This window comes from Melozone crissalis, unplaced genomic scaffold (assembly GCF_028551555.1).
Source record: "Melozone crissalis strain CALT ecotype California unplaced genomic scaffold, PUWL_Pcris_2 ptg000018l_1, whole genome shotgun sequence".
Taxonomy (NCBI): domain Eukaryota; kingdom Metazoa; phylum Chordata; class Aves; order Passeriformes; family Passerellidae; genus Melozone; species Melozone crissalis.
In genome coordinates, this window is record NW_026535796.1 from 6,850,554 (window position 1) to 6,994,732 (window position 144,179).

The window sequence follows — 144,179 nt, forward strand, 5'->3', positions numbered from 1 at the left end:
AAGCTGCAGAACAAATTAAATGGAGTTCTGTGTACAGTTGGCTGAGAAATTGTTCTTCTGTTCAAGTACTTGTGAATGTATTTGTTTTACCTCTGCATAAAGATGTTTCTTGTTCCACTTAATAATTTGAAAACAGCAGAGGAAGAGCTTCTATCTGTAAAAATATCCCTCAAAGTGGGGACTTGAGCACCAGTTCATTATAAATGCCTTAGTATTTTCCTGGATAAATATGTATCTGTGGATTGATAGGCAAATTGTTCCAGCTGAATTTATGGCATGAGACAAATGTTTGAACAGCAAATATCTAGCATATTTCAAATGAAATATGAAGTTAAAATATGTGAAAAACACAACTTAATGATCTGAATGAGGAGATATATGGACAGATATTAATCCCCAGGTATACACATGTGCATATATGTGCTCCCTTAATTGGAACTGCAAATTATGTCTGATAAATAAAAACTGATCTGATTTAAAAAAACCCAAACAAATGGGGAGAATGGGATAGGGAAAGAGTGAAGGAATAAAATAGCTCAGAAAACAGCCAGCCACTTATAGATCTGATGTATTAAACAGCATTTTGGTATGTGATTTGTAGTCTTATGGACCTGGTAGTTACTTTTTTCTGTGAAGTATTGTGACATTTGATTTCAACTATGTATGTATGGAGACAAATAACATAATGGCTTCATTTGCATGTGCCCTGTTGTGGTTTCACTCCTGCTCTCACCAGCTATCATTCCAGGCAGCTGTGAAGTGCAGGAAAATCTAGTTTCAATAAGGTTATGCTTGGTGCAAAATCCAACCATATATTTAACAGTTCAAGGGTGCTGCAGTACCAAGGTGATATTTCATGAATAGAGAAAGAGGATAGTCTCATCCCTCTTCATTTTCATGGAACCAATGACACTTTTAATATTGCTCTTCCAAACCTCATTATGAGACTTTGACCTGAGTAGTGCAGTCTGGAATATCTCAAGCCCTCAAAACTTCCAAGTTCAGGTCAGATGTCTGTGGGGTTGCAGGGCTGTGAAAAAAGGTGGGAAGGGAAAAACCTAAGCGCACGACTTTGCTTGTCAGTGCACATCTGACAAAACACAGGCAGAAGTTATTTAATGATGTTTTTTACTGATCCAGTTGAAGTAAGTTTGCAGCATGTAGCATTGATTCCCCTCCACCCCTGCATCCTACATAGAGAATTCAATGTAACTTTAAAGTGTGAAATTGTGCTGAACTTGTTTTGTTCATGCTTTCTTTATATCTTTCAATGCATGCTTTTTGGTCAGCCTTAAACTAAGTTCATTGGTATTTCTTTTCTGCTCTCCACTGGAAATGGGTGGTGTTTGCCTTCAGTACACAGCAGTAGTGAGAGGCAGGATATCAGACACATTATCTTGTTTGGTTTGAGGAACAGAGGTACTTATCAGAACCTTTTGAAGAAGTGTGTCTATTCAAATTATTAATTTCTGCAGTATATTGAAGAGGAATGATGAATCTTTCCCCAGGTAGGAATTGCATGATTGGATCTTGTCTCCTGAATTCAGAAGGAAGGTTCAGCTGCTTTTCTTTTAGTTCAGTCTAAATGAATTTAGTGAAATAAAAATTTTGGGGCAAAGGGACACTAGGGAAGCAAACTACATTTTCCTCGAAGTTAGAGATGGCCCAAAATACACAGTGTTAAGCCTGTACAATGTTTTAAATTTAGTATCTGGCTTTCAGGCCATTATTTGAGTCCTTTCAGGAACAGGTGTCAGGTGAGTAGTGGAATTTAAATTACACATCTTTTTGCTTGCAAACAATGTGCCAAGTTAGCATTGAGATTGCTGCCTGAATTTTTTGTATTGTGGCAGCTACAGGAAAGTACATCTTGCTTGGGAATTGAAGCTTGAAAAGCTGTTGAGCAGGTGCTTTGAAAATTTTATGAAGTGATGAAAAGCCTTTAATAAAGCTAAATTGATTTATCCTAGTACTCTGGATAACAGTGGAACATAGAAATCATGTAGAAAACTGGATCTGTTTTATTTGCTTCCCTATACAGTGAAGTCAGTTCTCTTATTTTCTGTTTACATGATGGCAGCAGGAGAGGATTTTGAATCAGACAGACACAGAACTTTTTCTTTCCCATGAAGACCTTACTCTCATAATACAGGCTGCAAAAAGGAAACTAAAAGAATATTCAGTGAATAAGTAACTATTTTGAGTATGTTTCACACACATATTTTCCACTTGTGAGGAAATTCTGTTATCTCACATTAATTTTATGAAATAAATTCCTTTAGCTAAAGCTGATGACAATAACAGACTTAATACGATGCAATATTTCCTTTCTTCCATTTCTGATATATTTTCAAATCTGATTTGCTTGATGTGCTGTGAGGTGCCATAAGGGACTATAAGAGGACAAAAACCTAGTTCCACTCATCCTTTAATTGTTTTTTTTTAATGCAAAAGACTATACTGCTATAAAACATCCATTTATTCATATTTGGTGCCAGAGGCCAATTCATTGAACGTTGGATGTATTATTGCAAAACAATGGTGTTCACTATATTTCTGTGCTCTGTTAGCTGTCTTCCAGGTTCTTTGATGGCCACTAAGCATTTATTACTGCTAAATAAATAATTAAGGAGGGATGATTGGCTTATTTTTGTGGAATGATACCAGAATGATGTGCCTTTTTTGGGGGGGGGGAAACATCATTTTCTGTTTTTAATGCACTGTAGAATCTGGAGCCTGCATGCCCTTATGAATCATGGCTAGTTAGCTCATTTGTGCCAGAAATTCACTGACAGCGATCCAAACCCTCCTCTTGCTAAATGAAGAGGAATAAATAGATATTCTGTTTCATTCTACTCATTAAGAAGGGGGAAAAAGAAGGATTCCTTATTCTATCTTTTCTCTGGGTCTGCGTAAAAGCCACTCGGTTCTATCCTCAGGGGTTTGTAATTCTTTTCACTTGCTCCCTTGTGAAGGTGGAGATTGACACCTGGGCAATGTCAGCCAGATCTGCTCCCTCCCTTGCTCCTCTTTTACACCTGATATTCTGAGTTGCTGTGAACAGCAGTGAGGTGAAAAGTCCTCACTAATGAATTATTTCCCAGGAAGGAGCAATCCGTGGGATTCCTAACCCGCTCATCTTTACTTCTGCCAGGAAACCAGGCTGTGTTTGTTTCTTCACCTCATTCAGTCTTGTGAAGGACCCTCCTGAACTCTTGTCTATTTCAGGTCTTGGAATCCAATTGCTTTGGATTTTATATTTTAATGAGAGTGTTCCGGTTCAGGCATTCTTCACACTTCAGCTGTTGTCCATCCTTGAAAAGCAGCTCTACAGTAGTAAAAATAACCATTCATTTCCTTTTTGCTTTACATATTTGGCCCTCAGAACTCTTTTCAGGATTGCTTGGAAAAAATTTTTTTGCCTTTCTCCACTATTATGTTACAGTAGTGTCTGAAAGCGTCAATCAAGATGAGAACACTGTGTGCAATGCTCAGTGCAAAACCAAGGAAGTGTCACTTAGGCTAAGCAAAGAAGAGAGTTTAGCAGGAGAGAAAGATGGCAGGAAGTAATAAAATTTCTCAGAATATTAGAAGGAAAGCCAAGAGTGGAGCTCAACTTTTGAAATTTCTGCTTGAATGTATCCATTAGATTGTCTTTTGCTCTGCGTAACATTATCATGCCTGGAAAGCCACACAAGTTTTAAGAAATTCAGCAAATAAAAGTCTGGCTGTGCACAGCAGCCCATCAAGTCTGTATAGATAAGAATATTGCATTGCACTTTCTGATATGAAATTAAGCACAAAGCTTACAATTCAGAAAATGTTGAGAAGGGCTTATTATGCTACTGAACCCATGTGGTCAGTCTAGATCCATGGAAAAAAGGGATTTGCCTGGGTACCTCTGTCTGTTGGGTGGTGGTTCTTACACCATTCTGGCCATCTTGGTACAATGATGGTATTTGTTCTGAAAAAGTGAATTCTGTGAAGAGCACTGCTTATGGAATGGAAGTGCTTATGGAAATGAAAATTGGAAATAATCCCATTAAACATCTTTTGTTTAAACAGATGTACAATCTATACCATGCCTGGGCAGTGTTTCCTTGGATCCCACAGTGCACCCTCCAAACACTGGAATTTCACAGCAATTCACTATGCATTCAAATGTCTATTAATATATTCAAGGAGTGAAATCCTTTTTTAACTGCTAAGGGTAGGAAAATCTATTGATACCAGTGAAGAAATTATTTCCTAAAATCCCTTCCTTAAATTGTATGGTCTTGAGATTTAATGTTTGGATTAGGAATGTTTGTCATCATTGTTTAAGTCATCAGCTTTAAACATAAGTAAGATTTTTTATTATTTACTCTTATCTTTCTTGCCAGCATTGGATGCCAGTAGAAAACTTCATTCTAAACAAAAAACTGTCTGCATTATTGCTGGAGCAAACAGTGCTAAACTACTTTTTCCTGCTTTCCAGTCAAAATATCTATAGCCTCTTTCTGAACCATCTTCCTCTAAGTTCTCACACATTTAGCATAATAAAGTTGTGTTGCACATGCATAGTATTGTTTAGCAAACATGGTTTCTATTTCTATGGTGTTTGGTTTGGCTTGTAATAGCAATGCACAATGCAAGGAAAATGCCAGAGTCAAAAGTTGAAATGAAGTTGTTTGGTTGCAAGCAAACAATTCTGATAAGTTTATCCCTTTGCTTTAATCTGTTTTATTTTATTAATGAAACCCTAGGATTTATACCAATTGATACAAAAAAGAGGAAATTCTTAATACATTAAAGCACCAAGTTTTTGTTAGTGGACTGAAGTAATTTGAAAGGTAATGGAACTAGTCTCCTTTTAACTACAGATTTGCTAGAATTCTGTCCATGTGGTTGTGAATTCCCCTATTTAGCACAAAGAGTGTTGTCAGGGAAGGCCACTCCTTTCCATGCTTTCCCCAGGAATACTGTGTCAGTCTCTCCTTCTCCACTGTGCTGACAAGCAACTTGCTGCAAATGTTATCCCCAGAGCTTGAACAGCGTGATGGCAGCCAAGAAAAGGACTTTGGATATCCCCTGTTGGATCTTTGTATCCAGTGCCAATGCAGGTTTTGCCACAGCCTCCTGCCCGCCTTCCAGGTTTACGCTTTCTTTCTTCAAATGTGAGGACAGCAGCTGAAGGCTCTCCTCCTGCTCCTTCAACTTCTGAAGGATTTCTTCCGTTCCTTCCTTCTCACGAATAGTTCCCTTCCCTTCCCTTCAGAGGAGAAGAGCAGCTGGTTGATGTCAACAGCTGCCATCAGCAAAAGGAGTACCCAGAAGATTCCCATGGCAGATCCTCCCTTGGAAGAGAAAGAAAGGTGGAATAAGCCAAGATTCTGATTCTCAAGAAGAAAAAGAAGCTTCACACTGGAATAAAAGCTTTTGTGTTCTTTCTAGCCCTGAATAAGGCTGCAGGCCGGAGGAGCTCCTCAGTGCGGGCCTCTTGCTGCAGGTTCCAAACTCAGCTCCCAAAAAGGCTCCATCAGCACAAGATGAGGGGGAAGGTGAGGAAGGTGTGGCACACAGGGAGGCAAAACAGAAATGGCCATGTTTGAGGAGAGAAGTCCAGAGTTTTGAAATGAAAGAGGAAACAAAGTCCCCCAAGCAGCAGGAGGAGAAGTGGGGCCTAACAAGCTGATGCAGGCCGCTAAGGGAGACATTCCTCAGCTGCTCTGCCAGGGGGGCTCGGGACAGGCTGGATACAGCAGGGCCCTCAGCTGCTACGCAAGGAGTGATGAAGGTGAAGGAGCTGCTGCTACAGAGCTCTGTCTGACACACTGTCACTTGTTCACATGAGTTTTAAATCTCAAGAGAGAGAGTTTGTCCGACTCTCCCTCTGTTACTGAAGGCCTAGAGACGTTGGCATGACCTTGCCTGAACCTGCAGGGCTGGTGGGACCTCACTTACCAGCAGGTGCCTCTGAGCAGTGGGTGCAGGTACCTCTGAGCAGTGGGTGCAGGTGTGCTGCAGCACTTCCCTGTGACACCAACCTGCTCTTGTTGCCTTGGAGACATTTCTGGAGCGCTTGGGTTCCAGGGTCATGGAATCCTGGAGTTGCTCAATACTGGAATCCTAGAGAACCACAGATTCTGGGGTTGATTTTTTTTACTTTCACAGAATTTCCAGAATGACTAGGTTAGACGAGACCTTGAAGATCATCAAGTCCAATCCATGCCGTAACACCTTAAATAAACCATGGCACTGAGTACCATATCCAGGCTTTTTTTAACACATCGAGGGATGGTGACTCCAGCACCTCCTTTGAGATGATGCTAAGCTGCCAGGTTCCCCAGAGCATTCTCCATTAATTTCATTTTCAGTCAGTTGCTTGTCTCTTGTCAGTTCCAATGTGGAATTATGTTGTTCTTAAAATTCTTTGCCCCTGGGGAATTTACTATAAGCATTGTCAAAAGAATCATGAGTGCTACACCCCCAAGCCTCATCCAAAGTCCACTGAAGACAGAGGAGGAATTTAATTTCAGTTTTAAGGAATGTTGGCACTACATTTCTTAATTTTCACACTTGCTGCTTATGTTACAATCCTCAGGTATCCATGATTATCACCCAGAAGCCAATACTCTATTACATTTCAGCTGTTCCACAGAAATATGCTTTATAGCAAGGTGGCTCAGAATTTTCAGTTGAAAAATACTGGACTATATTGTGAAAACATTTTTGCCTGAAATATTTTATGATAAATACAATGCCATCACAGGCAAAGCATGGTGGATAAAGTGATAGTATAGCCTGAGTCTTTGCTGCTTCAAGAGGTGGCTTGCAATGGAGATACCGTGTGAGTTTGGCTTTTCCTGTTTTTTGTAATTATTGAACTTGCTTTGATTGCATTTAAACCTTCAGTTAGCCTGGCTTTCCTAGGTTCAACACCTGCACAAAGGAAAATGAAAGCATCCAGGAACATTTACCACCTAGTTTTGACTCTGCAATGGGAATGGAAAGAGAAGGGAATGCATCTGAGATAGAAGCAAAACAGAATATACAAGAGGTAGGAAAATTACTCTATTTAAGCTGCTGAACTTACTGAAAAAATTTGGTAGTGACTCCAAGTGTAAAATAGCAACATAAAATTTTTGTGTCTAAGAAGTGAAAGGGTGGAATAAGATTTAATTGGAAAGCAAAATGAAGACCTTCTACTAAGGAGTAGTTGAAGGTTTGGAATAAAACAGGAGATGAGATGCCAATACATGGACCTGCCAAAGATGCACAATAATGAATAATCTATCATTCTCTAGGGCAAACAAAATTAATTTATCCCTTGCCCTCTGAACAAAGGAAGTTCAGTGATTCTATACATGATTTTTACTATAAAGTACATAAAATTAGTGATTAGACAAAGGGGTAATGACAAAGGGTACTTTTGAATGTACACAATTAGAAGTGAACTTGAAGTATTGAAGAAAAGGGGGCAGTAATTGAAATATCAATGTTATGCATTTGGGGGTTGGGGACAAGAAAGTCTGCAACAACCTGTAGTTTATTCTATGGAAAAAAAATAGGAGGAGAACCTATGTATGCTGGCTGATTAAGATGACTGTGACTGGCTTTGCCAGTAAGATGCGGTGGTGAAAGCAGGAGGCTCACTCCTAGGCTGTGTGAAATAAGATTTCTAGTGGAGATAAGGTCATACTAATATCACTCAAAATTACTGTTAGACTTTGTTTTCTATCCAGCATGACACCAAGTCTTTCAGTAAAAAATTAATTTTACAGTAACTACAAATTTATTCAAAGCTGGGGTCTGGAAAAGACATAGTTTCATAAAAGGAATCTGAAGAATTTTGCTTGTCAAGTGTTGCAAATTAGAAGCTGGGAACATGTGTTTGCTTTCTAGAAATGCATTCAAAGATAAAATCTTGTTTAAAAGGAAAGATGAAACCAAATGGAAATGAATTGGCTTTTAAGAAATTCAGATTAAAAATCAGAAGCTTCCAACCAAACTTCCACTGTGATTCTAGAATAACCATTTAATAGAACATATTTGAGCCCTCTAAATTAATTTTAGAGTGATTTTTAAGCCATTTATGAACAAGTCATCTGATCTGGTTGCTTCTAGCGTCAGATGTGTAGGTTTAATGCATAGATTTCCTTTTCCATCTTCTGACTTCTACAGAAACATATAAACCTGTGCACAAATGTTGAATTTGTTTGATTGGAAACTGCTTTCTTATTTGAATGAGACCACCTAAAGTATTTTTGCCTTCTCATTCTGGTATTTGTGACACTGTGTTGCTACTTTTAATCTTTTAAATTTGTCTGTTGAATATTCTGATGGGAATCTTAGAAAAGCTAACATCAGACTGTCCTTTTCTCACCTTTTTTTTTGACAGTTTTTGCTGGAGCTGCTGTGTAATAGATGTGAACAAGGGTCTCCAAATTTCTCTAGTCTCCTGAGTGATACTGATCTCATAGCTCCCTGTAAAATGCTTGTTGCTCCCTTCATTAAGTAATCCAGGCTTTACTTAATCAGAAGGGTTAGGACCTTAAATGAGTAAATAGTAGAAGGTGAAAGGCTAATGCTGCTGCTCATAATGCATGTCATAACTCCTTTGAATAAGGCACAGAGAGCTGTAGTGTTTGTTATTAAGCTACAAATTAAGGCAGATTTGGAGGAAGAAAAAAACAATGTTCAACGAGGCACTAGTGCTATTTTCATGGACTCTTGTGTTAGTCTCCAAATTAGTCATTGCTTGTGATTGTGTCTGAGCACTTCCACTGCCTGTGGCCCCAAATTATGTCCAGTGTTGTTTTTCTCCTTTTCACTTTCATTTCTAGCTCTCCCTCCCTGCCAGGTGTCTCTCTCTTGTAGCATAATCTTATAAGGCCATGAGGAATATTGTCCCCTTCAATTACAAGTGTAGCCTGAGCATTGGGAAGCAGTGAGCCAGGGTGAGCTCTCTTGAGCACATTCTCTCCTGTTGCTGGCCTTGTTCACTTTTCTCCTTCACAACACAGGAAACATGCCCTGGTAATTATGGGAGTGAGAACTGTGTGTGTACTCAGGAATCTGCAATTTAAACGTGTGCTTGATGTCAACATCCCTTCAGGATTATCATCATGCTTCAGTCACCGTGTCAGATTTTAAACTCCTGGATGAATCTGCAAGGAAGTTCTGAGAAGATTTGTCATGCAATGTTCCATGAGGCACATTCCTCTTACTTTGGGCTAAATGAAGTCAAAAGTCACGGATTCTGCCATTGTACACAAAGCTAAGCTCACTCAGCTCTGCTGTCTCATCTCTCAGTAAAACTATAATTGCTGCACTTTTTTGCAAGACCCAGGCTATCATTTGCAAAGAGATTGAGTCATGGAATCCTTCATCTTCAGCACTACTTTTGTCTGTGCACAGGAGAACAGCTCCAAATCATCAGGTAACAAGAATAAAAGAACCAATATCCTTCACAAATCTATATCATTGAACCAATATCATCAGCAGATTTTTTTTGACCCATCCCTCATGTTCAAATTTTACACTGGTTAAAATTGCCCTTTTTTAAGTCTGGTAGATTCCTTAAGTTGGATCAAAGCTCATTAAGTCTGATTTGAGTCCATAACAGTTTGTTAAACCTGAATATGCAAATATCACAGGGTGGTACACAATCTTAGTGGTTTTGACAGCTTTCTTTGGTTTACTATCTTGTAACAACACTGGAAAAGCAATAATATTCATTTTTAGTATGAATTAATGATACTATATGAATATAAATTCAACAAACATTTGGATGGTAAACATTGTGACAATAATATAATGTTCTTTGTTCAGCTTTGCCTGAAAAGAGGCCAATTAACAGCTTTATAATGCCATTAACTTGTTGATAGTGGGGCTTTTTTGAATTTTCCTCCTTCCTCTCAGGAAATTATATTCTTTTACTGTGGTCTTTAACTTCTGTGAGCTCAATGGCTTATGTGTTTGTCAAGATAACTACTGTTTTAGCAATTCAATGTGCCAGGCAGGAAGTAAAACTCCTCAAAACCTGCTTGAACATTGCCTTAGTATCCCTTCAGCTGATGGAGGTTGGATAGGACTGGACCTATTTAAGTATTCCCATGGACAGAAAATTAGTACATAATTTTATCCTAGACTTTACATGAGCTAATCAGCCAGCTTAGCTAGGCTGTGATTTTATAGAGTGACTTCCTTAAGTTCTGCAGTGTGTCAGCAATTCTGGACTGGTATAATATTTCCAGACAGCTTTAGAGGGACAACTTACAGTGAGGATTTCTCAGAAAAATGTAGGGATCTGAGGAGAACACTGGTGCAGCATTTAACACTAAATTATTTATATGGCCTTTAAAGAGTCCTGATGGAACAACTCTAAGTTCACACATCGTACCTTACTTATTACGAGTGATAACTGTGTTTTTACTTTCCTTATAGACTTTTCTACAGTGGTGATCTTTGAGTAATTTTGCATTATTCGTTATACTGACTAAATTGGGGAAGTTGTCAGATTTTGGAAACTGTAACAGTTTTGAGTAATCATTGAGGCTAATTAAAATAACCCTTTTAATATAGCCTCTTAACTTTTTTAAAACCTAGAAACTAGCTTTTATCATTGTGTTCTAAAGGTTTAAATAATTCATACTAAAGTCACCTTTTGTCACAGTGAGGTTGGATTGCTGGTGTCCTATTGGAAAAGAAGTAGGAAAAATTAAGAGGAAAAAAAAAAGAATACCCTGCAAACCATCTGGCTGTACTTTTATCTTGCTGCATTGAGTACAAAACCTAAATATCTGTAGGATTCTATTACCTTAGGAATGATCTACACAGTAAGTGCACTCACTTAAAAACCAGGAATCTGATTCTTATCTACCTTAAAGCTACTCTGTGTGTTTTAAGCTATCTCTCCAGCTAGTTCTACAAAATTTTGCCCAAATCAGTGCAAATACAATATTGTGTATCTACATGGCTCTTTTATGTGATTAATATCACGTGAAGCAATTGAAGAAAAAGGAACACTGTCTCTATGGCTCTTCACTCTCTCCTTCCACTGAGAGTTGAGTTCTGCTGGCCATTCTATTGATGTGGAAATTGGCCCTGGCTATATTGCATACCCATGAATAATTCTGAAAAGATGAATTAGAAAAAAATTAGAGATTATTTATGTTCAAAGAGAGGGTGAAATTCATTCGGTAAGTTGTTTGTTGCCAATTAATTACCTACCACTAATTAGAACAATAAATTTGCACACAGTTGTAAGATTTGGCATTGACTTTCACCATAGGCTTATCTGGAAGCAGTACTGAATGCTATCATTAGGATTGGTAATAAATCTGTCATATTAGGTGAAAATGGATAAAAAGGCTAAGAAGCCTTGGAAACATAATTTGACTGAGCAGAAGTCTCTACACTTTATAAATACGACCACTGGAATTATTCACGTGAATTGATCAGCTCCAACTTCGACACAATGTTATAAAACATGAAACTTTTGCACTTAGTGAAACTCAGTGCTAAATTGGAGGTATAATTCTTTTTCATGATAACATTTGCAATTTAAAACAGAAGTGTGTGTGCTGCCAGTAAAATGGTGGTAAAGAGCTTCAAGATGGAAATTTTAAACAAATGATCTAGTCATTAACTCTTGACTTTTGTATTCATGTAACACCAACGTGAGAGAGATCAATCATTTTGATATCAATCCACCTTGTCTATCCTAAAAATCTTGATTTGTTAGTTAACAAACTACTTAAGAGATGATAGAAAATAGCAAAAAAAAAAAAAGCCAAACAGAGGGGGGGGGAGAGAAATGCTGGTAAGAGAACTTTGAATATCATATGTCACTTCTTAGATATTTAAAATAAGAGTATTTTTTTAATGTCTTTACCCGGGAAGAAATTTATCTGCAATGTGTTATGTAGTGCAGAAACATCTATATTAAACAAGGTTCAAACATCTTTTGAAGTAATACACTTCTAATGGGTTTTTGCTCTAAGCTGGCCTCAGCCAGTGACACCAGAGGATTTTTTCCAAATGACACAATTTTTTAAAGACTATGTTTTTTGGAAAGCACACTAGAATTCTGAGTATTCAAATTGCTTCTTAGTCAAGTTCAGTTGAGTGCTCTTGAAAACTGTGTCAAATACTTTACAACCTCAATTAAAACAGAACGACTTTTAAGGAATGTTGGAGACTTTCTCTTGAATTTTCTTTTTGCACTGAATTATTTTTACAACTGTTTTTATATTAAATGCTGCCTTTATAATGTAGAGTCTAGATAAATTGCTTTTTTTGTCAATATGCCACAGCATCCAAAATTCAGTAATTTTAACTAGTGGGTAGCTACTATCCATCAATGCATCTATACATCTCCCTTTCAAGAAGGAAATCCTAAAGGCACAGGAGCAGGCTGGGCCCATGTGCTGCCAAAAGATGAGCCGGCAGGGAAGAAGTCTGGCCTGGCTAAACAGAGAGCCTTGGCAGGAATTCAGGAAAAAAAGGGCAAGTTTATCACCTTTGGAGAAAAAGGAGGGCCACTTGTGTGAGCTACAAGGATGCCATGGGGTTATGCAGGCAGAAAATTAGAAAAACCAGAATTAATCTGGCTATTTCTATAAAAAACAATAAGAGAATGTTTCTATAAATACGTTGGCATCAAAAGGGAGGCCAAGGGGGACCTCCTTCTTTCCTGGATATGGGGGGGAAATATGGTGACAGAGGATGAGAAAAGGCTCAGGACATCCAATGCCTTCTTGCTTCAGTCTTTCATAGTAAGAGCAGCTGTTCTGCAGCTTCTCAGCCCCCTGAGATGGAAGATGGGCAGGAAACAGAATGAAGCCTCCATATTCCAAGGGGAAATGATGACAAAAGTCTACAGGATGGATGGGGTCTACCAAAGGATGCTGAGGGTCCTGGTAGAAGTGCTCAGTGGGCAACTTTCCATCATTTACCAGCACACCTCCCTGTATAGAGAGGTCCCAGGGGGCTGCTTTTTAGCCTGTGTGACACCTGTCTTCCAGAAGAGCCCCAAGGTGCATCCAGGGAGCTACAGGCCTGTGAGCCTCACCTCAGAGCCAGGGAAGGCCATGGAGAGGTCATCCTGGGTGCCATCGTGAAGCGCATCTGGAAAACCAGGGGATCAGACAAGGCTTCAGAAAAGGCAGGTCCTGCTTGACCAACCTGACCTCCTCTGACAAGGTGACCCACTTAGAGGATGAGGGAAAAGCTGTAGCTGTTGTCCGTCTGCCTGGACTGCAGGAAAGACTTTGAGACTGTTTCCTACAGCATTCAGCTGGAGAATCTGGCTGTGCATGGCTTGGATGAATATTGTGTGTGGCAGCACCCTGTGCTGGGCACTGGTGATGCCACACCTCGAGTGCTGTGTCCAGCTCTGCAGTGCTTGAGTGCAGTGCTCGTCACTGCAAGACAGACATTGAGGGGCTGGAGAGAGTCCAGAGAAGAGCAACAGAGCTGGGGAAGGGTCTGGAGCACAAGTCCTGTGAGGAGCAGCTGAGAGAGCTGGGGGTGTTCAGCCTGGAGAGAAGGAGGCTGAGGATTAACAGATCTCTTTTTATTATTGCCTGAAAGAAGGATGGAGCAAGGTGGGGGCTGATCTCTTCTCCCAAACAACCTGTGATAGGACAAGAAGAAATGCCCCCAAAGTAACCCAGGGGAGGTTTAGATTGAAAATTAGGGAAAATTTCTTCACAGGAAGTGTTGTCAAGCACTGGAATGGACTCCCCGTGGAAGTGCTTGTGTCACTATCCTTGGAGGTGTTTAAAGGCTGTGTAGAAATGGTACTTAAAGACAGGATTAAGTGATGGACCCGGCAGTGCTGGGTTAATGGTTGGGCCTGATGGTGTTAGAAGTCTTTTCCAACCTAAATAATTCTATGATTCTATAAAAATCAGGGTCTTAGCCAGTTAACAAGATACTTTTGCTAAATTAGAGAAATCACACAAGTAAGGTCTCTTATGGTTGAGGAAATCTTGTTCAATGTATTTAATATCTGCAAAAATAGCTATAAAAGTAGGACAATATGAAACTGTAAAATAGAAGAAATCAGCTAATGACCATAAAGTAGTACATGTGAGGAGGTAAAGGGAACTGAAGCACAATTTTTTTCTTCACATGTATAGTGAATACATTATTTATTATCACATGTGAAAGAGATTCTGAAATCAAAATAAGTGTATTTTCAGAAATGTAAAGATGAAACAGCTCTTTGAAAAACACTTCAACAAAAAAAAATATTTTAAGAATTGTTGGAAAATGGGGATTTTAAAGAAAATGTGTTTCAAATGCATAAATTTACCTGAATCTTGTATATTGTGTCCTGTTTTCCCCATTACATCTTGGGACATAGGGAAACTGGGAAAAAGTGGGAAGAGTAAGGAATGATCAGAGGGCTGGAATACTGTCTTATAGGGGGACAGACTAGATAGACTGAGTTTCTATACCATGGAAATTAAATAACCTAGAGAAGATAGGGCAGAGCAAAGAAAATAATGAATTGCATGAAGAGGGTGAATACAGAACCAGCATTTCATTTACTCTATCTCTTAGAATATAGCAACTAAAGTGTTTGGGTTCATATCTCCTGGTAGCAAGTTTAAAATAAACAATAAGAAACACTTTTTCATACAAAAAAATAAACAATGTGAGACACTGCCACTAGATGTTGCAAAGGCCAAAAGTTTAACTGAGTTCAAAAAGGGATTAATGGCAACTTTTGTTTCATGAATTGTAAAAACATCCTACTCAGACACAACTTCTGGCTGAGGAAGTTCCTAAACCACTAATTGCCAGAAGATGGGAAGGAGGGGTTGCTCAGCTCTTGCCACACTTCTTATAATCTTTCCTTATGCATCTCCTAATGGGCATGTTGGGACCAGGATAATGGGCTAAACAGAGTTTATTTGGTTTTTTTTGTCTGAACCATTATGGTTGTTTTTATTTTGTAGGCGTAGGTTTTTCTCTTCAGTAATGGGGAGACAAAATGGAAATTTCCAGCTTGTTTTTTGAGCTCTGTAAATGCCATCTGGAATATGATTCTTAACAGCTAATTAGGGATGATCACACTTTTTTGCTTTCTTCATTTTAATATGTAAAAATGAATATACAAATTCATCTGCAGAATGCCTAAGATGATTTTCTCTACATACAGTGAGATTTGGATGAAGGTGAATAATTTATGTATTTCATTTGAGTGATAATGATGTGTGTCTAATTTAAAGGACAATGTATCAGAAAAGCTAACAGTAAGCAGGGAGAGTTTTCTATGGTCCTCTAGAAGGAGATGAATGGTATCATTTTCTGCTCTTGTCAGTTAAGGAATATTAAGTTTCAATTTAAAAAATATCCTACATTCTACAATTAAACTTGTGGCAATTAGTAGGAACAGAAGCAAACAAGGAGAGTTTCTCTAACATCCATGCTTTTTTTTTTTTTTTTTTTTTTCATTCTGCAAATCTTATTTTCTCTTTGTCTCCTCCTTAGAGTGAAGAATGGCTGCTTTTTGGGACTAAAGGAAATATGAATTACTTTTTTTTTCTTGTTGGTTTTTTTTGTTTTTTTTTTCCTCACTAACTTCTATTCTAGTTTTTTGTCCATGTGAATTTATAATGTAGAAGTTTATTTCTACTTACTAAACAGAAATTTAATTAATCATCACAGTGCACTTTGGAAATGAAAGATACATTACTCTGTGTCAAATGAGTTTATCCTGTTCTGCATGCAAACTATGCACATTGTTATAAATCATGGTCTCAAACTTCTAAAGTTGTTGTTTTTGTTTATTAGGAAACCTTGCTTCAGATCCAAAAAGGCAATAAGGAGACTACACATACCAAAGAGAAAGTGGGCCTCAATCGATCATGAAATGCAATTACACAATATTCAGAGCTGAGTGAAATAAAGACCTTAAATAGCAGTAGCTTGTAAAGTTCAAAATTAAAAGTAGTTTCATCATATATTGTGAAAAGGGAGATTGAATCAATGAAACTGATCTCTTGTATCTTGTTTGCTGTCAATTTACATGAAATGATACTTGAGGTGAGCCTCCTTTTCCTGTATATGTAAATACATTTTGTTTATTTATGGAATATTACTGGAGTGATCTGGCAGGAAATTTCTGGAGTTCAGCTGATGCTCATGGTATAAATGGAAGCACAAGATTTGAAAAAGGCTTCCACCTGGTCCTCCTTAGCTAGCTAATGTGATTGCGGATTTTATTCTAGCAGTAAGGCTTTATACAACAGCACAGAATGTTACTGCTGAGTTGCAATAAATCAGTATCTGAATTAAAAGAATAGGGACTTTCTTTCTGTCCTTTCTGGCATAGTATCATAAAATCTGCACATATATCCAGAAAGTAGACAACAATCTACTATTACTAATCTGTCATATTAACTGTAGGATACCAATAGAAGTTTGAAAAAATAGTTAAATCCATTTTCTCTTCCTTTACTTAGTCTAATCTCTTCTTTAGCTTTTATTTTCAATTCTTTGGAAAATTTTAGTATGGTTGGGGTGAGGATTAAGATATTTTTATTAGGGTGCCTTATAAGAAAAAAATAGGCATCTTCATCTCAAGACTCTATGAAATTTTTGATCCCTCAAAAAATGGGCTCTGAATCAGTGCAACTTCTGCCCCAGGTACCACATTTTACTGGCTGAAGGGTGCAAGGGCACAAAATGCAGGCTCACTGCCCTTGTGTCAGGGGACACTCGTCAAGGAGCTTTTCAGCCTTGCTGGTTCACATCATATTTGTTGTAAAAACGTGCTTTGGAAATCAGTGTGCAAATTGTATAGGGAACAGTGAGAAATAAGGGGGGAGGGAAAAGTCTGATCAGGGAGTAGAATCCAGCCCTAGCTGCAGGGATTATGACATGGAACAGATATTGCAGTATTGTTCACTGTCTTGCTTTGGCTGCATAAGTTTGGAAGGACTTTGGAGAGGTGCTGCAAGGTAGAATTTTATTTTAAGCACTTGATAGGCCAAGTGTCTAGGAGAACCTGACAGTCCCATAAACAACAAGCAAACACATTCTTGACTTTGCCCCTTCTCCCATATAAAACTCTGAACACACAAGAAACAATTTCTTAAAAAAAATTATCAAAAATTCTTTTTATTTATCTCTAATATCCACTGATTTCTCAAACATAATTTTATAGTGGGGTGTGTGGCATAAAAGTGATTAGGAATCCAGAACTCGCTTTTGGGATAAAGAGCTAAATGTGTCACTGTGTTACTTACTGCAAGCAAATTTCTTGTTCAATTATTTGCCTTTGGTCAATCAATTGCAGCCTAGGAGCTGGTGCAGCTGTATGGTGCTGCTGGTGGTTATTCTAAGGTTGTTTTGCTTTACCTCATTCTTCCTTCTCTTTCTCTGCCTTCCAGCATGCACCTAATCCAGGTGGACTCCGTTCAGCGATGGATGGAGGACCTGAAGCTGATGACAGACTGTGAATGTATGTGCATTCTCCAGTCCAAGCCCATCAGCATTGAGAAGGATGAACAAAATGAACTCATCCTCTCCTCACAGTACAGCACTTGTGATAACTTGCAGCTCCTGCTGAAGAGAGCTTGGATCATCAGCACTGAGCTGACCAGGATTGCTCAGAAGCTGGAGAAGAACAGGTGGCAGAGGGTCCACAGCATGACAGTGAGAGTCAACTGCCACGTGCACTCCATGATAAACGAGTACAACACCTCCATCAGGAGCTCTTCAGAAGAAATGCACCAGGTGAGAGGATGCCTTACCTGATGCGTTTCTCTCGCTTATTGAATTTTTATTCTATTGTTATAATTAAAACTTGCTTTAAACAATCTTTAAGAAATTCTTACATACTGATGCTGGTCCCTTGTTTAAGACTTTCCAATCCCTTTTCAGCAATGGAAGTCTTCTTGACTTACTTTGGGTCCTATTTTATCAAAGGCTATTCTGAATGTTAATAATGTTGACAAATCACATGGAAAAAATGTTTTGCTTTCGAGGACTACAGAACTACAGTATTTTGACACCCCATCTGTGAGTTCCTTTGCATTTAAAATGTGGAAAATGCTACTTTTTTTTTTGTAAACCTCAGTTTTATCTCTACCAGTTTTATTCAGAAAAGTAGATGAAGGGTGCTCATATGAAATATCTTTTGAGAGCGTTTTCAATTAACAAACAAGGATTATTTATTTCTGTAAAGCAATTATGTATACAGATTTAAATTTAAAACCATTTTCTCTTGCTCTCTCTGCAGCTTGAAAAACTCTTAATAGACAAGTGTTCAGAATTTACAGCATTCACAGAAAGGTAACTTAAATTTTGTTGTTGAAATATTAATTTTGCTGGTTTATTATGTTGTAGAACTTATGATGAGCAGCACAAAGCCATAGGCACCCCCTCAATTGTTTGAACTAGGCTGCTGTAACTCTGCAAGTCTTTCTAAATGTTAATTTCTGGTGGATGAAGTGAGTTGCTTTTACCTAAACTGCATCCTAATGAAAGATGGGATCTGCTGTTGCACAAAGACTCTGATATAGACACAAAGTTACACACAAGTGGATTTTTCAGGACTTTTAGACATCAAGAGAGAAAGTCTGGCTGTGACAGATATTGGTGACAAAGTTCCCTTCTAGTTCTGTGGAGTCAGGATTTCAGCTGGTGTGAAAACTTGGATTTTGAGACTTGTACTACGTGTTCCTGTATGAACATATGCATGTATTGTAAATCAAACCAAAGCAAATACACATTCCTTTAAATTGTAGTTGTAGATTTACTCATCTTCCTGCACTCTATAATACTGAGACTGGAAAATAAAAATCTCTGTAATTCTTCTCATGCTATTTCCGCTTTCTAGCATGTGTTACCCATTTCCTCCAGCACAATTCAATCACTCTTTTTTGGTTTGCTTTAAACATTATGCAAGTCATTCTGTTTTGGGGATATCATCAGGGAAAAAGCACCATCTAATTATCAGGAAATAACATTTTTTGTAGCAGTATTGCTTTGTGCCAAACCCACAGCGCTCACATTTGTGTTTTATATTTTACTATAAGACACATGGATTTAATAATGATCTCCAATCTAAGTGTCTGCCCTAAATCAGACCTCTTCCTTCTTGTCTTTTTTTGACAAAAAACTGATATAGGTGTCTGACAGACAGGTAGAGCTGAAAATGTAACCTGTGTGCAGGTAGAGGCTGATCACCCAAACTATATCTTCCATCACAGTGGCCTGCCTGAGTGGAAGATGTTTTGACAATATAAATGAATGTGTTTCTGTGAGGAAGTATTTATTTCATTTGAATTGTTTAAAGTTTTCCATCTTTATCAAATTTCTTCAATTACAGCCAAACATCACTGGCTACAGGATAACTGTTCTAATTCTGTAAAGGTGCTTTATGTATCTTTCTGTAGACAGGCCCAAATTTTATTTTTGATTATACTGTTTAACTCATCAGGGCACACATTTCTTGCTTCATCCTTATCCTGCTATCGTTAAACTATGACAAAGAAGGTAAAGAAACAAAAATAACTGATATATTGATTATGAAAAATGGGTGGGTAGGCACAGCAGCAGTTGAAATGGAGGCATCCAAGAGTGAAATTATCAGCATAAGAGGCAAAGAGCAGTGCTGCACTGTATAAACACACAGCATCTGCAGCAAAATTTGCCTGCAGTCTGTGAGGTAAATTGGAATCTCAAAATTATTCAGTAGTGTCCATCCTTTCATGGTGTATTTACTCTGTAGACAAAGCTTTGATTAAAGTCAACATCCTTGTGAACAGCTGAATTCCAGTTATATACTGTGATTAACAAGGGGCTCACCTCTGATAATCATCTTTTTCATCTTTTTTTCCTTCATCCCTTTCCCATCTCTTTCTTTTCAGGTGCTTACAGACTGAAGATGAAGAGATACTGAAGTCCATGAAATCTTGTGTTAACGAAACACTCACGACTGTGGCCCAATATTTTGGCCAGTTGATAGAGCTGGTTTTAACACAAGAGGCACAGGTTAGTTTTTAGTTTAAAAAGTTCCAAACCAAAAAGATCTTCCAGAATTGTTGGATCTTGAGGGCAACAATCCATTAAGGATCCAAGGCTGGGTTGGATGGGACATCTGAGAAACCTGATCTAGTGGAAGGGGTCTCTGCTCATAGCAGAGATGGCAACAAAATTATTTTAGAGGCCCCTTCTCACTCAAGCCATTCTATAATTCTGTGATTAAGACGAGGATTAGAATTACAGCTCTCAATTTTCAACAAATTTATGATCAAGAACTCAAATATGTTGCAATGAGATTTAGGTGTTCACATTCTCAAATTCTCCAATAACCTCAAATCCCAAACAAAATGATCTCTTGGCTCACCATGTTATTTGTTTTTCCTGATGTCTCTTTCTTTCAAAGCATCTAAATGATGACTTCTGATTGTCCCTTCCAGCCTTACCCATTTTGTGATTCTGAATCTGTGAAATACACTGAGTAATTACTCTGAGGCTGCAAATGCATTATTTTTTTTCCATTAGGTCATTATTGAAATAATTGCAATTTGCAAGTCTAGCCAACCTATTTTGACCCTTCCCCTTCCCCTTCCCCATATAACTCTACTAAATAACTTGTCCATGTTTTAGAGGTGGTTTTGTGCTGAAATTTTGTGTTGCAGCAGAAAAAGAAGAAAGGAGAAATTTAGTGAACACAACTAGTTAAAAAGTATTTATTACAGCGACAAAACTAAATTAATGCATGCTATTGGTTAAACTCTGGCATACTCTGATGTGCTAAGATGGCAAAAAAGAAGTTGTGGTGGTTTCAGAAAAATCCCTTCTAGTTTTAAAGGGTTATTACTAGGAGGTGAGACTATCCCAAATATATTTGCAGAATTACAGTCAAACTAACCAGCTACCTCCTAATGCTCTTTGGTTGGGATTTATGAGAACTCCATGAAATGTATGAGTTGAAGTGTGTAAATAACTTTGCATATTTCAAATTCAGTGAGTAGGTAAGCATTGTTAAGATGTTTATTATTTCAGTCTGAAGAGAAGTTATTCCCTGCGGATATTTCTGCCTTTGGGCACATTGGCACCTACTGACACACCTGAAATCCTTCTCCCTTCTTCTTTTAAGGGAGTGGAATTATTGACGCCACCTCATCTTATGTGTATTTGTGTGACTGAAGGATATAGAACTCATTAATAAAATTTTTTTTATGAACAGTTTTCTGAGACATTCAGTCAGGCTGTGTGCCCGCTTCTGTCATAAAACCTCAATGTCTGGGGATCGTTTGCTGCTCTGAAGCAGACTCAGTGTCTGTGTGAGAGATTTCAGCTTAAATTGTGTAAAGAGCCTTTTTTCTAATCAGTGTATCAGGATTTAATTCAGGATAGGTTCATATCAAATTTTGAACTCTTAAGCTATGTCTTTTATGGAGCATTTTTCTAATGCAATATTATGGAGCATTTTTCTAATGCTAAAGGTGGAAGAACAGAGCCTCTTAAAGGCAAGGTAATTGAATTTTGTATAAATAACACTGTAAAACATGGGATACTTCCTTGCATTTCTTTCAAAGTTGGATTAAATACAAAAATGCTTACCTTCTTCCTCCTAGGAAATAGAATTAAATTACTCTAGTGATTCTATGTCTTTTTCCAGAAACATAAAATGAAATGGACTTCATGTTCTTTTCACAGCTGTGCTTCTCTAAGCTGCATTGACACAAATGCAAAAGCAAGACAATTTTTTACAAAGATTAAAAAATATTTAATTTTTTTTAACGTTGGAGAAATAGACTATATTTCTTTTTAAGAATGTCTATTTGTCAGTGATGTTTTGACTTAGAGTAGTGATGAAAGCAGACCCTTAGAAGGTAGTGTAAGACAGAGTGTAGCAATATTCCTTATAAATAAGGTGGAAATCTTGCATCACCATATGATTCAGCTTCTACACAAACTAAATTAGTTGCCATCTGAAAATTCTGATTCAATCCCAGAACCAAACACAATAACTAAATATTTTTAATATGTACTAAATAGCTGGAGTGTTCCATACAGCTTGTTCTTGTGCACATACCCATTGTCTTGCTCTGTTAATATTTATTTTTAAATATCCCTGTCCTTGGTTTTGTGTACTCAAATGCAGTGATAAATGTGTGTTGTCAGTCTGACTGCCCCACTTTTTTGTCCTGTATTCCCCAGAACCTGCTGAGGCAGATAGAGCTCTCGGGCAGCCTGTACGTGACAGAGTCAGCCATCAGCAGTTTGTTCAGCCTTGCCCAGGAAGGAGCTCACCTCTGCCGCATCATAGCCAAGGTAAGGGATCCATGGAGTAACCAAAGCAGACTGGCAATACAAGAAACTCATTCCACTAAAGAGAAACAAAATTTATTCAGAGAAACTGCATTTTTCTCTTCTTGTGGTGCTTTTGCAAGTCATACTCTACAGAGTTTACCACCCCAACTATGGCATTAGAGAGTTTTTTCTCAAGAGGGCCACATCCTCCCCAATTTTTAATTTAATAATGCCCAATACCTGTTCAAGCAGCTTCAATAGGATGGTCAGCTCCAACAGGCTTCTCAGTATTGCTTCAGTTGCAGTTGTCTTTGTGCCATCTGAGGTATTATCATTCCATAGTTTTGGGAACTTTTGTAGTGTCTCTCCTGACAGTACTTTTTAACTACCAGCCATGGAAATGGAGAGAAACTTTACAATGGACTGTGTCAGACTGTGCAGAGAAACAGCAAGACCTCCTCAGCTGTGTGTAGGGGAGGCTGAAGATATTACTAAAGATGTAAATTTTTTAATACTTTGCATTAATTATTATTCTTTTGTAAAAGACCCATCATGGCAGTTCCTTCTGTCAGTGTGTGTTCTCATTTGCTGAGTAGCTGGTGCTAACTTTTGGTATAAATGAGTCATTCTGTCAAGATCCATGATACTGGAAATCCCTGCAGAGTTTGCACCTTTGAGGACACTTGGATCTTGAAGAAGTGAGAATGGTGGGACATGGTGTCCTGTTGAGGATAGGATAATCACAACCACAGGGCATGCAGAAAGAGGAAAACCTCCCTCCCCCAGCTACTGTTGTGCCAGTTCCTTGTCCCACTCAGAGGTAGGGTTAGACAGCAGCATTTAATTACTTCTGATGTACCCTTAGATGGCTATTTACACCATAAAAGGTACTCTGTTCCGAAGGCTGAGAACAAGTCAGACTTGGAAACCTGTAGTGGATTATGTCAACAGCCTGAGAGGTTTAGTTTTTTCTAAATTGGTATTTGAGCTCCACTCAGTGGTACCCAAAAACAATGTTAAAATGCTGAGTATTGAGTAGTGCAGAATTAACAAAGTAAAGAAAATTGGGCTTGGGCTTTTTGTAATTTTATGGCTTCCATAAGAGTTTAACTTAGTAGAAGTGAAGTCTGACCTTTCATAAATCATTAGATAATATATTGCTAAAATTTGGGTGTGTCACAGGTTTACAACTGAGGAAATGCATCCCCTATGCAAAGAACCCTCAGTGGTGTTTGGCTACAAGTGACAGCAGTGATTGCATCCTCTGTGCTGTGCCTCTGCCTGCCCTGTGCACTGGGAAATGCATTTGTCCAGGCTGACCATTATCCTTCCCCCTCTGCACTGCCTCAGTTCCCTGCATCAGTGACCAAGGGGGCAGAGGAACTGTAACAGACCACAATTTCAAATGGGTAACAGAGCTCTGTTCAGACAAAGAAACTTAACAGCACTGAGCTTTGCTTGCTTTGGAGGTTAACTTGCACCTTTCCAAAAGCTCCCAATGTGAATAAAATATGCTTTTATTTATTGTGAGCAGGCTTTTTGGAGTTTCCAGTTTTTGACCAAATAGCACATAAATGTTGCTTGTGCTGTCATTCAAGTTTCACTTGTGGCAGGTTTCACAATCTCTGAAGCAGAAAGGGAGAGAGGGGCACTGGCTCAAGTTAGCTATAACAGTAAAAATTCAGGGTGATTTCCAGACAAAAAATAAACAACAACAACAACAAAATCTGAAATTGTCCTCAGTCATTCTGAGGGTGAAAAAGGATTGAAATCATGCAAAGATCTCAAAAGCTTCTATTGAATCCATATTTCCCTCAAGAGCTGCCATAGTATCCTTGATAAAAACTAGCCAGAGATTATTTGTTTACCGTGAAAGAGAATTTCAAAAATTTTTCCATGTAACCTTGAAGTCTTACTCTCCATTACAAAGTGTGATCTTGTGGAACACTGCTGTTAGGTTTTTTCCAGTCCCAAGCTATAAGGTACAACCCTAAAGCACACCAATCTTGGAGATGCAAAAAAAAAAAAAAGAACCAAGATAGTGTTGTAAAGCTACAATATTACGGGAGCTGGTCTCTCATTTTACAGTCTGGTAAAGGTTTCAGTCATTTCTCTCCTTCTCCCCCATCCCCTGCTAATATTTTGCAGAAATTAAAAAAAATAAAATGCTCTATGATGAAGCATCACCCATAATTCTATTCCACCTACAGGCATTCTTTGACACTTTCTTTTTTAGCATGTAACTTTGCAATCTGCTGTGAAAAACTCATGTTGCTGACTCACCCTGGCAGCCAGTAGTAGTTCTCACTAGCTGTCAGAGACATCAAACCTAAGGTCTCTAACAAAAATGAGTAGTAGCATGGACAAGATAAGAAAATTGGCATTACTTGGGGCAAATGGGCTATAAATAGATTTGGATTTGTAACAAGCAGAAGGATTTGTAAAAATCTGTTTACAAGTTACAATAAATAGGTCATGGAGTGATAAAGAAAATATTAAAAAAAACCCAGAAACATTTTACTGATGATAGAGTCCAATTCCAACTGTACTGAACGGAGGGCTGCGATAATAGGGCTTATAAAAGAGAAAGAAACAAAAATGAAGATATTCATACCTCATAACAGCCCCCCTGGAGAATACTTGACTATTGGAATTCCTTATGTCTGTACAGCAGATCATTTGCTCTGAGAAGCTTCTAATGCATCTTTCCTTACCTTCTTTATATGCCAGTTCCTTTTCTAGCATCTGTTTACTATGAAGATCTCTTTGGAGGTCATCTGTCAGATAATTATAAATGTCAAAGCCTTGATGGGTATTTACTGCACCTGTTGTCATTTCAGGCTGAAACCACAAAATATTCCACCTTAGAATTAGCTGTCTTTTTGCTTCCCCTCTTTATTCACTCAATCCACACAGTTTTGGTGATTGTATTTCAGGTGATTTCATTACCTAAAACTAGCCCTTCTGAAAAGCCTCCCACAAAGTTGAATTCCTGTTAATACAATATAGGAGAGAAGTAGTTCATCACATGTTAAAGCAAGTGTCCCTCTCTTCCTCTGAATGTTTACCTACTGGACCAGTTTGTCTATGTCTCTGTCAGATGGAATAGTTTGGCATCATTACAAAAGATACAGGGGATGAATCTTGAAAAAGGTGAATAAATTCTGAGAAATGCTCTGCTCCCAGTGAAGGGACTGGTTTTGACAAGCCATGGAATCAGGCTCAGTATTTGCCACCCATCCAATATTTCACTTACACATCTCTCAGTTCATTACTCACGGTCAGTATTTTACAGCTTAGTGATGGCACATGTGGCACAAAATAAAGAGTACAGATCTCCTCCTGACAAATGCAGTAATAAATCACTTCCTGTCCATCAAAAACAAAATCAGGGCACCCATTTGGCATAGAAAAGGCTTAAAGCAATGTGCCAACATCACTTGATCATTACTAGATTTATCCACAAACTTCTGCTTATTATGGTCGAAGCAGAGAATCAGATCATCCCTGATTCAATTGAACTGCGGGAAAATTCAAATTGATAATGAAATTTAAGCAAAGATCCCAACAAAACTGTTACCTTTGGTTTAGGACTGACATAAATATTTTTCTAATATTTTTCCTTATATTTTAAATAGATAATTTAATTAATGCTTGTGTGAAATATCAGTATCCTTTTGTGGAAGGTAAAGTATGACTGAAACTTTTTTGTTAGTGTACAGCCTCTTTTTTAATTTAAAGGCTCAGAAATATCTTTCTCTATTAGGCTTTATATAGCAGTATAAGATATAAAATAACAGACACATGAATGCTTCTTACAATTCCAGGAATAAGTTTTACTCCTAAAAAATTTCAGTGAGGCTATTGTTTTCACTGATGCCACAGAAATTCCATATATTTGTGCAAAGATATGATATAAAATTTCTTTCTGGAAAATATGTTGAAGAGTTAATTTTGTCTAATTCTATATGACTTGGTATAAATTTTTTGTTAAACTGAACAGAGGGCTTTGCTTCCTCTATTATTCTCTACTGTATTCAAGCAAAACTGGTACAAAAATATAGAATTCTGAAAATGAATGAAGGCTAAATTGTAGCCCAGGGTTTTAAGTCAGTATAACCTGTTGAGCTTTCAAATAATGGTTGAGGAGAAAATGGCTGAGGAAAAAATAGATTATTTCTGTGAATCTAAAAATATTTTTAAACAGAGTCTAATGAAACAGGCTTAAAAAAAGGATGTACTTTTCACTTGGTCCATGATTTCAACTATTTTTAATTTACTGCTGTAATCTGAGCACTAGGCTGAGCTCTTTCATTTGTCATCAGTAATTTAAGTGCTTTCATCCTCATCATAAAAGTGCTTTGATCCTACATCATAAAAGACATATGTAGTCTACCTGATAGCACAATATTTTGAAATGAAAAATAATTTTAAAAACCCCACCACACAAAGTGCAACATTGTTGGTATTTATTTATATATTTATATTTGTTATATGAAATTTGCTGAAACTTATATTTACAAGTTGTGTTGGAAATTAATTAGGGATAGCTACTCCAATATGTACTCAAGTCCTAGCCACTGTAGTATTTAAAGAAAAATTTTAGGAATGCAGATTTTATTTCTAAGAGGATGAATATTTGGATTCTATCTGTTTAGAATTTGACAACTATTTCCACCTGCTTTTCAGTACCTCTTCAAACATATGACCTTCCTGTTCATAAATTTAGTATTAATTAAATTTTTTGTGGCGCTCAGAAATGTAGAGGAACAGGAAATATATGGCAACAAAAACCTGTTTTATACTAATAATATGGCTGAAGGGTCAGTTAAATGTTACTCTAATTGCCACCTATTGATGGTTCTTTGTAATTTTTGCAGGAGTGTCAGGTTTAATTTAAATGGAGCTTGTAACTGGTAGGAGTCAATCACTTAAGCACACCTCCTGCTGAGGTTGTATTACTTTTTCATCACTTAGTGTACAAGCATTAATCCACTTGAGTTCTCTGTGTGAGCTTAACACCCTCTTTGTTGATGTTATTCTGATAGCTATTTTGGATAAAATAATAAAGGAATCTGCTCCCCATCCCAACCTTGATTAAGCACTAGGGAAACCTCTAGTGCTACTGTCCTGATGGCTGTTTTTCCCCTGCAGGAAGGAGGTGTTGTTGTTCTCTTCAAGATCTGTCGCCAGGATTGTTTCAGGTGCCTTTATCCCCAGACCCTGAGAACGCTGGCATCAATTTGCTGTGTAGAGGAAGGGATGCACCAGCTGGAAAAGGTAGGAGCTTCAGGGTTCCTTACTGACTCTGTCATAAAATAGAGAAGCCCTGTCTTTAATCTCTTGCAGAAACTGATGATTTGGTGGTGTTTGATACTGGTGTTCCATACTATACACACCTTTTCTGTGCTGAACACATCTTCAGTCTTCAAAAAATTAATCTCAGCAATAGCATTATCCTATAATCTTTGCACAAATTGGCTTTATAAGTGGGGATAATTTTGTAAAACAGGTAAACATGTTAGCAACTGCATCAAAAAAGGAGAACAAAAACTAGGGAAGTTATGTTTTCTGGAGTTTCTAAAGTGTTTAGAAACTCCACTGTTTCAAATCATCCTTAAAATACAGAAGGCTTTATACCTCTTTAAATCCTTTCCTGGTGGTCTGATAGGGCTCCTGCTTGTGGCAGTGCTGCAGCTTGTGAGAGCTGTAGATGTACAGAAAGAAGTGAGATAGATACAATCATTAGTCAATCAAAAAATGTGTCTGCTAATCAGCAGCAGCTTTCATAAAAGCCACTTTTAACTGCAATGGCCAACATCAAAACATTATCCAGAGAAAATTATATCAACTTAGGCTCCTTTCCTTTCTCACATTCTCTATGTACTGCTATGTTTTGGAAAAGGAACACTTCTGGTCACTAAATCATGATCTCATCTTTTGTATTTCATAAAAGAGTCATCTTCCTCAGCTGAAAAATGGCCTCTTGAAGTTAATGATAAATGATTTCACTGTCCCTTTACACTGACATATCTTGTAATTTACTTCCCTGAATTCAAGTAAACTGTGACAGAACACCTGCAGCAAAAAGCAAGTCTGATTTTACAGTAAATGAGGATGGCTTAATTTTTTTTTTGACATCATGCTGGTTCAGACTAACACCAGAATCAGTCTGAAAGTGTCTTTCATTATGTCCATTATAATGGTGGAGTTAATAGAGGTAGAAATGAAAAAGATTGATTCAAGTCACCAGGTCCAATTCCTGGCATCATCAACACGTGTTTAACGTGCCCATATCAAAGCTGATGGAACAGGAGTGCCTGAAAAAGTGAACACTCTCAAGCTCATGTTTCTTTGATCTGCTTTAAAGTTGGCCACAAATAAAATTGTTCAGGGTAAACTCGATCACAATCAGGATTGGAGCAGGGTTTAAAAGGTTTACCCCCTTCAAGAGCTTTCGATTCTTAAGTCATCATCTTTAAATATGAATAGTTTTTTCTTTCAAAATTTGAAGTACTCTTCTGAAGAACACAAAAGAGAGTTAAAAGTATTAGCAATCCTATAATTACAGAAGTTAACACAGGACTTCTTATGTGCCAGAAAAGGTGGCTTCTTTTATCCAACAAAGTATCTGGGTGCTGGTGAATTATTTAATTTCTCTAGTATGAATATCATTATGCCACCTAGTGCATTAAAATATCAGTGCAATTTGAACTGGGCTTTTAATGACAGAAACCTCACTTAAAAAAACCCAAATTTGGATACTGAGCAATTCAGATTAGGCAAATCAAGATTAAAAGAAACAAAAAAAACCCCTATGCAAGCCTTCCCCCCTGTATTTTTTAAATTAGATTGCACAGCCATTGTAGTGTTTAAAAGACCATTTAAAAGAAAGCAGCAAGTGCTGTAATTTCTTATGAAACACTTATCTGAAAGGTGAACTGAAAGGGGGTGGTACTCTTTCTGCAGTAATTGCAGTGCTTAATTACTAAAGACATCAGGAATATTATTTATTTATCCAATGCTCTTTGATCTTGCCAATTCAGTGCACATTTCTAAAGATTTAGAAAATTGCCTATGTTAATAAAAAAAGCATTTCTTTCAATTAAAAAAAAACCCATTCTTGTTCTTCCCAGTGACACATGTATAAATACATCAGACTGGAAAAAGCCATTATCACCTTTTTATCAGCTTGGTAAACAAGCTGGTCTTTGCTATAATTGCAGCGATAAGATAGTTGCTGCAATGATTAGCTTTTCCTCTTTTCAGTGAATCTAGTTGGGTCTGTGGACAGTGATGTAAAATCACTTGGTCACAATGGGATTTTGGAGCAATTATTTCACTTGCAAATACTTTACTGAATTTTGATAATATACTAGTACTCTTTGCTATACATTGAAGTGCAGAGCTCCAGGAACTCAAGAGTGACAAATTAGGCAATTAAAGTAGAAAAATGGTGAAGAAATAGTTTCATTGTGTGCCGGAGGACTGCATAAATAAATGTTCTCTGTAAGCTGTGCTCAACAAGTGGTAAATTTTGTGCTTCAAGGTGCTTCAACCTGCTTGTGGGTGTCTGGTTGTTTGATACACTTTAATTTTGTAGTCCAGTGTGATGCCAGCAGATTTGAGATCATTATTTGGTCAGACCTTCCTACTTTGGAGTGGAGTGGTGAGACCCTGGAAAAGCAACCAGAACATATTATTCCTGTAGCTGTTTGTCCCTGTACCCAAGAGAACTTTGTCATCTGTGTCTTGTGGCACTCAAGCATTTTTAGGGGAAAGCTCACTGCACCAGAAAAGTTGGTTTTTCTTGATCCGGGCATTCCAGGGTTTATACAGACACAATAAGTATTACAGGTAGTTGGGAATAGAGAAAATAGATAAAATCCCTAAACCCTGAACTGAAAGGAGTTTGGGAGAGCTGAGCATGACTGAAACTGAAGAACAATGTTAGTGCTGCACATGCAGACAGACCTGGTGCTGTGTCCTGCTCTGAGGTTTAGGACAGAAATGCAGGGATGTAGCAGGAGATTGTTTCTCTAGATTTGTTAGGGGTTCTGGAGAAAAGAATATCTGAGCCTTCACGAATATGTTTTGCAAACATAATTCACCTCCATATAGCAAGGAGAGTTGGAGGCACAGAGTTAGGATTGATTATTGTGTGTATTTAGTGACACTTAAGGTTCAGAAAAAGTAAAAATTGTGATCTTGGTGATGTATATCCTGCAAATTGCATTAGGAGTAACTGCATTTCAAGTAATGCTTTTGTTATGAAGACACACAGAAAATCTAACAGATCTGGTTTTCAACATGGAGCAACCTTGCCTGGAAATGGGATTTGTGTTTAAATAGATTTTTTTTCTAAAGCAATTCTTCAGGCCTTACCCCTGTGAGCATACATTAGGTCCTTGTTTTGCAGAGCTGTCTGGGCAAAGGTTCTCCCACACATTTGGTGACTTGCAGCCTCATTAAAGTCTAAAATCTGTAGCAGTTTCTTTATTTCAGGGCTGTCTGTACAAAAGTTGTTGTTGGTGGTACTAAAAGGCATGGCTTTCTAATTTTTGCCCTCCTGAAGCCCAGCTGTGTGGTCTTTCACTGAGGCTTCTGTGGCAATAAACTTCCTGCTGCAATAAAAGAACTGCAGAGCTGGTTCAGAAATAAATAGCAAACAGTGCAATGTACTGCATTTTTTTACTGTGCATGTGAAATGTTATCACATTAAAAAAATGCTGCTTAGCTGGGACCTGGATCAAGGGTTAACTACCACAAAACCAGGATGATTTTACAAACAGCCAGCTGCCTAAATTTTAACAGTGTGCTGAGTATGGTTACTTAGATTATTTAAACTATTCCAGAAAGCAAGACACCTGGAATCAGCTCATTAAGAGGAGATAATCCAGAGACAGTGGTGACAACAGCCGTTACTTTCATTAGTAAAACCTTTTTAACAAATGACACAGCTTTTATCATTGTGCTTTAACCAAAATTGCCAAGGAATAAATTAAAAATTACTTTGAATTCTTCATTTAAAGCGCACTAAATCAAATTGCCTCCAGAAGAGGAAGGGTAAAGATAGTATGAAGTGTATATTATTTGTGGCTGGGAAAATATATGAATTTTGCGAAGACTTCTAAAACATGAGTGACCTAAAAATCTATTAGTCACTGTGAACCCAGTCTGAGCCTCAGAATAACCATATTCTTATATGCAGTAATAATTTCTGCATGGTGGTAATGCAGTCTGTCCATAATACTGCTGAAAAAACAAGTTTTTCCGGGGAATGAAGTAAAATGTATATTACAGAACCTCCTACCAGAACTTATTCATAGTTTTTGGGTGCATGTGTGATGGTTGCTTAATTCACCTCTAAACACTTTGAACTTTTGGTTTCAAGTATTAACCTCAGTTAAAATCATGGAGTAACTTTGTCTCAGGTGAAGTCCCAGCTACTAAAGCCACTGAAGTCCGTGTGAGTGTAGGGTGAGACAGAAATGAGAACTCTGTGTTAGGAAGAAATTCCTCACTGTGAGAGTGGTAGAGCACCAGAAGCGGTTTCCCAGAGAAGCTGTGGATGTCCCACCCCTGGAAGTGCTCAAGGCCAGGTTGGATGAGGCTTTGAGCAGCCTGGTCTAATGGAAGATGTCCCTGCCTGTGGGGGGGGGGGGGGGGTGTGGAAATTGATGATCTTTAAAATCCCTTCCAACTCAAACTATTCTATGAATTATGGAGAGGGCTTTGATTATGAGAGCTTGGATGATGTGAAGGTAAAGTCACTAATTCAAAGGCTGAATGTAAAAGTTAGCTGGTGGCCTGTGAGTTTCATTGCCACAGCATGGGAATGCTCCACAATTGTGAATGTTTTAATTCTCATAGTACCTGGTATACAGTGGAAGTAACTTTGTACAGTGCAAGAGATGGAAAATTTTCCTGATCTGAATGAACTATTTAGCTGCCTTCATATTTCATTATTCCAATTGCAGAATGACCAGGGATATTAAGATTTTAATATTAACATTAATTCTTTTAATTAGGAGAAATATTATTTCTCTTCTAGAAAAGGTATGCCAGATTGCCAGTTTAGGTAGGGGAAACTCTTAGTTTGCTACATTTAAAAGCATGTCTGCAAGTTGTTTGCTTCTTTTAAGAAGTGCAAGTTCTCTGAGAAACAGGGAAATATTGATTTTTATTATGGCAAATGGTGGCTTATTTACAGGACTTCCAACAATGAGAAAGTTTCAGAAAGTGCATATCTCTGCCTCAGCCTGTTAGCCCTTATTACTCCTCAGAGAAGAGCTTTGTGTTAGTGTTTCTTTGTTTCTTAAACAAAAAATTTTCATGGCCTATTTTAGTCATTTCAGAACAAGGATTTGATGGTCTCAAAGATGATAAAAATGGTTATTTTATTCTAAAATTAGTTGAGTTCAAGAACTCAAATGATTAAGATAAAAAAAATTCAAAATGGCCATAGTTTTCAAAAATTAGTTTTAATACATGGAGAGTCAAATTTCATATTATTCTGTTTCCTGAGGGAGACAGGATAAAGCTGGGTAATAACAACAAAATACAGGAGTTTTAGAAGCCATTGGAAGGTATCAAGTTGTCAAGGAGCCCTTCTCTTGTCTCTTTCCGCAAAAACAGGTAACATGCAGTGTTACAACCCTTTCTGAATTTTTCACAGCTCATGTTGGCAAACACATTATTAATGCTGTTTTATAAAGAGGAATACCTTTCTTTTATGTTTCCTAGAGCAGTGTTTGTTTACTGAAGAAATTTGTGAAGCTTCCTGGTTGGGAAGAGCCTGGAAACTTACTTTCTGCATGCTCAAAACCACAGAGCACTGGCTTGTGGGCTGAAAACATGTGAAATGATTTAGGTGGATAGGGTTCAAGTGATGCATTGCTTTTACAGCCCTTTGGCTGGAGAATCAACTCTTCTGGTCTGCATAATTCACTTCTTTTTATCCTGGAACACTCTTTTGGCTCATCTTCCATGGCTGTTTGTAGCCAGGCTTTGAAATCATACTTGTGAAGTTACAAACAGCGAGCAGGGATGGATAAAGAGATTTCTGAATTTTGAGAGAAGAGGATAACCTTTTAAAGACTAATTCTGGCAACTTTTGACAGAGCACAGCACACTGAAAGTTGATGGTATTGGTAGCTGGACCTGGGGATTGTCTCACTGCTCTCAGTGGGTAAGTGTGAAAGTCACATGAGAATGAAGAGCAATGAGAAAGACATAAGAAATAAGTTGAACTTAAGGAATAGCAGGAGGGACAACATAATGAAGCTGCTTTTCACACAGCCTTTTAGATAACCAGGCATATCTGTTTCAGTAGCTGAGTTTGTGGTACAATTAGATAATGCAAAGTTCTACGCTTGCAGCTCTTTAATTTACTGGACACTTCTGAGTAAGGCTGTTTAATTAATTGGCAGTGAAAAATGTGCAGTGTTTGGCAAATTACATTTCTGTCAAAGCCCCTGCAAGATTCACTAAATCATAACTGAGAGTGCAGGAGCTGCTCTCCGTCAAGTACTGGCTTTGTGTGTATTAGGTGGTTCAAGTTTTACCTCTGACTACACAGCTGTGTACATGAAATCAGTAAGTGCAGCCTCTTTCAGCACCTTCCCAGGCAAGAGCAGCAAGACTTCCTAGGCCACTGCAGAATCTGACCATCTTTGGTTGAACAGGATGCAGTTCTAAGGTGAAATAAGTCATGGCAGTGATATTTGTGAATACTGAGAAACAGTGTGAAAAGAGGTTTAAAAATCCCCATCCCTCTCCCCAAAAACCTTACAACAACAACATCAAAAGAAAAAAACCCAAAACGAACTGGGAGCTAATCTCTGTAGTAGCATTTGATATGTTGAAAGCCTTCTGCCAGTTACACAGCAGATTAAAATTTTTTCACTTTATGGTAGTGCCCATTTCATCATGCAAAAAGGAAAGCAAGGAGGTTTTTTTTATGCCTCATTTAAGAGACATAGAGTTGATTAAAGACAGACAACTTGGTGCAAGATTATGGTAAGTTGCCAGATCTCCATAGGAAAAAAATATCCACAAACTGCTTTGGCTGAGGTCATGGACATGATTTCAATTCTGTTAAAATGACTAATGAAATTATGGTGGATATGTTGTGTAGTCCTGATGCTTTAAAGAGATATGTATCTGTTGCTCTGATAAAAGATATTATCTCTTCTTACAAACCTTGCTTCACTTAAATCATATTATAGGTTTTTAAAAGAGGAAGAAAGGAGCAGCAAGTGTAGCAATAAGATAAGAATTTTGATAATACTGGTGAAGGAGGACAAAGTGAGACTTGGCTAAGGAGTTGGTGAATACCTGCCTTGGGCTTTGGAGGACACAGATTCTACTGTTTATTAGCAGATCCTCATTTAGAAATCTGGCCTTGCCCAGATTCTGCAAACATATAAATGTGCACTCAGCCTTAAACATCTGAGTAAATAAATTGAAAAACAAGAGAGCCGCTACCTGCTAAAAATGTCAGCAGACATGCACATCTGTTGGTCTGTTCATGACTGAGATTTCTGATGGCAATAAATTTCATTAAGTAAATATTAATTTGTTGACTACTGAACACAGTGCTGTGGCACAAAGGAAAAGTTTTTAGAGTTAAATAGGTAAAAGATCTTTTTGATAAACTTTATCTGCCTTTTCAATGGAGTTGAACAGGCAACCTATGAGTTGACATTAAAATCTATCTGTAAATTGTTAATATTAACAATTTATGAATAGATTTGTATGTCAATTTAAGATGAGCTGTCTTCTAACCCAACAATGAATACTTGAAGTCCATTCCCTGTAGTGAGTCTTTCCACATCACCCACAGATTTAGGCTTTGTGAAGTTTGTCCTGTACTGAAAGGGGTATATTGCTTAAGCACGAATCTTTGATAATGTGTCCATGTGCAAAAATTTCACAGCAGTCAAAGCAGCCCTGTTTTATTGGGTTTTTTCCATGTTTCAGCAAGACCTGATCAGAAGAAGGCATTGCAGCAGCATTCAGGTATTATCACTGCTTTTCTGGTAGTAAATCTTGCCACTGTTATACTTTTTTCATGGCTGCAGAGCAGTGAGAGATCCATCAACAAGTGAGAACTGATAGGATGAGGTGTACTTTGGCATTTGTTTTCCATACAGGATGCAGTTACTGAAGGAGGAGCAACCACTCTTCTACTCTATCCCTCAGCTCTGCCTTTTTATACACCTCAGTTTCATTAATTGAGATGCAGGATAGACCCTACAAATCTCTTTTTCCTTCTTGTTTTAAAAAGATAAATTTCCTTGAAATAGATTTTAAAAGCTGAAAAGCAAAGACCCCAGGTTATGCCAGGTTACTGAGGTGTACACTTCAAAGAGCAAGATCAACTTGGAGCAGTGCCTGTGGATAGCCATTCCCTCCAACTTCATTTTGAAACTTTGGACTGGTGCCAGGTTACTGCTCTGCACTTGTTTGGCTCCCATATAATTTACACATGGTTTTTGCAGTCAGTTCTGTTAGTATTTTATGCTATTTATTGATTTTATATTTCGCTAAGTATTTTATTTCAAGCTCTCCAAATAGCTCCAGATTTATGTTTCAAAAGTCAGGATGTTAAGAGAATTTTATAAATGAAAAATAATTTGGAAATCACCAGATGATGATTTTTCTGTAACAATTTAAAGTATTACCTAAAGTGATGACCGTGATCAGGGCAGAGAATTATCCACAAATGATGTCCGAAGGAACAGAAGCCAGCACATCAAATAACAGGTGGGTTTTCCCTACCTAATAATAATAATCATCATCATCTATCAAGAAAATTTAATTTTAAGATAAAAGAAACAGCTTACTCAGCTCCTAAACTGAAGGCAGAGATTAATGACAATCAATTGAAGCATTTAAAAAGAGTGCAAGCAGAGAGCTATTTTGGACCTCAAATATTCCCCTTGTCCCTGACAGAGGCAGAAATCTGGAAAGAGATGGTCTTACAGAAGGACCTAACAGATGAATAACTTGGATAGACTTTTTCTTCTCACTCACCAGGAAACTGTTGCATCTCATATCTGCATCTGTAGCCAGGTGTAAACACATGTACTGAATGTGTTTAGGTTTCACTTTCTAAATAGCTTATCTGTAGCCATGATAAAGGAGAGATAGGAGTGAAAATGCTTGTAAAAGGAACACAAGTAGATAGTTGCCCTCTATAAAATCTCTGCTAATAATAAGTTGATCTAAGTTATAGTTAGATATAGTTAGTTGATCTAACTTATAGCTAATAATAATAGTTGATCTAACTAATCCATCCTGCTGTAGATTTTGTGACTCAGTATTGTAGATGAATTTTCTGGATCATAGAAAAGTCTGAAGAGTTTACTGCTCAGGGCTTCCCTTTCTTGTTTGGCTGATCCTTGAGCTTACCTAAAACCTCACTGGTTTCTGAGACCTCTGCAGGAAGGAGAGCAGGTACCTTCCTGCAGAGATCTGGTAGCACATCGGGGATTTAAATGCCTCTGGAGCCTGAGGATTCACTATCAACATTACTTTTTCCTTCTAATCCTTCTCTCATGTTTATTTTCCCACCTTTATTAACTCTGAGAGTTTTCTAGTGCTCTATATGTTTTTTTGTGTATCTATTCCTGCTTGCATAACATTGATTTTCAAAAATGTAATACACTTTTAATTTTGAAGGACCTTATTCTCAGATTCACATTACCAAAAAGCAAAAGGAGAAAATCCTTTCTTCATTCATCTAAATGCAGCTATGGGATTCCTTACTAATATAAAACTATATTTACAGAAGTACTGCTTGACCAAAGCTCTCAAAATTAGGAAATTTTTTCTCCTGGTTCCAGGTGATTTATATTTATTTTCTTTAGGTCATTCCAGTAGGAAACAAATAGCTCTGTATGTTCATAAATGAGCCGATCTCAGTCATACATGAGGGTAACATGATGGAGGCTGTCAGACAAAGTCACTGGCTTGGTCTGGAAATAGATAGTGTTCACCTATTGGGGTTACAGGATGTGGGAGCACTACAGCAAACTGGTTTTCATCACAAAAGCATCCATATTCTGAATCAACTGACCACTTCCTTGTGCTTGCTTTTTGGTAGTAGCTCAAACTAGCAAAACACATAAACCTCAGCTTATGTTCAGCTTACAACTTGGCTCTTTTCCAAAACCACTTCTGCCACTCTTGCGTTCCCACGAGTGCTACTGCCCTTCCTCCAGATGCAGTGGTGCTGACAAGCCCTTGCACCACAGCACTTCCCAGAGCTCACACTTAGGCAGGGAGGCTCCAAGAGCCCTGCTGTGACACAATTCAGTCCAGCTATAAGCTGGGAATCTTTTCTAGCTGCAGATACTAAGGAACTGTTGCAAACCAGGTCCAAGGAGGGCTCCCAAAATGCGAAAAATCTGGATATTGTTATCGAGAGGGAAATCCACAAGTTTGTATTTTGAAAATTTTAATTTTATACAGTTGCTTGTGGTTTTTGTTTGGTTTCACACAATATTTGCCAAAATTACAGTCAAAATATTTGGCAAAACCCTCTTTTCTCCTTCCTTGTCCTCAGTACCTATCACTGCAAAAATGTCAGAAAGCTCTTTAGAAAACAAGTTTAAAATATATGCAGGAAACTTTACAACACCAGTGTTGGCCAGTTCTAGCCCTGGCTGCTATTAAACATTCTACCAGTAGGCTTGATTGATTTAAATGAGTGCTCAGCAGTTTAACTTTACCCTCAGACAAAAGAGGTTATTTGTTATAAAAACAAAAAAACTCAGGATTTTCCTAGTGGTAATATTCTGACTCTGCTACAGGGGCCAAAAACTAGCCCTTAGTGGAGATGACTGTTTTCCAGAGGGAGGTGTAAAAAAGAAACAAAGGAAATCAAACCCAGTGTAATCCAGCTGGCTAATTAGGTGAAAGCTGGTATCCTTTCCTTGTGATGTACGTTTGAGGTCAGGGCTGGCATTACTCAGGTGAAGTGTCTTGCCTGTGCTCCTAACAAACCAAAGGAAGTTAATTTTGTGAGATTTTTCTTACTCCAGCCTTGTAATAAGCTCAGAGCTACCATGTGACTTACCTGAAGCTCACCCATGATAAGTAGGTGTCTCCAGGTATTTCTTAAAATAAGGGAAGGGTAAACACTAATTAATGGCAGATGATGTAGAGATGTGTTTGTGTGTCGCTGGATTTTTTTGCTTAGGCTTGTTTGCAGGAAACCACTTAGGTCTGGCACACTGCCTGATTTACACTAAAACTTTCATGTTTCATAAAGCATCTTTGAAAACACTTAAAGAGCTGTTGGAAAAACAACCTCTTCTGGTAAAGATAATAATCCTGTTAGCTAAACATCTAACAGCATTTCTTGTATATTTACCTGACCTGTACCTTTCTTCTCTTGCCTAACATTAAGTTCCCAGACAGAAGCTCTTTCACTGACTGTTCCTTCCCTTGCAGTCCTGTCTCAAGCTTTTCCTTTATGAGGGCTTTCAGTTGGTTCCTTTGCAGTCCCTGGGAATGGATCAGAAAGTTTTGTATGGGTCAGGGCATATGCATATGCTTGTCTGACAAGGACCTTCAACTGAGATGAAGAAGGAATCCTCATGGGACCAGCAAGTAGAATCAAGAAGACAGAAGCCTTTCCTTTTGTAGGAACTCATCTTTGTCACTTTGTTCTCACAAAGAAGGTGTGGAGAAGTTTTCACAGTGACTTAAATTAGCCAAGGATCAGTCCTGCCTGACCAGCTGAATGGCTTCTATGATGGAGTGACTAAACTCATGGACAAGGGAAGATACCATTTATCTGGACTTCTGTAAGGCTTTTGACATGATGTCCTCATACTGAGAATTCTGTCACACTGGACATGTGTGCCCTTCCTTCATACTTCATATATAACTGACAGAAAACATTATTTTACTGTCACCACTTCTTTTGAAACGTTGTTAGTTTCAAGCACAAGAAAACAGTATAGAAGGAAAATATCAAACAGTACTGGTCCAAATATGGGCTCCTGAGGAGGGAACCCACTCATCACTGCTCTCCATCTGGACCCCAAGGAGTTGACTGCTACTTTCTGGTTGTGACAATCCAGCCAATGCATCATCCAACAGACAGTCCATGTCTAATCCCAAGCCAGCTGGTATAACCAATGTTTGTTCCTAGCTTCTGTTGTGTCTCCATAAGACACACTTGTGTGTCTCTGCCAGAGTCCAAATGTCTTCTTGTCTGTCTTTGTTTAAAAATGAGCTTAGCTGAGTTGCTAAAAATGGGCATTTCTGGCATAAACACTTCAGAAAATTGGATTTTGAAGGGAGGCCAAATTTTCTCTTGCATACATCCCATGAAGACTTGTTGACACTCAATAGGGGACCTATAGCATCTGTCACTGAACAAGCTGGTTTTTTTTCTATTCAGTATGCCATGAAATTCTGTGATGTCATTACTCCAGTGGTATCTGACAGTAGAGCAGAACTATCTAATTATGTTTACTAGTCCCTACACTGCTGTTCTTGGTTACAACAGAGAGGTCAATATACCAGCTAAAGGTGCTCCCTCTGTCCCTCAGGACTTTATATCCTTTCCTCTCACCTACATGTACAGCTATATTTTATATGGAGACAAACATTTTCTATGTATATCTTGAATTTTCAAAGGAACCCCTTCTGAAAAGAGTTTGTGACAGCCTCAGTCTGACTGAAGGCACTGCAGAGCTGGACACTCATAAAGCTGAGCCCTGTGCCACATAAAAATGTACTGAGTCACATAAAGATGTACAGCAAGAGCCACGAAAGATCTGCCTGTGATGACATAATTTCCTGATCACCCTATTGTCTATTAATCCTCAGGTTTACTGGTCAGAGTCCCTGATTAACTACAATTTATAAAATAAGGGGAAGAAATGAAAGTTAAAACAAAGAAACATATCGAACCCTAAAAAAAATAAATAAAATTGGAAAGCTATGCTGAGCTTAAAGCCTTCTGCTAAAACCCTGACAATTGCCCAGAAGAATTCTGAAGGCAGCACAAGTCCCATTCCTGGTGGCTGTGCACAGACAGTTTCCTGATCTGTTGGTGAGGTAGGAAAGACCATATACATCCTAGATTCTTGAAAGTGTCCTAAATTGCTTAAAGTGTGACTGGGCTGTCCTACCCTGAAACTTTTAGTACAGAAAGACAGAGATTTCCCAGGTTTTGATAAGCACAAATTGGTTTATAAACCTGAACTTTCCATCTGCGACCATTCTTTCACATCTTCATTGGTATGCCTGATAGACACAGATCCATTTGAAGAGCAGGTAGGTAGTCCTTTTGTCCTGTTGCTGTTCCTGACATGATTTACTACATAGGCATAATGGAGGCAACCACATGGGTGATGGTCACTCCTGCAGTTTGCCAAGTCTGATGAACAGCAGCTGGAATGCTGAGGGAGCCCTAGAGCAGAACTGCTCTAACAGTATGAAATTCTGCCTCTGTTTCCATTTTCTTTTGCAGGTGTTTCTATTTCCTGCCCTGGGTGAATTTCTTGACCTTATTAATTTACCTTGCCATGTGAATAGCTGTTTCTCCTTAGCCACAAGCAGCCACTTCTGAGTCTCCAGTAGTGCAGGAATGTCCAGGTGCAGAGCACAGGTCTTACCTGTTGCCTCCAGACCTGCACCACAGATCTGTGTAGCTGCTGGTGCCAATGATTTAGCTGGCTTTGAACAACTGTGGGTCAGATAAGGATTCACTCTACTTGCTGTTTGTTTTTGTTGATTTCCCTGCTTTATTGGATAGTCTTGTTCTCTCTTGCTGCTGTATCTTCTGGCCTTAGAAAAGTCTAGACTGCTAGATTAATCCTTACATGCTCTTTTTTTGCCCATCTCTCTTTTAATATAACCAATATTGGGCAGAATTGCTCAAGCTTCTGTTTGTAATAAAGCCTGTGCCAGAATATATCAGATTTTCAAGGAAGTGTTTTGGATCTCTGCTAGAAAAGGCTGAGATCCTTTCAAAGGCCAGTGACTGTAGACATTTCTTTACTTCTTAGTGTCATTTTCTATGAGTATTGAGAGAAGTGAGAGGAAAGACCAAGTTACAAAAGTAAACTTCATAAACACTGAGACACTGCTTCCCTCATCTTCAACAACTTGCAGCAGTTGTGTTTATGTCAGCTCTGCCAAATGAGTAGGATAACAAATCATTCCAGGATGGGAGGCTGGCATGAAAATCTCCTGGTATCAGTGTTTTGCCTGGAAGAATTTTGCATGTTTTCTGTAAGCTTTCAAAGTATCCATTAGATAATATTTATTTATCTGATTCCATAGGTTATTGCATATATTAATAGAATGTATACATTTAAATATTTTTATTTATTAATATAATATTAGTTGATATTGCTTAGTTATTTAGTTAGTTACTTATTTGAGGCCTGGGAAAAGGAAATGAAGCAAAATACAAGAGCAAGGATAATGTGGAATAGACCAAAGGTGATTGAATTGTCTGGCCATGATTTAAAAAAGTGATTAATAGGATTAAATTTCAGTCTTTTTAGATTACAGCTCAAATCACCAGAATGGTATCTATCCAGTTGTGGATATCCATGCACCATCAAATGGCAATTAAATCCACTCCATAAAACTAATACTTAATTGCTATTAATTTAAAACTGGGCTGATAATGTATTTCAATGTTACTGCCATCCTTGGGATGTGAAAACAGTTTAAGAGCACTGAGTGTTTTTAAGGTGTCTGTGGTAGGATTTTACCCTTGTGCTGGTTAAGCTGTGTTCAAAGCACTTTAGCTGGAGACAAGGCAATAGAATAATTTGGGCTGGAAGGAACTTTTAAAGGTCATCTAATTCAGGCCCGCTGCAGTGAGATTAAAAAAGATAGGGCAAAATAGAGGGCTAAATTGATTATCAGTCAGCATGGAGGAAGAGATCCACACATGGGGCAGAAAGGCTTATTCCAGCACAAAATCAGGAAAGAATATGAGCACTTTTGCATTAGAGCTTTTCAGCTGTAGTGATCTAGGAAGAATTAAACCATCCTCGTATTTCTGTGCTAAAATGATTATCACGTGGCGTTTTAGGGTAATAAAAACCAAGTGATAATTCTCCACATCTGGTCTGAAAACTTCACGACAGGGAAGCCCAAGTTAAAAGTCAGTTTTGCCAGGCTGCTGACTCCCCGCAGTAAATGCACATTATACTATGCAATAGTGGCACCCAGTGGAGATTGGAATTACAGCAAAGCTTGTGCTGCTCCTGGGTATGGTCTACCCAAACCTATCCTGAGTTTAGGAAGGCAGCAGAGGATTTGGGAAGGCAGGTTTATGGGGACCAAAGCTATGCACCACTGAAGCATCCTCCTAAATCAAGGTAAGCCATGACAAACAGGGTTTTAATCTGAAAAGTTAAGGTTCTCTTATCTATTCACAACAACCTGGACGGCCTGTTTTCCTACAGGATAGACCCTCTGCCTTACCTGCATTCATTAAAAAAAAAAAAATCTTTAAGCAACATCTAATGCAAGAGCCTCCTTGGGGAAGTGGGGAAAAATGCCTTCTATTCCCACTGCTCTGAGAGTAATGCCTGGATATTGAGAGTATCTGCCTGAAAAACTTGGAGAGAATGTGAGGAGCAGGATTTGTGTATGGGGGGAAAGAGGGATCAGAAGGAAAGCATAGCTCCTTGCTCAGTTTCACTCTGGAAAGACTGTAAGGTGCATGAGAGAAGAGTTGAGAACAGGAGGAATGCCAGGAGTGTCAAGGAGGGAAGGAATTATCAAGGGAAAAATGTCTTCAAGGTTTAAATTCAGGTAATGCTAACACAGCACCAATAAAATATATGGGCACTAAGAATAAGCTGTAAGCAGAACAACCTCAAAAAAACATGCTATAAAATAAATTGTCTATCAGATTTCTGTAAAGAATATTATTTGCTATGGGGTGGTCAACATGCTGCTCCATGGGGAAGGGGGCTATCTGCGCTTGTCATCTTCTGGTTATTGCTTACCCAGGAATCATGTATTGCAAGTAGTTCTGATGAGCAGGGATTTGGGAATAGCTGACATGTTGTGCTAAAGAGAATGGAGTGAATTAGAATGATGCTCCTGCACACAAGGTGTTGTTGAGCTCAGATTTCAGTTCCTGTTATGTATAGGCCTTATAAGATCACAAAAATGTGAGGAATTAGAATGATGATCTGAGTTCCTAGAAATTGTCCAGCCTTAACTGTTTTAACACTTTCTTCCTTTTGCATTTATTTTAGCATTTCATTATAAGCACCACAGACTTTGGCATTTTGTCCCTGCTGGAATTCTTCTAGATCTGCAAAGAGTGGCTGGATGCAGGAAAACACATTCCAGGTCTTATGTTGATCTGGTTATTATTCAGTCTGAGAAACACTCAATTTCTAGAGAAATGAAAGTTCATTTGAAGGATAATAAATAGCATTATTGAATGGCCTATAGCCACATACCATGTGGCTGTAGGTAAGTAAGCTTTTATCTTCAATTTTTTATCAAAGCACAGGCTATGAAAGGGAAATGAAATCACTCAGGAGTAAGAATCTCCCCCAGATGTGTAATGTGAACCTCGTGGCTGATCCGAACATGGTGCTTTACTACTGCCTAGGCTGAGAAAGCAATTTTAACTAAAGTGAGGGCAAAAGAGCTGTTAGAATAGGCTTGCAATTTTTTTTTTTGAACAAGATACCTGATTTGTTCTGAGAAAAGTAGTTAGAAGGCATAAATCACCTTTTAGTTACTAAAGATTGCTCATGTCTCATCCTGTATCCTGGAAGAACTGGGTTACACGTCACAGGATCTCACCTAGGAAATATTCATGGATGAAGACACATGACTGACTTCCTGCTCCAGTTAGCTAAATTTATTTACTTATTTAAAGGCCATGACAAATTGCTTTTCTCCTCACTCAGAAAAGGATTTTTGATGATTTTTGCACCAGGGAACTGGTGGTGTGTGAATTTTCCAGCCCATGGATTTATGTGTGGCTGTATCAGATGAGGCTGAGAAACACACCCTGCACCTTTATTTTACCAGCTTTGCCAGTGTATTAATGATATTGATGTTACTCTGAGTAAAAATTCTGTTTGCTGCTCTCCTTTGGTTCATCTTCCCTTCAAACTCCTTTAAACATGAAATAACTCACTTGCATTTAATTTTTGTCACATTTCTCTGCTAGAAGAATTTATGTCTTGTATTAACCAGTAAAAATGAAGCCACAAAATGTACGAAGAAGGTAAGGCACTTAGGACCTGTGGTATTGGAGAAGACATTAGGACAGAGAAGTCCAATTAATCAGACCAGGACATTCAGCCCAAAAAAAAAGGACAGGTAATTGAGACATACTCATGTAATTACAATTGATTTTTCTTACAGAAAAAAACCCCCAAAAGACAAAGAATGACAATTGCTGAAAGTAGTAATGGCAAGGAAGTGATTTTAAGTCAAGATGACACTGGCTTTTTTCCCTTCTCTTTCTCTCTTATTTCTTGAAGAAGATAGGAGTGCTGATTTCTGATCCTTCTAGTCCTAAAAAGAAGAGTAAGTCTATACCAATAATTAGTATTTTTTCATTTAAATAAAGAGAAAATAACACAGAGAGAGAGAGAGACAGGTAAGGATATAACAGTCAAAGACCTTTTCAGTAACATAGATTCTAAGATTTACAATTGAATTAACAGAGATCAGTTAAAACTCATTAAAAGCCATCTGATTAGACTGCTGGTGCTTTTTATTTTTTTTTCCAAGAAGAATGGTTTGTGGCCAGTTATTTTGAACAAAAGCATTTGCCCTTTCCTTAAAAATCCTTAGGGTTTTGGAAGAAGTACTTCCATTTACTTTGGCCGTTCATCTTTGTAGTGACTCCTGTATTTTACTTCTGGTTAAAGTTGCTCTCCCCTAAAACAACTAAAGATCTAAGCCATGAGTGTCAGTAAAAAGCCAGCCAGCATCTCTGCTGCTGCTGGGCAACCTGTCCATGGTGGTTGGCAATGGATGTGACAGAGTTATCCTGCAGGTTTTGTGCATTAGGAGTGGAAAACATAAGTTTTCTGTCATGTCAAGGATCACGCAAAGGTGGTTTGGATCTACTTTGCTTTAGAAATGTCTTTGCTCAGTGGTGGGACTAATGAATCTCCAGAGTTCATGGTGAATCTTTGCTGTTGGCAATATGGAAGCTATTTTGAAGGGAAGCAATATGGAAATAAATGTTATTGGTATTTGATATGGGTGCTAGTAAAAATCATAGTCACAGACAAAACCCCACCTAGAAGGGTCTTATGGGGCAGAAAGGGTGACTTCTTTTATCCAACAAAGTATCTGGATGCTGGTGAATCATTTAATCTCTCTAATATGAATATCATTATGCCATCTAGTGCATTAAAATATCAGTGCATTTTCAACTTGGTTTTTAATGACAGAAACTTAATTTAAAAAACCCGAAATCTGCCTACCAAGCAATTCAGATTAGGCAAATTAAGATTAAAAAAAAACCCAAAAAACAAAAAACAAACCTGTGCAAGCCTTCCCCCCGTATTCTGTATTCTCTTCTATGTATCTTAACTCTTCTATGTACACAGATAAGAGTTGCTTCAAAAACTGGCAATTCTATAAATATTTTGAAAACAAAAGTCCACATGTTCAGTGCAACAACAGCTATTTAGGTTTTTATACAGAACTTTAGAGCAGGTGCTGTGAACAGAACACCTAAGTGGCCAGGCAGTCTGAGAGCATTCATACCTGTAAAGACCTAGAGTTCCTTTTAGGACAACATGGGATGTGGAACAGCTCTTAGCTTAACTAGGTCTAGGTGCAAGGATTTTATTGATGGCTCCTAATTTCACTGAAGAATGTGAAACTTTCAGTTTGTCATATAATTCTTATGCCTCAATTGCACGGTACTTTTCACACATTTTGGGTGAAATAAACCCTGAGGATGCTCTTTATTTGTGGAGAGAGCTGTCAGTTCTTAGCGCACAAGAGACTCACTTCAAGACAGTTTTGAATGATCTTTACTAGAACATCTCTTCCTCTTATGTAGAGAGGAAAAGAAGATATGTACAAGAGATTGGCCTGATTTTTTTTATTTGGAGGCTACTAATCTAATTATAAGCAACATGGGGGATATTTTTAAAAGTCATTTGCACTGATAATTTTTTTCCTCCAGGATCCTTGTTGCCTTTGAATTTGATATAATTTGTTTATGTTGAATCTGGTTTTATATGGTTTAATTTCCTCATCTGATATCAGTCAAAGTAAATTTCAAAAAAAAAAGTTAAATTCATGTGCTAAATTCATCTTTGGTAAAAAATAGTGAGAAAGACAGCATAGACTTTGCAGTAGCTTTTCCCTAGCAGTTGCTATCATTGCTTTCAGTGGCAGTTCTGGCTTGTTACACTTTCCCAAGGGTGCAAAGGATGTGACCAGGACTCTGCCTGCTGCCCAATGAAGTTGGACATATTTGTACTCTGAGATGTGATGGTAATATAAATAAAATGTCCACAGTTCTTTCTTCCTTTTGTTCTTTGTCAGCTGTAGAGATTAAATATTGGGAAAATACTTCTATTAATATATTTTATTTACAGTCTGAATAATTCTAGATTAGATAGCCTAGAAAATGATATAGATTTTGTTAATTCTTTTGGGAATGGGGAGTGCAGAGAAGGCAAGTTTCAGGAGAAAGTCCAGTAAAGCACAGTTTCATTCTAGGAAGACACTGTCCTTCAAAATAGCATTTTCCTTCTTTTGGATGCCTTGAATTTGAGTTCTTTCTAGAAGTCTGGTACATTTTGATTTCAAGTTATATTCTTTGGCCTGAAGGATTCAGTAGCTCTGGTTTCAGAATGATGTATATATATACCTCAGAATCCTGGCTGTCACCCTTTCCTAGTATCACTTCTAGATGCTCAATTATATCTTTGATTCCTTGTGAACCAGAACAGATCCTAATCCGGGGAGCTCTCCTGGGTCCAGGAGAAAGCCAACAGCATTCTATGGAGACCTGTGGTGGCTCTTCTGTTCTTTATGGACTGGCAGATGGCAGAATGCAGCTTGGTCATGTGAAATTTCTAGTCCAGACTTGAGCTTTACAGATCTGGGGGATTCAGTTGGTTTGGAGTTTGGAATGAGAGTTTTTACTGCTTATGAGAAGTGAGCCTTATTGAGGAACACTAATATTTAGTATTTTGGAGCTGTTAAATTCCTTCTGCCATAACATCCCTTGCATTTTTTCTAAAAATGAGAAAACTGGTTTTTGGATTAGGAACAATATTAGAAAAACAGGCAGTGACTGGATGACAGAATCAGAACAGTGTTTGGGATTTTCCTAAACAACGTATTTGTTTTCCCAGATCTAAAACAAAAAGCTAAAATAAGGCAAATTGGGGTTTTATCTTTGCCATAACATAACACTTCCACATTTATCTATCCAAAATACCCTGAGAAGATCCTGGGCTATTGAAGCTGGAATCTGCTCATTAGGTAAATTCAATTTCAGCTAGTTCTGACACATTTTTCTGATGTTAGATCAGCTTATGAAAATAAGCTGACTTGGAAATATGAATTGTAATGCAGAATGTAACTGCCCCTGTATCAAAGTGCTGTATGGTACTTATCCTTTGATTTTCATGTGTTGGAAGAACAATCTCTACTGAAAGTGTAACAAAACTTGTGGTTTTGTTCCTCCTAGTTCAAACACTAGCTTAACTTTAAATATATGTGTTTATTATTCTTCATAAGAGGGGTTCTTTATGTTGAGACCTGTTAAGACAGCCAAGAATATTGAGTAGAAGAAAAATCAAAATTCAGCTTGTAAAAATATTCCATTTTCTCAGAGTCTAAGGATTGTTCTTATTTCTTCTAGTGTAGAATCAATGTAGCAACTGTATTTGACCAAAGAGCAGCACTGGAAGGTGCTAATGGAGAGAAAAACATCTGAGATCACTTTACCTGATGACTCCTAGTAGACCTCTGACTTCTCATAAAGACTGTATGGGAACAGCTGATCTTAAACTTGAATTTCTTTGGCTTAAAGCAATTCTGAAAATATTTTATTGCCACTGCAGTCATAGACATAAATCAATGCAGGAGACCCAAGGAGATTTACCAAACTGTCAGGAGAGGAATCTTAGGATCAAATAACTTGGGTCTACTGTAGCCAATAAAGTTCTATCATTTCTCACCCGATAAAAACTACCCCTCTTTCACTTTTTGTGAATTTTTTATTTAAATAAGGGTAGCAATTTCCTCTGTTGTTATTACAACACGAATGAACTCTTATTGAGTTGCTCACTAAAAGTTTTATAGCAAAAGTACTGTGAGTGTTTTCATTATAAATGGGTATCATAAAACTCCATAACTTGCTTGTAAAAAGTCTCTGCCAATAAAAATCTGGCACATCCAAGGTTGGTTCTGGAGCTAATTTATTTAAAATAATTTATTAAAATAATTGAACAGCCATTGTGAAGTAATGAATGTAGCAAACAATTCTATTAATGCCTGGTGCCTCATAGCACTGTTCGTAACAGCAACAGAAATTTTGGGAGGAGAACTATGAGTAAAGCACTGAGTCAGTTTTGGTAACTATGTGGACTTAGGTGTAAAACCATTTTTCTGAGCAATTTACTGTTTATATTTAATACATTACATTATACAAATATTCTACTATAATAGTGCATTTGATTAGTGTACATATGATTGAAATACTGCAGAAGCCGTGCATTTTAGAGGGTGAATATTTTTAGGCTAAATTGACTGACACCATTGAAATGAGAAATGCAGGAAAATTGTTTGCAGAAGGATATTTTTCTTAAAAGAGTATGCAAAAATCTCATATTTAAAATAGGATGTTGTGCTTTTTTTTGACTCTTATGCATGTCCATTGCTCACTTTCTCTGCCTCTCTAATGTAACTCTGCTTTCTACTGTGGTGTTTCCGTTGTTGTAATTTGAGAATAGAGTAGGGTTGTATTTGTGTGAAAGTCAGGATATAACGTTATACACCTGGACAAGAATTTTAATTCAATGAGAGAAATTGTATGTGCAATTATAGTAATAATAAAACCAGGGATTATCAACATTATAAATTAAATCTGCAGTATAATTAAGGTTTCAAATTTTTGACATGAACAAATCAAGACTTCTAGCAGGAAGATTATCAGGTACTTTTCCTGAGAGAGGAAAGACACTATGGAGAGTTAGATTAGGTGATAATGAGTGGCTGTGACCTCCATGCTGCTCTTTTTGGATAGAGACCATTTCCCATTATCCTACTAAAATGAGGGTCCTCCAAAAATGCAATGTGCATGAGTTTTGGGGTTTTTTTTGTTGTGAAGAACTACACTAAAAGATACTAGAAAATAAAAACCATGGTGTCACTCCAAAACCTAAATGATACAAAGTAATCAAACATGTTGAAAGAGTCTTCTTGTTTTTAAATGCCAGGCTCTAGGTGTTGGAGAATTTACCCTCACACCATGAAGTGTCTGTGACATTATTTATTTAGAAGTAGATGACTGGTGCATATTTTTTTCAGGGAGCACATCTCATTTTCTGGAGTGCCCTGCTACACATAACCCAGAGCCCCTGTTTTTTATAGGAGTAGTTGAGGTGGGTGTTTTTCTTTTTCTTAGGCTATGACCCCCCCAGGGTAAATAAAAATGAGGGCTATGTGAAAATGACTAATGTATGGTCTCTCCTTAATTCAGACTTCGGGTCCCAGTATCTTGTTCAGCATTCTTGTACACCACTTGACAGTTCCTCTCATCTTGTTGACAAGTCCTTTTTTGGGTCTGTGTGGCTTCATTTTAATGGATTTCAGTCCCCAAAATATAATGTATAAAGCCTTATCCATTATTTAAAAGAAACAAGCATGTACTTTCTGGAATTTGTAATGCAGATGCAGATACCAAGAAAACCCTACAAATAGGAATAGATTCTTGCAGCTTAAAAACAAGCTGTTGTATCCAGCCCTCAGAAATGTAGGGCACAAGAATCTGAGAAACATTTGGTGTCATGTGTCACATAACTTCATGAATTTAATCTTTATAATATGTAATCTTTATCATATATATAATCAATAGTTCTTCCTTAAATATATATCATAATATTTATCATAAATTGTTCGTTCTTATTCTTACAGGGTTCTGACTCTACAGATAACATAGTCATTATTGGGATTGTTTGACAGAATAGGAGAAAAAAAATGTAACAAATGTTGGGTATGAGGGTAATTGCAAATGTCTTTTCTTTCCCCTGTAAGCTGCTGTGCTCATTTGTGACCAGTGGTTTTCCTTCTGTTTTATCAATGTAACCCAATTTTGTGAACACCTACATGCACTACAGTGACTTCTGCATAGCTGCAAGTGAATTCCTTTGCAGTCTCTGCTCATGCCCTTTGCAGCCACTCAGAGTTTATCCTGTAGAAATGGAGGGATATCACATTGGAGTAGTTCAGGAAAGGTGAGTTTATCCTTGGGTATTTCACTTATATTTGTGGGGGGTAGTTTGAAGCAATGTAAGCTGTGATTTATGGGACTGGGGATATGTGAATATTGCTAGGCTAACAGTGCAGTGCCTGGTTTCTTTTATAAACCACAAAAATGCTTTAAAAGACTGTTTTACGCTTCACATCAGTTCTCAATATTGAGGGAGTTCAAAGCCAGCTATTCTCTTATCCTTGAAGCAAAGACAAGAGAGAAGTCTTGTCTTGGATATCGACTTTTCTGATTTTTTCCATCCTTTCTATAAAATGACTTATTCTCTATTATCTCTTTGACAACCACTTGTACTTCCTATCTGCAACAAACTTAGAGCATCTCTGAGTGCTGAGGAACATGAATTTTGAGGTGCAGGGCTGCTTCCTCTTGGTTTCATAGGGAGAAAGGGTTTGCACAGGATTTATCTTTTGACTTTTGGATAGTCCAGAGTAAGGATCTTTTTATTTGATCTTGCTCTGCACTTTGCTTCTCCCTGCAGCATTGATGTAAGGTTGCTACTCAGGCATTGCCATGTTTAATGCATCCTTCAAGCTGATACGGCCAAATGTCTTTTCTCTTATGCACATAACAATATTCCTAGATCAAATTTACACTTCTCCTTGGTGGATAAACATCAGAAAGAAAAAATACCTCTTCATCAGCTTGGCTCCATCTGGAGGAAGGGAGTTTTAAAGGGAAGTTGTAGTCAAAGTTGCTGCAAACCAAAACACAACTCACCACCAGTTTAGATACAAAGCTAAAGTTATTGACAGACGTTTCAAAGCTACTGAGTTGGGAACTGGTCAACTTCTATTCAGCCACACACTATTCCATGGTGTACACAATAGGGCTTTTAAATTAGGTGCCATGGCCACTGTTGTACAGCATTAGTTATAAAATCATTGCAGTTTTGTTCACTGGTCACTGCTGCTGCCATGGAATTGTTGCAGTAATTTGGATTATTAAGGATTATATTTGGGGATGTTTTAATGACATCACTTTGATACTATATCATCTCATTCAATTCCATTACTCAGTAACAAGTCATCAGAATAACAATACATGGGTTTTGCTGGATGAATAGGATAATCCTCCCTCCCTGCTTTCTTTCTCAGTTACCCTCTTCCTCATCCTATAAATTTTGATGTGTTTGGGTTTGTAACCACATTTATAAATTTCTCTATGTTCATGTCTTCACCTACACAGTTAACCTGTCCTAGCTTCAGGTTAGGACAGGTTAACTGTGCAGGTGCTTTTACACAGCATGGGTGAAGCAAGAGAAGACACACAGCTCTCATCTATCAGTTCTTGACTGTTGGGTGCAGCCTCTGCTTGTGAAATTGTCTTCTGGGAAAATTGAGATTATTTAATGGAAAATACCCTTTGTGATATTTTTTCCACATTTGCTGCCCTACCTCTGGATCTCAGCATCTCCATTTTATTCTTCTATAAAACTGCTTTGAAATCTGCTGGTTGTTCTTACTAGAACCACCGAGATTTAGGCTGATTGTATTATCCATGGATTTCACAGTGGAAAATGAGCTGACAGAAGCCTGTAAGACTTTCCAGTCTCACTAAATGATGCTGGAGATCAATTTAGAGAAGACAAAAAAGTGTTTTGACCAAAGTTTTACCAATACGTAGGGATCATCTGAATGTGAAGTGAGCGAACAGGAATGGTAGGGAAAGTATGAGAAAAAGCCTTCAGCAGCATTTTATACAAATGAACATAGACATTTTTAAAAGGAAGGTAATGGGTCTTAGTTCCCAGAGTGGCATGGAAAACCTGCCTTAAACCCCCTTGTGGGAAGCAGAGAATTAGGATTGCTGTTGTGTGTAATATTTCAAATCATGAAGTCATCAATGCAATTCATCCCAAGTTCTGTATTGGTGTCTTTAACAGATGCCTAGTTTTATTTAATATTTTTAGGAAGAAGGACAGGTATACTGAAGAAACAAGACTTTTGCCCCAGAACTCATTCATTCCTGTTGTAGAAAAAAAGAAATTATTTCCTTTCAGAAGACTTGATCTATGCAGTAACATGGTCACACATTTATTTTGTCACTTAGATTAAGTTTCTACAACAGGGCTATGTTCATAAGGATGTAAGTTCCTGGCACATTTCCAGTTATCAATACTGAAATATTAGTGATCAAGCATTTACTGAATGCCATTCCTCAAATGCAGGGGCTTCACAGCATCTTGTTGCATTCATGGAATTCATTTGTTTGCATTTTCTGGCTAACTGGTTCTTTTGTATTGCCAAGGTGATGAACAGATTTGACATTTAGCTGATTACTTCACCAAAATTAAACAGAAAACAGGGCAGCCATCCAAAGTTCCTTTCAGTGTGAAACCTAATTATAAAAATGCTTTGAGCAGCAATTTCTTTTTGGATGTTAAAGTGCTTTTATTAGATTGTTCTCCTGTCATTTTAAAATTTATTGCTAGACACTTATAAATGGGGTTGCCTGCTGAAGTAGAATTATTTTATTTTCTATATTTAAGATGGGAGGGAAAAGTGTATGGAGAAAATTTTAGACTGAATTTGTTAGTATTTTACGTGTTTCTGAAATGGAAGGAGAACAGCTAATGCTGGGTTTCACAGACCCAAAATGTAATTTATCTCTGTCTTGAATAAAATCGTATCTGCTTTTTTATTCACAATTCAGCAACTCCCAATTTCCGAAACCTATCACTTAGCAAATAATGAAATCAAAGATGTGATTTAAAATTTGAGTACAGCAGTAGAAGCTTGTATCATTAATGTAGATTTACACAATTACTGGTGATAGAAAAATCTAACCATGTACTTGTACCTGTCTTTCATAAGCCATTACCTGTTCTCAAACAGCATAAAAGTACTCTTAAGTCATTTGTCAAGGGCATTGAATATAAGTAGGCCAAGTGAATTTTAACCAGTAAATTTAGAGCTGAAGACTGAAGTGGATCTTAGAAGAACTTTCTTGTGAAGTATTTTTTGAATTTCTTGGAATATGTTTAACTTTTTATACTGCCTGTTGTTATTAACATCCTTTGGACCCCAGACAAGGTGTGATCTGGGGAGATTTCAAGGTGACAAAATTGTGGGGTTTTGCATATGATATTGTCTAGCACATTTTGGGTACTAAATCATCTTGTGAGGACATAGATTAATACTTGACACTGAGATCTAATATACCTTGAAGCCCAGTGAATTATGTGACTCTGCTGTTTCAAGCTGTAGAATTCTGCCACAACTAGGAGGAAATATTTTGCTGTAGGTAGATTAATGTTGAAAGCTTGTCAAGAAAAAGTTCAACATTGAAAATTTATTCTTTCTCTTTTTGCCAGTGCTAGAGCTTCTACAATAAATACCATTTGTGATCTAGGGAAAAATAGAGATATACTTTCTTTTTTATTTATCTGTGTTATTAGAATTTCAATGATATAGTCTATTTCTTAATAAAAGCTCCATCCCAGTAAATAATCTTGCAGAGGACAATTTGTACTCCTATCTACCTGAGAGCTTTTCTCATAAAATACAGTAACTGTCAGTACTTATCAAATAATTTAATTCATGGCCATTGCAGGATAAGTAATTAAGATAACTCAACATTCTGCATTAATAAATAATAAAAATGAGAATAAGAGATTTGCTAAATACCCTTTTTGAAGATAATGTGTAGGACTTAACATGGATGTTGTGAGGAAGCTTTGAGATGACAGAGCCAAGAGCGGGTGTGCAACACAAATGTGGGTTTGTTTTTTGTTTGAGTGTTGAAGCATATTTCAGTACTAAGCCTTCTTAACTCCTCCTTGTATCTCTAAAGTGTACAGAGCTGGGGGTGTTTAGCCTGGAGAAAAGGAGGCTCAGGGGAGAGATTTATCACTCTACAACTCAGTGAAAGGAAGGTGGAGCAAGGTGGGACTTGACCTCTTCTCCCAGGCAGCCAGTGACAGGACAAGGGGAAATTGCCTCAAACTGCACCTGGGAAGGGTCAGGCTGGACATCAGGAAAATTCCTACATGAAAAGGGTTGTCAAGCTTTGGAATGTACTGCCCAAGAGAGGCAGCAGGACTGAAGGGCACTGAGTGCCATGTCTGCTTGACCAGGTGGTCAGTCATAGGCTGGACTCAGTGATCTTGGGGTTCTTTTACATCCTAAATGATCCTATGGTCTAACAACTTGCTTGTCAATGTGGTAAGTTATTCAGGGCTATGTTAAATGGGGAGAAACACATTGCTATTAATTTGAAAGTTCACACATTATGCCCCTGTGCACAGAGAACACTCCCTTGCTATGTTTTGTTGCTCACGAGTCCAATGTGATGTGCCCTTTGCTGTTTTTTGTTGTGCCAGTGGGTCTCCAATAATTTAAACCAATATATGTGTGTATATGATCTATCTGCCTGAACTGTGTAAGAGCACTTCAAACACTCTAAAAGCAAAAACTTAAGTCAGTGCTCATTATACTGTTTCCCTTTGAAGTATGCAAGGGATGTGTGGACCTGGCTTTAATATAAATGCTCTGTAAGCTCATCAGGAGCAGCTTGGCCAGGGTCATCTTAATAGTATTCTTCTTGATCCTGTGTTGGCTTTGTGACAATTTCAGGGAAAAGCAGCAAAAAATTTTGTCTGTTTAGACCTTGAGGTTTGAGTCATGTAGCAGAGCTCAAATGAGGCACAGTAGCAATGAACATTTGCTTATCAGAGCTTATTTTTGGATTTATATTTAACTTTAGATGTCTGTCAGAGAAGACTCTGTTGGACCAAAATTGATTTCACAAAAACATTAAGGAAGAAGGAACTGCAAGACTTTTGGCAGGACAACAAACTCATACGCTGAACTCATTTGTAGTTGCTAAACTGAAACTTCCTGTGACACAAAGGCTACCAAGTTAAAGTTATTTTTGAAAATAAATGGAGTAGTTTAGTCACTGCCAAGAAAAGACAAATAGAAAACCATCTTTGGTTGCAAAAGTGCTTCCTATAGTATTTCTAACTTCTACCTCTTGTTTGTCCATAGGTGGATGGGATACTGTGCCTGACTGACATCCTCACTGATACCAGCCATTCTGAAGCCACCCATGCAGAAGCAGCAGCAGTAATTGCCCAGATCACATCTCCACATCTCACATTCACTCAGCATCTCAGCAGCTTCCTGGAAAATATGGAAGAAATTGTGACAGCACTTGTCAGTAAGTTTTCCACAGGATTTCTGAGTCCAGTTAAAGTAACAGGTTAGGGTATGAGTCTTTCATTAGAAATATTCCCTAAATAATGTTTACCATCCTTCCCTTAACAGATGAAATAACAATTTTAAATTCTGAATCAGAGAATTCTGCAATTACATAATATTTTTTTACTCCAGGCCTCATGTGAATAGAATTTATAAATATTTGTAAAAATAGTATCTGTGTGAAAGTCTATCTCGAGCCTCCAGGGAGGACTCAGCAAAGCATCCTTTTGTCTGGTTTTTGCCTGAAAAGAGGAATATTGAGAGCTGGTAACCTTCATGCCTGTTGTATTTTCCAAACTTGCTAGGACTCAAGCTCACCACTACATTTGCATTTGTATGATAATTCAGAGGAAAAGTAGAGTGGCATATAATCTATGGGTATTGTTACAAAAAAATGAAAGCTCTGTCTTTCTTGTCTAGGCCCCTGATCCATGGTAAAGTGAGACAAAAGTAGCAGCAAGACTTTCCTTAACCTGGGTCAGTGAGAATACTTTAGAAAAAACAAGATGACATTTCTTATTGCTTTCTAAAGAGAGGAATACCTTATTTCTGGCAGTGTGCTCCCTCCCTCTCAAATACCAGGAGCTTTCATTCAAGCATTCTCTTCTGTCTAGTCTAGAAATTTAGTCTCCCAGATCTCCAAGTCAAAATGTACTGTTTGGATTTTCTGGTTTGATTTCTAATGTATAATAGATCAGTGAATTCAGAATTTTTTCTAGTGAACCTATTGGTTAAACTGTAGAACTTCAATTTGGATGCAGTTGGGTTTTTTTTTTTGTTTGTTTGTTTGCTTGTTTGCTTTTGAAAGAAGAAAAAAGAATAGTATGAATGCCTGAGGATTCTGCTGTGGCTGGGAATTATCTGAGCTGTATTTAGGCCTTCTTCAAGAGGTCCAAACAGAACTAATGATGCAGAAATCTAGGGAACAATTTATTCCTCATGTCCAGCAACAAATGGAGAAGCTTTTGCCCTGACACTGCCCAGAATCCAGTGGGTGGAATTAACCTGTGCTGAGCTTGGTTCTGTTATAGCTAGCAGCATCTGACCTGGTTTGTTTCAGATGATTTTCTGGTTTTTTTTAGTGAACTGCAGTCAAGGGCCAATCTGAAAAGCTTATCCAGAATGTATTAGCTGGTGGATCATTCCTCAGTTGTTGTTCATTAAGTTGAGCAGGAATTTTAGCTGTACATATTCTGCCCAAGAAATGTAAGTGTTAAAAATAGAACAGGTATAACTTTGCAAGACCTGTTTCAGTAATCACACACCACTTTCCTTGTAATATTTATAACTCAGTAATTGAATTACTGTAATATGTTTAATTTTTAAACCATGCAGAAATCCCATTACCAGGTGATTCACATCTTAGTTGAAGTACATATGTACAAGGGATTAAAAGGTAGCTGTCTCTTCAGCACTTATTGAAGTTGAAAAATATGCAGGATGATTTTTGACTACAGAGAATTAGATTTAGAGATAAGCAACATCTACCTTTTTCTAAAGAAGAGGATGGAATTATTCTCACATGGATCATTTACTTCTAGCTTTCTGCCTCCTGTATTTGATTTTATTTAGTTATATTAAGCTTTATTTTGAACAACATGCAGTGCAATATTCCCAGTAGAACAGTATACTAGGTAGAGCATATCGTTCATCAGGGGCTCTAGTGAGGTGGATGTTGGTCTCTTCCAAGTAACAGGTGATAGAACAAGAGTAAATGGCCCCAAGTTGTGCCAGGGGAGTTTTAGATTGGATATTAGGAAAAAATTACTTCATGGAGAGAATTATTAAATGCTGGAAAACACTGCCCAGGGAAGTGGTTGAATCGCCATCCCTGGAGGTATTTAAAAGCTGTGTGGATGTGGCACTTGGGCCCATGGTTTAGTGATGGACTTGGCAGAGATGGGTTTGGTTGGAGCTGATGATCTTAGAAGTCTTTTCCACCCTAAACCCTTCTATGATGTTACATAACTGACAAAATTAAGTTTATATTTTTTGATTCCTTTTTTTTATCTCCCTGTTTATGAACTTGATATCGGCTAATAAGATCACTATTGCAAGCGCAGATGCTTAAATATTGCCTTTAACAGCTGCATTGAAGGAATGACTTTTATCCAGCTTATTTTCTGCATTCCTAGAACTGTGCCAAGAAGCCTCATCAGGTGAAGTTTTCCTGCTGGCTTCAGCAGCTCTTGCCAACATCACTTTCTTTGATACCATGGCTTGTGAAATATTGCTCCAGTTAAATGCAATGAAGATTCTCCTGGCAGCGTGCTCAGACAAACACATAGTGGATACTCCATATTCCCGGGATCAGGTGAGAAATTTCTCTGTCACGTTTGTATAAAAGCCAAAAGATTTCAGCACTGTGTCTATTTTGACACAGCCAATCCTTTCTTGGTTCTTTTCATTGTATTGCCTCTTTGTTTATCTGCTTCAGTTCCTTCTTTGGTTTTGGTTGTTTTTTTATTATTTTTTTAGTGAGCATTAAAAATATGACAGCTTTAATGTGATTTTCAAAAAGTAAAAAAAAAAAAAAAAAAAAAGTTGAATTCCATATATCTAAGATAGCAGAATTTATTTTTTTTTCATCATGAATTAGGCCAAATAGTGACACAGAGACCCAGAGAGGTTATGGGATCTCTGTTGTTGGAGGGATTCAAAACTTGACTGGACAGAGCTTTGAGGCAAAGATAAATATGGAGCCTAAACATAGAGTTGTCAGTTCAAAGAGGAATTAGCTCCAAAAGCTGAATAAGGACCTGATCCCCAGCCCATAGACGTCGGTGGGCTTTGGATCAAGTCCTGTCTGCCTGGTAGATGGCTTGCAAATTTTTATTGGCAAATACTGCTAATGTACTTTTGCCTTTCTGTTTCTTTCTCACCAGTATTTTAACTTTTTTGTTTTTTAGTAAAGGGACACTAGAGAATACTAAAGGTCTATGTTAATGCACAGATGAAATCAGGGGGAATTCTTTTGCTCCTCTCAGACACTCCAATGCATTGGGATGGTGCAGAGGCACTGCTTATTTGGTATCTCAGTGATTAATTTTGCCTCAGCAGTGATGTGCATGAGGCCTGAGGGTTCAGTAATGGCTATTGAGGGATGGAGGCTGGTACTCAGCAAACTTAACCTACTTCTGTCCATGAGACCTTGTGACTGTAATTAAACTTCCACCATTCAGGTCTCACAACCTTCCCTTTCACAGCTCTGAAGGAGCCAAAAGATGATTTATGGTAGATTTAGATAAGAAAAGATGACTTATGGTAGATTTAGGATCTGCACTGCCACAGAAGGCTTTGCTCATCCTTAGCCATGAGCCAGGCCTTGGAAATTAAGGCACAGTGGACTCTAGAAACTGATTATTGGTATTCTAGAGGGATTACTAGGGCTGCTATAGCTTCTAATAGCACCTAGTAGTTTTTCAGCTCAGGTCTGTGTATAAAAAGATGGAATTAAGCCATAATTGCTGTAGTGCTCTTTGGGCATAGTCAGAGATATCAGTTGTGGTGTTGTCATGGCTGCGTACTATTACATATGTACAATCCTTCACAGTCTTTTTTAAAAATTCTTCCTGTATGCTCTCATAGTTTTGATTTCCTTATTTTTTATGTCCTCATCTGAATTCTGTTGTCAGCTGTGAGTTTGCAGTTTGCTCTGTGGGTAGCAGAGCAAGCCCCTTATTTTTTTGAGGAAGGTAGATCTCGAAAGAAATACGTATGACTTTTTTTAGGTGACAGGCTGGTTCCAGGCCTTTTGCAGCTTGCAAGCTGCAAGTTCATCTCACTAGCTAGATGAACAGCAAACTGAATGGTTTCCTTCCAAGAACTGAGATCTCATCCCCCAGACACCTCACCTTCCTTCTCAGAATAAGAAACTAGACTAGCAAGGATTCTCTGTGGTGTGCTACAGGAAGATTCTGAGCTGCCTCCTTGGCTCCTGTAGCAATGGGAACTGTAACATCCTTCCCTGGGGTTTTGAATGTCCAGGTGGATTTTGAGTGCTGCTCATCTTGTCTTTAAGAGCTGCCAGTTAAACAGTTTTGGTAATGCCAAAGCCTTGAGAGAAGTCTTCCTTCAAATTCCTGAACAAGCGTGTTTGAGTGAACAGCTCCCCTTGTTTCAGTCTTGTATTTGGGGGTGGGGATTTGGTGTCTGCCAATTGCAGCAGTCTCATGGAATATTTTGCCTTTTAATTTGCTTTGTGTCTATCATTGCAATGAGGAAAATACACTCAGCTAAAAAAACAGCACTACAATACTATATTTTATACTGGTTTCATAAATTGTGATTTTTGGCTTTTGACAGGAAATCCTTTTAGGTAAGTAATGTACTCAGAATCTTTTCCCGGTATATATAATATTATGTCCCAGACAGTAGCCACTTGCCTAGGGAGATGTACATTAAAGATGAGTAGGTTTGAAAATTTTTTGATTCAAGATTTTATTTTGGATAATGGAACCAATGTGAAATATATTTTCATGCACTGATGTCCATTCTGAATGACCAAGTCATCCTGATCAGTAAAAAAGATGATTTGGAATAAGTTATACTAAATGTTAAAGTGATTAAACAAAGTAAAAACTTACATAGCTGATACAAAATATTAGAAAATTGTATAAAAGACCCCTCAAACTTAAATGCTCTGTTTTTCATATAAATATTTAATTTAAGTAGCACAACTACTTATAGAAAACTACTTAATATTTCTAACTATATAACTACTTTAGTATTAATGCCGATTTAAGAAAATTCTATTCTGCTAGACTGGAGTGTGCTTTACTGTAAACCAAACCTGGGAGGAAGCTGAAATGCTGCAAAGGAACATGGAAATTTGTTTTCCTTTGTGCCATTTTACCTCATCTTAAATTCACACTATGTCCTTCTATACAGGACATAAAATTATTATTAATTATCACCCTCTGTGATGGTACAAATAAATAACATTCTGCCCAGGATTTGGATATAGATTGTGCACTGACTGCAAAAAATATTTTACTGCTCAAGCACCTTTAAAATTGTTCTGTCTTTTGACTTCTGTAAAGTTTTTTTGTGCAGATGACAAAAAACATTTAAAAAAACTTAAAATAAAAAAAACCCCAACCTTTTCTGTCTTTGCTATCCAAAAACCAACCTCCTTCTTCTTTCATTTCCCAGGTGGTGTTAGATTAGGTCAGGAAAGAAATCTAGAACTGAGAACTGGACTTACTGATAAACAAGATTATCATTGCCCATTTTACAGAAGCATGTGACTGTTTCTGTAGCCAGCAACATTCTACTGAGATTCCTTAGTTTTGTAACAGAATACATTGTATAAGAGCAGTCATAAAGCTGTTCCAGATTCCTTATTCCCCAATTTTGGGTCAAAATGGATATGAATGTCCCATGTTCTGTTTCTTTCTGCAGATAGCTATTCTCTGAAACTTAAAAAACCATCAAAAATATCCTTTCAGAAGGGTTTATGCCTAAATTCAGCAGTGCAGTGTATGCAGTCTTAATGGAGTTTGAGATCTGTCAGAAGAGGGGTTTAGCTAAATCCCTTATCATCCAGGATCTTTTTGACTTTAACCATCATCTTAGATTCTACATAGAAAAATATGAAATATGTATGTTTGGGCACAGTATGTTTATGTATAATACAATTTTTCTCTCTGCATTCCCACTTGTCTCTTCAGTGTTGTTAGTATTCTCACCTTACCTGTGAAGCTGTGGAGGTATAGCCTAACACCTTCTGAGCTTCTCTTACTCAGGCACACAAAGAATTAATGTGCAGTGAACGCATCCATTTTAAAGTGGTTATTCCTAGGTCTACAATCAGTGAGTTAGGTTTCAAAACAGTTTGAGGTGGAGAAAGGCTCTTAAGCTGGAAGGAAAAATTGGAAATGATTGCTGCTTTTTTTTTTCCTAATAAATTCTTTCCTGCCTTTTTGGTATTTGGGAGATGCTGCTGGTTTAGACACTGAGATCTGTTTCATTTATTATTTTAAGTGCTTATTACCATTCTTCCTCTAGGTTCCACATTCTTTTCTCTGTTCTTCACCTTTTGTTCCTTATTAGGCATTTGTGTTTATTTTTCCTGTCCTTCCTCACCTTTTTCCCCTCCCTGAAAGAAGATTGTAGTGTCAAAAGGAGATTAGAGACAGATGTTACTGTAATATAAAGGAATTTTGATTTCTAAATATTTCTGAACCCTCAGTGAAAGACTTTGAGAATAATGTTTTTAATGAGAAGAATATTAACAGTTCTTTTAGATTTCCTTGAAAATCCCTGTCTGTATGAAAGAAACTTGCAGTACTGCTTCTCAATCTAAATTTCTTGAATACTGGGGAGTTTATTAACAAAGCCTTTACATGTAGACAAGTTCATAAAAGGGTATCTGCACTGTTTTCTTGCACAGGTCTCTGTTAATACCCAGATCTGGCATTAATACTGTGATCACTAGATAGGTGGTTGGAATTCCCTTCCCTCTGAGAGGCCTGACTGTGCTCTGTGGATGGTAAATTGTACATTAAAATTGTGGGATCCTTTCCAGTATTGACTAGATCACACTGAGAAAACATGATTTCAACTAAAATAGCAAGAAAGAGAACTGTTAAATGAAAAAAATTAAGTTATTTTAAAAATCTTAAGAAATCAAGGAAGAAACATGACTGCTAGTAACAGATGCAAAAATAAAAATTAGGCCAAAGTCACCCAACTATCTGAATTTTAACCACACCATTATATTAATGATATTACAGTTAGTTTCTTATGTAAGATTGTAATAATTTCCTGATGTCTTTTATTTTTCTTTTTAACTGCTTATCTCTGTCTTTTCATGCACATGTGACCAGCATAAACTGGCATTGAATGGTCAATGTTATAGATTGTTATATTTTAGGGGTCCAAAACTAAGATTTTTTGGGACAAAATTCCTGCTTAGTTCCAATTCTGCCTCTCATATTTTAGATTCTGTGCAGGATAAGACAGTGTGCTCCCACTTGCAAAGCAAGGAGTTCAGTTGGAAGAATAAAATCTCAGCTCAGTTTGAAAACTAATTTGTGTTGAAAGGCTCATTTGTGCTCTGCTCTGGGGAGATCAGTTCTCTTAGGTGCCTCTGGCTGTTTGAGCCTGTTTGAAAAACACAAGAAGCTTTTCAATGCCTTGAAGGAAGCCTGAGAGATTCTTTCTCCCCCAGGTTTTAACCTGAAAGACACAAAACTGTGGCCACTAGCTCAGTCACTGTTAGTTATATGCCCTGGTGGGGCACATGGGATGTGTATTTTCACAGTGTGACCCACACAGGGTGCATGTCCTATGTGCTTCTTTAAAACAAATAATGTGAGAACCTGGCTATTCTGCCTGTTCCTTATCTACATTAGTCAGCAAGAGAAAGTAACATAAATAAAAATGTAGTAAAGACTTCCTTCATTCCAGAATGTAAGTTTCCTACAGCTTTAGTCTCTGTTGCTCTGCCTCAGCATGCCAAAAATACATTTCCCTGGCACAGTCTCAGAATAAACCTAGACTTTGCAAGCAGATCCTGTCTCCAACCACTGTTATTATTTTTGGGGGATGTTACCTTCTTCTGCTCATCTGGCTGTATTTATTGTCTGTTTTCAGGAAGAAAAACTAAGTTCCCAATCACAAAAATGGCTATCAGAAGCCATTGGAGTTATTTTCTGTTTTCATGCATTATAATATCCCAGGGAGAATATCCAGAGATTTCTCACTGAAGTTTTTCCTCCTGATAGATAATGTCTTGAAAGGCTTTTTCTACCTCAGCTTGCTGTAATGCCTGTTCTTGATGCCTGCTAAATGCACTCTTTTGTGGTCTCCCTGTGGATGGATCTTGAATGGTGATGTTCAGATGATTTTAATTTACCTTCAGAAACAGAGACTCTCTTACTTCTGAGTAGTATTCAGGTGCCACTTTGTTTCTGAAGATGGCTATCTGGAACTTTGCAGACACATTATGATTTATGCTTATCTCATTTATTTGAATGAATTACAAAATTCTCTTATAATATGTACAAAAATTAATATTACTTAGCAATGAACCAGCCTTAAAGGAGTAATTAACTAAGAGAATTAGCAGTTCTATATTGATCTTCTTAGCCACTCTATTCAATTACTTGCTAATTCTTATTTTGAGCTTGTGTCTTTCTTTTTATGTTGGGAGTGTTGATAAAAGCCTCCTGAGCTGTGTGCCTTTATTATCAATAAAGGTATATTAGCACCACACCTTCACATCTGCAGACACTTCCCCCTCCCACAAATGAGATAAGGGACCCTAAATTGTGGAAAATTTTACCCTCCTAAAGGGCCAATATGTGCATCTTTCTTCCTTAGTAGCTGGTTTCACAATAAAGAGAAAAACTTTCTTAAATCTCTCACTAAGGGAAAGTTTTCAGAGAGGCCTTCTGTTCTTAAGTGTTCTTTAAGTTTAAATCTCTTTGATAACTACAGGTTTACACTCTCAGTGTATCTTATTTTATAGCAAAGCATTTGTATCTAGTTTTTACTTTTGCAGCAAAGATTTAGTACCTTGTACGCTGGTTGATGAGCATTAGTCACCATTAGTTGTTTAGAAAAGTTTTATTATAGTGTTAGTAATTATGTATTTTAGTAAAAAAAATTCCAAGGTGACTGTTGTTTGAAGAAAACTATTTTAAAGTTTCTTAATCAACCATGGTTTCTCAAATTTAAATTGCTCTTGACAACTGAAATTCCTACAGTTCAGGGCAAAGCAGACTACAGAACTTAAAAGGAGGATTCACCACTCATGAATTCAATATGTGTGGAAGTCTGAGGGAGTGGAAGGAAACTACGTGGGAATAGAAACAAATTTTAAGTTATGAAATATATATAGGACAACCAAATAAGATCAACACTGCCAATTTTATAATAGTATCTGATATTGTCACTAGAGATGTATCTGTGTTAAATATCTGTTTACTTATTTGGCTTATAAAAATAGAGATTTTTGATTAGATTTCAGATTAATTTCCATGGTAACTGCAACACTTAAGAAGATAATGCTCTACTGAAATTTGAAAAATATGAAATAACACTGTTATTTTTAGTTTTATTTATTATACAGGAAAAATTTCCATGGGTCTTAAGGGGCCTCTCAAATATCCCTGTCTACTAGGTTCACCAACAAACCCTTTAAAGATGAACATTCAAAGCTTCTTGATTTTGGGTGTGCTTTTTTAAGTTCTGAAGTTTAAAAGTTCAATTTTAACTTAAACATTCAAAATTAACTTGAAAATTACCTTAAAAATTTAAAGTTTTTAAGTTCAGCTTTAACTGCTTAATCTCTTACTCTTGTGAAAAATGTTACTACTCCCAATGAAATCTCTGCATGTTGATATTTTGCTAAGTTGGTGTCCCTTCAGAAGGTGCTAAGGCATGAGCTTTAGCTGAGAATTCCTTTGCTGACGTTCTGCCTTGCCCTGTCTCAGTGCCCCCTGGGTCAGGTGTGCAGAGCACAGGCAAGCAGGCAGGTGTTGAGCACAGGAGGAGCCCTGCAGGTCTGTTCCTCTGGTTGTTTTTAGCAGTGCTACTCATGACACTGACCTGAATCATCCATCCAGCTCCCTTCTGATGGCAAACAAATGTCATAGGGCTTCCAGGACCTGAGGGAGCCAACAGGGAAGGTGGAGAAGGACTTTCTGAAAGGGCATGTAGTGACAGGACAAGGGGAATGGCTTCAAATGGAACAAGAGTAGGTTTGGATTAGATATTGGGGAGAAATTCTTTGCTGTGAGGGTGGTGAGGCACAGGAGCAGGTTGCCAAGAGAAGCTGAGTATGTCCCATCCCTGGAAGTGTCCAATGCCAGGCTGGATGGAGCTCTGAGCAGCCTGGTCAAATGGAAAGTGTCTCTACCTATGACAGGGATGGGAATTAGATGATCTCTGAGGTCCCTTCCAACCCAAGCTGTTCTATGTTTCTATGCTGATTATGTGTTGACCCAATCTATTTTTCTGTGGTCTTCATTAGTACAGTGGATTTAGGGCTCCCAGTGCACAAACTGCAGCCACCAGGTTTAGCAGAGAGAGGCACCTGCAATTCTTGATGGATTTGGCGATCAGAGAAAGGAGTGTGGGCCAGCCTGTGTCAGTCTATTAGAGAGCGCTGCTAAAATGCAGATATTGGAAATGCATGGGTCAGGATCCACCTCCAAAGCAGATCTGCTTAGCAGAGATATAGATGCTGGGGTAGGGAATTATGCTGGGTTCCCTGACAAAATTTGCTTCATAACACATCTAGAAATCCCACAGATCAAGAATTGGCGTGTGGCTTCAGCACATTCCTTCTCCATGGTAGGGAGGCAATGACAGATGACCAGAGCTCATGCACCTTGTCTTCAGGATGTCTTCTTTCTTACACTTTGAGTTGATCACAAGTTTATTGCATGGATTAGGAATCCAAAATAATTGCAAGAACTATAAATTCTGTCAGGTGCCAATGCTTTGTAATCATGGAATGTGCCCTTTTGCAACATCAATTACTTAAGCAATTAATGAAATTGATACTACAAATTGCAGTTGAACAGTAGAGATTCCATGTTAAACATCTTCAAAACTTTTAATTATTTCAAAGTAATTTCAGTTCTGAAAGAGGTTTTGGTATGCATTCTTTTCCAATAATTTTCAAGTATGAATGAGGCTCAGGCAGTCACTTTTATCTGTATCTGTTTGTGTGCTCCATGTCTCACCATAACATCTGAACTGGTTTGCTGATTCAACAGGACTTCATAGTTATTTTTGAGACTGCCTAAGGCTTTATGAAATTTGGAGCCAGATAATGGGAAGAGAAGCAAAGATAAAGACTGCAGTATAAGCTTCTGTATACAAAAAGAAAAATAAATCTACAGTGGGAGAGAACCTACTGGCAAACATCTATTTATGTTTTTTGATCAACTCTAAATCCAAAAGAGATGAGACTTCATTAATACCAGTGTTCACAGAAGTGTTACTTTCTGAAGCAAATTGAGTCTACATTTGTTTGTGTTTTCCTCTAGAGAGTTCATCCTTAATAGGAAACTTCCTTGAACTTTGGTTTGTGTTACAGAGGAAATTTTCATGTAAGTTGCATGAACTTTAAAAGAGGAAAATGTAGGGGAAATAGAGCTTTTGAAGTCAACACTTTATTCTGCTTGCCTATTATATTTTTACATTATCCTATTTTGTTATATTGTTTACATCACAGGAAAATGGACTTTCTTGGGGAAAAACAAGGTTTATCCATATGGAGTGAGCTAATCTATGGCTTAGCTACCTTTTGTGTCCTACTAAGATTTTAGAAGATAATATGGGTAGAACTTGATGGTCATTGATCATAAGGGTCTTTTTTACCCCCCTCTGGAGAGTGTTACAAATAAACCCTCTAAGCTAGTCCATAAATATTGCAAAATATGGGGGCCACATAATCAACACGAAGGAAGTATAGCTATAACCTCAAATAATTTTTTTGGTGTCAAAAGATGCACACAAACTATTTTTATGTATGAAAATACTTATTAGACAAAATAACTTGAAGCAGTGGAATAATTGGCATGTATTCAAATTGTGGTTAATTGAATTCTTCATCTGTGGCTTAGAGAGCCACATGGGGTACAGATTCTGCACGGAGGAAGCAATTTTCATTAACGGGATATAATTTAGAATGAGAAAACATATACACTCTGCCTGCAACACAGTTAATAATTAATATGGAATAAATACATAGACATACACTGAGTTACCATATTTCTACCTGTCACTCTGTAGAGTTTCAGCAACTCATTTGCATGCTAACTAAGTATATTTATTCAGGGAGATGACACTGTAACACCACCTTCAAAAGTGGAAGACCTTTATGTCATAGCATCGGAAATGAGTCATCCTTGTTTTTAAAATGGCAAAATGAGATCAGAATGGGGATTTGATCTCATGCCTCCTTACATCTAAGAAGTTTGCTGGTTTCTGAAGTGACACTGTACTGTTAAAAGCTGATAACCAGTTCCAAAACTGACCCTTATTTTTGAGTCTGATCAGTTTTCCTGAATTACATTAGAGAAAGTTTAAAACCTCTAAGGAAAGAATATTATTTCTGTTTTGCATTATGAAGATCTCTAGCATTTATTATTTGGTCTCTCACATATGCTGTTAATATTGGGATGTGTCTGCATGCAAAAAGCAAAGTATTTGAAGGACTGAGAAGAATGTCTTGCAGGATGTGTGAGAAAGTATGTGATATCAATGAGGGAATGGCTTACTGAAAGCCAACAGCACCACAGGGTTCAGGCTCTGTCAGTGGCTTGCTGCATCACTTTAAGCAAGTTGAGTTACACCTAATCTCAAAAACAGTTGAGAAATTCTGTAAATCAAGATCTTAGAATGGGCTTGTGCACATACCAACACAGAATGTGTTGGTACAAAGCTTAACCATGGTTTTTTACCTCTAGAAAGGTATAAACAAAATTTTAAGTCCAGTTACTTTTGAGACAGTGCCTTGACATGCAGAAAATTCTTGACTTCAACAAAACTGGAAAATATTCCTTAAATATTCCCTTGAATCAAAGCTCAAAACTCCAAATCTCTTGCAAGGATTTCTTAGCATTTTACCTGAACAGATTCAGTGCAATTACAGCTGTCCCAAATATTTGCCATGTTTCTGCCATATTTATATTATGAACCACAATTGTATTTAATATTACTGAATTGTAGGACTGGACTTCATATTTCCTTCTCTTTTTAACAACAGGTGGTAACAATATTGGCAAACATGTCTGTGTTGGACCAGTGTGCTTCAGAAATCATTCAAGGAAATGGTATGTATTTTAACTGAATTATATTTTTTATTTCTTTCTGTAGAGTCAGAGTAGATGGGAACGTAGTACTTACAAGGTAGAGGAGAAAGGCTTCACTAATAAAGCTTCATTTTGCATCCTGTCTCTGCTGCATATTACACATTGCTGCAGGATGCAAAATGAGTCCTGGGGATGGTTCCACATAAACGAAATAAAATGCCACTGTTTTAGGAAACTGCATTTGTGACCACATTGTTGGTGTTCTGTGTGCGTTACTTACTCCTAGATGCAAAGAAAAGTAGTAAAAAAGTAAAGGTTGTTTCAGCAAGCTGTATTGTGGTAATACAGGTAATATTGTGGTAAGATGTAAATGCCTTATTAATACATCTACCAGCAAATTCAAGGCCAGCAATAGAGTAAGATGGGTGATTTTTTTTTTTTTTTTTTTTTTGGGAAACATTAAATTACAGTGAAAATTCACATGTATTGCTTTGCTAGGTCAAGTAGGCCTAAGTCATGCTAGACACTGTAGTGGATTGTCAGGGAGAATGACAGCAAGTAAAATTTGTGTACATACTCTGCCATGGAATTTCACAAGAAGCATTTGCCCCCTGGCTTTTGAGAGGGGTTGGCACTCCTCCTGTGTGTAAAATGTCTTTTGTGTCTGCCTCATGTTATAATAAACAGGTGCTAGTAAGAGGCCACATTCTGAGAATGGTCTTTGAATGCTGGAGAATTTAGGTACTTTCTTCTCAACTGTGAAGTTTTTTTATGTTGATTGATTATTATCTAGCTGCATGGTTCTGATGATAATTCTCTGAATTATTTATGCAAATGTTCTAACAGTTAAAATCCTCTGATGCTACCTGATGTAATCTGAATGCCTAATAGCATATGGAGTCTAATAGCACATAATTGTCTTTACATTTAAAATGATCTAGAAAGGAGAAATCATCTTCTTTTTTTGTGATGCTACAAGAAGACTATCAACTCCTACAGGCAACGATAAGTTAATGAAGCCACTTCGACAGGGATAACATTGTCTCTTCTAGAGTGAAGAGTTATACAGTAAATTCAAGAAACAGAATTTCATAATTTCCTTCATTAAAGGATTCCTCATTCTAAAATACTCTTAAACAGTTTGAGAAGGAAACTTTTAAAGGCTTGCTTAAAAATATGTAAATAAACAAAAAATAATTACTTGAATTGAGAGTGAAACTTCGTTTAGTGACCTGAAATATGTCACTACAGGTTTTTCAGTTAGTGATTGCCTTCAGGTTAATTTAGAAGCAAATAAGGAATTACATTTGGTTGACTGAAATAAATTAGTGAAATTTAAGATACCAACTTTTAGAGGAGGAAAGAGTTAGTGCATTTTATAGTTCCAGAAGTTCTGTAGCTTCCTAGTGAAGACAAAGTTATGTGTAGATCAGATGTGCCTGGGTGCTGAAATGAAAAATGCAGCCTTCATTTATGTATTCTGCATTCTCCCTTTTTGGGCAGAGGCTGGTCTGTATTAGCCCAGCTTTCATTTCCCCTTTACATTTTGCATGGAGATTTTTGTTGGAGAGTGGATAACAATGGCTCTTGTATTCTTTCAGGTGTTCAGCTTTTAATGGAGATGCTGTTTGAGAAATCCTCCTCTGGAAACCCAGCAGAAGCTGCAGCTTGTGAGCGAGTGCAGCAGAAATCTGCGGTGACCCTGGCACGGCTCAGCCGGGATCCCGAGGTGGCAGAGGCAGCTGTAAAACTCAGCTGTAAGGAGGTGTCTCCTGCTTAATGGCACTGAAAGAGGGAGCAGCTGCCAGTCATGGAGAAGCTCTTTTTAATGTTTAGCCTCACTTGGTGAACTTTGTGAGAGATATTCCCTGTAGAGTCTGTCCAGAGCATGACAGAGGAGATGGAGCTAAATGAGCCTCTGGCTTGTTTCCCAGAGGAGCCTGAGGTGCAGCACCACTCAGCACAGAGATGTGCCTTGCTGTGCCAACTGACACTGCTGCCTCCTCCTTCCCTTATGCAGGATCTGTCAGGGCACAGAAGGTTGGGACCCCAGCAGGCCCAGATGTGATGAACGCAATGGGAGAGAATGTGTTCTTTGGGTAGAAGTTTTTTAAGGGTGCGTGGGGGGATTGGTAGGGAAGAAATGGAGGTCACAATTTTCGCTCTGAAATTGCAGCAGCAAGTAAACCCAATTTATTTGTTTATGCTTTACAACTATTAATTATAGCTGCTCTGAACTGCATATCTCCATGGAAGGTCCCTTAAGTATTGGCATATCATCTTTGCATTAGAGATCATATCTACTAAAAAAGGATAAATATGATGCATCTAAAAAATATCACAAAATAAGAAGTTGTTTTTCTAAATTATTTCTCCTGACACTCTTTTGTTGCTCTCAGGTATTCCTCGCCTGATTAAACTTTGCAGATCACCAACAGAAAGAAATAACAGTGATTCTGTCTTAGTGGCATGTCTGGTATGTACATTTTAGTCTTCCTTTTATGCTTATGCTGCAAAACTAAGGAAAAAATATCCCTTTAGATTTCAAAATTCATAAGTATTGCAGAAATTTTTTAAATTCATGTCAGGGTCTCCTGCTTTTCCCCTTAAGCATAATCCTGTACACTGTCAATTATTCATCCTCAGATTGAAGATTTTAGCACATAAGGAAAAATTACTTCATCTTCACATTATTGGGCACCAAAAATTTCCTTGGAACACTTTGGAATTTAAGGATTCATTAATTCCTAAATTCCATCCTGTGATGGTTCTGTGTTTGTTGAAATTATCCTTCAGTCACGAGGGTAGCAGCCCTTTATCTGCACTCACACATACATTTGAAGATATTTATGTAAAACATCCAAAAAGAGGAAAAGTTATTTCTTGCGTCCACTCCAATCCATTTTTTTTCTATTTGTGTCACCAAGACAATACAGTGCCCAGCAAGGAGTGGGCACCAGAAGCTTAAGACTGTCTCTGCTCAGGAGAAAGATCCCATCTGAGGGCCCTGCATTGCATGCACTGTGAGCCAAATGCCAGAGCTGAATGATTTCACTGAGCTTTCTGTGAGAGCCCTCTGGGAACATGGGTGATCTAGGGCTGAAGCACAAGCTCTGGTGAATGAAGAATATAATTTCACAGTGCTTTATGATATTAATGTTATTTTAAATGTAATAGTAATGCTTGGTTATTGCAGCTTGTTCATTTAAGGAGGTCTCATTCAGGATGAAGAAAGTATAAATGTGAGCATAGAAAATGCTGTGATTATTCTTCCTACATGCCAAGAAGACTTGTTAATCTTGTGTGGTTAGAGCAGAGACCACAGAGCAATGGCAACAAACCAGACTATGATTTTTCTGTCTCACTGAAGTTGCTGCACATTCCTTGAATCCATGCCTATTGCTTGAGACGTTACCTACCTCCCTGTCTCAGAAATTCTGCTTCTCCTGATATTTTAGTAATTGCCTGAAGATGTTTTCTGATAAAAATGTGGCAAAAATACTATTCTTGAGACGTAAGCTGCTTCAAGCTCTGATAGGTATTGCCACTGGTGTCTGAGGGCTTGAACTGTACTTAGACATTACTCAGGTCTAAAAGCAAAGTGCCCCAAAATAATTGCTATTGAATAACTTTGCATGAGGGAAGATTCATCTGACAGATGAAGACAGTGAGGAGAGATTACCCAGGTAGCAGAACTCACAGACCTGCAGAGCTGAGGTTTGAGTTCTGGCTGTTATTTAGGTATGGTTATAATGGATTGCTGCAATGAAGGCTTTACCAAACCTGAAATTGAAACCTTTCCCAAACTGCATTGCAACGATGCTGGTTTTTTTTTCTAGGCAGCCCTGAGGAGACTGGCAGTGATGAGTCCTGGTGGGCTGGAGGATTCAGATTTTCAGCAGCTGGTAAAGCCCAGACTCGTGGATTCTTTTCTGCTGTGCACAAATATGGAAGAGAGCTTTGTATAAATGGGAGCCAAAAACCTTTGAACAGTAATGAAGGTGATAGGTACACAGTAAGATAGCACATGTACAATTTTATTTTGGTTTAGTCCTATTGTTATTTATGACTTATTTATTCTAAATCCATGAACATGTGGTTTGTCAGAGCAAAGGCAGAAAACTTGTTACTGTGGTTTGCAAAGGTAATTTTTTATTTCATTTTCCTGCCAAGACACACAATACCTTATCATTGCCATCTAGCAAAATGTTTTGTTTAATATAGTTGAATTAAGGTAATGAAGCCAAGAATTTTTTGCTCTGATGTTAAATGCTTCTGATGATGTTTTTTCATTGATGTTTTTTCTATAGTTAGGACATTTTGTAGGTTTTTTAATAAATGTTTTAGCCTCATCTGTATTAGGAGAAAAATAATCCTAAAACCTGCAAGTATATACTTTGAAATGAAAGGGATGTTACAGTCTAAGTCCAGTTCTTAACTGTTATATTTTAATAGAATTTTGTAACTGAGGGAAAAATTACCAAAAAATGTTCAAACACTGGCTTCAAATGATGCTTGAATACATTCTTAGGCTGTATAAAGATGTGTTCCATCAGAGGATACACAATAACAGAAAGCTCTTTATTTACATTGACTGAAATTTCCTAAAGAAATCCATAGAATTCTAGAAAAAACTTGGATGGTGTATGTTTTATCTCATAATGTAAAATTTTCCATCTATGATTTAAAACCATTACACAGTGACAATTTTCTCTCCTTTCCAAGCCTTACAAGAACTGGAAGTGCTAATGTCCAGACATGTTTTTACCATTCAAGCTACTGTTTTTGTGAAAAGTTGTTCACACCTATACTAAATAACCTGAAGAGTTTAATTAATTGTAACTTGAATTTTCATTTTTCTGGCTTGCTAACTAGTTCTGTATTTTTAAAACTTATAATGGGACCCTTAGGAGCTCTGGAAGTTGAGAAATAGATGATAACCTAAATAACAGATGTTATTTTGAAATCAACTTTTTTTCCATGAGCATTCTTCTTAATTCTTTATTTTTCCTTTCATTGAAAAACCACATCTATTGAAAATTACTCAACCAACAATATCTGGTAGTGTGTTTTTTTCCCCTTGATTTTTCACAAAGCAGTCTGTAGATTATGAAAAGAGCTGTAATTTTTTTTTTTTCATGGCTTCCAAACATTGCTTTGGATCATTTTATGATCAGCAACTTCAAGGTTCTAGGATATCTGCCAAAACCCCCCCACATTCTTTTCTTGCTGTATTTTGTAGATATATTAAGCAGCTTCATAAATTAATGTTTCTTTAGTGTTATGTGGTGTTTGAACGAAAAGCACCAGGAAATTGTGAAGCTGTGATTGCCTTCCACGTTTTCTGTATATAAGAAACCTGTCCTGCTTCAAGCAGTGAGGCAAAGGTGGTTACTTTTTTCTCCCTTGATTGTATGAGTTAAGAAGTCTCTGCCTTAATGTCTTTCTTGTGACCTCTCCATATAATCAGCTCTATCTTGACTGAATTTTAAAACCTTACAAAACTTACAATAACCTCTGTCATGAGCAGCTATTCAAAGGAAAGTGTTGGATCAGATGTTCTAGTAAGCACAGAGATGAATTCTGATTTTTTGCTTATTTGAGACAACTTCTTAAGTTTCCAAGATTGTTAAAACGCATGGTACTGTAAAGCTTTAAAAATATTGTATTATTGATGGACTTCAACATTTTTCTTCCTAAGCAGAAATACATGTGTGAGCCATGGTTGTCTTGGTAGAAACAATAAATTAATAAATTTCATTAAAAAACCTAATAAAAAAAAAATCTTGTTATCATTCTGATAGCATGGCAGTCCCTGATAAAACACATCAAATTCTGTACTAAATTTCTGTACAGAACTTCATTCTGTCAGCTTCAGCTAACAGCAGAGATAGGAGTGTCAAGATAGAGTAGGGTTTACTCCATAATAGGTAAATTTAAAATCTCTTTTAAAGAAATTTTCCACACATGCATGCATAGTGAACTGAAAGGGCTATTAAGAAGATGCCATCATGGCTCGTAATGTTTTAATGTAATTTCTAACATATTAATCAAATATTCAGTGAGCAGGTTGGTAACAACTAATTTTCTCTTAGTACAGGAATGTGAACCCACAATGATTGAATTCACTACAGATAGTCTCAATCTGCAATAAGGATCCATAATTCTAGGCCCATATTTTCCATTTTAATGTGTTCATATTACAGATGTGGCTGTTTATATTACAGAAGAAGAGTACTTTTAGGTGAAACTCCTATTTGCAGCAGAAAATATATCTTGAAAGAGCCATTTCAGCAGACCTCTTGTCACCTAAGCGTCCTCAAAAGCATTTTAGGCTTTGATTTTTTCACCAAGAGCTGTGCACTTTATTTTGGTATATGCTAAAGTTTATGGGAAAATAAACATACCTCTAATTTTACTTCTTGATTCACTTGGAAATAATAAGTCATTAAAAATATTGATTTTTTTTTTCTCATTACTTCTGAATGAGAATTCTGGATTCCGAATGAATTCTTGATTCTAAATGTTTGCTTTGAAAGTGACTCTTCAGTTTTTAAACAAAATGGACAAAAAAGAACAGTTTGAGCCAGAATAAATATTTTTGCTTTCAAATGTAGTATGAAATACAATATTTAATATCAAGAATTTTTCACTAAAATAAATATTGTGATGGCTTAATCCTTGGACTCCCTGTGTATATACATCTACAGGTAGGAGTAAGAGTGGAGAGTATGTGTAATACATTCCCAAATCAGCTCATTTATGTGGACTCATTGCCCTATAGAGCCTGAATGTAGATTAGGTATTGGTTTCATCTTCCTGGAAAATGAATGTCAAACTTGTTAGGAATGTTGTTTCGCTTAAATTCTTCTGAACGTTTTCAGTTTTGTATGAGATTAGAAATGCTTTACAAACATGCAGTGAACTGCAGTATTCTTTGTAATTTTGATTTACACTCCAGCAACTTTGGACAATGTCTTCAAATTTCAGCTTTGGTTTCAAACTGTTTACAGATATTCAGGGCCCAGATGTTTCATTCATGGAATAGTTTGGTTATTCTCTGTTTATTGTGTACTTGGTACATGAATCACTTATGGGGAATTTTACTTGTCTGACCTTTTCAATTTAAAATGATATTTACAAAGAATAAAATAATGTCTTTGTAAATTGCATATCTTAACTATTTTTTGGGTTTGCCTGTTAGTATCCAAAAGATCACTTCATTTGTAGGGTTTTGCCTTTGTACAAGACTGACTCTGTTCTCTTATATGGCTTGTTCCAAATTTTTGTGTTGACGATCTCCTTTTAGATAACAGGAATGAACATTAAAAATAACCTTGGCTTTTGTATTTTGAGGAATCTGCTTTGATATTCAGTTTTAATTTATATTAAATTTGATGTATTCAAAGAAGCACTCTAGACAATGTAAATTATTCACCAATGTTCTTATTTTTAAGGGGAGGGAAGGGGAAATGGCATTAAGCATTGAAGGAAAGATCCAGAGTGAATTTGTTAATTGGAGTTGGAAGTGCAGAACTGGTGGGAAGGTGAGTGAATACTTTTGGCCCTTGACAAGCTAAAGAACTGGGAACAAGAAAAACACAGGATCATCTATTCTAGATACTTATGTTCTTTCTGGAGACGCTTATCTCTATTTTCTGGCTTGCTCTTGGATCTGAGTTTCTTTTTCAAGCTGTGACAAATTTCTTCCTCTTGGGAGTGCATTTGTATAATTGCTAGTTATCTAACAGAGTTGCATTCCAAAGTCTAGTCCTGCTAATTGTTATATTGATAAGGTTTTTGCTGAGAAACTAAGGAACAAAAAGACCTTGTTAAATAGATATAATTAGGATCACCTAGAACAGAAGGAATTATTTATTGTTATTACAAGGGGAAGGAACAACATATCCTCCAAAAAGCCTGAGAGAAAGCATGGGATATCAGCTTATACTTTAATGTTTTTGGTACTTTTACAAGCAGACCTGCTGACTAAGAGTTTATGGTTTAATCAGTTTTCAGCCAAATAATCACTGAATCAGGGAAATAAAAGTAACCCACTAGACCTGCAGACCAAACACTGTAAAATCAAAGATTTTTCTCTCTCATTTTCAACAGCCAGTTGTTGACTTTTTCATTTTAATAATTGAAGTGGGCCTAGAACCCAAAGAAACCTATGGGAAACCAGTGGGGCAAAAAAACCCATAGCAAGTAATGATGCTAATTTGCTTTGGAAAGAAATCAAAAAGGATCTAAAGGCCTAAATGATGTGAAGAAGGAGATGTGTATAATGCAGTGCCTCACCTATCACTGTTTGATCACCTGTGCTACAAATCACTGCTCCTATCCTCTTCTTCAAGCTTTCTGGATTACCTCTGGGTTTTAAACACCTTTTGTTCATATTCCTCACAACATTTAGAATGTCTAAATAATAAAAAACCCTAATAATGCATGCATCTTCTAAGTGATCTACTTAGTCTGATTTATTTTTAATACCCCATATTGTAAAAACCTCTTTTTTTTTAATAGCTCTCAAAGGATAAACATAACAACTTATGTCTATTTTTATGCTCCTCAGGTGAGAAAAAGATTATGATAAATCAAGCAGGTATATCTAAAAGGATCCAGAAACAGATATGTATGTTTTCACTTGCATCAAAAGAATAATTATGGGTCCAAATGATCTAGGGGAATCTTATTTGATGCTGCTTTTTCTGACTTCTATAAGTCAGTTTGCTTGCACTGAAGGAAAGAAGAGCCAGAGGTAACCCAAGGTTTTCAGGATCTTGCTAGAGTTAGATGTGTAGAGGTCTAACACATATAAAATAAGTATAAATAAATCTTACAATATGAAACTAAAAATAAAAACTTTTTTTTTTCAGAGCAACAATTAACACAAATCAATGATTTTAAAAGTTTATCCTATCAGTAGAAGAAATGATTGTGTGCTTTATCTAGGGGGGAATTGTGAACTGTCAGAAGTTCAGTTCTGCAAGCATTGACAAGTAATTTAAGTCCATTCTGTAGACCACAGAGATAAGTATGGAAAAATAGTACTCAAAGAAATAATGATAGCCCTCAAAGAAATAATGATTTCTTTGAGGCAGCTGTCTGAACACCTCAACATCTGACTCAGTTCAGATCAGGGGAGATGAATTCCAGGCTCAGTCTGGAGACAAATGGGAGGCACTTTTCCAACTAGGGTTTTACATGTTGTTTACATATCAAGCACAGTTTCCCTCAAACCAGAAAATTTTGCAAGATCAGATTCTTCTTTTAAAATGACAAAGACATCATTTGTTTGTGTGGTATGTGCTAACTGATGAATTCTGTTTGGCACTGTTTTAAAACAAGGAATAACTGCACCAACTCGTTGATAAAGCTCATGAGAATGTACCAGATTTTAGGTTTATTATTACAGAAAAATATATTGTATTTGAAAAAAAGGGAGAAGAAAAGCAGACACTAAGTAAGAACTCCAAAGTGAGCTATCCTGGACAATATGTGAAATACCACTGTGCTCATCAATAGTATTGCACATGCCAGGAAAGCTGCTACTCCCCAGAAAACAAGAGAACAAACACAAATCCCCTCAAACCCAGTGCACTTTCTTTCCCAAAAGTAATCAGCTGAGCTGGAAGAAGAAGAAAGGACACTTCATTACAAGGCAGAGCCTGGAACAGTGCAACATCACAGGTAAGACACAGATAAATGAGGACTATTTCCAGGTGCTCCAGCCTATCCTATAGCATCCCATGCTGGCTTGGAAGTTGCCTATCATCAAGACCATTGCTAAACCCATAGAAGTCTCTTTTGCTGTGCTTACTGTGGCTTAATCTTTGAGCTAGCAAACGTTGGGAACCCTTTATTGAGTCAAGAATGTGCTTTCCATCAATGTTGCAGATGACAGATATGTGGTAGTTCAAAACTTCATTCCTCTCTAATTTTCTTAAGGCCTTTCCTCCTGATGTCAACAGATCAATGCTCCCCTTGAGAGTGAATGGCAGCTGAAGGATTAGCTCAGTAAAAGGGAAAGCTACTGAGAGCTCAAACCCATCATCTGTGAAACTGGACAGTGACATTTTTTACAGGGTATTTGCAGGTGCTGTCCCACTGCTCTGTTATATCTGCATCAAGGCAATCTCTGGGTGTAACATCTTGGCTAAAATTTTGTCTGTTTCCTAACTTGCACTATTATCACCATCTCACAACTATTTCTCCACAAATATTATCTATTTTTATTTTTTGAAAGCATCATACTTGCAGTTATCAACACACAGGGTAGTGCACTCAGATGGAATTTTGGGATTCTGCTGCAAAGATCAGATGAATGTTCATTAATTGTTGCCATTCTCATTTTTTGTTTCTCTTGCCTATGTAAGCTGAAAACTACAGGAGTGAAGTGTTCCTTTCCATCCTTTTGTATGATACTGAGGTCTCTAAGATCGTTCCTTTCATTTGAGGCCACTTAAAGAGACTTTATTTTGAAAAATATTAAGAACAAAGACCAATTCCTTTGACAGTACCAGTATGGTCTTTTTGCTTGTGACCCTTGGATAGTCCTTGTGTGCAAATATCTTTGGAGCTTTTTTTTTGAAGTTAATAATCTGACATGGCTGTAATAGAAATGCCTTTTGTGTCCAACACCTGTTTAGCTGCAGCTTTCATTCACTAAAAACAGCTGATTTCAAACTTTTTTTTTCATTTATAGAAAATTATTTCAGCACTTCTGTTGCTTGCAAGCTCATCTGAGAGCCCCTTTCATGTGGCAATACTTTTGTTGCTTCTCATCTTCAGTGGAACTTCTGCCTTCTTCATTTATCCTTTGATCACCTTTTTAATTTGTTCACTTTTCTCATTATGTGTATCAGTAAAATATTGCAGCTGTTTTAATTCAGATTTAAATGCTATCAGTTGTTGTGAGCAATAATCAAAAAGGCTGCTGAAAATCAAATCATTAAAATATGGTTTTGGAAGAGAGGTGTTATTGACACCAGGATCTCAGGCTTTAAGTATTTTGAAGGTACTTTTAAGGTAGAGTGTCTTTCACTATGAAGTATGGATATATTTTTATTGAAAAAAATCTTTCTTAAGTAGTTGGATTTTTTTAAAAATTAGAAATGTTTCTATTAAAAACACCATAAAAAACTTTTGCAAAAGATTTCCCCTAAGAGGTTCTTATATTTTGTTTTCTTTCATGACATTTCACAAAGTTTTAATGTCCCTTTTTACCTTGAATCCAGAAATGACAGTGTTATCAGAAAAAAAAAAAAAATCTAATTTCTCCCAGGGGCTACTTTTCCAAGCAAATGACCAAACACCAAGTGTGTGAGACCAAGGGACAGGAAATGTATGAAATACAAGCAAAAGCAAAGATCTTGCTGAAAGTGCTTCCTCCTGCTGAAGATTCAGAAGGGCCTTGCCCTTTGGAGAGTGCCCCATGGCCCATGTGGAGTTCAGGTGTCCCCTGCCTTCACTCAGTACCCTCTGGGCTTGTTTAGTTTTTCAAAAAACCTTGAGTGGTAACTTCTCTCTGTTCCCATCATGACAGCTGAGAGCTGCAACCCTGTGGATAATTCTGATTTTGTCTGCATACCTCTTTCTTTCTGCTTTATTTGTAACACTTGCCTGCTGAAGAATCATCTTCCTTACTATTTGTTTACTCATGTCAGGCTTTTCTGAAATCTAACAAAACTGCAATCAAGCTAACCACATAATTAATAAAATACCCTTTCCTCCGTGTAAAGACAGCATTATTTATACTCTTTCCTCCGTGTAAAGACAGCATTATTTTGTTAATACTAAAGCATTTTCTGGAAAACTTAACCAACTTTATCAGGAACAGTTGCTCATATTATTCTCCTCTATTTCCATAATCTTGACAATAAACTGCTTTTAACAGTTCAAGAAAAAAAAATCTCTCTTCAAATTTAACTTATTTTTAAACAAGGAAAAAAATTTCAAATGCTTAACATGAAAACTTGTTTCTTTAAAAATTAGAAAGCAATTAGAGAATCTTCTAAAAGAGTCAATTGTCATTTAGCAGCCCAATGTTTTGCCATAGACTGCGTTTTTCTTTTTTCTTGAGAAGGAGTACAGTGTTGCTATTGTTCAGTTTCATGTTAGTTCTGGCTGCTGTTCTACAAATCCCATGGACAATAGGGTAATTTAGAGGCCCCTTTGCAGCTGGGTGGGAAAGGAATTGCAACAATAATGGTTTAAATATTCTTAAAAAGTGCTTGATAGTTTTTTAACTTGTTCTGGTGACCTGATACCATGAATAAAGATATTTTAAAAAGTCTAAGGGATGCATTTGAATATTATCTTACTTCCTAAAATACTTAAGAACCAATTTTCCTTACATCTGGAATGTCTTTAGTTTGCCTGTTTTAATCTGGGTGGAATCTGAATGAGAACAAGTAATCTGGAGACCTGCAAATGAACCTTTCTGAAATCTTTAAACCACTGCTGAACTCATCAGAAATACATGATCATTATACACTGTTATGCATCCAAACTCTCTTCCAAGTCTTAAGGGGTGAATGTAACCAGAAAGTCAGCTTCCCTTGGGGCCACCTGCTAAAGTGACAAAAAAAAGTCACACAAAACATTTCCTTGCCCTGGGAACTGCTGAGAATTAATTTTGTCTTCTAATATTCTTTAGAAAATCTAAAATTTGTCTCTAAAGAAAAAGATTATTAAAAATATCTTCAGAAAATGAAGTGTACACTAAAAATTTTTTTCTGTAGCAGAATAAGGTTTTCTTAATTTGGTTTTTCACATTACAATGTCCTGTGGGTCTGAGTTGCTTTTAAAACAGAGCAGAGTAATTTTTTTTTATTTCATGATGCAGAGAAATATAAAGGGATTTATTAATTAAATTTATTAATTTATTAGTTTATTTATTAATTAAATTTTAAATAATAAATTTTTAATAATTAATTAAGAAACTGTATTAATTGTCAGATGTGAGGAGTCAAGGTCAGTGTAAGCAAATGAATATCCATTGATGTTGTTTATTAAAGATGCAGATTTTATCTGGAATTGAGTTTCATCTGATATTAATTTAAAAATATTTTCTTCCCTAGAGACTTAGTGTGCAAAGAAGAAGGGAAAGTACTGGGAATGTCTGTCTGGATGTGACTGACCAGAAGCATGAGCCTTCTTCCATGATGTCAGAAATCCAGGCCTCATGGGTGTCCTGTTCCCAGTGGGAGTGGAGAAAAATGTAGCCACGAAAATCAGGTGAACTGAAGCATGAGGCCTCGTTTTTCATGAGAGGAGAGGATAACAGCAAGGAAAAGCTGAAAAGAATTGAACCCCAATGCTTAGGAAGGAGACACTACTGAGGCTTGCTGAAACTTGGGAAACAAAAGCAAATGAAATGTTGCAGGGAATGGTCATGAAAGCTGGAAAACTAACTGTAGCCACAATCAGAGGTATTGTTACAATCAAAGTATCATTTAAAACTTTGATATTTATGAAGTATCAAGTGAAAAATGAAAAAATTAGTACAACACTAGGTGCTGTTTTGTATTAGCAACAACATCACCATTGGCAGCTGATCGGCACGTGCCTTGGTTTGCAATAGTGGCAGGAGTTCTAGAAGCTCATTAATTCACTGGCACAGATTAGAAAAATGGATATATTCTTTTTCTGTCAAAACACAATGTAACCCAAAGCAAAAGGAGTCTCTGTGCTTTCACAACTCATGATGAAGTGCAAACTTGAGTTTTCAAAAGCTCCTTTTAGATGTACTTAAGGACTTGCTGGGGGAGAAGTGGGGACATCTACTGGAATTTTAAAACACTTCATCATATGTTTCTAAGGCTGCTAGTGAGACGTATTTGGTTTAGGTCTAAAGTTGGATGAATAATGCAGAAACAATTTCTACTTATATTTGTGCAAATTTGGAAGCAAATCTTCAGCCATCTTGGGGTTGCTTTTGGTGTCATTTCCTGCACACACTCAGAGTTATTAAACTTTAATCTCATAACTGTTGGCAGAAAATAACACAGGAATACTATGAAAAGTGAATTTCTAATGTGCTTTCTGTAAGCCTGTGTACCACAAAGCTGATTCCATGAGTTATGTTCATTAGTCTGGAGGATGGAAACAATATTAAGTGATTTATGGGACTAACTGCAATTGAACAGTGAGTTTGTGCTCGGAGTAGCAACTCCTTACTTTAAAAGAAATTAAAAAAGAATTCAGTGAGGAAGGAATATGTGAAGTAAATTGCAACCCACTCCCCACATTTCATGGTAAGAAAGGAGGAAACTCATCCATCATTAAATGCATTCATTAAAAATTATTCACTCAGATCCATTTAAAGCATGTTCTAACTTTAATCTCCTAATTTCTTGGGGCTAGATTGAGATGTGCCCTGCATGCCCAATAAGAGTGTGAAGGCTCTTCCTGCATCCTGATGTAAGTTGCTTGGACCTTGGAACAGGGCCTGCAGGAGCAGCAGTGTTATGGATGTGCTCCCTTTCTCCCCTCAGAGAAAGCCTGGGGAAGGGAGGGAAAGGGAATAAGATTGCAGAAGGGGAAGCTGTTCCTCTTGATACAGAAATTCTGCTTGCTCGGTTTGGATGGAGGTTGGGGTTTCCCAAAATTTTATTCCTATTTATTAGTGAATAAATAATTCCTGCTTGGACAAGGAAGGTGTAGATAAAATTGGCCTGAAGGGATGTTTTCCAGTGTTATCTGTGTGCCACTGCAATTTGTCTGTCCTATGCCCTTCAGTCTATGCCTTATTTTAATCCTTGAAGTTCAAAGACCCTATGACTTTACAAAGTTTATGACCTGATTGTATGATGTGATTGTGCCATGTAATTAAAAGTTGTTGAAAATGTGAAGCAGGAGTTTTCCTACTCACCTTAAACTAAAAGCCAAATTACCAATGTTTGAAGTACGCTGGTACTTCACAGACTGGTCCATAGAGTTTCACAAACTCTCTATTTTACTGGGCTCTATGTTTTCAACCTTTGCATATGATGGACTAAATAAATTGTGTGATTTGTGGTGGGTAATGTGAAATGATTGCTCAGCAATATTTAGAGTAACAGGCACAAGAAATGCCATGTGCAAAATGGAGGATGTTGTTCCTCTAAGTCCCACCACCATTTTTCTTTCTTACTAAGAATTGCTTTACATATTACACATAGCTGGTTCACATTATTGTGCTGTGTTTTTTTACTCATTATATCTTTTGTTAAAAATTGTCAGATCTGTGAGAAACTTTCTGTAAGTCTTTCCACCGAGCTGTCCTTAAGGATTTTCTGCTGGAATGATAAAAGAGAACCATTTGCTACCCATCAAAACATACATTTACCACCAGTCTTACCCTTGATATTCTATTCTTTCAGCCTTCATTTGGATCCTGGGAATCAAAGGAGATCTCAGTCACCACAGCTTTCTCAGAAGTGGGGCTTGTTTTGCACACTATTTGCAGTGTGCTCTGGTTATGAGACTGTCTGTTTAAAGAGATCACAAGTGACAATCTCACTTACCTGCTGCTCATTGGGGACAGTTTGGGTGTCAGCATTACGGTGAGAAATGCTCACATGACTGTTTTCTGACTTTAATAAAAAGTTTTAATCCTCCAGATTTGTTAGTAAGTGTTAACTTTCCTGCACTGTGCCTCTGATTTACTAAACTGACACATTTCTTTCAATGTATCAGTCTCATTTGGTTGGCCTGCTGCTCCCAAGTTTTTCTAAATTTATCCCAAATAACACATTTTTAATTGAAAAGAGATTCCCTGAGTCTTTATGCATATCCACATCTATTTCTAACCATTTGAGGCTTAAACCTACTCCTATTGCAGACCCTCCAATATCCAGGATCTGTGGACAAAGTTCTTGTATATTTTCAATTAGTGCTTTTCATAATTACACTTTAGTGGATCAGGACATTGCTAGGGAAATGTACCTGTATGTTAGAAATACCAGAAGCTGCCTGCACAATGGTGCTGGCAAAACTTCTGGCACATTTTCAGAATACACTTTAGTAATACATGCACTTACACAAGCTGAAGGCATTAAAGTAAAAATACTTCTATGTTAAGCGCGTAAGACAATAAATGATTGAGGATGCAAGTACTAAAATCTTCCCCAGACAATAGCACATAATATCAAATTAATAGTTGTGATAAATCTGTCTGAAATGTACTCCATATCATTTCTGGCAAGAGTTGCTTTCAATAGGAGATTACAGAGAACATTTAAAATAGCTGTGAAAAGTATCCTGAATAACAAGCTCTTATTTACTATATTCATTATTTACTATATTTGTACGTTGTTGAGTTTATTTGTTGTACTGCCTGTTTAGATTTTGTGGATCCTTTTCTGTCCTTCCTGCACAAAAGCCCAACTATGGAAGGTTTCTGAAAGCAACAATTGTGATTTTATAATGAACCACAAGAGGGGGGAGAATGAACATAAATGAAAGAACTTGATTTTAGTGAACAACTGTTACATTTATGTCAATGCTGTATCAATGCTTAATTTAGGAATCTCGGCCAGGTGTTGGCTGTGGAATGAAGAGTTTGAACTAATAGTGAGATGTTCTCCCTAAGATTCATCTTTTCTGGTCTGCTGATTTGTTGCTGAGCTTCTCTGAAAGCTGTGGGCAAACCACACTCTCAAATGTTTCTTGCTATGCTGAGTGTGCTTGTCCCTTTGTCCCTTTTCTTATTGCCTTGATCAAACACAAACAAATGCTAATGAAATGATAAAAATAGAGATCTCTGTGACCTGAAAAATAACTTTTATAACTTCCTACCCTGCCTTTTAATTTTTTCCCACATTTATACAAAGGAGCTCTCTAACTCAAGTAATCAAGGAATTCCTCCCTGGTGCATTGATGAGTTTTTGGTGTCAATATTAAAAATAAATCAGCTTAGTCTTGTGATTATGGACTGATAAAGGACTGGTGAACTTCCAAGAGCCTACTCTTTAAAGAAGGCTCATAGTGCCCTGGTCATTGTGTGCAGAAGCAGCTACACTGATGGCAAAGTTGGGAACTCCTGGAGATGGTACCCTGGGACTGCTGGGACCACATGTCCCTGGATCAGCTCTTGGGAGAGGATGCACAAGCAGCTTTGGTAAGGAATCAGCTTCCTAATCCCAGGACTGTGGTGGCAGCTGAAGGGTAAAGAAGGAAAACAGATTTTTAGAAGTCACCCACTCCACTGTCCACTTTTTTTATTTCAAAGTGCATACAAGGGACAAATATTATCCCAATATTTGGTCCTCTGTATCTCATGTTCCTCCTGGCATAGGCTGTCAGTCCTCTGGGAGAGGGATAGGAAAACAAAGATTCTTACTTCTCCCCGGATTAAGAAAGAAGCAAAGCAACAATTATAACAGTAATATGAGGATGGTATTGCAGCAGGTGTTTGCAGCATGGCAAAAAAAAAAAAAAAAAGTAGAATAGTCAGAAAACCTCAGCTTTTCACTGCAAGTAATTACAAGTAGCTCACTAGACTGTAACTCTAAGAGAACACCATGTAATGTTATTAGGCAAAATGATAATGTCCTTAATTTCATGTTCAAAAGCTGAATGGTTCTGAAGGAGGCTTGCAAAAAGAAATTAAGATAGTTGTACTAGAAGAAGACAGAATGTTGATTCCCAGCAGTGAGGTATCCAGATTTGACTAATGGCACAGTTATTGTATGCATAAGCCCTAATGGTGTTTAAGTGGTTGCTAGAATGAATGCAATTATTGTAATTTATTTGTCAACATCCAAACACTGTAATACTCAGAATAGGATGGGAGGTCCCTTGCCTAGCACATAACCCTATGAATATTTTTCAGTGTCTCTTTTCACAAGTACACAAAAACAGTGACTATGTGGGTTTTTGTGTTGCTCTCTTTTTTTTTTTTCTTTAATGATTCTCATGTTTTAAGGGGCTTCATGTACATAACTCCACTGATTTAAACTGATTTTGTTTTTCTTGGTTTCGGGGATTTTGGAGGGATATTTTAGAATGTTTTGATCTGTCTTGCCACTTGAGGACAATAAATTTCATCTATTCTACATCATGTCCTGAACTGTTTAGAGAGGGATCCTCCTAGATAGTCTGAACTACTGTAGGGTTAACAGTAAATTGATTACTTTCCTAAATTGCTTCATTGATTGATGGTGATCGATGCTCAAAAAAAAAAAAAAAAGAAACCCTGTGTATTTGTCATGTGACTTTCTTTCAGCTAAAAGCTGGAGTTAATCATCTTTGAGGTCTTGTCATGCTGCATCAGAGACCCTTGTGTTAGTGGAGAACTTTCCCTAAGTGTGACTGGGCTACAATCAAAATCTTTGAATGACACAGATAAAGCTTCTGGTGTTTCTCATTGTGTGTCTTTTGCTTTTGCTTTCACCTTTTTATAACTTTCTAACCATTTCAATATTTTCACTCTGCATTTTTTGGGGATTTTTTTTTGGTGGGGTTTTTTTGTTTGCTTGTTTTAGATCTAAAGACCTCACTAATTTCAGGTCTGAGAAAAAAGCAACTGTGGTGTTCTTGCTTGGTATTTTCCTACTTACCCAAGGAGACAGGAGCATCAATCCTGTTGAGAGATGTTCCTCTCCATGGTCCTTCCAAGTGTGTAGAGCAGCTGCACTGCAATGCTCTCCCCTCTCCCTGCACTAATGTGGAAACACCCCAAGCTTTGGCATTGTTCCTTGCTGACTCAGGGAGAAAGCAGAGTCATTATTCTCCTCCAGATGAAAATTGATTGATATATTAGGGTTAATAGCAAAACTTTATCAGCCTACACTTCAAGTAAGTTATTAAAAAATATTGACAGGCTCTCTGAGCTACTGCTGCCCTCTGCACTGGGGACTGACACGGCAGGGCTCGGATGAGACACACTTGCCTTTCAGTCTGGATCCACGTCAACTACCTTACTGTGGAGCCACCAGGAAGAGACCTGGGCTGTATATCAAACTTCAACATAAGCAGCAGCTGTCAAAGCCATCAGATTAATTATTGTTCATTCATCATTTCTTGTTCAAGGTGGAAACCCCCTCCAAACCAAGGCATAGAGAACTTGAAATGCTGTTTAGAGCAGTGGACAGGTATTTTGAAGAAGGTTTTTAGATTTCACAAATGTTTGTTATTTACATGCTAAATAATTTTTAGTGTAGTGTCTCCCTGCCATACCCAACAACACAGTTAAAGGGATATACCAATGCAGTTCCCATATTAAGAGGGGAGCTATATAAATTTATACAATTGCTTCCTCTTCATTCCCCCTGACTTGTATGGCTTGTTTGAAGGGACTGTCATGTTTAGGAGAGCTTAAAGTAGCATGAAAATATTTCTCTTAAGACTTATTACTAGAAATGGAAGGACTTTCTTCCTTGTCTTTTTCTTTTTTTTTTCTTTGTGTTTTTTTACTTCTTTGTCCTCTTTGGCTAGAGAAATGTACACAGAGAGAAGCACAGATAGTAGAGAAACTCCTTGTAGTGGAACAAACAAACTGCTACTTAAAACTCTCTTGTGAAAAAATGGAGGACTAAAATTTAGCTCTGATTCAGAAACACTAAATTACTAATGGTTTTTTAAACAACCTGCTGTATTGAAAGAATGTATCTTCGTGCCTATGTGCCTTTGAGTTCCTTGTGGCATCTCACAATTTTTGAATTGCTTCTTTTTGGTAGCTTGATCCTAGGAAAGCCTGTAAGAAGCTTTACTTAGCATAGTGGTCAATCTCTACTGTGCATGATTTCCCATGCCTGCAGTCAATACAATGATAAACCTGAGGTGCTCGATTTTTTACCTCCAATAATCACAACTAGAAAACCACAAATGGGCTTTTCATTTCTCCCTTGCAAGAGCTATAAAACCCAAGGTAAACCATCCTGCCAAATCACTTTTATAGGGACCTCACTTTCCTGTTCACTAGTTTTACTCCAAATAATTAAAAGCAGCACTTCTGCCCTTCACTGTGGTTTCCAAGGAATTCACAAGGTGCACATGCTCCATCCAAAGTCCTGAGTGAGACCAAACTGGAGGTCCTTGGTGAGTTCATAGCCCAGGGCTCCTGCACCTGGGGATTTGAGCTACAGGGTCCACAAAGTCCCCTTCTCCAAAAGATGGAGGCTTTACAATGCTGAAATGAGCAGCCCACATAAAATTTAATACAGTGAAGAAGATGAACCTAGTCCTGATATTTTTTTTATTTGCTTCAAATAGGTTGGGTTGTTTTTTGGTTTTTGGGGGTTTTTTTTTGTTTTTGTTTTGTTTTGTTTTGTTTTTTTTTAAGAACGTATTTCTGTCTGTAAAAGGTCCTTATGCATTCTGCATTCTCCTTGCTTTTCAATTAAGTTTCCTGGTTGTTTCTAATGTGGTCCTCTGGAGTGCTGGAAAGTAATAGGAACAAGAATGCATTTAATACCTGGCCTGGTGTCTTGGCAGCAAAGCTTAGCACTCCAGTGTGGGGAGCAGCAGGTTCAGGACCAACCCCAGGAGCCTCAGTACTTGGACTGGCAGAGGGCTGGTGTAATGCACAGACAGTGAGCTCATTCTGCAGGTGGAGTGTTCAGCTGCATTGATCTTGTGGCAAACCCAGCCTGCTAAGGTTTTGGAGAAACATTGGCTCTGATCTGAAAGGAAATTGTTCTGCCTTTCCCTGTCTTTCCACTAGTTTAGCTTGCAAGCTCTAATAACATTAAAACATACTTTGAGCAAGAAGGCTGATGCAACTACAGAGACAAAAAGTAATTTCCTATAAATAGTAAATACAATAAGCAAAACTCTAATCTCTCATTAGGTAATTGTATTTTCATGGGGTCAGCCAGCCTCCCTGGCCAGGCTGAGGTCAATTCTAAAATATGTGCATTATATACATTAGGCATTTGTTAATGAAGCATAAATTTCATCAGCAAGTTGGGTGCCAAAATCAACTCATTTGGGTACATGGTTTGTATCTACAGTGGTGTCTTATGGATTTGTTCCATGGCTGAAACAGCAAGTTTGTGTAGATGCCACGAATGGCATACAATAAGGGAAAAAAATAATACCACAAGCATCATAGATGAGCATAAATTTTCTGAATTTTGGTTAAATGAAACCCAGAATGCAGTGGGTTCCAGGATAACAGTTAAATAAAGGGGAAGGAAAAAATTCATATTTCCAGAACCAGGAAAGCGTGGTCAGTTATTATTCCATGTGATAATATCTGGTCAGTGCTATTAATTATTTCCTTTGACAAAAGATGAAATGAAAAAGCTAATAAAAAAGCTAAATACAAAGTAAACACTTCATTTTAGAGCACCATTTCCTAGAAGGGGCTCAGTGGGGCTTCACTCTAAAAATTCACCAGTATTTTGGTCAGATCCATCACAGGAGCCCTGGTAGACCAACAGCAAGATGACCCCTCTCGGCAATTAAGCAAGAAGTCCTCATGCTTACTTCTCCTGCCAGCCTAGTGTGTCAAATGTAGGATTGTGTTCCCAAGAATGGTGAGCCTAAAAATGAGAACAGGTTGAACAAACTGAATACCAAACCTTCTGATGATGGTACGGTAAAACTCTGCCCTTGCAAGCACGTAAGCAAAATTACTTCTCTGCTTTGGAAGTAAGGCTTGTGTGTCCTTTCAACATATAGGCTGGAATACTGCTTTGCTTTATTTAACCAACACAGGTCTAAGGACAGCAGGATTTTGGCCATTTTTTATTGCCCATTAAAGTGGAAGAAGTGTTTCAGAGTAGCCAATTTGAAAAGGAATATGAAATAAAATAAATTCTTCAGATTTCAGGAGTGTTCTCCTTTCATTCATTAAGTTTCCATACCTGAGCACTGGATCATTGCGTGCTTTGGCAGTGGAAAATAAAATTTTAGAAAGAGAAAACTTTCCCAGTAGCACATGTTGGAACAACACTACAGGCTCCAAGTTGGGTTAAGCCAATTGTAAGTTTGACAGCAGAATTGTATCAATCTCTTTGAACAAGTAGTCCAAGGAATTTATGTAGAACCATGTGAGCTGTTCTCTTAGTTTCAATTCAGTAACTTTCGTGTAAAGCAAAGGTGAGGTTTTAGTAGGCAATAGAATGAGCAAATTATTGGGAAAAAGATGACACCGTGCCAACAAATGTCCTGCAAGACATTGAATCCAAGTAAGGCTGGCAAATGAGTGAGGGGAAAAGGTGATCTCCTAATTCTTCATTCCTCTTTTCCAGTGGAGCAGAGAATGGGTGAGTAAAGGAAGTTAGTCCTTGCTCCTGTGTACCCAAAATTCAGGCAGCAAGGAACTGAATAATTGATATATGGAGAAAGGAAGGATATAGGTATAAATTGACAGTTCATTAGTAGAAATTAAAAACATTAATTCTTTTCTTCATGTATCTACTAGTGAGACCCACAGAACCCCACACATCTACATCAGTGGGCTTTGGGACAGCGCAGACATCACCCTGTTGGAATGAGCCTACAAGGAACCTTCAGAGAGGCTGTTTCTCTTCTGCTGCAGGTAATAGTGTTACAGTCTAAGAGTTAAGAGGATTTTTATGAATACAACTTGAGAAGAAGCAGATCCTGATTGCCTCTGCAAATGAAAGCAGTGAGACAACATAGGTTTTCAATACTGTTAGCTTCCAGGTTAAACAAGACTGATTCCCTTTTTGAAAATCTCTTTACTGTTCAAATTAGTGCAAACAGTATCATGGGTTTCTTGGGGGGAAAAAAATCAATGACATATTTCCCCCTTTATCCATCTAGCTCTGGGGAATGTAATGCTGCTGAATATGCTGGCTTTTGTAAGAGATGTAAAACAGAGTCTGTGATCATTTGTGGTCATTAAGGATAACTTTTTTTTTTCCTTTTTCATGAATAGAGGTGTTAGTGAAGGTGTTCTGGCCTAATTCCAGTGCCAGTAATTGGATTTTTTTAATTTTTTTTTTTTTAACTTACACACATTCCTTCAGCAGTTTCATTTAGTTCTGTGTGCTGGGCTCAGTTCAGTGCTGCCACATTGGCCCCCCTCTTTTTTTTTAGCTAGACTGATGCAAACTGACACTAGGACAACTGTAAGCTCTCTTTCCCCTCCCATATAGCCCTTTGTTCCAAGAACACAATTACTGCTTAAAAAAGTTTTTTCAGATGTGCTTTCAAAAGTGTGTCTCTACCACCTCTCCAGCAATATTTGATAGGGGGACATTTCTAGAAGGCAATATTCAGTAGGAACTCAGAAGGTGAATGGATTATCTATTAGGGACTGGACATGGGAGGCTGAGCCATTCTTCTGACACTAATTTTTAGCTCTGTACACAGGGACACTCTCAAGTCAGCTTTGGGTGGTATCAGCAAGAAATAAAGATAATTCTGTCTCTCTGTGTAATCTGGTAAAACACTTCCAAAATTCATCAGAGAGGAGAGAGGAGATAAGCAAACTGAAGGCAAAAGTACAGTGTTAGGTGGGAGAAAGGAAGAGACATGAGGCGCAGGAAATGCATTAGAAGCTGAATCAAAATCTTATACTCTGACAGATATGAGGACATAATGGAAAACAAGGTTGTTGCCTTTTTGCTGCTGTGCCTAATTGAAGTCACAAAGGATGAAGAAAGGTCAGACACGGTGTAAACCTCTCATTTTTCATCTACACTGAATAGTTTCCAATATGCTGTATGGCACCAGCTTTAGCCCTTCTACCCTACTTTATGGAGGGGCTCTTCAGCCAGGCATGAGATACCTCAGAATGCTTAAACTGCCTGGGAGTGGCTCAAGTTTGATGAATTTCTAAAAATGGGCGTTTTGGTCTCTCCACAGAGATCAGCAGAGCTAATATACAGCAATGCAACCAAGCTCAGGGTTTTCCTCAGACATTCCTTGTCCCGCGTGACTCCAGGCACATCACAGTCTTAAATCCACAGGTAGACCCTTGCTTCTACACCAGAAAAAGTCCATTTGCTCATGGGGGAGTGATTAGGGATTGCCATGTGTTTAACTAGCCTGGAAATTCCCCAGTCCTCCTTGGAATTTGTTATTAAACAGGAGAAAACCCAAATTAGAGCACAGTCCAAACCCCAGCGTTAAGGGCCTGCAATGAAAACTTTGTCAGGTACACCCTCACACCTTGGGTGACAGAGAATGCCTCTGTCCCCAGGCTGGGACCATCAGCAGGACTGGAGATCACACAGGGGCTGTACTGAGAACAGGTATCCAGGATAAGCAAGACCAAAATATATTGGAAAAAGAAGTGTGTAGTTCTTATACAGATTACTCTTTCCAGGAAAATAAGTGTGCTTGCTACTAGAAATTTTCATTGTAGGCTATCAAGGGTTAAAAAGCATTTGAAAATCAGCTTCTATTGGACTATTTTGTTTGGCCAATATCTGACATGGGTTGTACTGAGCACGTTTTGCCACCTGGCCAATTTTTTTTCCTGCCAAGCTATTCACTCAGGCTTGTGGTGTGAAAAATAGATGTTTAATAGTCAATGAAGTACTATAGTGGGTAATAGTTTATAAATTTCCATGACTTATTATGCTCAGCCTAAGTGACTGTTTATTAAGTGTATTTAAAGCCCCCCATCTCATTAACTTACAGTACTGGTGATTCCCTCCTCCCACCACTGGTGTTTTTAATGGAAAATATTCACACGTCTTTCTCCTAGGGCATGTGAAACAACCCTGTGGAAAAGAGACTGCCTGGATAAGAACAGGACATCATCCTTGGCTAGGTGCAATGTGTTTATAATTTTTGGAAATAAAGTGGATCTGAAATATGAGATATATATGTTGTGGACCAAGAAAAATCTATAAATATCCTTTGTAAAAAATACAGCTGCCAATATCCCACCCTTCTCTGCTTTGGGTTCACAGTGAATGACACGGGCAGTTTTATCAATAAAGCATGTCTCATGTAAAAAAAAATATTAAACCAGCAACTTAATTATGAAATACTGCCTTTATTTTCTTAATGGATTCCACGGTACTTCGGGGAAATATTACATACTAAGGTTAAATAAATTCTCTGCTAACAAAAACCAGGCCCAGTCTTAACTTTAGGAATCTACTATTAGCTGTGCAATGGGAAGGTGAGTTTCTGTAGCAGGGAAAGACTTCCAATTATAAAAGAACATGTTTTGTTCCCCTGTATTAACCTCTAGAATGAAAAAGGTCATCGGTTGCTCTTGATAAATTCTGTGAAATCTCTGAAAAGGATCCTGCTGACATCAATGAGATAAGCTGCTTTTGTCATATATAATATTTTAGTGATGCTGTGTAAGTGAAACTCCAGATTAATCCCTGAGGTGATTCCAATGAAGCTACTGGAAACCTGATAACAGTTAAGTTTGGTCATCTAACACTTGTCTTCATGCTGTTTACATCAGTTTCCTGAAGGTCACTTGGAAGGTGAAGACAAACACGAGATAATGGAAACATGAAAACATAAAAATTGGTAAGTATTATGATAATGTGAAGAGATGGCTGTAACAAAGGTAAAGGAAGTTGTGCATATAATCCCCTCCAGCAGAAAGCATCTGAGAATACAGTTTTTCTAAGCTGGGATGTTAAGCTGACACAGATGTTACAGAGGAGCCCTTTCCATGCAATCTCAGATGCCACATCTGGAAACAGCCACGAACACCAGCTCAACCTGTGACAGCAATGAGTGGAGCAAGAGCAGGGCCACCTGTGCTGCAGGGAGTGAGCAGCTCTCTCCTGGCCTGCTCCCAGGTACTTCCAAACAGCAGATATAAAATACGCGCCCCCAGTGTTGAAGGAGTTAATGTGACATTGCAAAATGAGCTTTGCTATTTGCTGTTTTGTTTGGCCAATAGCTGACACAAGCACATTTTGCCACCTGGCTAATTTTGTGCTGCCAAGTTATTCATTCAGGCCAGTGGTGTGAAAAAGGAGGCATTTAATAGTCAACAGAGCACTATATAGGGTAATAGTTTATGATTTTCCATGACTACTTAGATGCTGCTCAAATTATTCTTGATTGAGCAAATTATTCTTTTTTAAAATCATCCCATTCATTTATTTACCAATGACTCTATCCCTTCTCTCCCGTGCACCATTTTTTTAAAGTGGGAACTATCAGCCATTTCCATGTTTGAGGGGATTTAGCCAAAGGAAAACTATGAGCATATTATAGCTCAGATCACAACTTTGAAAGGCCTTTTGCCGAGATATTAGAGGTTGCATAAAACTCCTTTCTGAGCTTTCCAGGGAGCCCTGCACAGGGGTCAGATGAGCTGGAGAGAAACCCTGACACCTTGGTTCAGCAGATGAATATATTAATCCTCTCTGCCCCCCCCAGTTATTTTATTTTTTTCAGCAGGTAGTTTCTTGGTTGGTTGGTTTTCAAGATGGACCACAGGCTGATGGGCTCATTCCAGCGGGGTCAGCAGCTAGCTGAAAACCCTTCAGGGTTCAGACAGGGAATCCTTGGCAAGGCCATCCAAGATTAGTGTTGGAACAGCAAATCCCTTCCTCAGGAGAGCCTACCTGTTAATAGTTGAGTTATTTATCCTGCAAGGTACTGGTAAAGGTGCTTAGATGTGTGCCAGAAACAGCAGTTTTGCTTTTGTGTGTACTTCCTAAGGTGCTGGAAGCAAGCAGGAGAGGCAATCCTCTGCCTGTCACAGCAAACACACAATGGCACTGTGTGTAAATTGATTTTCCAGACTTTGGCTAACCTGTGTTAAACCAAAGAGAGGAGACCAAAGCATCCTGCTCTGCAGATGTGAGTTTATGAAGCCATAGTGCCAGAAGTTGTCAGAGCAAAATAATGCACGTTTTTGTGAGTTTACCTGATGTCACATCCTTTAGACAAACACTGGTGTTAATATTCATTGTATGGCTTAATTGGTTGGATACAGGACAGCAACACAAGGGTAGAGAGATGCTCGTTATGTAGGTCTTCGTGTTGTTTCAAAGTCTTTATTATTATGACAGAAAAGTCTTGTTCATTAAAGTTTCACAATCCATTTTCATTAGGATGAAACTGATTCTGTAAATGAACAGTTGCTCTGAAAAATCAAACCCTTGCAGCTATCACAGGGGAGGTACAAAGTCTGTATTAATTATCAGGAATATGGTGTCGATCGAAGATGTTAATTGCCCTGATGGTTAGTTATTTGGGGAATTGCCATGCATTTCATGCAGGGATAATAAAAATGAATTTTTAAACAAAGAGATCTTAAAATAATATATAATCTGTAGAGAATACCAACATCAAAGGCTTATCTCAAAGCTTTGAATTTTATCTTTGTGGTCCAAAATGTTAAAGATGAACTGAGCAATATTTCAGCTGGTTCAAGTTTGTGAGAGGAAAACAAAACAAGAGTTAATTAACTGTTATTACAAACCTTTTCAACTTTAATTTGACTTTCAAATATTAGCATTTATCTATGAACTATGCTTCTGGGTTTGACAAATTAGCTTTCACAGAACAAGTTTAATTAGGCTTCATTGTGCTTTTATGTCACTTTGCGCAGTTCCAGACAATGAATGGATTAACTTACTAAAAGTCATATGTTTAAAAGAATTTGTTGAATGCTAAAAAGGTTGACAAAGTTGCAAAGCTTTACCAGCCAAATGCAGAAAAGATGCATCCTGTTTAGCATGATAACACGCATTCTTTGCAGAGAACAGCTGGTGCTGACACACACAACCCTGCCTGGCTGCTCTCAGCACCCACAGGCTATGTCACCACCCCCTTCCCATCCCTACCACCCTGGGAAAGTCTGGAGTGTGTGTTTACTACCACAGCCTGATACCTGTGAAAGACAGGAAAGGGGAGAGAGCTACAGGTGCACATGGCATGACTAAGCATGCTGGCTCTGTAGCTGGAATAAAATAATCCCAGTGTGAACTTGTATTTCTGTTTTAATTTTTGATTTCTTTCTTTTCTATTTTTTTTTTTTTTTTTTTTTTTTTTTGCCACTGGCATTAGGACTGCTCCATATCTATGCCATGCTTATGAGATATTAAAAAATAAAAAAGGGGAGAAAAATAATTGTGAGATTCTGAAGCAGTATAGCAAACTGACTTGTCTCAACATAGTCAAAGGTGAGAGTGGAGAGCATTGTAGAAGAGTATAAATAAATGTGAAATTCAGAAATGTTGTTCTCCTTCAGAAAGGGATGTGTCACTGTAGAACTCATTAAATAGAGACTTGGTATGACAGTAGGTACTGTCTAGAGGAGAGCTTGTTTTGTAGCTGGGTTATTAGACCTTTTTCTGTTTTTTTCTGACTTCTCATCCTCCTCTCTAGCCACACATGTGCTTCTCTGCCCTGTGGTGTTCAGCTGCTTTTGTCTAGACAAGCTAGAACAGTCAGGAGACCCTGAAGAGATCTAAGAGGTGATCTAGTGAAAATTGTGCATTAGAACAGAAAGCCAGGGCAACCTGTTTTGTGGAGAGAAAGAAGAACAGAATTCTTCTGGGGAGAGAGCGCTGTATCAGCCTAAATAATCAGATTTGTGATGGCTGCATATGGGGAGGCAGAAGTAAATGCTTTTAGAAGGTGGCAGTGCTGAAGTAGCAGTGGGTTTGTGTGTGTTTGCCCATCCCAAATCACACAGCCCTTTCCTGGTGGCCAGTATAATTTAGGATAACATCAGACTGTGCTAACTCATGGCTGGCTGCCTGCCTGCAGATTCTTCCAGGAGTGATGTTGCACCAGGATTATCCAGTCAGGACATTTACACTAAACATATTCTGAATTCCATGGTCAAGAAACCCAGTGTTTAGGTATTGATGTAGTAGCTTTATGCCAGTTAAGGATTTTCCCCCTGCAGGAGCATTGCCTGGGAGGCCCTCATGGTTTCTTCACTGCTGAGAGTGTGTCCTGTTAGATTTTGTGTAAGAGTGCTGCTGGACACTTTAGCATGCACGCTTTGCAAGAAGAAAGGTCTAATGTGAGAAAGTGACAAAAAAAAAAGAGTTTAGGAGGATAAGGAAGACAAAGTAGAGGAGTTGTGTGGTGGACAGAGCCAGAGGCAACAAGGAAGCCATATTAAGCAGCAGTGAAAACAAACAAACAAAAAAACTAGAGATATTGCAGAGGGGGGAAAAAAAGAGTGAAAAATATATTGCAGTGCAGTGGTAGCAAGCTCAAATGAAAGCTAAGAAACAAACAACAACCATCAGGCTGCCACTTAAACCCCACTAGGCAGCAAGATGAAATATGCTGTAGTGACCATTTTGTAAAGGGTCCTTTAGATTTAGGAGAGAGAAGCAGTTCTAGCACTACAGCACACTATAAATTGCACATTTCCTTCCCTCCCTTTTGTCTGGCAAGTGCCAGTTACTCTGTTTTTCTGTATGCTCATTACTGGAATTTTCCCGTAACTGTGCACAATTCATATAAATATATAAAGCAGAACTCTGGCTGAAACCAAGGTAGAAAGAAAGTAGTGGGAATATACAATATGCTCTTATACTTAAAGCCCCCATTCTCCTTATCAGGATTTATGAGTGTTCAAGAAGGAAAGGCCTACAGTAAACACCTTTAACATTATCTTATGTTTTCCTAAAGTTTTACTAAAAGTAAAGATAAAATCTATATGGTTATGTGTGTAAGATCTGGTTGGAAAGTAGAAGAGCAGTTTATGGAATACTACAAAATATTTGACATAATTTCTGTTTTATAAGGTTGAAAAATGCATACTGTTTTCAAAACACAGTCACTGTTTTACAAATCAATTTTTTTTCCCTGTTGCTCATATTTTTCCCTTTTTGTACTGAGTCCATTAAAATCCATACTGTCTACACATGCTTACTTCCAACTTTTCTCCTTCTTTCAGTCTCTCTTCTCTGCTTCACATACATTAAGAAAGTGATAATAAATAATAATAAAAAAATCCCCTTCTTTTTTAAGCCCAAGAAATAAAAATTTTATTTTATTTCCAGAGTACAAATTTACATGAGACTAAGCCCCTTATTCTGCTAAAGATCTTTGACATGCAAGAATCTTATATGTACTATCTTGGTCTGGAAATACCTTTTAGTGCTCTGTTTGTTACTTATCCAGATTGATTCCAATGAGAGTTTTCTGAATAAAAGTAGTTTAAAATATGAAGTAAGGATTTCAGGATTTGGTGTGCTTACATGGAAGTCCCCAGTGCTGGAAAGGTTTATACATTTCCTTTAAATGTGTGCACTGTGTGTCCTTTGAAGTCAGTGGGACAAATCCTCAGCTGATATCGATTGCTACTCTTCCACTGATTTCAGTGAAGTGATAACACTTATTGTCGCTGAAGACATATCCCATAGAGACTGAATGCTATTGTAAAGTTGCATGCTTAGAAGCTTTTTCCACATTTACCCCAAGATTATTTCCTCTCTGTTCCCAGAACCTTCAAGCAGCCTTTTATAGTATTTCATTTCACTGGAGTGCTGACACAAGTTCCATTTCAGTGATGGAAGAGAATCCTATACTTCTGTGGAGCATAAAATGTTATAAACAAAAGGCAAGTGATAAATTGGACCCACACACTATACTTTACTTATATATTTTCTGTGTATACAGTGTGCTGCCTGTACTGGCATGGCATTCTTTCAGGTATGGGTTTCATATGTGAAAAGACTGTACTTGTGTCATTTTTCACTCTCCTGAATTGTACAGGGGTTCTGCAAAAATGTGGTCATTGAATTATTTTATTTTTGTGTCCTGTTCAAAAGTGAAATCAAACAGGACTTTTTGTCCATGCTGTCTGACAAAAGGCTTACAGGGACGATTCACGCTCTCAATTTATGGCTGTGCTGCCCTTTCTCTTCGTTCAAGTCTCAGGCTGATTTTAGAGTGCGTTGATCTGAAACTGCCCTCTGACACGTCCCCATATTTTCTCTTGCAGCTTCTTGTATGCTCATACTGTGCCCAGTGGTGTAGGGGGACACAGTATGGGTAAATGAAGGTGGTATAGAATGTAATCTTTTTCCCCAATGAGTTGCAGCTGGGCCAATTACTGAGATTAGGAGCAGGCCTGATGTTAACAGGCCACACCTGTAGCCAATAAGAGCAAGTGGTATAAAAGAGTGCAATGGTGGGATCTGGAATCAGATGGTTCCTGCAAGGACTAGGAATAGTCAGCGCTTAGAGGAGCTGTCTGTGAGAAACTTTGAGGAGGTATGAAGCTCTGGTGATATGGGATCCTTACACTGTAATGATAATGGAACTGTTGTAGTATATAAGACAACACAGTGGAGCTTGATTGTGCGTAAGGCCACAGCCTACAGGTTTTTTATGGCTTATTCTCTAAGTTTCTCCAGTCCTCTGGATTCTGTGCCTATGGTGGCATCAAAATGGCTATTTAGGCTGATATTTGTAGATAGACCATAGAAATACCTTTGGAGGGAAACAAAAAGAAAGACATGAAGCTGTTTTTCCAGATAAGCTCTTTCGGAAGATAGGATGAAGCATAAGGGTTAGTACTGGGGACAGTTTTTGAGTTTTTTAAAGGTAGCCATCTCCCTAATAAAAATACAAAAATCTGAATTTAAACTCTTCCGTACTGAATATCTTGACAGAAAACTTCAGAGCAAAAAACTAAAAACTTCAGCTGTGTGTGAGGCGATTGGGAAAAGGCAAGATCATCAGACTTAGCCAAATCATTTTGACATGGCAGTCCTTGCATAACCAGAACATGAACTCAAGGGTCAGAATAAGTCTTTTACTGCTGAACCGGGGAGTATAAGAATTTTCACACTTCTTTTCTGGAAAACACCAAAACCATCTTGGGTAATTAGAAACAGTAGCCTTACTTGTGGACTCAGCAGTGTATGAACTCTACAGCTACCTTGCTGTCCAAAGCATGGTTCCCAGAACCCAGAAGACGTGGCCCAGGGCCAAAACCCCCAATTACCCTTACTCAAGGTCTTGTGCTGAGGGAAGAATGTGTGCCTCTTGCTTCTGAGGTAGCAACAAATGGGACTGTACTTCATCCAGGGGGGAAATCTTCATTTCTTTATGGAAACTTCTCCGGTCAGCTTCAAATACCAAGTGGGGTCCAGTTATCTTCATACAGAAACTGATCTGCTGGATGAAAATGGGCACGATAAAAGGGGGTAAATACAGATTCTCATATTTTATGTAGAGAAGGGTGAATTGCTCCCCCAATTTGTGTGAAAGTATGAAAAATGGAAAGATGCATCCTTTGGAGATATTAATCCCTAACAAATGTGCCGCTGCAAGAAGTTTGGGAGGTATTTATTCTACAGAGACAATCTGTTGTTAGCAAATTGTGCACTTTGCTCACCGTAACCCATTGTTACTACAGATTTCGCAGGTAGATTGTCACCCATTTGCTGAGTGGTTTTGTGCAATCTCTAAATCATTGCAGGCCATCTATTTGAAAAGTGTTAGTGGAGGAAGCATAATGTGCTTTCATGGTAATGTAAAATGCATTAGAAATGAATTGCATGATGCTTACCTCTCAAATTACAGAAAAGACAATGACACCCATATATGCGAATGCAAATTATATATAAAAATATCACAGATGAATCCCTGAGCTGTAACACTTGTTCATTTCTATAAATATTAACACATCAGGATTTATTTTGACATACCACTAAGATAAGTGCTAGAACTGACAATAATAATGTATAATTTATGTCCTCCATATTACCTTAACATCACTGTGCTTACATTATTGCATAAATTAATTTAATGTTTCTGACATGCAGCAGATTATTCAAGCATTTGTTCTTTTGTCTTCTACTGGTTTCTGTTGCTGTTTTCCAAATTACAGAATATTATTATACTCTAATGTTTATTTTATGGTACATACAATTCATAAAGTCACTTTAAAGTTCTGAAAGCTTTTATTTAGCACTCAGATAAACATGTGTTGTTATATGATGTGGAAAGAGCATTAAAGCTTTTGTATATTAAATAACTTTATGCTTGTGATGCAAATTGACAATCGCTGAGAAGTGCAAAGCTCAGGAGAAATTGAATCTGCAGCCTATACTTTTAAGATACTTGGGGAATATAGGGTTGCTACTGCAGGTGTGTCTCATGTGAGACTCTCTCACAAATGCACGTAAAAAGTCCTAGATTTATCAAAACATCTTTTGGTATTTGTTGCTCTGAACTACAGGTCTGTCCTTACCTGTCCCGTGTGATGAGCTATATGTAATCAAGTGTGCATTTTCACATGGCCAAACAAACATAAATTGATGAAGTGGTGAACTTTAGGCTAAAATTCAAATTTTTATTTTACCCCCCCAAAAGGCAGAATATCCTCTCTGGACATGCAGTATTATTTTCTTTAATTTAGAAATAAATATCTAAGAATTGATAAATCAGTGCCTTCATTTCTTTGCAATTAATATAAATGAAAACTTCCCTAAGAAAAAAAAAAATACCCAACAAAACAAACCAAATCACACAACATTATAATATGTTTAATTTCCTCAAACGGTTTTGACAATGCGTAATGGAAAGCATTTAAAACACTGAATAACTGTTACTTGGTAGCAGTTGTGCATCTTCACTAAATCTGGAGAAGAGAAAGTGTGATAAAGCCAAGCTGTTCACAGGCCAGGCCAGTAGCCTGGAGAACTCTGGGTGGAGGATTCCCAAGCTGAGCCTCTGTGACTCTCCCAGTGCCCTTTTCCTGGGGCTAAAGGAAACACAGCACCACATTCTGCCCCAAGAGCTCCGGGGTGTGGAGGGCAAGATACACATAGCACACAGTGTTTTTCCTGGTAGATTTTTTTGGATGGTTTCCATCGGTTTTTAAGTCTTCAAGGCTACATAATCACTGCTTGGTAGCATTAAAAAAAATAAAATAAAAGGTAAAAAAAAGATCAAATAGGGAAACTGGCTTTGTTCTAACTCCATTGTGCATGTGCTCTGAAAAGCACATGCAAAATTGAATTAGAACAAACTCCATTGTTTGCAAAAAAAGGGAGAAGAAAATAGATTTACATTTTAAAGGCCAGATTTACCTGTGCAGTGTGGTAGTCTTATGTGCTTGCTGTAATATCTAAAAGTGCTATAAGCCTTATGGATAACCAACTAGCTGTTGGTGTGTTTAGCAAATTAGTTAATAACCTCCAAAATGAACAAAGTTTTTTCAGTGCCAATACTAAATAGCACATAACTGAAAGCACTGCAGGCTTGTTCCTTGTGCTTGTTTACTGCTTTTGTTTGGATATTAAATAACTGTGGGGTTTCTCTGAAAAAACACTGCAGAAAGGCAGAGCTAAGGTCAAGATTATATGGCAGCAATTTGAAAGAGGCAGATGTAATATCTGAATATTGTAATAAACAAAAATCAAACAATGCAATCACTGGAAAGACCCACTGAAGAGTTGGACATGTGAAATTCCATTGCAGCAATCAATTTGTAGGCACCTGATCTTCAAGGTGGAATCCGTAACCCTAAATTATACCTCTGAGTAATGACTAAGGGAAGTCAATTTTCTCAAAAAAATACAGTCTTCAAAATAACTGTGATTGTGCAGGGAGCTGCTGAGGCCAGGGAAGGGGGTGTTTGCTCCCATTCTGCAGCTGTTCCAGGGCCAGGGGATGGGGAGAGGCTTCCATCTTCCATCCATGGGGATCCCCACTGCAGAGGGGTGCCTCCAGCTGCCTTTCAGGATCAGGGCAGCCGCACTGAGGGGCTGGCTCTCCTTGCCAGTTCACATCCACATGATGTGCAAACGCTTTGCTCATCTCCTGGGAGATTATCCCAGTCATGGTGATAAAAATTGCAAGGTCAGGGCAAGCACTATTCTGTCATCTCTGTACCCCTGTGCCAAAACCAATGCAAGGTGCTTGGCATCAGAGCTGAATTCTTTGTTTTATACTTTATTCCTAACTTCTTTTTGGTTTTTATACTTTATCTCTGAGGAAAATAATTTCCTCAGAAATTCTTTATGAGATTTCTGAAGTTTAATTTGGTCTCTTAAGGAACAATTTTGTAAATTACCTACAATGACATATCTGAGATAGGAGGAAAAAATATTTTTCTGAATTGCCTTTTATTAACTACTTGATGTATTTTCAAATCTTGCTCAAGACTTTTACTCTTTATAAATGCAACTTGTTGATTTTGTTTGAGGACATCAGCAGCCAAGGCATTTGTTTGCTGTGCTGAGGGACTTTAACAAAGCAACCTTTGAGCATGTTTGCAGAGCAGCTCTAAAGCTGCTGATATGGGAGCTCTTTGGAGATGCTGGCTGTGCCACTCTCAGTGGTGGCTGACACAGAGCAAAGTGCCCTGCTGGAATTTAATTGTTGCCTGTGTGTTTGTGCATGACACCAAACCCAAAAGCAGGCATCCTCAAAGGATGCTAGGAATTATAGTTTCCCACTTCTCTGATTATCAAAACCTAAAGTTAAATGACATCTAAAACTGGTCAGTTTAAATCACAAGAAAGAGCCAACAATTTTTAAAAGGTGGTGTATTTTGTGGTTGCTTAAATCAGATAAATAATATGGAAGCATTAAAAACAGTATTTCAAGGAAAAACATTCAATATTTTAACAGTGTAATTGTTTTCCTGCTGCCAACTGCTTAAGATGCTGAAATCGCTTTTTAAGACAGCTTCCCATTTTCACTAGTCTGCTCTTAGTAGTGGTAGAAAACAGAACATTCCCACTTTTTTGGACTTGTTTTGGTGTAAAATAATCCCTGACTTTATGATTGGTCTTTCTGTCTTACCAGTAGGAATAGTACCATGGTGGGGTTTTTCTTAACTGAAGGTTAAGGACAGAGGAATTATTGAAAAATCAGAATACTATTCTGCAGACACTGATGTGGAGCAACTTATTCAGATTTTTAGTGAAGAAGAGGCCCAGGGGAAATTATATTCTGTATCATCCAACTACAAAAGTTGCCCTCTGACTAGAGTAGAATTTAACTGTGTTAAATGTGCAGGGGGAGCAGTCCTGCCTGATATCTGATGCAGGAGCCACAATTGTTTCCCACAGAAAAAGGAGAGATCCCAGTTTGAAAGAGGACTACAAGCTGGTAGCAATAATGCTTGAGAAAGACAGAAAAGATGAATAAGGGCGTGTAGGTGGTAGTAGATCAGCACTTTCAGCAGCACATAAGAAATGCCATGCTGCAGAAGTCCTTTAGGATGAGAGACGGGCAGCTGTGCAAGGACCCTAACAGGTGATGGAACTGCAGCTGATAGCAGTTTTTATCACAGGCATCAGCTGAAATCAGAGCTGAGCTAAGGAACACAAAGGGTTCATGGAGGATTGAGGGAATGGGGAGAAGGTGATGTGCTTAAGGTTGCCAGAGAGGGAGGTGGTAATAGGATAATTTAACTTCTAAATTAGTTATTCTGGGTTGCCCCTACAGCAAGGAGTCAGGACAAGAAAGAAAGGAGAGACAAAAGGAGTGAGCTTCGTGGCCCTGGAAGCAGCATTGGAGGAGCCAGGTAAGTCTTTTGTTTTGTTGGCTGTTTCCTTGTTAGACAGCCCAAGGTGTTGACAAACCAGTGTTCTGCTGAGACTGAGAGCATGCCCATGCTTGGAAGGCAGCTCTGAAAATGTCTCTAACTCAGTGATCCTGAGTCTGGACGCAGCTGTACTGGCAAAACTAACTCCCAAGAGAGAAATTAGCTATGCTGGCAAAAGTTCAATTTTGCCAGTAAAACCACATCTATGTTAGGGCCTTTTGCCAGCACAGCTGTGCTGGTTGCAAATCCCATGTCCTCACACCCCTGACTTTCTGCTAGCAAAAGTTTAGTGTAAGATTTGCCTCAGAAAGAAAATAATAGGGAGATTCACTTGTATTGATTCAAAGCTACTTGTTTTAATATAGAAAGTAAGGCAAAATCTCCATAATGGTATAGCTGATACGGTCTCCCTTTAGAGCTTTTCTCACTTGCATTTCTTAAGTGTTGATATTTTTTTTTGTGTGTGTATGTATGTTGAGCCCTTTAATACCAAATCATCAAAAATGCAATCTGGTAACCTGAACCACATTACAGCTTCAATGCATCTCTGCCTCATTCTGTGCTAAACCACAGTTCTTTGATAAAAAACATGATAAAGAGCTACATTATACAAAACACAGTACAGCCAGCTGCAAATATTCCAGGGCTATCCGGTAGTAAATAGCATAAAGTACAGAATGTGTGGAGGCTAATGCTCTCATTCATTCCTGGATATATATATATAGTTAAAGTAAGAATCAGATGAAGAAAACCATGTAAAATCTGCCTACCATCAGCTGAAAGCATGAAGAAAACTGAGTTTTTATCACTTATCTGCAAAACCAGAACTCAGTGCAAATATAGATGTATTTTCAGAGCTCTAAACTGGATTTAAGAGTGAATTAAGGCTCTTGATTCTTTCTCCTCTATGCTACAAAACACTGGTGTTGGGCCTTGCTTTTTGGAAGTCAAGTCATACTGATTTTACTACATTGACTGAGAAAGAAGAAATGTCACAGAATCATAGAATATGCTGAGCTGGAAGGGATCCATCAGTGTTTGAACCCAAATTGTGGCCCTGCACAGGACTCCCCAAAAATCTCACCCCATGCCTGAGAGCATTGCGCAGTTATAGTGCCACTAAACAAATCTTCAGAAAATGTTTATGCATAAAGGAACTAGATGATGTGGGCTGTCTCCTTCAGGCCTGTGAGGTTGATGCACAGGACCTGTCTGCTCAGATTGCTTCTTGGTGGATCTGGTACAAATTCTCTTTCCAAATGGGGGAAAATAAAAAATCAAAACAATGAAGTGGCTTTGCAAGTGCATGGACATACCCAAGTGCACCAAGAGCAGGCTGTTGCTGAGTTCTAATATTGCTGTGCTACTCTGATACAAAAGAACAACATGAAAGCTAAAGTCAAATAATTTTGGGTGTAGAAGAATGATTGTGTACTGGTTTGCAGTGGAACTGCAAAAAGTGCTTGTCAGTGAAATCTGACATTTTCCCATGGCTTGGAAGGATCCCCTGTTTTTACTCTATGGTTATCATCCATGTTTTTTAACAGGAGAAAATTATTTTGGTCTCCTGAGTGTAAACTTTTCAAGGGACCAGTGCACAAGCCCAGCCTGGAACTTTTCCTTCTATTGACAGCCTGTTTTCACTCAACATGTCTTTGATACTAGTTCTACTTGCAAATGTGCTGATGTGGGAAGCTCTGCTGAAAAACAGATAAACAAATGTGATTGCATCAGCCTTGTTTTCTGGGGAAACTAGGATTAAAATTCTATTTGCATATCTCTATATACAAAGAAGAGTGCTTTGGATGACCCCTTCCTAGAAAAAAAAAAAAAAAAATTGCTCAGTAGGTAGAATATCCTTTTCCAAAATGTTACCTGAGTCTAATATGATGGTTGTAGGAAAACTCTCTCTTGCCAGGAATATCCTGAAGTAGTGCCAGAGGCTTGCTGGCTTTGAGACATGTTGGGAGTTATTCATAACTCAGTGTGGGTACCTACGAGCACTGGAATGTGCAAAGTGATTTTTCGAAACCCACACAGAATCTTCAGAAGATGGTCATATTTGATGTAGGCTTTTTCATGCTATAGAGACTGTGCATAAGAAATCACAGCATGCATAAATAGTGCCAGGACTTGAAATTCCAGCCTTTTCCCAAGGAGACAGATCCCACAACAGGGTTTTGTGTCTTGTTTTTCCTTTTTTTTTTTTCTTTTTTCCCTTTCTTCTTTTTCATTTGTGGTCATGCTGTGGCCAGAGGATGAGTAGGAAGTTCAATATTGTATTTTTGATATGGTGAAAATTAAATTTGTGTTGCTGTAAAACTGAGTGAACATCTGTGATGTTTAATTATGGTGGTAGCACCAAAGCATTAGAAAGATCTTTCTGTACAGTCACAATTTGTCAGGAAGAAAGCATAAATTCAGGTTTAACTGGTTTTTGGTTTGTTCTCCCAGAGCTGATAACAAAGTTTAGGCCTAAGACCAACTCTCCTGAGAAACAGCCCGTCTTCTGAAATTCCATTACAGTCGTTGACAACAGTGGTTGTTCCATGGAATTTTAATGGATGACTTTTTTTTCTGTAAAAATAGGAAGCTTTATGAGTAGATGCAAATGTAGAAATTTACCTGCTTGAAGCTAATTTTTGTTTGTTGCTTGTCACATTGATGTTTCTTAGGCCAACAGAGGGAACAGACTTAAAGAAAAATACCAAGTAACAGTGTGAATGGGATGCCAAAAACCTCTGCAGTATAGTCAGAAAGGATGCAAGAGACTTGACTTGACTCTGTGTGACAAATTATGCAGCAGAATACATAGATGTGACTCTCAATATTTTATATTTGTGTAATGAGCCCATCTGCAATGGGGATCCCCATGGATGGAAACCTCTCCCCATCTCCTGGGACCTTACACTGCAATAGCTGCAGAATGTGACAAACACCCCTTTCCATGGCTTCAGCAGCTCCCTGCACAGGTGACAGTTGTTTCGAAGGCTGTCTTTTTGATAAGATGGCCTTTCCTTAGTCATTGCCCTAAGGTATGATTTAGGGTTAAGGATTCCACCTTGAAGGTCAGGAGCCTACAAATTGATTGCTGCAATGGAATTTCACATGTCCAGCTCTTCAGTGGGTCTTTCCAGTGATTGTCTTGTTTGATTTTTGTTTATTACAGTATTCATATATTGTATTCTATGCTTATATTTTATTTTATTTTTATTACAATATTCTTATATTTTCAGTAATGGTTACTGAAAAAGAGTGGCAGCTGTGAAGGATGGAGGTCTCTGATGTGCCATGGGCATGGTATAAAGACTGCAGAGCAAAGATGAGAGAGTGCTGTCAATATTCCTGCCATGCAGTCTTGGACTACTAGTTAGAGAAAAATCTATTTTTTAAAAAATTGAAATCTGCACACTTTTTTTCTTTTTCTCTAGAAATTTTCAAGTAGGGAAATGGATTCTGAGAAGCTGTACTTTTGAGTTCCTTTTGATTCTAATTTCCTGAAGATGGTTGTAACTTGACACTTCTCCTAAGTCTCAGGGCAACAGATCTCTGAATGCATTTCTTTCCATGGTGATAAAATAATCTCTTAACAAAAGCCTGAGTTTTTTGGGGACCTTTAAGTCACAGAATGCTTCCAGCCTCTGATAACATTAAATAAATTAAGAATTTGTCTGCTCTTCTCACCACAGAGATACATCCCATATGTTTGTTGTGCTTATTGTCAGTAGAGAGAGAGGTCAAACAGCTATTCCTTCCTGTGCTGTTTTGTCTCAATGTGCAGGAGATATGTCAAGGAAGTTTGGGGTCCTGCATTCCAGAAGTGAGGAAGTTGTCTGCTCTGTGACCAGGGAAAGGATTGCTTGCTTGGTTTTTTCTTCTGCCTGTGGAAGGTCCATTGAAGCAGCCTCTGTGTTAGGAAATAAATAAACAGTATCTTGGCAGCCTTTTCAGATTACAACAGAAAATGTGAAGTTTGCAGGAGATCGTTGAGATAAATAACTTATTTGCTGTGGTTGATTGCATGTTGTAGGTGTGATAGAGCAATTTGAGCTGGCCTTGATTAGGGATTAAACAGTTGGGTATTCCCTTACTTGTCTTGGGGCCGATGTATGTTTCCACGCTGTAATTTTTTGTTTGAAGTACCAGCTATAAACCAACAGGTGATGTAAAGAAAGGTTCATCTGCCTTTTCCCCTTTTTTTCTTATCTGAGAGAGCATGGTCCTGATTTACAGAGATTCCCTAACATGTGACCTTTCTGTTTGCTTTTCCACTTTGACCAGGGTGGGTTTCTGGCCCAGGCCTTGGCTCCTTTCTGTGCAAAGGCACCAGCTCTGCCCTATGGGCTGTGGTGTGCCCAGTCCATGAGGCCACAGCCCGCAGCCTCCCAGCCCTTGGGCAGGGCATGAGTGCAAAAAGAGCTTTCTTGCTCTAATGGCTGTGAAAAGCAAGCACAAGTGGAACACACTCTGCAGATCGATTCTGAATTGCTGAGCGAACGCTTTCAAAAAATGTTTTCTTTGTTGCCAGTTTCCTATGCCATGGCTTCCAACCCTTCTGGCTTGAAAGGCAAAGGCATTATTTCAAAACCTTTAGGGTTCTGGAAATCAATAAATGGGGAAGATTCTTTGCTTTGTTTTCAAGCAGCAGAAAGGGACGAAAGCCACCCCATCTGGATGCAGACACAGAGAGAGAGCGCAGAGGGGTTTTATTCTGTGTAAGCTCCAGTACACAGAGCATCTCCTGGTGAGAAGAGGGGATATGAGAAGAGACAATGGCACAACAGTTTAGTTTGCATTTGCTCAATATCTCTAGGGGCATCAAACATGATGGCCTGAGACTGAAATCTGTTCTCACTTCAGTGGAGCAGAATCTGGGGTTTGATGGAAGGGTGTTGGGTTTTTCTTTTTCTTGGGCTGCCCTCCGTGGAAAAATTCCTACATTTAGAAAATACACTCCAAAACTCCTGATTAGCAACCCCTTCTGTGAGCTGTAAGACCTCTGGTTGAAGAGCACAATTGGGGTTTATTTCTGGCTCCATATCCGGGGAATCTGGTGAATCAAAGCAGCAGTGACATAATATCATGTATATAATACCATGTACTCTTACTTGCTCTCCATCCCAGCAGGGAAGGACCTGGCCTGTAGGAGAAATACTTTTCTGATACCTTCCCACTGCATGGGACACCCCAGTGCTGGGCAAATCCAGAGACCTGGTGTGGACAAGGTCAGAGTGAAATCCAGAGGGTTCTTTGTGCTGTGTGTGTGATGAAAGGCGGTTATTGGGCTGGAAGCCCTTCCCTGCATGGTGGGAAGGAGATGCTCCTGGAAGGAGGACTCACTTGTGTGGGAATCACTTGAAAGAGAGAGAAGGACAGGAAAATGAGTGTCTCGAGTGAGACAGCACATGCCAGGGAGGAAGGGGAGCTATACAGAGTGCACAGAGTCAGGAGAAGAGTATTGCATTAGAAGAGAGGAAGGGAAACAGAAGAAAGAACAAAAAAAGGAAAAGCAACAGTAATGGGAGAATTGAAGCCATTCTAAAATGTAAAATATACATTTTTCTAATCAGATGGAGCTGTCAGATTGACTCCTTTCTCCCAAATTACCAGGATAATCTCTTTATTCTATTACATCCCATCAGCTAGTCTAGCTGGCATGAGTTGTATCCCTTACAAAATGGGCATGTGTGGTAAGCAGAGCTGACCTGTAAAATAAGAGCTTTCTCAAATGGGATATGAGGAAATAATTTGGCTCCACAGGCAAGCTTGCAGTCTCCTTTAATGAAAGTTTTGTTTTAGACTTTCCAAAAGAGATAGAGGGAGGCCTTGCAGCAATTGCATAATTTTAAATATTAAGGGTGTAAATTTCATAAAGCCTCAAACCATGCACAGGGCTTAATTTTTCCATATTTTCAAGATGGCTTGTACATTGGCTAATGAAGTTCAACTTCGCTTCTGATGTTTTAGAGTTGAGTTTACTTTCTAGTACATCTTTCATGTCCTACCAAGTTAGTTTCCAGGGTTACAAGCAGTGACCATAATAGAGAAATGGTTACATCCTGTTATAGATGCTTCTTTGAACCTTTGCCACTTTATGGATGTCCTTGTTTCCTTCTAATGATTTTTCAGTATTTAGGGAGAGAAGAATGTACAGTCAGTCTCTGCTAATTTTATTAAAGGCAGTTCTCAAAATGAAGGATGGTGTGGGACTGACACTTGTGTCAGGAACTTATGCACAGATCTGAGCGTTGGCCCAGGACTGACACTGCAGTAAGAGCTGCCTGCATGACACTTGCTGGGGCAAATGAATGGTGTGTTATTTCAGCGTATTTTCCTTGAAAATTGCCAGAAGCAGAGATAATTCAGAGAAGAGTCTTTGTTTCTGTGACTCCACTGTGGTAGGAAACCACCCTGAAGTCAGACTTTGCCATAAACAGAACTAGGACCAAAAAAAAATTTTCCCATTTTAGTGAGTGTAAGTGTTCTTACTGACACAAAAATAAAGTCTCTATTTTGGCTTGTGTCATGTTGAGCTGTTTGATAACTCAGTAACTACTAACAATTGTGTGTGTTATATGTACACACATTCAACAGGATCCTTAAATAAATTACTTGCATAATTGTGCAAAATAGAAATGAATAATTTGTTGTCAAGTAGGTCCTTGCAAACAGTAATTTACCCAAGAAACTCTCAGGGACAGTAGGGAAACAGGAAGGAAAGAAGAGGGAGAAAAATTTAACAGTAGAGGAAGTGAAGCTACAAGAACGCTGAACGCTCGGGAACAAATGGGATGAGTTGGCCATGAGTGAATTCAGGTTTAAAATCAGGAACTAAACTATCAGAGCAGTGGGAAATTAGAACCTCCTGCCACGAGCCCTGTGGACCAAAGGTGCAGTTTCCAAGATGGAGATTTAGCCCCTTCTGGAAGGATTTATGTGAAGTGTACACCCGTGAGGCCAGGAGCTGATAGTCCAGGTAACACTCTTACATTCTGCATTTCTGCAGGAGGTTTGTGCATATGGTTATCGTGTGTCTAGCTTGGAACTGAACAGAAAATGACCATATTTTACTTATTTTCCCATGTTAAACTGCAAACATGAGTATGAACTGTAGACAGGTGAGGGTTAGACTGAATGTTGCCCAAAAACCCCCTCAAAATAGTAATTTATTTCCAAAAATATGCGATTAATAATAAATGTCATAGCAATCATTACGAGGCTACAGCTCATCTTGCATTCAGAAAGAGGAAACCTCCTTTGCTAAGATTTCTGGGTTTTTGTCATTAGCAGTTGCTATTTTATATGCAGTCACATAGTAACTCTAGACAGTAAGTGGTAGTAGTCAAGCAGATTTAATTAGGTTTTTTTAAGAACTTTTCATGTGAGACCCAGTCCTCACCTCTGGTGGCAGAGGTACATGGACAGAATCTTTATTAAGGTTGTTCAAGTTCAGCCTGCAAAGTTGGTGACATTCCATTTTGAGCCTTTGTGTAGATCCACACATGGAAATTATGCTGATTTTTTTTTTTTTTTAATAATGGACAAGTTTGTGCACAAGCCAATTGATTCCTAAATCCATCTGCTCAAACCAGTGTGTTATGCACTGTAAATCAGGAAACTCATGAAAAATGAAAAGTGGTGTTATCATATTAGAGAATTTTGCTCTCTTTGGCCATACGTGCATAATGCCAGTTCCCATAATGGACCAGACTTTTCCCTGTACTTTCAGAAGCCTGCAGGCTAAATGGGAGAGAATGCTGTGGGCATTATGGTCTTGATTATATGGTGTATCCATTTTCATATCCTGGATGTCTGACCATAGCCTCTGGGCATATGTAACAGAGGAGCAGGTCCTACTAACTCATGTACTTGTTACTTGTACCTGCAGCTGCACTTTATAGTGGTTTGGAGCACTTCTGCTGTTAAACCTGCTCTAAGAACTATTTTGAGTAAGTCCCCCTGAATGGCCAATTCTGTTCTGGCCATTAGGTTTCACAGGTACAGCTCCTCATTAGATCCCAACTATTCTTCCCTGAGAATGCCATGCTTTCCAAGTTCTATTTTCATTCCCTTTTTTTTCATTCCTGTTTCTCTAATAATCAGTGCCCCCATGGGCACCTAAAAGCCTACACAAGCTTAAATCACTCGGAACAATGTCTCAGTATTAGGTTCCTATCATGAGACTCTGAGGTGTCATGCAGAAAAATAATAAAATGTGTTTTTATAGAGACAGAATTGGAGGGTAAATGACCAAGGGAAAGGTATAGAGAATATGTATTTTGCTTTGTCAGTCCTCTGCAAAATGGTAACTTGCTTTTCATCCTAAACTCAATGTTTCTATTGTTGGGAGGAAAAAAGTAATAGAAAGGAAAAGTTTCGTTTTTCTACTAAATGTACTAGTTTCAGTTTCTGGAATTTTGACTTTTTGCTGAGTGTTTAATTTTACCCACGTTAATGTATGTCATTCAGATTTCAAGAGGAGATATTTTTCTCTAAGTTTTGGGGGGAAATCTTGATAGTGTTAACAGAAGCTAACCAAAGAAGCTGAAAAGTGGTTTTTGGTGGTTTTGGTTTTTTTTTTAGTGATGTGGTTCTCTTTCCCATCTTGAAAGTCCCATTTGCTTACTTTCTTCTCCTGTACCTTGTCACTGAAATAATTATTTTTCTTCTCAGTTCAATGCTTTCCTCCAAAGCCTAGTGAAGCTCAGTTATTGATAGTGTCCCTACTGTACACATAGCAAAATGCTCTCTTGGATCACGGCTGGTTGAAATTTTCATAAAGAGTTTTGTGCCCAGAAGTCTGTTTCTTGAGCCCTTGGGTATAAAACAATATTTAAACAACAATTGTGGGGAATGGGAGGATGTTGGTGTGAAGTTTTATGTTGTTTTTAATTTGTGGGATATTTTTAAAGTAATTTTTCTTCAACAGCAGTGTTTTTAAACAAATGCATTTCTATGTGGAGACCTGAGGCTATTTCCCCTGGCTGGCTTGCTTTATCTAGCTGGTGTGCTGTTCTCCTGCATGGAAGCAGGCTGTGGTATTTCCATTTGCAGAAGCTGAAGAGCCAGTCCTCTTGGCTGGCTGTGCAGAGTAATTTTCTGCTCCTGGCATTCATCAGTGGTGGTGCTGCTTGGTGTGTGCTACCCCAGACAATTTGATTCCTCTTAAAAAGACTTTCTGACAGTCCCTGCTTAGTGTCCTGCCACATTCTTAACCAGGCTACTGCAAAGGATAAGGCTCAAGGCATTCCTTCTCTATCCTTGAAGGAAACTGTTTTCTCTGTGTGACTAACCTACCTACCTGGTTTTCCTACAAGGCTGAGGGGGCTTGGCAAACTCATGAAAAGTCCCAAGGGAATAGACTGATTGGGTAAGGATGAGAGATGAAAGGTTGTTGTGCTGAAAGTATCCCAGGCAGGCTTTGCATTGGAGCACTCTTTGTTTCCAAAGGCAGAAAAACCCAAAGGTAATATTCTGCTACCCCATTTTACTGAAAAGTGCAAGTGAGATAGGAGATGCTCAGCTCAGAAATGCCCAGGAATCCCATGAAAAAGTAGGAGACAGAGCTCGAAGCCTTTGTGTCCCAGTCAGCCTTCTAAAGAAGGACCAGCTTTTTAGAGGCACATGTCCTGAATACTCTGTTATTAATAGTGATTTATATAACAGCTTGTAGCCCCATTTCAATATTACAGAATAGGACTCACTTTTTTTTTTTTTTTGTGAAAATGACCTGGATTTATATAAGCAGTAATAAAAAACTGTGGCAGAGAAGGGCTGTGAAGAGGGGGGGAGGGAGTATGAAACTAAAAATAAGAAATATGTACAGTACATAATTCTAACAATGTTATCTGAAAGACAGTAAAAATAGACTCAATTAGATATTGTCAGAGCTTTTTTCTCCATGCAGCTGCCTAGCCAAATATGACAATTTTTCAACAATATAAAAGTTCTAACACAATGCACGATACATTGTACTGAATTCATTAACACTTTGCTACCTTAAACATTATTGTAAAAAAGGAAAATAATGTAAGAGAAGCTTGTCATTTTTTGTTGTTGCTCCTTTTGTTTCTGTGACATGTTTGGAATTGCATGCCTGCGAGAGTTTTGTGATCTAAATTTAATGATCCTAAAAGGGATTTAGCAAGATATTGTTCTTTTCTCCTGCAGACATCCCTAGGCTGAGTGCTACATGAAAAGTGTGACTCAATTATACACAAAAAATTTAATTTATCTTTAAAAATGAAAAGCCTTTTCATGCAGTATTTCCACAGGGATGTAGCCTTAGTGCAGAGTTTTCCTAGCTCTGCTTTGCAACGATGTAATTCCTATAGAAAGAGAGTTTGCATGCAGTGCATAGAATATCTGCATGCACAAATGTGCCCCCCTTTCTGTGAATAAAGACATTATGATGACAGCTGATATATTTGGCTTTGATTTGGCAATGGAATCTGCAGATCTCTGCTCTCATTCAAAGTTGTAAATTCACAAAATTACTGGAGCAGACAGTTGGTCACAGTGCAGAAATCAAAACCTTAAAACCCAAATCTTCTGCATTAGACTGAAACTTTTGGTCCAGTTCTAACCCAAGTTTTTTAGCTACCATTCTCTTACAAGTATTACATTTGAGATAAACAGATAGATAGATGGATAGATAGAAAGAAATGTGCAAAATTATTGGGAGTTAATTTGGAGTCAAAAGCAGAAATAACGTGTTGAACATATAAAGTAAAATAATCATTGGCATTGACTTGGGAATGCTGTTGGGCTTTAAAATTATTTTTTGTGGATATAATGTGCTCTGTCATTTTCCTATGGCTTGACCATCACTCTTGAACTACAGAGCAAGAAAACCCCCAGGAATGAAGAAGCATCTGATGCATTTTTGAGAGGAAATAAGGCTGATGGCTGGGAGGACATCACTTACTAGGCAATATAATAAATGTATAAATCTCTTATTTCCTCTTTTGTTCCTGTTTAGTACAATGTGTGCTTCTGGAAAATTATACGGTGTAACGCATCCCAAGTTGGACAAAACTTAGCCAGGGTTCTTTTGCCTCGCTCTTTGACCCTTAGCCCTGGGCCCCAGGAAAGGTATTTATTCTGTGTGCTCAGCGTATGAGCAAAGAGGATTGCTGTGATTACTTAATCAGGATATGGGAGGTCTCTTCAGTCCCCACAAGGAATTCATAGCTGTGTAGCTCCAATTTTCCTGTTGCTGAACTGTTGAGTGTCAGATTGATGCGGGGTTTGCACTGCTGTAGATAGATGTGTGAGCAAGTACTGGGTTCTCTCTGCTTCTCCTTTCTAAAGTGAACTTGAGGAAACTGCTGCTTCTTTCTGACACTGGTCACCAACTCTCAAGGTATTTAGAAGTCATGCAGATGTGGCGCCTGGGGACTTGGTTTAGTGGTGGCCTTGGCAATGCTGAGTTAATGGTTGGACTCAATGATCTTAAAGGTCTTTTCCAACATAAACAATTCTATGACAACTGGGAAGGAGGCCTTGGAACACAAAAACTTTGAATTTATATACCTCTGGAGTGTTCTTCACAGCAATTAAGTAAAAGTTTCATCTTTAGTTGTGGCATCTTTCCCTGAATTAAACTGGGTTTGATGTGGAAAGATACTGTGCCAGTCAAACACTGAAGAGACTAAGCCAGCTGAAGAGAGAGTGGTGTACACTGCCCACTATATGATTAGTGTGAAAGAGCAGGACAATATCTATTAGGGAAGCATTAGACAGTGCAGGCAGTAAAAATGATGCTGGTAGTTGGGAAACACCCTGTGCCAAGGCAGTGTTTTCATACTTCACCTTGTTACTGCCTACGTGAATAAAACAGCAGTCTGCACAAAGGAAAACAGTGGAATAAAAGGGGCAAAAATCCCAAATCAAATTCAAACCCAAACAATATAAAACCACCCTAAACGAACTCCACCCACCTTCCCCCGCTCTCCAAATTTGGCCTGGGCATCTACCTGGAAAACTAGAAACAGGCTGACCAAACCAGAAACATTTCAGTCACCGCCACTATCATGGGGCCAAAATGATACACTGGCTGTTCTAATAGCACGTTACTTAGAAAACCAGATATTATGAAAAACATGTATTTCTGCATTGTAGAAAATACATGCTACATTCAGCATTCATGCCTACAGATGTAAGAAAATTAACTCTATCCCAGCCAAACACAGTGTAGTGTGTGTCTCACTTTGGAAGAAATCTATATCATGGTGGAAAAACACAGACAGTCAAAGAGCAAAATTGTTTTATTTTTTAAGATGTAGAGGGACCCTTTAAACTCATTCAATTTCTGCATAAGCTTACCGAGTTCATTCTTTGTACCAATCCCCACTGTGTAATGATTGCTTCAGTTCCAACTGAGCTGAAATTAAGCCTCTGTCTTCCCCTGAAGCTTTGTTTTCACAAAGTCTGTAATTACAATTAAGTTTAAACCACGTACATATGTATGTGTATCCTTGTGAAGCCTCCTCTCTAGCATTGCTGTGTGGCCATGGCAGACACCTAGAACATGCTGACATTTGCTGAGGATCTTGGCTGAGATAGCAGCCAGATTTTGGTTGAATTTTTGATTATTATTTGCTAATAGGGAAGTAGTCCAGTGCTCTTCAGAGGGTAAAACAGCAACATAATGAAAGATATGTGCTACAAAATTATGTAAAATATGTGCAGCCATTTCTGACTGGGGAATGTGCGGTTTACAAATTTTTATTTAGGGATACAAGGCCTGATATCCAGCAGAACAAATAACCAATCAGCCTCAATAGTTGATTTATTTACCTTGTGAGTTTTATGGTAAGATTCAATAGAATTCAGTGGGTCTACGTTGCTCTAAATTCTGCTGATGTTCACTAAGGTACTCTTTGCTGCTTTTCACATCGTTGCTGAGGAGTTTTGAACAGTTGAAGGATTTCTGTTCCAGGGAGGTTTGGGTTCTAATAGTGAACGAGTCCCTGATCGTAGTTACAAAAATGTCTGTTTGTTAGAGCTCTCCAAGTTCCTTCCAGATAAAAGATGCTAATAGATGTAAGATAATGTCTACATGCAAGAATGTCGTCATTAATAAATATTGAAGAAAAAAAAAAGCTCTCTGTGAACGATGTAAAATAACACCAATGAGTATTTAATCTGCTTTTTAAATTGAATTTTCAGCTTAAAGAGGGAAACTTTTCTTCTTGTTTGAAAAATTAAAATAGAAAAATGAATATTGAAATGTATTGGCTTGGGATTTTCAACGCAGTTTAAATAACTAATTAAGAAAAAGTTGCAGGGAGGAAAAACATTAAAATATGCAATAATTTATTTTTAATAAGTGTAAAACAGATTATTTTAATTACCACATCTTTAAAAATATGGGGTAAATAAAATGCCTTAAATTGTCATTCATAGAGATCTGGAATTGAAGTGTAGAGATTAAAGCCTTTTATCAGTAGATGTAGACAAAAGACTTAATGAATAACGAACACAGAAATTAACTGAAATGACAGCTACATATTTTTTTGCTTGGTTTCCCATGTCCTCTGACATTTTTTCCCTTCTTTGGTTTTGCTTTTCAGAATAAGCTGTTAGCCAGGTGAGGTTTCATGGTATTTTCTGTACCAATAATTTCTTTATTCAAAGCTTTCAAGCTGCTTTCAAATTTACCTCCTTGCCTTTAGAATAGCAGCTACCTGGTTGACCCCTTCTGCTGCACAAGGGCTTGAAGGTAGATTCCAGTCTCTATAATTTTTTTACACTTAATTTCCAGCTGCCCAGGTTTCCATTGAAATCTTTATAAGCCACGGTGCCAAAATCACCTAACGCCAATCAAGCTTTGGCAAAGTCTGCGCGCCCTGGCTGGAGTTAATATTTTATATTACTGCATAAATGTTGGGTCCAAGTGCTCCCTATTTATTGTGCAGCTTTTTCAGAGGGGTTTTGAGGAGCCATCAGGCTGTCTGTCAGTGCATGAACTCTGTTCCCTGAACCTGGGTGTCTCTTGGAGAGCTCTGTTTGGCAGTGAAAACTTCTCCCTTTTGACGCCACGAATTCCCTGCAGGAGCAGAGCACGGCAGAGCCATGTTTGCTGTGTGGTGTCAAGTGGGGGTAAGGCTCCCTTCTCTGTGCTTTTTGTGGGCTTGCTCAAAGCCATCTAAATGACATGCACTCTGTGCTGTTCGCCTCGTGTTTACCCAAAAGCAGAGTCTGACCCTGAAGTGCTGTATTTGTCCTGGTTGTTATAAGGTTGTAGGTTCAATGTGCATAAATGAGTAATTGTCCTTTAGAGGCCTGGGCTTTAGTTCACCCTCTTAGGGCTGCTGAGCCAACAAGCACAGAAAGAGCTGTACTTTGGCACCGTCCCAAAAAGTTAGAGGTCGTGAGCCAAAAACCCCGGGAAAGGCTTTCAGCTTTCCCGTCAGCCCAGTGTGCTGGGGTTCAGAGCTGCTGATCTCACCTGGAGCAGGGCAGCAACACGAGGATGGGGGAGGGACAGCCCTTTCCAGGGAATCAAGGTCTCCAAGCCTTCCAGCAGCCAGGGAAGCTGTCCTCCCAGCAAGCAGGGAAACAAGACATCTTTTGCCTTGGCTTTTTATGAGAAATGTTTGTTCTCCTGTTGGCTTGTTCTAATAGGCGTCTGACTTTCCTGCTTTTTAAGGGGAAGAAGATATGCCAAGAAACCTCTGTCACTAAGCCAGAATAGTTCTGTCATATCTTCCTCTCATTTTAGCACTCCAGCTATTCTTCTAAGTAGGGAAAAATAATTTGGGAGTCCCTGGCAGTTTTGGTGTTTTTTAAGGAAACATGAAAGACGGGAGGATTTGGCCCGATGGCAGCTGAAAAGCACTCAGGCTCTGCCAGGATTTAATTCCATGTGAACTCTGACCTGGAATGAACACAACATATGTGCTACTGTTCCTCTATAATTTAGCATTCCTTTTTCCTGTGTGGGTTTTTCTGCCTGCCCTGTTTGTTGCAGTTTAACCTGGCTGAGGGGTTTTTCCTTTATGACTGGAATCCCTGCAAGGGAGAGACTCTCACTGCTTTTACAGCCCTCTCAGGACTCCCCCTAAAAGATCCTGGAGGTTTCCCTTTGCTGGCATTGATAATGCTGCTGCTTTTGGGTCCCAAAGCCTCCAGTTCAACCCCCCCCCAGCAGACTTAGGTTCCTCACAAAGTCAAAAGGCACTGCTCAGATTGAAGGGACTGGTTGGATGCTGCTGTGCAGACCCTGATGTGTTACAGGGGTGCTCAGTTCTTCAGCAGGAGCTGTGGTGTGCTGCTAGGGGACTGCTCAGGCACTGCTACTTAGAGATTACGTGGTGCTACACCAGCTCTGGGACTTGTAGATTTGCATTCACTCGGCAGCTTCATTAAAAATTTTAACTGGGACATATTTAGACTACTCAAGCTGCTTCTATAGAGTTGATTATTTTGTCTTGTCCTTAGAAAACAGCTTATCCTTGTGAAAATAACATATAAATTGTACTATTATATTTAGTGTTGCAAGCTTTGCTCTTGCTGTTTAGTTTTTTTTTTTTTTTTTTCGTTCTGAAGCTGTGGAATTTCTGTCAAATAATGTCTTATGAGTTAAAATCCATCATAGAAGGAACATGTTCTGTGTCTTTTCCATTTTTCTCAGTGAACCTCTGTCATTAGTGTGTTTATTGCCTAGAGAATAAAGAAAAGAGAGGAAGGATGTTTCTGTGAGTAACACACAAGATAGTTCAGATCTGCCATTTCATCCAGAGGAAGTATTAAATCCCTGTGCACCACCATTCTGTCCATGACAGGCATGTAGTAGGATCTGCTCATTCTGGAGCGTTGTTTGTGTCTTAATTTGTTGAAGAAAACTGATTCTGTCCTAAGAAAGCTTTTCTAGAAATACAAATGCTACTCTCATGAGCACAGGTGTTTTGTGGTTTTCTGAATTCTCTTGCAAAACATTCTCCTTTTGGGGAGTTGTGGTCAAGAATCTATGGTTTAATTGTCAGCATTGAACAGCAGAAAAATTTTATTGTGCAAATATTTCCTTTTCTAGCACTCAAATGTCCAGAAAAATATCTCTAAATACAGGAGCAAGTAAATTTTACACATTATTCCATTCACTTCATTTTACATGTGAAAAATCCAGTTTATCTGAAATTGGATAAAGCTGCCACAGCATTTTTAGTCTATGATGGCATTTGAGACTTAATTCCTCCTGTGAAAGCACTGTTAGTTTCTGTGGAATGCTGCAGGTGCTCTGTGTTTGTGAAATCCAGGAGGTCTTAAATTTGGAGATGCTTGTTACAGTCAGTTTCATGCAAAGCGTCTAGTAAAGCAATCTGTCAATTAAAGAAAATGCCTCACCAGTTCATCCTTTTCAAGTTTCCTATCTATGTGTTTAACCAAAAAAAAAAAAAAAAAGAGTGTAAGCCCAAATGCTGTTTGCTCTCTTTTATAATTTTCTGGGAGCAGCAGGAAATTATTTTCACACTTGATAAAGCTCAACCTTCATAATGAAGGCAATGAAGAGCAAACTATGCAGCAGAGCATAAGACAGCTTAAACTTGCAATACCAAGTAGTTTTCTAGAAGAACCTTCTCTGAGAAAAAGAACCTGACTTGTTTCAAAGGATTTTTGAGCAAGCTTTTCTGGCTTCTTATATTGCCTTTACATTTTGTTGTAACTCTGTGCGCTGGAAATCTAATTTGGGGTTGCACAAAGGCTGTGACTGAGTGGGATGTCTGGGGGTGAAGTTGTGACTTCACCTCCTCTTTGGGAATGGCCAGCTTTCATGATAGTGCAGCAATGTTTGTTATTCTGTCTGAGGAATGATGGAGGAGCCATGGGACTTGTTTACCCTCTTCCATCTGATTGAGGAGTCGGTGCATTGGGGTTTTTTTGCAGGAGGAGGGAGTTTGGCATTTTGTTGTGTCTTTTTTTAAATTATCCATAATAGATGTCATGGAGCAAGTAAGGATTGAATAAATTTGCTGTGGCTAAGAAATTACTAAAGACTTTTTTTTTTCCTTGTCTGCTTTGATGCCACTTATTTCTCTTTTCCTAGTTGCTAGAATTTATTAACTTTTACCCTTTACTCTGTAGTTACACACTGTAGGTCAGCCTTCCTGTCACAGGACACCTGACAATAATTCCCATCTGGTTACGAACTTTGAAATCACAAGAACTCTGATTATTTAAGGATATTTAAAAAAAAGGCAAACAAACCAACCAAATACAGCATTCACTAACAAATTTGCTTTGCTATGGATTTTAGGCAGCACTAAACTCTTAGCAAGAATCACACTTGTTGAACCACTTTGAAACATATTTAAGAGAAGCTAGTTAGTTTTGAATAAATAACTGTTGATTATTTTTGAGAAAACACTCACTGCTTCTTTTCCCTAATATGATTAGGTGTTGCTAATGTCTCTCCATGCATCTGGAAGAGTTTCCATCTGCATTTCTGACGGCTGCCATAGGGTGGTGCCAGGCCATCAGTATATCCAGGACCAGACAATGGTCTGGGCTCTGGGCAGATCAGAAACCAAACGAGCTTTAAAATCTGATCTGAAATAATTCACAGTGCAAATAAACGAAGCAGCCAGTGCAAATAGTTACTTTGATGCCTTTTTTTTTTTTTATACTTAGCATAAAGGAAGGGTCTGTCTGGTATAGACTTCTTTATGTGTGCCTGTTTGTGGGGGTGTACATATCTATATTTTTATATATATATATATATATATATATATATGCATGTGAGTAAAGTTTGACCTGAAATGTGTTTTGCCCTAAGGATACTGACGCCTTGTTTTTGATCACATTGTACTAATGTGGCTTAATTAATAGCCCTCTTAGCATCTCTGCTAATGTTCAGGCTTTTGTTGCTTGTGTGTGCATTTATTACAGACCTGTTAAGTGTTAAAGCTGACTGGAGAGGAATGATAGATTTCCAACTTTAAAGAAACAATATCTATCTAATGCATGTTTAAGAAGGACTAATTTATTGCCTTAAACTAAGCTCACAATTGAGTGCCCAGTGAAAGCAATGAAATATTAATATTTTAGAGTAATGTTTGAAATATCTCCCATCTATCTGGTTCAAAAATCTATATTATATTAATTATACAGACATACCAATTTATTCTTTGAGCTATCTAAATCAGTTTCTAAAGTATTTGGTTTATAATAACTGAGGAGAAGAAATTAGGCCTGTGGTTAGTGAGAGGGATGTACAAATATTTATCGAATATCACATTTGAAAAGGCTACTGTCTGTGTAAGATAAAATAATAATAAGTGGAAATAAAAAAATTACTATTGGCAATAGATTACATAGATCAAGTCTAAAATTCTTGATTTCACATTTCTGTTTGTGTTCACATTTAATAAAGAGGTTAAAGGTTTATATTTATAGAAGTAGATCTTTAGTGAGGAAAACATTGACATTCACAACTCATTTGCTCTTGAACACCTTTTGTTAATGTATGAAATGAAATGCAGCATGTGGCCTGGCAACTGAACAAGCTAAAATAAAAAATGATTTAACGTACATGCATTTGTAGAGCTTTTGGAGTTACATGGAGACAAACACAGTAATTTTTCTGACAAATCCTGGATGATACTGTATTCTTTGCCAAGTAGTGGTAACTTAAAAAGCACAAATAAATAAGGAAACCCCCCACTCCCCCCAAAACTTCAAATCCAAAGCAAATAAAAAAATACCCTCAAAACCCCACCCCACAATTCTTCTTTCTTTCTAATTTAAAAATTAAACTAACTTAAACAGAGCCTACCGAGTTTAATGATCTCAAATTCGTGTGAATAACTTTGGAGAATTGACATAAATAACCAACAACAGCCAAACATAAATCCTTTGTCAATCAGACTTTTTACCACACTAATTTTCCCCTCAGTGAATGGGAATAAGACCCACTTGTATCCAAGATGATGCTGTGAGTGACATTTTGAGGCTAAAAGCCTCTAAAATATTTGTAATAATTTAGATAGTGATTATCCTGTCTAGACCTTGTACTCTTTACTAGACTTTCATTTAAATGTTAAACCTTTTTTTTTTTTTTCTTCACTGACTGTAAATCAGTGGCAAATGTGCATTCCAAAACACTGAAATCCTGGCATGGTAAGGGAAAAAAAAAAATTCAAGCCAAAGGTAAAATCAAAAATTATTTATGGAGCGTTTTGTCTCTAATCCTAAAACTGAAAAGTGGCAGCAGGGATGAGCTTAGCTGCTTCTTGTGCCTAATGCTTATCGTGAAGTCAAATTTGATTGACATTTCATCATAAATTTCTATTCCACATAACAAATATTTCTTTTTCTCTGTTTGTAAGAGCCTTTTAAAGATGCTTCCTTAAAACAATGTAGCAGTCATTTGCAGCTTTTATGGCATCTAAATCTCTGCCTTTCTGCTGGTTTGGTTCTACTGACATTTTAACATTGTTAATAATCGCTGGCCATTTGTGTGTGCTGGGTAAAGGCATAATGTGCTTTTATATAAAACACTGTTATGAGGGCTCATTATCTCGTGAGGCAGCAGTTGTAATGAAAATTAAACAATGGCAAACTTGCTTTGCCAAGTGTTTTTCAAATAAATTTAGCTGGGCTGCTTCCCAGCTCGTACCTGATTCTGCGGGGTTTACAGCAGAGCTGCACGCAGAAATTCCCTGGTGCAGTGGTGGGAGCAGCCTGCTCCTCACAGGGCTCTGCTGAGGCTGGGCAGGGGATGCTCCCTTCACAGGGCATGAAGTAAGAGTAAACCTCTGAAAGGAGCCTCCGTGGCCCCGATAGCTAAAGGGGTGTTACAAGCGACCTTCTGCTCGCAGGGAGCCCCCGAAGCATCAGATCTGCAGGCTGCAAGCTGCTCCTGCTGGCTTGGAAACCACTGGCTGCCTGCAGCCCCGTGGTTAAAAATCACCAGAATTGCTGCACTTCTCAGGCTGAGAAAGGGTTGAGAATGTGAATATGGGCTAGTCAGTGTTTTGTTTATAGACTGAAAAGTTTTACTAAATGCTCTACATAACGGACGTATTTTTTTTATAACTTGTTCAGTGTTTCTACATGAAATTCAAACGGGAAGTACTTTATTATTTAAGTAAGTGTATGATGAGAAGTCCAGGTTAGGCTTCTCCATGGTGCCTGCATTTTAGCTGAGGATCTGGACATCTGAAATTCACGTTTAAAATGACTGTTGCTCAGCTAGCCAGGGCAGTTTGTGTCATTTCTTACATGCTTCCCTTCCGTTATGTGTGCAACCAGATTTGTCCTAACAGGACTTGTATTCAACTCCTCTTTTATTTTAAAGCAGCACTTAGAGGCAGATTGTTCCAGTACTACAGTAATAAGGGCAACCAAATTTCCATTTTCTTTTTTTTTTTTCTTTTTGCCCACGTTTAATTTTGAAAGCCACCTTGGCGTGAAACAATAATTCAGAGAAGCTCTGTTTCAAATGACCTGTCTTCATTAAAAAATAAAATAACCAGGAGGTCTAGCACGTTATGTCACTAAGTCACACAGTAAGAGGGACCATCAAAGAATGGTGGGAATTATCACAGCAGCTTGCTCCTTGTTAGAAGCATTTACCTCATGACCCTTTCATTTGCCTACTGCCACTTTAGTTTAAGAGTGACAACACTGTATAGCACTCTGCACTTTCCTCCTCTCCCCCCCCCTCGTCCTTTCCCTTAGCACCAGATGCCTTTGTAAAGCAGCCTGGTGAAGGAGTGAACAAAACCTTGTGGGATAAGTCTGACACTGGAAGTTAATGATTATCAGTCGAAACAAAACACTTGTTTACATGTTGTAGTCATTAGAGGTTCCAGTCAGTCATACCTCGGCTGGGATTCCTGCCAAATGTTTTGAGGGTTCTTTCACAAGCTGTGCAGTTTTGTAAATACAAAAGCACTCTTATTAAGCCTTTTTAGTATTAGACTGTGCAATTAAGACTATGGGTAATTAGATTCCTTTATTGGGAGTAGAATGGTCCAAGATACACACACGCAACTTTCTTAGCCGCAGGATAGCATCGTATCTCTATTTGGGTGTTCCATTACAGATCAATGACTAAGAGAAACTCTTTTGTATTGCACACATTTTTTCTTTATTAAAAATTGTGCTCCAAACTTGGGACGGTGTGGATTTTTCCTCACCTTATTGTCATCACCTCTGTTGGAGCCATAAAACTTTCGTTTTTGATTAGCTTGTCTCAATTCGCTGGAAACCATTTGCTTGCATCTCTTTTAGTATTGCTGGCTTTTAATTTCAGCCTTATTACAGCTAGGATTAAGGAGGTGATTTGACTATGAAGGAATTTAGGAAAATTTCCAGTAAGCTAAGGATGATTTTAAGTTAACTGCAGGATAGCAGGGTTGTAGAAATGAATGTTTCTTTTAACACCTGTGAATTAGTCCATACCTGAATAAATAAATGATCCCTTTGGTATTTGAAGTTGATATAAACCAGCTCAAATTTCAACATTTTCTTTTAAACACTCTAATCATGCAAAAATGCATCTAATACAAATAATCGTGTGAGTTGAGGAACCTGTTTCACATACCCTTCTGCTCAGGGAGTATTCTCTGCATTGAGCAGGATGGTAAATTATTTAAGATTTGGGAGGCCATTTTTTGTAACTGTGAATTGTAAGACAACTGAATCATCCATACATATTTTATCTCTATTTTTTTCTTTGCCAGAGAAGATATCCGTTTTAGTTGCTCCAGTGCAGGACTGCTCGCTTTGACATTTCCCGGTTGTCTGTAGTGCTAGGCAATAATTAAATATCAGGTGCATAAGCTGCTCTTTAATTTGACATGTGTGCTCCAGGCAATAAACACATGCAGTGCAACGTGGGAGTGTAATTGCTAAGGAATAAAATCTTGTACCAAGTGAGATCATTGTATCAGGTACTGTGTGACAGCTCATTTGATCATTATGCCCAGGCTAAAGAGGTTGCCTAATTAGTTTCCATTAAAACTCACCCTTTAATCAGGAATTATTCTTGCATAAAGAATGTCACTTGGTCCAGATGAATGAACAATGGTTCCCCCTTGAGATTCAACTATCTGTTACACTTGGGATGCCATATGTCTTTTCAAACAATTCAGCTACCACAGTACTCTGTGAATCTGGATCTCACAGCGCTATGTGGTATTTGCATTTCCTCAGCACCAGCTCTACAGTGTTCTGTAGGAAAATCACAATGGTGTTCTGCATATACTTCATCAAGTCAGAGGAGCTACGTTCAAGCAGCAGGAACTGTGTTGTAAACACACAAATGACTAATGGGCCTCTCTTAACTAATGTGTCTTAGTTGTTGTATGTATTTCATTAGTGACATCCATAGCATACATGCTATTACCTGGAGCTAGACTTTGGTTTCTCACCTAGAAACGTCAAGGTTCATCTAAATTTAATATTTTGAAATGAAACAACTCCCTAGCTTTTTTTCATCTTTTGACAATAGCTTTGTCATCTGAAGCTGATCACAGAAGTAGCTGTGCTTTCTTTTTTTCTCTCCTCCCAAAAAATATCTTTCAAGTGCCTTCCTCTTGCTCCCACAAGACATGTGAGGTTTGGCATATACTGGGTTCATGCACAGAAGTGGAAATCAGTTGGGTATGTTTCACTCTGAGCCGTTTCTGCAAGTTCCAAGTTGTCCAGCGGAGCTGACTCTTCTGCCACATGGAACCTGCAGTGAGTTTGAGTTCACTTGAGCTGTCCAGAAACTGCTCCTCAGGAGAGGCTTCCCTTGTGGCTGTACAGTGTGGTAGGCCAGGTGGAGAGAAAGAGGTTGGCAAGTCAAAGCTCAGCCCTTGCAGTCAGTGGCCTCATTGAACTCCCTTTATAACCTGCTGTACAGATGTGAACTGATTTAGTGATGTTTGAAAAAAATGCTGCGGGCTGGTCTGGCAGTTTGGAGTCCAGCAACAGCAGGAACTGCTTGGTGCTCATCCTTTCCCCAGAGGCATACCAGGACTGTGATCTGAGCTTCCCTTCTGTAGGGGAGGGATGATCCTACAGCATGTTGATGTCCTCACTGACTACTGCCAGTGTGGTGTCCAACCTTCTCCTAATCAAATGGTTTATGAGGCACCCACATTTACAGGTCTCAAAACTACTTCCCTAGTTTGTTTTGTTTGTTTGTTTTTTGTTTTGTTTGGGGATTTTTTTTGCATCTCAGATTGCTGCCGACCCCTTGTTGTGCTGGGAGGAAGGTAAAAATATATTGTGAGTTTTGTGCACCCGAGGACAATGCTTTTTACAGAAACAAGAACAACCCAAGGTTTTGTGAAAGATCGTGACAACGACTAAGCAAGTATTGTGCAGGATACCTGCTCCAGGTTCATACTTGGTAAATCTAAATGCTCTAACCTTTGTAAACCTGAGGCATACTTGCTTTTACACTGCAAGAGTAGTCAAGGCAATGGAAAGATGTTGGTACAAGGTGTTGATGGAATTAAAATCCTTAATGTTTCTTGCTGCTTCTGCTCTGAGTGCCCCTGCTCTCCATACCCAATATATGATGTGTCACAGCCACAGTGAATGAAGCAGACAGGAAAGTGGCTAAATTACATTATTAACATCTAGAATCAGGAGAAGAGAAATGGTTTGATGATCTAACATGACTCTCTAACAGAGGCTTTTAATTTATTGGTTTTTGTACCTTGAGCTATGTGTCTAGGAAAATTAGTATTCTGTGTAGTCTAAGAGCTGTCCACCTTTACCTAAGATGTTCTTTGTAGCTGTGGCCAATCTCTGATGCATCAGAGGAAGATGGAGAAGAAAGACTAAAAGCTTCTTTGAGCACAGAAACTGAATTCTGATCTCTTCTGGCTTCCTCTGGTTAATCCGTACTATTTTGGCATTCCTGCATACATTTTACACTCCCTGCTAGTATTTTCAGCAAACATTTTCTTACTTCTCTTCCATGTTCCCAGTGCCATTCCTGATTTCTTTCCACGTCCCCAGACTGTATTTGCCCAGGCTTCTGGAGAAATCTGTTGCACCTGATTCAGTTTCAGACATTGACTGGTGTCAGTGCCTGTCTCTTGACTATTAGTCAAAGAGGATTTTTTGCCTCTTAGTCACTTCAAACCCAACAGATGCCTAGAGGCGGCTCCATGCTGATGATTTATGCAAATACTTTAGTGAAGCTCCTAGATGGTATCCAGACTGCTCTGGTGGTATGCAGTGATAAAGATCAATTATTGCTAGAATGAAATGAATTATCTGGCTATGATATCTTTATTTTTAAGGAGGTTATTGATAGCTCCAAAGCAAGGAGATATATAATGTAATCATTAATGAAGTGCCTTCTTTAGTTCTGCAGGCCTCTCTTGGAAACTTGTGTGCTGAAGAACACACACAAGCTCTCCATATTATTAACCTCAGAGCAATCCTTTGTCAACAAAAATTAAAATGAAAAATTAAATTAAAAATCTTAAATCAATTGGAAGTTTAGTAACATAATAGGGAAATAAAAATGCTGAGTTAATAATGGAAACATTTACATTAGTAATAGTATTATTTGGTACAAAGGGCAACCTGTCCAAGAGGTAAGTTTTGTTTTGTCTTGAACCAGGTTCACCTCTTTGGCCAATCAGTTTTTGTGCTAATCATTGTGGTTTATGTTATCGAGATTTTCAACCTAATCACTTGGATTTTCCCCAACCAACTAAACTTTTTCATTATAACAATGAATTGTAAAGGTTACTCACAATATGCTGTTAAATAAAACAACTTTAGAAAGAGCAACTTGAAATTACAGTTTAAAAAGAATGTTACATTTTAAGAGGAGTATTTTTGCAGTCTTTTTTCTCATACTCTGATAGGGGACATGGAAACATCTGAAATCCCTCAGACTGTGTTCAGTGCAGTAGCTCTAGCGTGTTCCTTCCTGCTTCCTCCTGTGTTTCCTCTCAAAACAAAATTTTTAATATTTCAAGCTCTCCTTCTGCAGATGTGTTTTTATGACTGCAATCTTGACTGTTGCCTGGTTTTTAGTCCTGTCCTTAGTCCAGGTCCTTCTCTGAGTTCTTTCCAAAGCTGAATAGACAGAACATGGTAAGTAAGTTATTTCATAAGAGGGCATCCCATTGATTTATAATATCGAGGCTATTATTTAATTTTTGAACTTTCTGAAGATAACAAGGTGCTTCCTTTTTAAATGCAATGCTATAAATCAATCTGAGCTCACTCTAGACTTGGCCCAGTTTTACCAAAAGGTTTATGAACTTTGCAAACTTGTCTCAAATATGGCTTGAGAAGCTGCACTGAGAGGCATCACATTATGATTAAAATGTTGCCGTAGCCCTACTCTAAGTATTATCTAAATATCTTCTGTAACAATTTTAAACCAGAAATGACCCAAGAAAATGACTTCTGCTATAAGAAAATATAGAGGCTAAAACCAGTTTTGGGTGACAATTCAGGGCTACTTTTACTTTCTCTGAGCCAAGATTTAAATTTTACATCTTTTCCACGAATCACATTTTCCCGTTACAAATAAATATGTTTATCTTAGTATTATAAAGTGGGGACTATTTTTATTACTCTCACTATTAATCCAAGTAATCTTTAGTGTTTCTATAAGAAATTCACTAGAGTGGAATCAAAACACTGTTCAGTGTAGAATTAACCTTTCCTATATGCAAAAAACAGATCAAGTTGCATTCAGTGTAAATAGAGTAAAGACCATCAGCATTACTCTATGTAATATCCTGATACTTTACAGCCCTTTTGGACTTGAACATATCAGCCATACTTCAGAAGCCTTCATAAAATTGTATAAATGTTTTCTTTTGCAATGATTTTTCAAAGTTTCCAGTAACAATCATTTATTGGTCTCTTGTGAGTTGTACTGCATGGACTGAATATTATCAAGGAAAACAAACTGGTTTTGTTTTATTTCTCTGAAGTGCTTTCTAAAAGAATTTTATTCAGAATGTACACATTGGATCATATTCTCCCCCTAGCTATGGTGTCTGATAAAATGCCATTGACTTTATTCCCATCCACTTTGACTCTGGCCTATTTCCATGTACTCCAGGCTGCCTGTGTAACTAAGGAGGGAAAGCTTGACCTGGGGTGTGTGTTCTGCTTCAGAAAGAGCTGCATTATTTACCCTCAGTGAGAAAAGTACAGTAATTCACACGTTGCACACACTTAGAGTTTTAGGCTCCTGTTGTAGAAGTCCCCCCTGGAAAAGCTCCTCAGTGAGGAACTTCCCAGAACAGCCAGCACCTGCACGTGGAGAACAGAGCTCAGCTGCAGCTCAGGAATGCTCAGGGGAGTGGAACAGAAATTGCTGTGCAGGTCAAGGACCAGGGTGAGTCCTGCTGTGGGAAGCACAGGGGCTGGGCAGGGACCCTGGGGCGCTGGAGCCCCTGATTCTGTACTGATGGGCAGGATCAGGGCAGCACAGGTCTTGCTGCAGTGGAGGACCACGTGTCCTGATCCACCCCAGAGTTCCTGCTGGGGCTCCTGTAGGACTCAAAAGAAAATGTAGAAAATAGGTTCAGGGACAGCAGCCATCCGTGACATGCAAGCTGATTGCCAGCCTCAAAAAACAGCCAAAATTCTTTATACCTAGATCTGGCCAAAATTGTCCTCCACCTCTAAAAAATCTTGATTGGGGAAAAAAAACCCCAAAACCCCTGTGAGTCTAGACAGGTTTCTCCATTATTTCCAGGTGTAGTCTGGAAGGCCTGGGTCTAATCTACATGATTAGAATAAAGAGCTGAAGGTATTTTGCAAAAAAAGTGGTATGCCATTTCCTAATTGCTGTCCCTGTGTGGCTGCTCTATCATGAAACAAACTCCATTTTGCTTTGGAAGAACTACTGTGGGAAAGATAATTTATTTCAATTGGAATATATTTCCGAAATTTTATCTGTGTGTTTAGTTAATGCTTTCCAGCCTTTCTCTCCTACCATGAATTTAGCGTTTCGTGTTTTTGTTACTTTTGAAATGAATGCTGCTTTCAAAGTATGTGATTCTGGAAAAAATAACAAATATAATGAAATTCAAGATAACTGTTAGAACTGGGACCAATCTATGCTTGTTTTTTGAAATATGCAGAATTTAAAGCATTGACAGATCATCCTTAAACACCAAATTAGTACAACTAGAAGTATACTGAAAAATCTCATTTTGAAAAGATTATGATGTATTAATTTTTGTATTTTCTCTAAAAATTTGGAAATTTTATATGTACTGTGCCTTCATTTTTAAAATACAGCTCTGTAACTGTTTAAAAGGCCAACTTTCAGGGGAGCTTACATCTTCAGTTCAAGGAACAGTATGCATTTACAGCTGACTACATTTTGAAAGCTTTTGCTGTTCATTCTTTCACATAGAACATTGAGCACGTAGTATTCACAGCTCTCATGGTAATATGTTTGTTGGGACAAGGAAGGCATCTCTTTCTTGTTCCATCTGAGTTAATAGGTCTGGTTTAGCCACCTGAGAAATGAAGTTGGCATCTGCAACCTCTTGTTTAGAAGATGCTTAGGTCCCATCTTCTGTGATCTGCCAAGAGTGGTCATGAAGGGGTCTCTTTTGAGCTTTGAAGAAAAAGTATTTTTATTCATGTCTTAAACTAAGTTTAATACCAAGTATCATATATTACTCTTTTTTTTTTTCCTGTGTTTGGTAAAGATACCAACAGCTAAAATAGTACAGATGTACATGTTAAATTGGATTGAGAAGTGAAGCAGAAGCACACAGATTTCACAAAGGAGATGTGGAAGATCTCTAATGATTTTCTTTAGGAAAAAAGACTCTAATATGGGTCTTAGAAAGTAGACTGTAAACTTTCAATGGCAAATGACTGGAAACATATTTTTCAGTTGGCCCAAAACACTGCAATAACTAATATGTGTAGGGAATAAAGGAAGGATCAATACATGCAAGTACTTAGGTTACTTCAGCATTTGGTAAAGTGGTATGTTCCTCTTAAACCACAAGACACTGCCATTATTCTACCTAGAAAATAATATGAATAAGAACTTATATGTAAAGATATATGCTTAAAGTAAACCACAAATTCATGCGCATCACAGTTTTAATGCTTACTTATGTTGGCAAATTTTAAGAACTTGTTTGACATGCCTGCAGTTTGCACATTACAGCTACAGACTGCTTGGCTGGAAAGTGGCACCAGGAATAGCACCGAGGCTGGCTGGCTACTGCCACGGTGCAGGAAGCATTTGCGTGGGCACCCGGCGGCCCTGCTGCCACCCTGGCACTGGCAGGGGGCTCCAGGATGCTCTGATGCTGCCAGGGAAGTTCAGAACATGATGTGCACTGTGTTTCTGGCTGGCAGCTGGCAGCTGCACCTGCTCCTGGCAGCACATCTGGCACGAGGACGGGCTCTCCCCTGGGACAGCCAGGGCTCCTGGCCTCTTCCTCAGGAGTAGCTCAGTCCCTTCTTCTCAGGCTGGCTAATCTGCTGCTGGCTACTTGAAAAAATTCCAGATTATTTTCACAATATAATGTTTTAAAATTTTTATTACATTTTGTTGAGATGTGAACTGCCTGGGCGTGCTCTGAGGTGGGTAAGAAACTGGCTGCACCAACAGGCTTGAAGGGTTGTTCATTCAGGGTCCAGCTAGTGGAATTCTTCAAGGGTCACTGCTTGGGTCAAGGCGCTGCAATGGCTTTAGTTACTCAGCTGGGGGTGGGATGGAGTGTGCCTGCACTCAGCTCACAGGTGGCACTCTGTCAGGCAAGGCAAGCCCAGAAATCCAGAGCTGCCTTGGCTTGCTGGAGCACTGGGCAGCAGGAATATCATGGATTTCAACACAGCTTTATACAGAGTCCTGTACCTGGGATTCCAGGCTGTTGAGGATGCAGTTCTGTGGGAAGGAACTTGGGGCCTTGACCAGTGACAGATCAAATCTGAGACAATCATGTGTGCTTGTGTCAGGAAAGGTCAGCAAGCCTCTGCTCTATCAGCCAGAGAGCAGACAGCAGGCTGAGGGACGGGAATGTTCCCTCTTGTGAAAGGGAGGGAGTATTTCAAGTGCTGTCTCCAGTTTGGGGCTTGCTAGGAGGCAGTGGTAGAGAACTGCAGAGTTCTGAAATATCATTGTGGAGGCTCAAGCACATTAGGTACAAGGAGTGTCTTGAGAGTTGGTTCAATCAGAGGAAGAGAAGGTACATCATATTGCTGTCTCAAATTACTTGACAGGTTTATGAACAAGATAGAGAACTCCTCAATATGCCCAGCAAAATTTGCAATGGAGGCAGGTTACGACATATGAAATTCTGCTTTGATATTAGGGAATTTTCCCACTGAAGGTGCTTGAACATTGGTGCAGGAGGGGCAGGGAAATCTCTCTGGGGATAATCAAAACACCACCGAGCAAGACCTTGAAAAATGTGTTGTAACTTTGAAATTGTCTCTAACCTCATCTCTGCCCCTGAATTTAGTGTCTTGTTTGGCCCACAGGTCTTTCTGAGCTCTCTTCCAAATTAAGTTACTGTGTGCTTCTGTTTTAAATCCATTTCCATATTTCTAATAGCAGCCTTTGCAAATGGAAAATATCACAATAAGTTGTAAGATTTAAAACACAGATATGATATGAAAATTATAACATATTTTAAACAGTGGTGTAAGACACACAGTGTAAAAGGCCTCCAGTGGATTCATTTTTCTATTAATTATTTGTATTGATATATTGCTATTGTATAGCAGCTTGAACCTTTTTGTCAGATATCCTGTTGCAGGAAAGTTTGTTTCTCACACCTTTTTTTCTGTGGTGTAATTAACTGGCTGCTGGATGCTATGGTCACTACTCATACAATATACTCATCCAGGCTCCTGTCAGTGACTCCTAGTTCTTACCTGAATGCAGAAGTGGTTTAGACATTATATGAAATTTAGAAGCTACTTCAGTACTTCAGTGCAGGCCATTATCTTTGAGAATGGGTCAGAGCAGTGTGTATTTTTCTTTTGTCTAACAGGATGGAAGTAACCATGTCCTCTCTTTTCCTTACATTGTTTCGATTCAGGGTGAGGAAATTGAATTTTCTAAAGCCTTCTCCTAGGAACACATTCCTCTCATTTTTTCCCCCATTCTGTCTTTAACGTGTGTCTCTTCATCCCGAGCTCTAAGATTTCCTTGCCTTCTTCCCATGTCTAGAGGAATGGAAGCAAACAGGAGTGATAAAGGGAAGGATGGGTATTGTTCCTGGTGGTCTAGTTTGTATCCTGAGCTCTGCTGTCAGGGCAGCTCTCCATGGCACACTGCTATGTCAACAAGTTAACCCTGTGCACCTCCTCCTTGCTCCATTTGGGAGAATGACAGGGAATAAAGGTTCAGGAAAGGAATGACAACATTAAAATAAGTAGAACTTATGCAGAGACCATGTCATTCCCCAAGGCTGCAAGGGGCAAAAATCAAAATAGCTGGAAAGCAAGGTCACCAGAGGGGCTGATTGCAGAGCTGGAAACAGGTCCCAGGAGCTGTAACTTCCTTTGTGTTTTTCTTTGTTGAGAAATTTTGTGAGGAAGCTTATTAGAAACCTTCAAATCTCATCAATGACGATAGCTGGCAGCTACAGAGAAACTTAAATTTTCACATTTTGGGATTCATGCAAATAGCTGTTTCAATGAAAGAAGAGGAGTTAGTTCAGGTTTTTACAAAGCACCTCCTGAAGTGAAGATCACTAATAAGTCATTTGGAATTGTTGTCAGATCACTGGCCAGATAGGAATTTGCAGTCAGGCATTGATATTGCTGCCTGTTAAGAGCAATCTCATTAGTAACAGCAGTTCTAGGCTTTATGTGTGTCATCCCCCAGTATAAAAAAAAGTTTCTGGAATTATCAGGTGCCAATAATTATCATTATTATCAAACAGTTGATATATTTTTGAAATTAAAATATTTTCTGAGCTTTTTCAAAAACTGATTTAACACACTTTTTTTTAATGGTTCCATCTGTACTACTGTTAAAATTGACTAAGAAATTGTGGTACTCCTTTATGTTGAGCTATGAAGCTACAGGTCAGATCCTAGCTCATAAGACATGAAAGTGGGAGCTAAAGGGCAAATGGATGAGCAAGCTGATATTATAACGGAGACTCATGGAACTAAAGTTTTCAATTGTTCTTTTTCTAAAAAATATCATGAACCTTGCTACCTGTCCGTCAAAATATCATTTTTTCTGGTTGCTGATCTTCTGTAATAAAATAGTCGCTTATGAACAGTCTGAAACGCTTTTCATTCGACTTCCAGAGGAGTCAAATGCACCAATTTCAGGCTTTTACAAGCAAGCCTAGAGAATGGTTGAACAGTACTCAGGATATTCAGCTAGGACATGTGGCTTTAATCCTCAGGAATTTGATTTTTCTGGGGTGAATAACAATGGGTCTCTCAGCCAGCTCTGAGTGCTGACTTTCAGGAGTGCTGTGCATCAAACCTGGCCCAGGAAACCCACGGTGGTTAACGTGCTGTTTAAAAAGATAAAGAGTCTATTCAATTTAGAAGACAATAATAGTAATTTAACGTACTTGAGCTGAAGTAATTACCTTTCACTGTTTCCGCAGCATGAAATTACAGTCTACAATAATTTTGAAATATTGATCCGTTCAGGCATCTGATGTTAGAAGTGTTTCTTGAATTGAGCATTGGGCTCACTGGAAGAAAGTGAAGTTTTTTGCATGCTGATCTGGGCTAATTTAGCTTCCTAAATACATTATCTACTGTGCTGTTTGAGCCTGTCTGGCAGCTGCAGAGAAGTTGGTGCTGAAATTCCTCATACATTCTTCTCAGGTGCCATCAATTTTTTGGTTATATTTTAGATTGTATTTGGTGTAAAGTGTGCATGTCCCCAAGAAATGCTTTCTTTCCTGGTTTTTCTGTGAGTTTTCTCTTGTTTCTGTATCGTATTGAAAGAAATCAGTTTTGCATGGAGAGCACCATTAATAATGAAATGCAGTCTGTGAGCTTTTTAAAAGTCTATTTCTTCCTTATAAATAAATGGTAATTTGTTTTAAAGCATCATTGCACACAGTGTTCAGCTGGCTCTCATGCATTCGATTATTTTAAATAAATGTACCATAAATGGAACAAGTTCTTTCTAATTTGCAAACGATATGCAACATTTTTCAAAAAAAAGGGAGAAAAAACTGTAAAATTTGTTCTTAACTACATCTCATTAATGTGAAGCTGTTCAATGACCTGTAAAGATTAAAGAATTAGTGAATTGGTAAAATTATCAGAATGAAAAATCTGTATAATTTTGATTTCAATTTAAAAATCTGCTAAACAGTCTGGGGGCTTTAGAAAAGTATATTACTTTTTAATATCGGTTCCACAAATGTCCTAGTATCAGTGTTACAAATGGACTGAAATAAAGGCAACAAATAGTATGTTTAAATGTACAGTGTTACACATTCTGTTAAATTTTTTTTTTTTTTTTTTACTTTTCATTAAAACAACTGAAGACATTTAATTAAGTGACCACTCTGCTAAGTGGAGCAAAAATTAATATACATAAATGAATTTATGTGTGGGCAATGATGCATAATTAAAAATATGCTTCAAATAAGGAGTTGAGAAGAAAGAAAACAGTTTAACAAGAATCTTCAAGACTATTTCCTCCTGAATTTTTAAAGTCAGACATGCATAGGATTTACTTATTTGCAGCATTTCAGTTAAAACATATGACAAATGTGTCTTTAAAATGCTGGTGCCTTGGTATTATGGGACAACGATTTGCTGAAAGTTAGTTGTGACCAGAAAAAGCATCTCAATATCTTGTGACAGTGATGTGTTACTCAGCTTGCTGAAAAGGCTACCTTTAGGCAAATCTTATCTTTGACAGACTTTTATTCCAAAGTTGCTGAAGTTCTCCTTGTGGCAAGATATGTCAAAGCTGGAGTGATAGAAGATATTTATATGTAAACTGAAAGTTGATGTGGAATATCAGTAAGTTTAAGGAATGTTCCTTTTGACATGGGATAATTGTATTGATCATGTTATCTGAGTTATACCTTGGGTGGAAGTTCAGCTCAGTAGCTGGCAGAAGCTGGCCAAAAAAAGGGCACGTTTCCTTTCTTAAGGGACAAAATTGAGTAATTTTATTTACAGATCCTTGAATGTTTCACATCAATTTATAGAGTCATCCTTTGTGGGACATAAGTTGTGGTTCCTTTTTTATGATGCAGTTGTCATGCTTTGAACAGCCATCATTCTATTCATCTGGGGTTTCAGGCAGATTCTCCATATTTTCTCTGTCTAGGGAGCAAACATCAGAATGGTGAATGTAGAGCTTTTTTGCATTGCCAACCTCACATTTCTCTTAAGGAACTACATAAGGTATGTGGTAGTGGAAAATGAAGCTTGTTTTGCCTAAAAGTGGATTTGGATTTTGGTTTTGTGACCTTTGTGAACACTCGTGAGCGTTGCCCCTGCAGTCAGGAGGAAGTTTTTCTGTCTCTGTGTTTTTAATTATGCCATGTGTCAGTGGTACCCACTTGGGATTTGCATTTTGTCTGCCATATTTCATGGGCATGGCCATTATTTGTGTTGATGCCATGTGGGACATAAGTTGTGGCTCAGTTATTTATGATGCCATTGAAATCTTCCTTTAATGCCTTTCTTCTAATCTCTGCCTAGTTGGTAGAATTTAGAAAAGTCTCATGCTTTTTTCTAACACTTCTTTTGGTAAGTCACAGCTGACTCCAGCCCTGTTTAGTATTCTTGAGGAGAAAGAAAGCAGGAGGAAAACTGCAGCATCCAGCCACACACCTGTGTCACAGTGAGGCTGCAACATGAAGGAGGGAGGAGAATGGCACAGAGAACCCTCCCTGTAAGGATTGCCTCTCCCATTCCAAAAAATCAGCAGCTGCTGTTCTGGTGATGTTCAGGTTCAGCTGAACTCCCGCCCCACTGAAAAAAAAAAATAATAAACTCCTTTATCCCCTATAGTATTTTATTGGCAAGTTTAGTCCAGTAATGAGAGGGGACTTTGGGGACTACAAATGTAGAGTCCCTAAGGCCACATATAAAGAACAGAAAAGCAACAGTCCTTTACTATTTTTCACTAATAAACACATGTAACAGTAACTGCCATTACTTAATTACTGCAAAGCAGTTTTAAACAACTGGCTTAACACTGTATTAACACAACATAAAAATAACCTCACTAGGAGTATCACTCATCATTATTGGCTATGGCCCTATTGAAGCCAATGGCATGAAATTAATAGGGCAGAGTTTGGGGTTTGGCCCCTTAGGCCTCCACTGGCCCAGGAATTCATTGCCTCATGCTCAGGTTTTCCGTTGCTTTACAGCATGGTGTTTCTATTTCTAAATAAGCGTGTGCAGCTTTTTTCAGGATACCTCTGGAGTAAGAGCTGAAATTCTTTAACTAGAGTGTTTGTCTACCTCAGACACCAGTTAACCCTGAGAGGGGGTAACTACAGAACAACCTCTGCCTTCTATGTGTACAGCTATTCACAGGGGGCAGATTAGATCTCACTGCTTGGATTTTCAGATACACTTAATCAGAGCCCTGTTCAAGCTGTACCTTTTCTGTGCAGTTCTGTGTTCTTCCAGGTGGTTTCAGTTTCTCTGTTTCTGTGGTATTTTTCTGTCTGATTTCTTCTGATAGCTCAGCTCTGGAAGCATGCTGTGCCTCCCGTGAATGTCTCTACCAAGATCCTTGGCTCCTGTGAGAGCAATGGAGATGAACTGAGCAGCCACCTCTCAGTTTCATCCTCTGTGCTCTTACGAACAATGAAATGGGGGTTCCACAAAAAAAAAAAAAAAAAAGGGACAAATTCTTAGGAGGTAAAGTATTCTTTTCCATGAAAGATGTTGCTTTCAGGGTTGTGAGTGATATGGGGGTGAAGAAGAAGAAAGAAGAGCTGGTAATAAGTGGCAGAAGGAGAGAGGTGCTTTAAGGCCACACAAAACTTGAGTAGGAGGCCATTTGTTCAGCGTGTGGCATTTCCATTGTTAAGAGATAGAAATAATAACACATTCTCCCCCACTGGCTGTCAAAAGCTCATGCAGCTTCCCCTGTTAAAAATTGCTGTATAATCTTTCATCCTGTAATGTTGTTAGCATTCTTCTGTTTTCATTTCCTTTCTCAGTGTTTTGATACAGTGCTGCACAAAGGGCTTTTCTAATTACATGCAAGTTTTGTAAATATTGTGAAGGGATCTACTACATGAGCTGATGAGTTTTTTTTCAAGTGCATTAATACCAAAGGCAAAAAAGTAATTGTGAATTAAGTCACTTCAGGATACAAGGAGGTAGGAAGAAAGGAAATGCCACAAGGAGCAGTTTTAGGATTAATTCAATTTACTTTATACCTTAATGTCAAGACAAAAAAGCATATGACAAAGGATTTAAGATGCCAAAGATGCAGTAAAGTCAAAATAAAGAAAGTAGGTAGTTTAATTAAGAATTATTTGGCTAAAATAAATTATTTTCTTTTTTTGTACCTATATTTCTGGATATTGAGCTGTATAAAGCTAGAGACACACATAGACAAAATATAGTAATGAGAAGTTATGCCTTTGTTTTGTGTTTTAAGGATAGAAAATACGTAAATGAGAAGTATTTGGGAACATGCTAAATATTTCTAGCAGCATAATGCCTTGAAACAGGAAACTTGCTCCCTGGTGCTTTTTGTGCTGCTTGATTTACAGATGAAAATTGGCTCTATCCAGGTGTGAGCACTTCCTAATTACATGTTTTGTGATAGCAGCTTGAACCTTCATGATGCCACTCTCCCTAAGCCTGTGCAAAAGAGAGAGGCAGAGAGTCCAAGGATTATGATAGCTAAATTATTTGCTTTTGACTTTTTTCATAATTCTAGAAAACATATTTTCCATTTCTAATGTGTTTAGAAGATCCCAGTCTCGCGCTTGCCTTCCCTGACCACACTTGCACATGCTCTTTACAGAAGTAGAGAGAACAAGTCAAGCCCAGCAGAGTGGTTCTGTCAGTCTAGTTTGGATAGTAGATTTCTCATGTGGAATCCTGAAATCCAGATAATGTCCCTCTTTCCTCATGAACAAGATAATTAGGAAATGGTCTCCTCTGAGTACCTCTCACAGCCAATACTCCTAAATATGGAGGGTCAGGCTCTTTTCTGACATTACACTGAAGATTTTATCCACTGACTAAGTGGTGTGTTTTTCCTGTGGTTCTTTGTAAAATGGCCCAGTTAGAAGGGCAGGTGAGAATTATAAATACCAGCCATGGGAGTACCAGATAATGACACCCTCTGATGAGATAGCACAGATTCTGTGCTCCTCTTGAATTGCAGGTTTGATGGTAATGGGGGAAGGAGAAAGCCCTGGGCTCTCCAGGCTAATGAAGGGGTCACTGCAATCACCAGATCAGCTGGTGTCCAGCTGTGGCAGAGGGCTGACACTGTCAGCACAGCTTCTGTGCAGCTCCATTTCTCTGCTGCACTCAAGGCTGGCCAGAGGGGAGCCCTGCCTGCATCTGAGGCGCTCCTGGGAGGCGCACTCTGGTCACCGTCTGGCTGGTGCCACAAATTACTGTGGGGAGCAGGTTCTTAGGAGAGTGGGAAGGAGAAAGGTCAGAAAACATTTCCTGATCTGGGCATTCAGATGCATAATCTCACTACAGACATCAGCTCTGCTTTGACTTCAGCCACACCAAGTCACTTTAGTTACTCTGGAAATGATTACTCAAGTCCTTCTTTGAAAAAGGCACTCTGATCTTTTCTACAGACTTATGTGTGTAGATCTCAAGGGAAAGGTCCTATGAAAATGTTTACATTGGTTTTTAATGGGGCAATCTTACTGTTTTAGTCAGAATCACTTACTTGGTGACTTGCCTCCTTTGGGGATTGGGCCACTTTACCTGGTTTCAGGGTATTAACCAGCTTTAGGTGACTCTTGTTTGGATTATGAGATGAACAGATAAAATTTGAATAGCTACCACTCTATACTGGCTTAGCACATGATCATTTTGAACTTGAGTTTCTCTCTTGTTTTCTGCATGTCAAACATTATAAAAGACTTTAGAAAATAGGGTGGTGTTTTTCCTCTTGGAATTCCACTGAAATTCCCCAGAAGTTTTTCTGGCCTGACATCTGGCAGCAGGAGGAAAGGGTATTAGTATTTCCCCAGAAAGGTGAAAACCTATGAAGAGAATTAGCTGGAATCTCTATCGGAAATAATTTGGAAAATCATTTCCTCCTTGCCTAATGTAATTCCACCTAAGCTGCCTTTCAAGATGAAGGTTGCTGCAGGAAGGTAAACTTTTCATCTGTCATAAAGATTTGCTGCTGTATTACTCTGTTGAAATGTTCACATCAGATTCCAGCAATGAATATTTAGAGATCCAAACTCTGTAAGTCAGTTTGTATTGTAAATTCAGCATCAGTCTTCCAAAGCTGGCAAATGGAAACTCTCTTAATTATGAGAAATATTTGTGAATTTTAGATTTAGAAGAAAAATTTGCATTTTTGACATAACTATTAAAACAAAGCATTCAGAGGAGACCAATTTTTGATTGCTAGTATTTTGAATGCTTTCTCTTCCCACCCCTCCCCTTCCCACACATATTTTGACAGCGCCTTTGGGAATGTGACTGCTCCCAAAGGTGAAAATTGAGCAATAAGAGAGAAGATAGCTGTTCAGCAGTATTCCAAATTGTAGAAAACAAAATGGAAATTGTATGCAAAATTGGATCTTCCTCTTTCCTCCCTCACAGAGAGAAAATTTCCCTTTCTACTCTTCACTTTTTCACTCTCGTGAAAGACAAGTTTGTTCACCTATTACTGAAGTTGAAATGGTCTATTTAATCCAGAATTAATCAACATTTTAGCTAATGGATCAATAGAACATATTTGGTGTAAAAACATTAGGAGTGAAGGAACGATTCGTTGTATTCTGTACCAGAGTAGGAGGAAATTGTTTTGAGTAACTCATAACCAACATGAAAAATTCACTTTTTTTTTTTTTCCCCCCACCCCTGGTTTGCCTCAACTGTGTCTGTTCCCCTTGTAGTCACTTCTTCTGCAAGGGTGGAAATATGAGTGAGATCACAACCAATGCCAGACACAAAATTTTAATTTGCTAATATATTTTCCTGCAGCACCTCACCGTTTCTATTTCTTCGTGACACCCCTACTGCGGGAAATAAGGTCACACAACACAGTGGTACTTATTTCACAATACCTCCTGATGAGGAACATTTTACTATTCTCACATCTCTACCCCTTCTTCTCCGCCTTTCCCTGCCCTCCTCCCTCCTGCTCAGCCCCCGCTAATAGCCGGTCTAAATTTCCCAGATTAATCTGATGTGCAAGAAACACTGATACAAACTTGCAAATTTAATATACACAAAAGCAGAAAGGCTGCAGAATGGAAGATGCACGTTCTACTCTACTTGCTCTGGGACAGACAGACTTATAAACAGATACACAGCTTTGCCCATAGCCACTGTATTCCACAAACCCTTTGAAATGTTTCGGTTTCATGTCTGTGATAATTAAAGAGCAATGACCTTCTCATTAGCGCCAAGAGGGCTGATGATGATTGTTCCCCATTTTTCTTAATGGATGCAAGCTACACGCATGATCTTAGAATATCAAAGCAATTCTCCAAGATATTTATTAGAGTCAAAATTATGAAAACACATAGCAAACCTTTAGTTTGAATTACAAGTGTTAATATATGCAGAACCAAATGAATAGCTCATCTTTCTTCCTCTCTTGTATCTTAAATTTTTCATTACAAATTTCCAGGGCTTCAAAGTAGTATCTCACAGTCGGTCCCCTTTTTTCTCTCTTGCATGACAAAGAGCTGTCAGAAATTGTTCCTGTGTTTGTTAGTATTTTTCTCTTTTTTCTCTCATCTAAATGTCAAACAACTTAGCTTAAATAAAGCACAGCATTCTTCATCTGGTGCTTCTCAAAAGAAAAACAACACCACAGAAGGCGTCTAAAAAGGCCCTAATTAATGTTTCTCATTGATTTTGTTTTAGTGTGATGTATTTTATGAAAAAAATATGAATCCAGAAGGCACTCTCATTAA

At 38.2% G+C, this 144,179-nt stretch overlaps 1 protein-coding gene across 1 annotated transcript; it reads left to right on the top strand.

Moving 5' to 3' along the window:
* Nucleotides 1–9,364: 9,364 nt before the first annotated feature.
* Nucleotides 9,365–72,727, top strand: INSC (INSC spindle orientation adaptor protein). The gene is made up of 12 exons (XM_054276131.1): nt 9,365–9,421; nt 17,394–17,739; nt 18,245–18,297; nt 19,878–20,001; nt 22,180–22,293; nt 27,427–27,552; nt 55,771–55,942; nt 58,119–58,297; nt 68,714–68,780; nt 70,361–70,516; nt 71,159–71,235; nt 72,599–72,727. Exons 2-12 carry the CDS (start codon nt 17,395–17,397, stop codon nt 72,725–72,727), a joined length of 1,542 nt encoding a protein of 513 aa, XP_054132106.1. The 5' UTR covers nt 9,365–9,421; nt 17,394.
* Nucleotides 72,728–144,179: the final 71,452 nt, after the last annotated feature.

Excerpts from the sequence above, each read along its gene's own strand:
- INSC (XM_054276131.1), top strand. The coding sequence starts at position 17,395 with ATGCACCTAATCCAGGTGGACTCCGTTCAGCGATGGATGGAGGACCTG. Across the intron at positions 58,298-68,713 it reads CTCCATATTCCCGGGATCAG|GTGGTAACAATATTGGCAAA; the intron begins GTGAGAAATTTC and ends TTTTAACAACAG. Across the intron at positions 71,236-72,598 it reads CTGTCTTAGTGGCATGTCTG|GCAGCCCTGAGGAGACTGGC; the intron begins GTATGTACATTT and ends TTTTTTTTCTAG.